Here is a 144179-nt window from a genome sequence, read left to right as displayed (position 1 = left end):
CCATATATTCAACAAGGGAACACTTGAATCCAAAATAACTCGAAATGTAGGACTGACAGGCAAGAAGACATAAACTAAGAGAAGAAAGAGAGATACAGGAAAAGGATGGAAAAGCAAGGTGGTAAAATTTATGGCTAACATCACTCCTGTGTCCACAATAGGCTATAAAGAATTTCTGAAGGTCATAACTGAAATAGGCAAGTGGACAGTGTGAAAGGACCTGACAAGTCAGTATTAGCAGCCTTATTTTGTGGGCTTAGCTGTGGATCAAGGTCTTACTTTGTTAGGCACCACATAAACCCACATCAAGGTGAGAGACCTTGCCCTGCTATCCTTCAGTTAAACCATTGCTGTTGAATGGAAAACAATCCATATACAAGGGGTAGCAAGGAATATGAGAATGCTTATCAGTTGCAGATGCAGCACTATCATGAGACTGCTGCAGTGATAGATGGCAGGGTAATTTAAAGGGACTTCAAAAGGTTTACAAAACTTCTACTAATCACAAAGATTTTAATTAGGTGAAAAAATTCCTGAGTTATGTTAACTTCTATTGGCTCAATCCCTGTCCTCTTTGGGGGCTAGTGAATGTTTATCTCTGCAGTCACTAATTACAGGTGCCTCCTCCACCCCGGAGGACCTGAACTGCTGGCAGCAATGGGAGGTGGTTTGCAGCTTCCTAGCTGGAGTGTTGCATTGGAAATATGAGCTCAGAGGGGGAATGCCCTTGCAGAAAGCTTTAGAAACGATGAATTATCTTAGTAACAGCACTGACCAACAGGAAATATCTCTGAATCATTATTGCACCCTTCTCACTTAAGTTTTCAGCTCGGGTGCAGCTTCTGTCAAACAGGCAAACAAAGGTTAGGATGTGTAAGAAATGGGATGGAGTAAATTTCAGTGTGGTATAAAACCAAGGCTTCTCTCTCATCTGGAATGCTATAAGTCACTGCCAAGGGAATTAAAGGATGTTCAGATAAGGATGACAAGAATAATTTGAGACTTGGGGGGGAAAAAAATCTTATATGGAGAGAGATTGAAAAGATAAGTGGTGTTTACTGTGGAAGGGAGCTAAATAGAAGGGCTGTGATAAAAGCTCCTGCTGTCAGGCCTGTGGCAAGGGAAAGAGGGGGAGTGGTGAGAGGAAGCCAGGAGGTGTGAAAGTGCCTGAGCCTGCAGGCAGAGGGGCTGCTGAGCCCACTGGGAAGGCATCAGGCAGTGATGGGAGAGCTGGGAGGATCAGGAAGGAGCCAGAAATCCTGCTGGGCTGGAGGATGGGAGGGCTCCAAAGGGGAGGGAGCTCATGTTCAGGGTTTTTTTGCATAGTGCAAAAAAATAGAGTGGAAGGCAAGAAATTCAAGACTAAATGTCACCATGGAAAATGTGGTGAGTTTGTGGAGCTCAGTTCCAGCAGGTGTTGTAGTGGTCAAGGTCTCAAGAGGTTTAAGGAGGGACTGACCATTGCTGTGAGGGGTTAAAACCCAGTTCTGCCACAGTAAACATGAACAGACTATTTAGAGTATTTGGCCGCCAGTGACTGCCACCAGCCTCACTCCAAACAAGAGTTAAGCATTTCCTCTCCCTCTCATTCAGAAAACCATTTCAACAGGAGGCCAAATTAAGTTTATCCAAAAGCATTTAATTTAGCTTCAGTAAGACAGTTATCCTATGTTAGATAAATACCCACAGGATTTTAAGAACATATTTATTTGAAGATTAACTGCAAGGCAGAGTTGTTTATCCAGTGGAACAACTGGATTAATGAGGTGAAAACTGAAGCACCTATCCTATTCTTCTACAACTGATGGCCAAGCTTTGATACTTCTGTATTTTAGTTTAGCCTAAGACACTTTTCCTTGTGCTTCTCCTGCTCCTCCTGTCCAAGCAAAGCTGCTGACCTCAGTCTGTCCAGCTTCAGAACAGGGAACTCAGTTAAATGGGTCAGTAGGGTCAATGATGTTAAAGAAGTCTTTGGGACACAGTCTGGGGTCTTTGTTCTTCTTCTTGCCCTAATCCCAGGACCCATCTCTTCCAATTATTCTGCATTACAGGATGCCTGCAGACCTCAAATCATTATTCTTCAGCTTCTTCCAGAACTTCATTCTTTGTTTTGCAGTAGGTTTGTATCCATTTGTCCAATAATGTTCCTCAAAGCAAATTCTTTCAGTTAGCCACAAGAAGCATCTTCAGTTCCCTGGAGATATCTGTCCAGTGTCATCAGAAATGGTCAAACTTCTCCCACTTGCTGCTGCAGAGGAGCACAAGTAGATTTTACATGGTACTGACTTGCCCCAAGTGTCCCGGATATCCCTGCATCCATTTACCACATACCAATTTAACAACCAAATGATGCACTTTTGTGATTAATTAGATGCCTCCTCCTTCATTTGGGGATATGAGAAACAGAATTTGGGATGTGAAAGCATTATGGCTGTAAACTAGGACTTTCAAAGCAGAGGAACCAAGTTTCAGGTCCTGTTGATTTTTCAACATATTCTCTGAATTGGTTTGAAAATACCAGCCTTGTTCCTTGCAAGCAGAAGAACTACACAGCATCAACAGCATCCCAAACTAGTCATGATAGCCTTGCCTGAGCCACCTAAAATAGCTGCTTTAATCACCAGAGAAGCAAAAGATCACCTCTACAAATCAGTGACAAGGAAATCAAACTTTCCAACGTGCCTCCAGTCAGGGAAACATGAGGGGATTTGTTGCTGTCTTCACAGAAACGACAACAGATATTCCAGACCAAAGATGTGCAGCAGACTAGGCCTTGTGGGCATTAGTAAAATGGATCTAACTTCAAATTTGGTGCTAGTTTGACTGGAGTTTTCATCATCATTCTCCATCCACCTAAATCTCTCATTTTTTATGCAAGAGCACATAGGGAATGCTGAGTTAGTTGGTAAAAACAGGAATAAGCAGTAGACTATGAGAAGGACAAGGAATTAGCTTGGGAAGATATCAATCTGTTGAGTGGAACAGTGACTTCTTTAGGGGACAAAAGATACAGATAGATCTTGGCACCAAAGGTGGAAGGGAGGGAAAGAAATGTGTTGGTGACACCGAGCTGGGAGGCATTACCAGTCCTGAAGGGGCTCCAGATATCCTACAGGAATGTCTGGATGACCTCACAGATTAAAATAGCAGAAAGGGGGTGAAACTGTAAACCCTGAATGCACTTTGCTTTAATTCCTTGTATAATCAAGGATCCTGTGGATTTGCTGAGATTGCAGACCCAGATGCATGGGTTAATCATGAGATGTCTGAGCTGCCAACATCCCATCACATCATGTCAGGCTCACACAAGCCTGTGATGCATCAGGAGACATTTCCAGCCAAGCTGCAGCTGCATTAATGCCTCTGTACACGGGGCTGGTGCAGCCTCCTGTGGAACAGTGTGTACAATTCTCATCCCTGCTGTTCAAAACTGATGGATTCAGGAAGGACCACTGACCAGGGAAACATCAAACTGCTCTGCAAGATGTGCCTCCTCCTGCCTGGGAAAGACAGATGTACATAATGATGGCATACAGGCCTATCAGGAAGGTAAACATCAAGGGGGAATAGACCTGTTAGTCCGAAGGACAACACTATCAGGAGAGCAAACAGGAATGAATTGTCCATAAATTTAAGGTAGTAAAGAGGAAGAAGAGTTCAAGCAGCAGAAGAGAGTCTGCAGCAGCATCTTCTCTAAGTCATGGAGGGAAACCTCTGGCTAGGTGTAATTTGGAGCATGGTCATTTCTGAAAAGGAAAATATGGAATATCTGCTGCTGCAGGGATTTGTTTAAAAAAAGCAAAAAACAAAAACAAAAACCCCAAATAAAACAGAAGTACCTTTAAACCTTAAATAACTTTCTTTCTTTTTATTATCTTTTTTTCAAGCCCACTGCCCAAATTATGTAGCATGGATGTGAAGGGGGAAGATAGAATCCTTCTAAGCAGAACTCCAGAACCTACTCTAAAAGTAAGTCCTCACTGACATGCAGTTTTGCTGTTGCTTATCTATTCTTCATACACTGAACCCAAGAGATTAATTTTTCCAGGCATTCTACAAGTGCATAAATGCAGTCCCTGCTCCAAGATCTTACAAACCAAGGCAGGACCTTTTGTTGTGCTAAAAATGTTTTATGGTGTCTCAGAATACTTTCCACGGGGGGGGCAAAGCACTGAAATAAATTCAAAATATGCTTTTAGTGTTCAACTGATATATTAAACTGGATTATAGAGTTGTATCATAGGAAATTATCCTTGTGCTTTAGTTCCATTAGCCTACTTTAAACATGGGTATTAAAAGCAGATACTTACTTAAATACCAAACTGTGCCTGGGTTATAATCTGTTTCTCTGATATCATAGATCATTTGCAAGCCACAAAGCCCCTTTGATCTCACAGAATGCTCAACTGAACTTAAAAGGAAATTAAATGCAGAGCTCAATTTTTCATTAAATTGTCACCCACTGTTTTAGAGTTATGACTCTTCAGATCTGTTTCTTCTAACAGGTGGACAAACAGAATGTTAATACTGTGGTATCTATGGAGTTATAAAATCTGCACAGGCCAGGAGATTTTCTAATTATTATCACTTCTTTATGAGCAAGGCTAAAGGCTCATTTTTCATCACAGTCCCAGGACACCCTAAAATGTGACTGAAAAATCAGGTCTTAAAAACCTGGGGACAATTCTGTAACCTCCAACAGGTTAAGGCAATGAGAGATGAACACATTTTATAAAATTGGAGCTACAAAGATCAGGGCTTATGTGCAATTAAAGAAGTCCTTAATGGGTGTTTTGCCTTCATAAAAAATGGCAACAACTCCTTAAGACCTGCAATACACTCAGACTTTGTAAACCCAAAACTGCAGCACGAGTTCCTGCAGCTGCTTTTGCCGAGGGACATTCACAGGTAAAGAACCTCCCTGAGAATTCCCAACTCTTTGTGTCTCACCCAGCAGGAATGCAGGAATTGTTTTGCACCTCAGGAATGCATCTCCAGCTCCCCAAAATGCTGGCTGTGCAGGGCAGCTGGGTGACAGAAGCCATAGGTGTGTGTTGCATGGCTCCCTTGCTATCTCACTCTCAGGGGAAAGATCTATTGCAGCTCCACTAAAACAGCCTTTGCTCTCTTTAATCCAAACTGTGGCAGCTCCCCATTCTAGGCTTGAAAGCCTGTGGGCTTTGGCCAGGATTGTGGTGGTAATAGATGGGCTCATCCAGCTGCCTATTAAGGGCACAGTCAGATGCTGCAGATACAGCACAGACAGGCTGGAAGGGAGAGGAGATTAGAGCTCTGCCTGTTGAATGCAGCCATTAGTAACATCCATCCATCCTTTTGGACCAGGGTTAGGGTCAAGATGTGCTGAGAGCAAAGAAGAATTAAAAGCTGAGTTGGATCTGTGAATTACCTGCTCTCCAAACTCCAGTTTTTACATTCTAGGAAGATGCTGGTGAAGGGGAATGGCTGCAATGAACGAGGCTACTCTCTGTAGCACTTTGTCTGAATTAGGCACACTTCTCTGCTTTTCATTTCTTTGTTTGCAGCAGGATTTTGCTTTAAACTAAGATTTTTTTTTCAATTTAATTTCTAACTGCAGCACTCTTTAAATTGGATGAATTTGGGGTGGATTCTGCCAGCTCCAAAAGTCCTGTTCTTGGAAATCTGGAGTTTCATGCAGTTTTGGATAAATCTCACTCAGAGATTTCAGAAAAATTCCTGATTTGAGAACTTGGCTGAGCTTTTGTTTGTTCACACAGGCATCCCCCTTTCCCAGGAAATGGGTTCAGATCTAACATCTTCATCTGTGCACAGCCTGGCTGGCTCCTGGGCTGGCAGGAGCAGCACTGTTAGCTGTGCTTATTGCTTTTGTACCAGAACCATTAGGAAATGAAGGGCAGGAGATGTTTTCAAACAGTGCAAGGAAAGAAATGGTGAGGATGCCTGGGTCTGGGTGAGGAGACAGACACTCCTTTCCATCCTGAATTTCAGTGAAACAGTGAAAGCTGTTATTTCCCAGAAGACTTTGAAAATTCCAGGCAGATGTTTTTATTAGAGGAATACAGGCAATGCTGGTACAGTAAAAACTGAAGGCAACTATTTCCTCTGAGCCAGGGAGAGAGAAGAGCTCTTTGTGTGTCCTCTTTACACAGAGAGTGTGGCAGGAGCAGTATTTTAGGATGCTTTGGTAAAATTAGGATGAAAGTGTATGAATTCCATGTCCAAGGCCTATTGGGAAGCACTGTGAGTTGAGTATCACAAAAGATTGCAATTGAAGACTGTCAGCCCAGGCTGGTTTTAGCTGAACCCTGGAGAAAGTAGAAGTTTCAACTGTAGCCTAGTGGAAAAAAAATCTCATAACGTTGCCTTTTCCAGATATAGATCTGCAAGATCACAACTGAATTGGAAAAAAATTCCTAACCAAAGGGCTGTAAGTGGATCACCTCTGAGAAATATCCTCTCCTCTTGGCACAGGACACCTTCTCCACATTCTCATTTTTGACAGGGTGAGAGGACATAGCATCAAGCTGCACAGGGGAGATTCAGGTTGGATTTGAGGAGGAATTTCTTCTTGGCAAGGGTTGTTAAATGTTGGAATGGGCTGCCCAGGGAAGTGGTGGAGTGACATCCCTGGAGGGTGTTCAGGGAATGGCTGGACAGGGCACTCAGTGCCACGGTAGTGTTGACACGGTGGTGGTCAGTCAAAGGTTGCACTCAATGGTCTCACAGGTTTTTTCCCATCCTGAATCTGTGATTCTGTGACACCTGAGTGAGAGCAATTCTACTGACATAGACTTGGTTGATCCTGACGGATTTCTTTATCTGATTGGCTTGGAAATCTTTCCTTAATTAGTAAACCAGTGTGAAAGGAATAGCTCCAAACCCCTTTGGAGTTTCCTAGGGCTGGGATCAGGCTCCAGGTGACATTATCCTCCAGCAGGGGTGAAGATGTGGCAAGACTGAAGGTTTCTGTTGAGGTCTCTCTCCTGACCACCCATGGAGGTTTATCAGGACACGCACTTGCACTCACACAAAGAGAACATCCCTGGCTAAAGGGAGCTTTAGGAGGAGGCTGAAAAAAAGCAGCAGATGGGTGCAAACATAGCAGAAGAGCATGAGGTAACAGCGAGATAGTAAAAACTAACTTGAAAATACCTTGGACCTCTTGACCCCTGCCCTATCCCCACTGTGGTGGTTTAGCTATTGTGTGAAAACAAAGAGAAGGGAGGAGCAGCTTTAAAAATGGCTCTGCAGTCAAAGGACTTTTAAAAAATTCTTTATGCTTAGTCTCCATTAGTCTTGTAATGTTAATTAGGTCTCCTGGGAAGTAAATGTTCTTCCAGGACAGCCTTTTGCTGGGAGGCAGAGTATGGATGGGAGGGAAGATGATCATTCTTTGGGAACAGAAGGCTCAGAAATCCCCTCTGATAATTGACAGGTCTGGCTTACCCACAGATTCCCCAGGATAATACCTGTCTACCTGGGTGGGAGAACCAAAACCCAGGAAATCCAGTAGTGAGGGTTAAGTCTTTCTTAGTTTGGCCATAATTTTTTAGCTTCAAAAAATGCTGTGCCCTTACAAACCAGCCCTCACCCTCTGGAGGCTGGAGGACTCCTTAGGGCTCTGGCTAACATCAGTGATGTGTTTGATATGTTTAATGCTTAGATTCAACTAGATAACCGCCAATAATTAGCACTTAACCAGAAATCCTTGGCCTCTGAAAGTGAGAGGAGATACTCATCACACTTCAAGCAAGCTTCCAAGTGTGTCTCATTCAAGTACTTCAAGCCCTGTGACAGCAGGAAAAGGCTCCACCCAAGGGGATCGTCATTTGCACCATGGTGCTTGCAGGGTCTTGATCCATTTAAGCATTTCCAAGGAACAGTTTACTGACAAATCAAAAACTTTACACCATCTTCCAGGCTCAGGAGAGCAAAGCTACCAGTATATTATATGACTACACCACATAACCTCCAGACAGAATACGTTATTAGGATTTATTAGGTTATAATCCTTTTTTGATTAAAAATTATAAATCAGCTCATGTTTGATGTTAACTCATAAATGCATAGCACATGTCAAGCAAAGCACAGTGTACATGGCCCCTGGGCATGCGTGGAGGAGCCCACCCTGCTGTTTTCATCACTTTGTACAAAATAATGGACCCCATCAAAGGATTGTGGCCCTGGCTGTGTCGGGCCATGGCTTTCAAGAGGTTAACTCTCAGAGATGGAGCATGCTAAGCTGTTGCTGTTTGATTTATTGTCCCTCCTTTGTTCTTGTTTCTCCTTGAAACATAAAAGCTTGCAGCCCACAGACTCTTGACATTTCTTTTAAATGCTCTTGTCATTCAGAAATTGCCACAGTCATCTCCTGCAACTTTGCACTTAGTGTTCCCAGCCTGCTTGGGGTTACTTGCAGGAGTTGAAGAGGAAATATGAATAGATAACAGGGCTCAATCCAGCAAGGTGGAGAGTGTCCTAGCTCTGAACCAATAACACACTTAACCATTTACTTAACTCCCAGGGTGGGAGTAGTCTGACAGAACTGTGTGGCCAATAACTGAGTTATAATCTTGAGAATGAGGTGCTGAAGAAGTCTGCAAAATAAACAGCCACAGGAGATGCTCTGCGGGATTTTTAGATGATCTTGTTGATTCAGGAGCACAATTGTGACTTGCTCTGGAGCGTGCCACTTCAATGCTTTTCTAAAAATCTTCCTCTCTGGGATCTGAGGCCAGGTCCCCAGGCATTTGAATCCTCTGCTGCACAGCACAGCTGATTTTCTGCCCATCCTGACCACACCAGGCAGGTCTCCCTTTCTCTGGCAGGTGCTCATGAGGGATGAAGAGCCTTTCAATATCCAAGACACTTCAAAAGATTTGGAACTTATTATCCCAGACCCAAACAACTCCATGGGAAACTAATTCTCTGAGCTTTATAGGGTTTTATTCTAGGGTTTTATTCTCAGGGCTTTTTTCGAGGGTTAAGAATGAAAGGTGAAGTCTAAGAATAAAAGTTGGGAAAGCCCTGAACTTTTGGGAGAGCACATTTATTTGCTTCAAGGCAATGCAGGAATGCCAGGCTGCCAGGTGGAGCTTCCATACCTTTATGAGCCATTGAACAAACAGCACATTTTTTAGCTCTATTAGCTACATATATAAACAGTGATGGAGCTAATCAGCTTGTAAATGGCTCCACACTCAATATGAAAACAAGCATAATATCACCTTCAATATTGCCTTCTGAAAGGCAGCCAAAGAGAGGGAAGACACTTATCAGGACCTTCACCTATCTCCTGACCTGAGTGGTGCTGTTGATCCCAGATAGTGCTTGGGTTTGGTTTCTCACCTGTTGTGAATCTTATCCTCCAACCAGTGCTCATACCCAGAATAGATTCTCTGTGATCTAGTCCCCATAAACATTTTTTTTTCTTTTCTTGGATATTTTTTTTCATTTATCTTTTTTGGTGAAATCTATGTTTTTTGACTTATGCTTCCAAAATCCTTTTCTTTCAGCCCTGAGCTACAGGGAGGTTGAATACTAGCCAGCTCTTCCAAGGACACATGGAACTTGGATTTCCTAGTGGAATCTTGACAGTTCACTGAGCAAGAAAGTTGGGGTTTTTTTGCCTCACACACGCTGTAAATTGGAATAAAAATCTAAAGGTTTTCAAGTTGTTTGTGGCTGAATGTAGCAGTTGTTTCGATGAAAAGGTCATGGAAGTAAAGCAATTGAGGGTGGTGGAGATGGGGGTTTCAGATAGCCCCTGACAGATGAAAGGAATGGACCCAAGTTCTCAGCTTCTTGGGTAAGTGATTGAAGACGAGGTATCCATGGGAAATGAGATCCCTTCTCCTTTCACTCTAGCCTGCCAGATGCAGTGCTGCTGGTGTCCAGAGAGCACCTTGCTCTGCCTAGGGCATCCTGGGCATTTGGGGCAGACACCAGAGTGGCTGTGGGACCTGGATGGACCTGGTGAAGGCAGGGACATCCCCAGGCATGGGACAGAAAAACTTCAGGGAGCCTCCTCAGATGATTTTGTCAGAGAAATGGAGACACAGCTTTGCAGGCACCTGAGTGGGATGGCTTTATTTTTTTCCCAGATCTCCCAGTTCAGCTGAGGTGTTTATATTCTGTGCAACTGCTGTTTTAAATGTTGCCACTCGGGAGCTGCAAGATAAGGCCTCAGGTGGCTTCAGGAAGCTGTGCTGCACTGAAGAGGAACAGCTTTGTCTCAGAAATCCTGGGTGAGATAGCAGCAAGTGACATGAAAGGTGTGTTTTGCATGATGTACATTGGAAAAGCCAATTACATGTAATTAATGTTGGTTAAATGCTTTGAAGATGAAAAGCTTTCACAGAAGTGTGATTAACATCTCTTCTGTCAAAATGATTGTCTTTCTAATGTTTTAAGAAGCTTAATAGCATGCTTCAGCTTTTCAGTGTTTATCTCTGAGATGTGATGACCCCATGGAAAGCATTCACTGGAAAACTATATAAGAAAGGCCTTCAGTGGGAGTTGATGTTGGCCACAAACCAAAAGTAAAGACTGAGACACTGTGGGATAGAGATGATTTGTCTGCTGACAGCTCAGTATCTTACAAAAGTCCCTAAGCACCAAACCAGTTGAACAATGCTAAAGTATTGTTTGATACAAGCCTTTAATTGTGAGTGCTCACTGCAGGATGGCTCGAGGAGCCTATGGAAAGATGGTCTGTGTGTGCTGGATCCAGGTTTAGAAGGTGCATGGTAAGGTGTACCAGCTTAGGCTTAGCAGGAGCCCAGCACCTGGCACTGGACTAGACTGACATCTCCAAATGGGAATTTTGTCACCGGTTTCAATGAACACAAGAAATGACTACACTTGAGCATGCACAAAAATAAGCTGTTATTGACTGAAGGCTTATAGTCAATTGTCTTGCTCTGACATATTTTGCTTTCCACTGTAAATAAAGCGGATTTGATTGTAAACCATTCACAGGAGATGAGGAACAATCAGGGCCGGACACTGAACAATAAGAGTTCTGAGAAAATAGTGATTTCATACATTGGCAGTTGTTGTTATGTTCTGAAAATGAGTGCAGATGTTTTACTGTGCTGAAATCACTCAAGACTTTTACAGCAGAAAGAGGACATGGAGTAAATAAACTGGTGACAGGTATAATGAAAGACATTCCATTTATTTGCCTGTTCAGAGCTAGTTTATTCAAGGGAGCCCTGTTTTGCCTACCACAGGCAAATCCTTGAGACCATCTTGGAGTATCTTCCTGGATAAAAAGAATTGTGCAAGATCATTTAACAAGCCCAAGACTTCTGGATGACAATCAAATAGATTACTTAATTCTTTGTAAGCAATTCCTAGAAAGCATCAGTTCCCAGAAAAGACATATATGAAGGCTCTGCTCTTTATTTACTGGTAGGGAAACACAAGAGCTGTGACTCCAGTAGTGAAGTGAATGTCATTTGAATTGTTCTCGGTGCTGTTGCCAATAAAAGTGTCCAGATATCACTGCACATCAGCCAGACAAGGGTCAGGAGGTTTGCAGGCCTGTAGGAATGGCACAGATCACACACTTTTCCTCTGTCAGTAAGTTATCTTCCTGTATAAGCCAATACATTTGGGTTAGGATCAGTCCCTTGAGCTTTTTCCTGTTCAGTGAAGGTTGCCAGATAGCTCTGAGTTGCTGGGACCACCTTCTCCTCCAATGCCCAGCCAACCTGGCAAAACCCTTCCCTGCACTGCCCTCCTGGCAGTGGTGGGTGAGGGGGTGCTGGGGTCAGTATTGGGATCACTTCCAGCCATATTTGCTCTTGAGCACCAGGACAGTGCCACTCTGAGCTGTCATCCTTCAGGACAACTCTCTTGAGGTTCAACAGATCCCTCAGAAGCACCAGTGATGGGAGGTGGAGGCATTCACCACTCACAAGGTGCCACCTTTACCCAATGCAAGGTCTGTGCTTACCTTGTCAGTCTGCACAAGGCAAACCAGGTGAGACAACTTCAGCTTCACTTGGACCTGCAAACACACGGGGAAGATAGATGAGGTCCTCAGGGCTTATCTCTGTCAGTTCACATTTATTAATACTTTGTCTGCTTTGCCTTCACTGGGATTTTACCTCAGGTTAATTACTCTGTATTTGCTAATGCCATGTAGGAACACGCATCTTTTTCCCCCGGTGAAGAGAAGCTGGATCCAGAGAAGAGCTCACTTTTCCTGCAGCTTGCTGGGGCACTGGCATCTTTGTCTTTCAAAAATGCAGTTGGAAAAAATACCAAAACCATTCTCACGAGGCTGTTGCTGCAGGAGAGGATTTACACCCTTTGCCCCCAGGCACCAAACAATGCTGCTGGAAACCAGCTTTGTACCTATCCCTGGTATTTATTGTGATCAGACTTTCAAGTCCACCACCTTTCCTAAACACAAAATACCCAGAAAAAGAGTTTTAGAGAGAACTGCAAGACAACCTTTCACTCAAAGGGAGGCATATGATAACTTCAGCTTTTGTTCTTGTGACCTGCCCTTGCAAGACTGAAAAGAGCTTTGAGCACACACCCAGGAGAGCAGGAAATCTCTCCCAGGGATCACTTGTAAAATAGCCCAGTTTGAAAAACATGCTGCAGAAAGAATGAAGCCTGACTGCAAAGGAGAGTGGGGTTTTTTTTTCACCCATGAATAGGATTTCGAACTAGCAGCCAAAGTGAATCATTATACATCCTTGCCATATGCCACTTTCAATCAATAAGGCCTTATGCTCCGCTAACAATCATCCTAAACCATACCTATTAACAAGAATGCACATTTTTGTAGTAATATTCCATGCACGTCACGGCACACAGACTGCAAACAGTCGAGAGCGATCACAGCCGAAGGGAGATGGCTTCTGGAGCGACGTGTGGACACACACCACACTGTAGAGGCTGCCACTCTTACACGTGTGGGCTGCCTTTCTGCTTCTTGCTCCTACAGTCTGATGGGGGTTTTTTTTCCTCTCTTTTAGGCACAGTCTTGCTTGATGACCCAGACAGTTTATTTCCTGATGGCCCAAGACTTCCTCAGAAGCAGCTGATGCTCTGAGGATAGGGAGCAGCAATAGCCACGGGGAGTGAGATATGGCTACAACAGGACCCCTTCAGCTTGGAGGGAGATGACAGCACTCATCATGAACTAATCATCACTATGATGAGTTCACACCTGAACTAATCTCTCCTTGAAGATATGAAAACCTGCTATAAAAGAGACACAGGTTTTGAGGCATGTGGTGCAGGAGCAGGAAGCACAGACTTAATTTCCTACTGAAAACAGGCCACCTCTGTTTCCCACCTGATGTTTCTTTTATCTACTTAACATTGCAAACTCCTCCTGAGGGTTGTCGTTTCTCCAAAAATACTGAGCTTGCTGCAGCAGTTATTGACTGAAATGCCACAGTTTGAGCTGCTCAGAGCAGCCAAGTCCTACACCATGGGCATGAAGCTCTCGGCAGGTTCACCCCAATAAAGCAGAAATCTGCTCTTGGGCAGGTCACCTGTGGCTCCCTTGTGAGCCAGTGGAGAGCCAGTCAATACTGTTGATGGAGGCCACAGTGATTCATCTCTTCCTAAAGGAGATGCTTAAAACAGAGCAGATGAATGGCATAATAAACCCACCTATTTCTCCTTAATAAACCTTCCTTGCCCATAATAAACTTTCCTATTTCTGCCTGGAAAGCGCAGTGTGACAGCTCCCACTTAGAAGTCTAGTCTGTAAATACCTAAAATTAGTTGAGCCTAATCCTACCACCACCCTTAAGACCTTCCTTCCCCTGCCCTGGTGCTCTTGGTGCACCTCAGGCATCTGGTGGTGCAGCTCTCCCTGTACCCCACAGTGCACAGAGATTTACAGCTGGACTGAAGGATGCCACAGCAGAGAGGCAGTCCCAAAACTCAGGTAGCTGAAACATTCCACCCCTGAGCAACAGCTCACAGCCCCTGTGTGCCCCTAAGACCCCAAGCCCCCAGTTCCATGCGTGGGCCAGAGCCACAGCACTGTGTGAGCTGAGATTGCACAGCCCTGGGTGTCTGGCAGCGCAGAGCTCCACACAGACTACACAAAGTCCTGATGACTAAGGATCCTGGATTAGTAGAGCATGTACAGTATGGCAAGTCCTGATACAATGGCCTTCAGATGCTACCACATCAAAACCCCTTCTATCTTCCTCTCAAAGAGTGAACTTAAGCTTTGCTTATTCCTGTTTTACATCTAAAGGCTGTTTCTGCAAGCCTTGTGTAGATAATTGCACATTGTCTATGTGACACTCTTCCTGAGTAATCCTTGTGTGTTTTGCAGGGTTCAACATAAAAAAATGTTGCTAATCAAAAGGCATTGCTGCTCAGATGTTTTTGCGTTGCAAAATAACCCCCAGTCAATCAAAACTCCTTCAAACAACCCCTGTCTATGCTTTCTGCTTTGCAACCTTGTTTCCTGTGGGCGAAGGTGGAAAAGGAGAACGTGCTTACCTTTGAGCACAAAACTGTGCAACTTTGGGTGTCAGTGATACCTCCAAAATATAGCTGAGGTGCTACAGTGCCCTTTTTCTGGCTCTCTGTGCAAGTACACATCCATAATAGCATCATCTGTCGCAAAGATTTCACTTTGTTTCTTCCTCTCTGACACAGTATGCACCCATTGAATGGAGAAATCCTTATTCCTCACACAGTTCTTCTTGCCTTTGATGAAGATTTGCAATCCTGGAAGGACTGTGCAAAGTTAATTCTACTAATTTATCATAATTGCAGATATTAATGATGTACAAGATACTGGATCCAGAACCAGAGAACTGGCCAAACTGCTGCAGTCTATTTTATGTGTGAAGTAAATATATATGATCAAAGGGTTACTTCTGGCTTGAAAAGGCATTAATACTACTAAATGTGATGGTGTTCACAGGGGTCTGAGGATGAGGGAAGAGACAAGAATCTGACTCTATGTTTTAGAAGGCTTGATTTATTATTTTATGATATATATTATATTTAAACTATACTAAAAGAATAGAAGAAAGTGTTTCATCAGAAGGCTAGCTAAGAATAGAAAAAGAATGATAACAAAAGCTTGTGTCTCAGACAGTCTGAGTCAGCTGGGCTGTGATTGGCCATTAATTAGAAACAACCACATGAGACCAATCACAGATCACCTGTTGCATTCCACAGCAGCAGATAACCATTGGTTACATTTTGTTCCTGAGGCCTCTCAGCTTCTCAGGAGGAAAAATCTTAAGGAAAGGATTTTTCATAAAATGTGTCTGTGACAATTAATATCAGCTGAACAAACTAAACCACATGTTTTTGTTTAAGTGTTTAGTGTAGATGTTGACCCTATGGCATCCTCTCCCTTCTTTTGAACATCCACAGACACTTTAGAGATCTTTAAGAATGAGAGCAGTCAAGGTGGGCAGAAAATAAGTTTTGCCATCACAAGAATGCTCAAGACCATGAGGGATGAAATCTCAAAAGCACAGCCCCAGAATCCAATCCCCACAATGACAAAAGCAGAGAGTCCCATCTAGTTTCACATCTGGAAAACACAAACACCTCCTAACACGCTTGGCTGCTGTTTCTGGCCCATGCAAGATGCACCTGCTCCCAAAGCAGCCCTGCATCCCAGGGGATCCTGTGAATGCATGGATGGGGGTGTACCTTCCTTATGGTAAAGCCAGCAGATGGCTTTACTGGGGCTGAGCAAACAAGGTGGTGGATATTTCACACAGAAAGGCTCCTTTTACATGACTTCAAAGGGCTGTGGCTGGTTGAAAGATGGATTCTGATTTGCCCGTGGCGATTTCTCCCTGTGGTGTCCCCAGGCAGGGCATGTTGAGTATTTGGGACTCAGGGCTGCTTCCTCACAGGTGTCCTCTCTGACTTTGCAGGAAGGATGGCACCCATTGAGATAATGATTCCATTTCTCCACACTACACCCAGAAATGCAGCTCCATCTCCTACATTAGTGTGTTTTTTCAGACACAGCCACTGGGACTGACTCTGCACGGACATGTTGGGCTGCATTCAGAGCAAACTCAACTCCCTGAGCTGCAGCTAATTAGAAGGTGCTTCCAGTGGGTGAGAGAAGAGCTTCAGCCAAACTGTGATCTCCAGCCAGACTTCAAATCCACACCCCCAGCAACAGCACAAGTGTGTTTCCTACCCTGTGCAGACATTTATTAGTATTTGTGTGTTGTCAGTTTTTTCATCCCTCATTTCCCTTTACGTAGTTTTATTTTTCCCAGTCAATAAGAGTGATTTTATTGTTCTTAATTAGATTTCTTTAGGTTTCCCATAGTAATTAATGCACTTTTCTTCGGCAGTATAACCTATTACAGTAGTTAAAATATTAAATCATGACTGTTGCCAGATGTAAAGGAACAAGAAACATAAGTTTTTCAATAACCACTTTGTCTTCATCTTTTGAATTAGTTTGCAGCCTGCTTTACATTTTTGGATAAGTAATAAGATTTGTTGATTTGAATGAAGAACAATATAAAAATAAATTGCATAGTACTTTTAATTACATAGTCTTAATTTTTTGTGGTGACACTCCAGGCTCTCATATAATGTTGTTTAATGTTTACATCTCTTTATTGATTTGATAATTTAGATACAGAAATGTGGTTTAATTTGCAAATTTCTACATTCATCGTCGGGGTGCTGTGCTCATTAAGGAATCAGGGGAATTGTGCATTTTCCCCCATCTCCTTCACACACACACAGAGGGATGGATGTTCTATATTTGCTTTTTCTTAGGCAGCAAAGCTCAGCTACAGAGATGTTTTTCTTCTCCACTGTTGTGTGACCATGAACCTCCCCGTGTTGGACATTCCAGACCAGGGGGCTCAGTGTGAATGGGCTGCTGTTGAGTTTGTGAGGGTCCCCAGGATGAGGTGAGAGATGAAGGAATCTGACTCCATGTTCTCAGAAAGCTGATTTTATTATATTATTATTAAAATAATTATATTATATTATATTATATTATATTATATTATATTATATTATATTATATTATATTATATTATATTATATTATATTATATTATATTATATTGCATTATATTACATTATATTAATGCTCTACTGAAACTATACTAGAGAAAGAGAAGGATACAGACAGAAGGCTTAACAAGAATGAATAATAAATCCTCGGAGTCTGACACAGCTGATGGTGATTGGTCATTAAGCTAAAACAATTCACATGGAAACAATCAAACATGCACCTGTTGGTAAACTATCCCCAGACCACATTCCAAAGCAGCAAACACAGGAGAAGCAATCAGATAATTCTTGTTTTCATTCTTTTCTGAGGCTTCTCAGCGTCCAAGGAGAAGAAATCCTGGGGAAGGGATTTTTCAGAAAATGTGACAGTGAGACAGTGACAGGCTGCTGCTCCAGGGAGCCCATATTTGGAGACTGCTTGGCTGTGGTTGAAGATAGTGGTGGGCAGTGGACACATCAGCCTTGGTGGGCTTTTATCTTCACCTGGGAAGTCAAATACCCTCAGAGAACTGAGAGGGGTTTGAGTCCACCCTCCCCACTGCAGAGGGCATGGTGGGAGCAGATCTTGCAAAACTCCACAGGAAATGTGGGATGAGCCCCAACATCTCTAACCCACCTCTTCACTCACCCCAGCTCTCCTGGGATGGGGCCTTGGACATCTCTCCATCCTACCCCAGGCACTGACAGCCCCCAGGCTGAATTCCCCCTCTGGAAACTGAGGTGGTGGTAGTTTAGGTTTAGTGCTCCAAGCATACTTCAGAGTTTCTACAAGTTAAGCAAAATTAAACTTTTCTTTCAAAAATCCATCACCACAAAACTGTTTTCCCCTCCTCTTCATTAATGATTTACTTCTGTGGAATAAATGCACCAACTGAGGACAGAATCATTATTAAAATCTCAGTTAACAACACAATATTACTTTGGTCCTTTCATTTCCTCCGCTATTATAAAATTCAAGATTCATTTCACTTATTAATATTAGCAATCTATTTTTTTTTTATTTTGATCGGGCACAAATTAAAAGAGGAATGATATTATGGAACTGGCACTAGAACTTATTCCTTCTCACTCTTTTTTGTAAAATTTGCTTTTCCCCTTCCATCAGTTCTTTCTTTGCATCTAATACTGCCTTCTTTTGCACTGATATTCTGGGTTACTTCATTTGATACCTGGCATTACTCTCATGGAAGTCAACTGGAAGGGGCCCAAGAGAATTTATTGGAAGGTGATTAAAATTAAGGGTCAATGAAAAGAAAGGCTGGCACATGGGTTTGGGAGCAAGGGAGCTGGACTCTGGTCTGAGCCTTGCCATGAAATTGCTCTGTGACTCTGTGCAAGTCATTTTATTTCTCTGTTCTGCAGTTTCCATGTGTTTAAAATAGGAGCAGGAGTGTTTGCTGCTCATTGTGGAAGTCTCCCAGCAAATAAAACGTGATGTATCAGGGCTAACTGAGCAGGCAGGCACAGACCTTTCTCTCAGGAAAGCTGAGCAGCAGCAGACAGTGAGGACAGGGCAGAACACAGACACACTATTTTTTTGAGGGCTTACAAATTGCTCCTGTTCCCTTTATAACTGATCATTGTTGTTGGGCTCTAATGAGATTTCCCTTGTGCCTCTGTAACACTAAATATAACCTGTGATATTCCTCACGTGAGCATCTCCTTGTGAAAGAAAAGCTGGATTTTCAATCCTTTAGAATAACCAGCTTCTCCAGTTATAGCACACGTACTTCTCAGCTTGATTCTGTGCCCCCACAATCCTGGGAGCTGCACATCAGCTCAATATGCATTTGATTGCTCTTGCAATCCTCTTGATTACAAACAGGGGATTGCTATTGTGGCAGGACTTCCCAAAGGCTGAAGAACTGAATTCCAGTGATTTCAGTGGCAACTGGAAGAAATAGGAGAAAAATCAGATGGATAAATCCCTTTAAGAGGCTCCCAGTACAATCAACAACACCTCAATCCCTGCAAGCGCTTTGTCTAACAACTCCCTGCAGTGCCAGTTCCAGGAGAGCCTGTGGGAATATCCCTGAGCTGAACTATCCAAAACACTGGGAATTTTTCCTGATCTTTTACCTGTGTTGCTCCTGCTGCAGCTGAAGCCCATTATTCCCCTATTTGCAGAAGGTACAAGGACACATTGTGCCACTTTGCATCAGCCTTGCACACATTTGGCAACTTGTTTTGTCTCAGTTCAGTCCCCTCTTCAGGCCACACACTTCTCTCTCTCAGCTTTACCTCAATGGCAAATGTTCTACACCTCCAGCCACTCTTCAGGCACCTCTTTGGGCTTTTCTCATATGCTTCCTGAGGTGAGGAAATTGTCCTTGAGCCAAGACCATTGCCAAGTGAAATGGAGAGGTTGTCCCATGTCTTCTGCAATGGGCCCCTCAGAACAGGCATCCCAGGAGAGCTCCTGGATTTCTGCAGCACTGGGTTTGTGCTGTACTCCCAAGCATCACAGTCCTGCATCTTTTCCCCCATGGCAGAGGCCTGGCCAATTGCTCTTCATCTTGCATTTGAGAAATTGATTTTAACTCCCCTGCCAGGGAGTGCAACGTTTTAATTACTTCTGTGGATAAAGTCTGTTGTTCCCATTCTGATCTGGACTTAAGAGATAAGTAAAGCAAAGCCTATCAGAAATTCTGCAGAATCTTGAGCTGGAACCCAGGATAGCAGAATACCCCAACCAGTACCTCTGCCATATGTCCTTCACCCTTCTCATCCTTGCCTCAAGCTATCCTTGTTTTTTGTTTTTTTTTTTTAAATCTTCTTTATCCCTCCATTTTTATTGAATTCTTTTCTCACCTGGTATTAGTAGCCACTTGCAACCAGTTGAACAAATGTAGGTGAATAATTAAGGATCTGTGCACCGTCCCACAGCACGGATAGGCCACAAGAATAGGAAACAGATTGTTTGCATCCTGTATTACTGATAATTTCCCAGCTGCCAGTGCCTATTTCTCAACACAAATGAGTGGCAAAAAATAAAGGACAATATCAGTGACCTTTGGGAGCAAGAGAGGACTGGATGCATAAAGGCCCAGGAAAGTCAAGACATAAAATTCAGTCTTCCTTCCAAAGGACCTAATCCCTATTTAGGGAGCACCAAGACACCTACAAATAGATAAAAACTTGAGGCTGGCTATAAAAATATTTCTATTTCATTCGTCTGAAATCCACAGAGAGGCACTACTGATGCCAAGAACCCATAATAATACCCTGGCATCACAACCTGCAGGGCTGTCTGCTCTCACTTGTGAATACATTTATCACTGATAATGTGCCAAAATGTCCAAGAGCTGAATCCTGGGAAGGAAAGCATGTTCTCATAGGCATGATTGGGTGCAGCAGGACTTTTTCTGCATCTGTACTGGCAATGTGTCACTCTCACCTCCCTACAAAACTGATGGAGCAGTTACTGGAATCTTAACAGAATAGTTTTTACACTTCATATTTGTTATGACACATGGAATGCCCTATGCAGAAAGTGCACTGACACAGCTTGGCAAGAAAGAGTTGGTAGGCAGGTAAAGAGGCAAGACCAAGGTGGAAGAACATGAAAGCCAGAAATGGCTTGGATGAGTCCATCAGAGAGCTCTTCAGCATCCCAGTGATCTGCAATGCAGCTGGGAGGGATGGATCCAGAGGAACCCCCCAGAGCTGAAGAGTGGATGACAGAGATGCTGGCATGGGGAGTCCATGGACTTTAGCAAGGAAATTTAGCCCCTGAGATATGGGTAAGCAGCCAAGGGATGGAGTGAGGGTCATGCTTCCCAACCAGAAATGAAAGGAAGGGGCAAGAGAATTGGATTGTTTGATTTTGGCAGTATGAGGAGAGACAACCTTCCCATGTGAAAAAGCTGGAGAAGAGAGAAAAGGAGGAATTGTTTCCCATGTGCTCAGTAAGGACCAAATTACATCAGGAAAGGCTGAGGTTACACAGGAGGAAAAAAGTTCTGCAGGTGAAACTCAATGCCCTGGGAGGCTGGAGCACTGCAGGAAGAGGTTGGATGAGCATTTACCAGAAATGCCATAGGTCAATCAACCACTGCCAAGGGGAGGAGGATGGATGGGATGATATGTGAAGATCCCTTCCAACAGTATCTCCCTGTTTGCACACTGCCAGGATGTGGGATGAGCTTTGTCCAGGAGGGTTACACCAGCATTCCCACACAAGACAGGCACTTTACAGTATAAAAGCCAATAATAAGCTCTCAATAAAGAAAGAAAGGAATACTACCTTGTTATAATGTCCAATTCATTACTCAATACCATGTAACACAATAATGTTGCACTTTCAATCTTGGTGCATCTGCCTTGCTCTATTTATACTGTGGTCTTGAGTGTTTATCATCTCCTGCTAATGGCAATAGAGGATTTGCCACAAAAACTTAATTATTTGCCTTCTCTGAGAGGGTATTTTTCCTGATTAAAGCCTTCCTGAGAGCAAGGCAGGAAGCACTCAGCCCCACCGGGCATTCTTATACCCTAACCACTGAAATCTGGGACAAAGGCCAATAATCTGGGACAAACTCTAAAAATACACCAAACACTCCAGGACATATTTTATTGGTCCTTCCACACATGCCTTGAGTGTGTCAGGAGGCACAAGGCCACAGGTAACAGTGAAAGTTAACCCTGCAGTGCAGTCCAGCTGGCAGCAGCAGGGATATGGATGATTTTCTTCAGCAAAGCCATTTCAAAGGGACATGGCACCTCTGTAAGAAACTTTCCTGTTGTTAAATCTTAATTGCAACCAGCTTAAAAAGCCTGAATTGAGCTTTTTAAATAAAACAGTGGAATTTGAAAGATATTCTTCTGCCAACTGAACACCTGGGGAGAGAGGAAGGCGAGGGAGGGAGAGATGACAGGCTTTGGCTCTAGGCTGCTGTAGCCACCATATGTGCTTTAAAAGACCTGCATTGCATTTCCAGGTAAAACACCAACACCTGAACACAATATGGGTGAAAACTCCTATCCTCTTTCACAGGGGATGGTGACTTCAGCAGAAAAGGTTGAGGGGCAGTCCGAGGGCTCTCCTCACCCTGCAGCTCCAAGGGCTGTTCTATTCCCAGGCTCTTTTTCAGGTGCTGCAAAACCCCAGAGGTTCTGCTGGCAGCCACCCAAAGGCAGGCAGCACTTCAGGCTGCCCTGACCTGGCTCAAACACTCTCCAAGCCCAGCGCAGGTTTCACACCTCGCCCTGCCCCAGGCAGTGTCAGCAGCGTGGGCTGTTGTGCACAGCAAAGTGGAACGACCAGGGCACCTCAGCAGCCCCACACCTGCAGTGTCACACCTTGGCTGGCCTCCTGCCAACGATGGGGACATTTTCTATAGCACTTCTGCTTGTCCCTCTCTTGCAGAGGCTTTGTAGACAGCAAGAATGCCAGCAAAATGATGGACCTGCATTTATTTACCTTCGGCTTTTAATGGAAGGAGGACAGAATGCTTTATGGCCACAGAGCAAGAGATTAATAGATTGCCATTACTGGAGGCTGTCAGTCAATAGGGCTGTCACCAAGAAGTGATTCCAGTGTTACTACACCAATTTGAGAACACATTTTCCTGCCAGGCAACCAGGCAGTCTTAAACAGAAGGAATTTTGCTGCCGTGGCACTTGGTAAACTGTTTGAATGGTCACGTACCATCAGCTGCTAGAAATACCTCCCTTCCACTGAGTTTAACCTGCACTCACTTCAGCTGGTTGCAACACATGCTCTAGGAAGTTAGAAATATTTACTTTTTTATGAGCTGCACCTCATCAATGCTGTTATTTGTATTTTACAGGGAATCTGAGGCAGAGAGCTTAAAAGCCTGAGATGTCTAAAGTTCATGATTGTAGTTTGCGTATCTCTCTCTCTCTCTCTCTCTCTCTCTCTCTATATATATATATATATATATATATCTCTAAACTGTGCTTTTCCTGACTCCTGGTCACTGGCTTCAGAGCAGCCAGAGCTATTGTACCTGAGGTTGAGGGAAGGCCCTCTGTGAGCTGTGAAAGCAGCACAGTCTGGTGTTCCAGGGGAATTTGAATATTGGTTTCTCAACACTAAAAGGCAGAGTAGTGCTTGAGGGCATAAGACAAAGCTGGCAACCACAGTAGCCTTAAGAACAGTGCTTCTCAATGAGGGAAATACCTGAAAGGAACCTCAAACATCAGGCAGTCCTTTAGCACTGTGACCTGGGTTAAAAAAGGATAGAAAATGCAGTCTTTTACCAATTAAACATATACTGTCATTGCAGAATTAGTCATGTGGTGTCCCTTATCATCCTTGTCTGAGGACAGGGGTCTCCAAGTTGAGTGTGGGTGTGCTTTGGTACCCAGCAAGCTGGCATGACTTGGGGGTATGGATTAGAGCCCAGATTCTCCTTTTTGGGGCCAGGTAACATGCCAATGGCATAGTCACTATCCAGCATCAGCCATCCTCTAGAGCCTTCATGCAATTAAGTTCCCCACCCAAAAGGCCAGAAAATCTCTCCTGGATTTAAAGAGGAATAATTATACAACAACTGCTGGTTACAGTGGTAAAAATAATGAGCTATGCCCCAGAAGTCCTAACAAAATCCATGGATGAGTAAAATGACACTAAAGCTCCGACCTGAACAAAGCTTTGGCACGTGGCTCTGATGCCAGCTGACATGTGCCAGTGGCTGGTATTTACACTCTAATCAAAACAGAGCTGAAAACCAAGGAAAAAGTTCAAATTCTGGGGGACAGCAAAACTGCTGGATTGTGGGCATTTCAGAAACAAATCCCTTTGCTCCGTATATTCCCTGCTAATTTGTCAACATCTGATGCCTTGCTCTTTAATCTGGAGCTAAGAAAAGCTATCAAAAAATATAGTTTAGGGCCCATTCTGTCTGCTGCATCACTTGCTATTTTTGCTAGCTGCACTGAAGCCAGACTGCAAAGGGCAAATTTGTCAACAAGGGTGGGCTTTTTTAGTGTGAAGCCCAAGGGCTCACACAGACAGCAGCAAAGACTATCTGAATCCACGTCTGGAAGTTCAGGCTCTCATTTCAAGCTGCTTCAAATATAGAAATTCCAGCAAAGTTAATTGTAGCTGCATTATGGAGAGGTGACAGCAGTGAGTCCTTAGAAAGCTGGAGAAGGTCTAAATCTGCTTCAGTCATGTTCCCTTTGGAGTTAGGCAAATCCTCTGGGAGCAGAGGATATTACCCAGGCTGATACTGGGTAAAACCCCTACTGGGAAATTTGGCCAGTGAGATTTGATTTTGTTGACTACAAAGCAACAGCATTTGTTGAAAATAAGGACAAGGCTCTTTAGCAAACCCACCTTTTCTCCACCTGTTGAGAACTGTGCAACATCACCCTGCTGTATCAACTGGTCTGTGCTTTTAAAAGCTCCCTAATTCTGCTCACAGCTGAGAACTTGCCTTACTGTTATATTAAGAAACAGCTCCATGGTGTGGGTTGGTTATTACAGGGAAGCACTTAATTACAATAAAGTGTGTAGTTAAAGTGACAATTTATTTACTCAAGGTTATGAATATAAATTGGTTTTTCTTACCCATGCATTTTAAAACGGGGAGGTAGAGGCTGGGATCCCAGGAGTTTCTTTAGGCTGGGGGTGATTTTCTGCAAGTAGCTTTAGGGACCAATGTGAAAAGTGAAGCCTGTGAACCAGTTTGCTGCCTTGAGGCCACAGCACACAGCTCCCACCTGTTGCAAGTAATGTGAGTTTTGCTTAAGAAGTCTGGAAATGGGTCCCTTTAATTGCACCAGGGCTCTGTAACCTGCAGTGAACCAACGCTGAGCTGAAAAATAAATCCCCGTTAGTGAACACTTGAAGAGATAAAGAAAATGCTGGGTCCTCTCCTCCCAGTATTTTCCATGTTTTATAACACCTCTGTCAGTATAAATTTCCATTCACTGAAGAAATTACACTTCATGAGTGCTACAATAGGATTTTAAGATAAATGACATGCGAGCACTGCAGTTTTCCACAGGCTTAAGTGATCCAAGTATCTTAATCACGTGCACAGTATCAAAATACATGAATTCGACTTGTTACAGGAGTCACACGAGAAAGATTGAGTGTCATATGAGGCTGCAAAGCACAAACCACCTCAGCTAAAATTTATTTTAGCACGGGAGAGTTTTTTAACTGTTAAGTATAACTATTTAAAAGCAGTCTGAGCTGTGCAGCTCTAATGATAAGTGAAAACAACAAAAACAGCTCTTGAAAGTGCTGATGGTAAGGGCACTTCTTGCAAGCACTGCCTGCTCTGAGCACTTGCTGCCTTTATTCACCACTATTTCCGAAATTCTTGGAAGGCTGATGAAGTTTTTAAGTGTCATCTTGCCAAGGCTGTAACATTATCTCCAGTGACAATACTCACTCCTGGGCATTGGTGTTGCAAGAAGAGAAAACATTTTAGCTTTTTGGGCGGGTAAACACCTCCCTGTGAAACGCCGCAAACTGTCACCACGATATTTTCTGAAAAATCCCTTCACCAGGATTTCTTTTCCTGGGAAGATGAGAAGCCTCAGCTTCTCCATATTTTGCTGCTCTGGAACGTGGTCTGGAGATTGTCTATCCAAACATGTGAATTGCTTTTAATGAATGACCAGACACCATCAGCTGTGTCGGACTCTGAGGAGTCAATTATGAGCTTTCATTATCATTCTTTTCTAGCCTGCTGATGTATTCTTTCTCTATAGTTTAGTATATTTTAGTATATAATTTATTTTAATATAATATAATATCATAAAATAATAAATCAACCTTCTGGAATTCTCATCTCTCACTTCATCCTGGGGACCCTCACAAACACCACGGCAAACAAGATGGGAGGGTGTGACTGTGTTTACAGGGGTTTGAGGACGAGGGAAGAGACAAGGATTTGATTCTATGTTTTAGAAAGTTTAATTTATTATTTTACGATATAGATTATATTAAAATTATACTAAAAGAATAGAAGAAAGGATTTCATTAGAAGGCTAGCTAAGAATAGAAAAAGAAAGAATGAATAACAAAGGTTTGTGTCTCGGACAAAGTCCGAGCTAGTTGACTGTGATTGGTTATTAATTAGAAACAACTTTATGAGACTAATTACAGATCTACTTGTTGCATTCTACAGCAGCAGATAATCATTGTTTACATTTTGTTCTTGAGGCCTCTCAGCTTCTCAGGAGGAAAAATCTTAAGGAAAGGATTTTTCATAAAAGATGTCTGCGACAGGAGGGAGTTTAATAAATGAAACTTCAGGGCATCATAAACCCCTGGGCAAAAATCCCCTGAGGTTCAGCTCTGGGGGGTGGATCAGTGTGCCTGTGCCACACAGCAGGAGCTGCCCTGGTGCAGGAAGGCCAGGCTGTGCCTGTCCCACCGGGTGGCTTTAGGACAACATCCGAAACGCCCTGGGCGCGTTTCCTCAAAAGCGACGACAGGCGCGTGATGGACGCGCTGCCGAGCCCCTGCCTGCAGAGCAGCCATTCAGGTGCTGTGCAATGGAGCTTTTCATAGCACAGCCAGGATTAAAAATAGGAGCAGAGCTGGCCAGGGAGTGCTCTGAGCCCGGGCAGGGACGCAGCCCGAGCGATCCTGTGTTACTCACCCCGCCTGCTCCCCAGGGCTGATGTTTTCTTGGACCGAGCTAAATGTCTCGTTTTAGCTGATCATGGGGATGCTGGTACAGTGAAACACCAGGTCATATTTTATCACCCCACATATTTCTCCATACTTCAGCCACGCGGTAGCTGTTTGACAATTTATTCCCCAAATGAAATAAACAGAAATATTGACTCATTATTTGCTTTCAAATGAAATAAGCAGCTTTATAGGAAATATTGACACATTATTTGTCACTTCTCTTGAGGCTCCAAATGCATCTTGAGCTGCTGCAGCCCACAGCCAGGACATTTACTTCTCCTTTGACAACTGATTTCCATTCCCTTTTGCATCTTGCCTGGCCTTCTCAGTGATTTTTGCCATAAGCAGGTGACAAACATTTTGGTGACAAAATCAGTCCTCACTGTGTGCAGATTAAGAAGCAACAAACCCAAACCCTACTTGTGTGTTTCTGAATAAACAGTGATCACCACTGACCCATCCTTTTGACAGACACATCTTATTTTCTGTTCTTGGTTTCACCAGCTGTGTGGCAATATCCACCTTGCTATTTCTGTGCCATAGAACTAGTTCAGAACTTCATCTTTGCGGGCTTTTGCTCTAAAAATTATTTTCTTGAGCCTTTTACATGGCTTTACTAATTGCACTGCCCTTCAGTGCATGTGTTAGCTGTAACTTTTCCCCCCAAGAGTATCGTGTTTAAAGTCACAACCACCGTGCTCCTGCCAACGTATTCCTCTTAACTTACAGGAAACCTATGAATGAGGTATGATACCATGAATGATACTATTAATCACTTTATTGCAAGTGCACCCTGGAATCCCATTCACTGTCGAGACCTTGTTACACAAGTGCTGTACGTATATAAAAACAGTCTCCAGCTTCAAAGTGCTTACAAGCCTTTGTAAAAGCCTCCTGAAGTTTTCTGTGAACTTGTTACTGTAAGAAGAAGAAGGAAAAAAATTACATATTTCTTCTTGGAACAAAATGCTTTTCAAACTTTTAGAAGAACGATTCATGTTTATTCTTATCTCCCTCCAGAGGAAAAAGAAAATGAGTTTAGGAATATTTTCAGCCTTAGTCCCCATCGGATGAATTTGAGGGAGCTGACCTGCAATTCACTGCTGTGCACAGCATCCATCCCTGCCACATTCCTCTCTCTGATGAGTCAGTGGACCTCACAGACCCAAAGTCTTGAGAATGACCTGACTTCAGCATCTCCCCCTTCCTCCTCCTTCCCCTTAAGAGTCCTTTGCTGCTCCCTATAGCCATATTATTTAGTTAGAATTAAAATAAAATTGTGGAGAGCGTTCAATTCCTGTAATCCTGGCAATGGAGAAAACCTTATTAACCCTGAAATGGCCTAAAAAAGGATTCTGCTGAGGTGTCCCTTCTGCCCTGGGGACCCTGGACACTGAGCCATTGCTCCTGCTGGATCTTGGGGTCAAGGGGCTGTTGGGCACGAGCAGGGAGCACACATTCCAAGTGTCTGGAAGTGGAGAATTGTTTTTTCTGCAAGGACACTGTTTATTCCTGGCCCTGGTGGGGGCTGTGCTGCCCTCTCCACTGGGAAGGCAAGGAGCCAGAGAATTTCTCCAAGACAATGAGATGGCTTTGCCCCGTGCTACCCCACCCTCCACCCCATTCACAGCCCTGCCCTCCACCATTCCCTGCCCCAATCCCCCCCAGCCACCCCCTGCCCTTAAAACCTCCCCCCTCAGCCCCCTCTGCCACCCCCTGCCCCTGTCTGCACTCCCCCCACTCCCTGCTCCTAATGCCCCCAGTCATTCCCTGTCCCTAAAGCCTCTGCCCTGCCACCCCCTGCCCCTAAACCTGTCCCCTGAAGCCTCCTGCCCCCAAACCTCACCACAGTCCCCTGTCCCTATCCACACACACACTCTGCCACCCCCTGGCCTGATCCACTTCCCTAAATCTCACTCCCTCCACCATTCCCTGCCCTATTTGCACTTCCTGCAACCCCTGCCCCTAAACCCCCTAAGCCATCCCTGCCCCATAACCTGTCCCATCCACGCACACCTTCCACCACCCTCTTCCCCTAACCCTTCCTCTCCAGACACTCCCTACAACTGCCCCCCACCCCTAAACTCTCTTCCTGTCCTCCCTGCCCCTGAATCTCCCCCCTTCTCCTGAACCTCCCCCCTGCAGCCCCTTGCCCCAAAACCTGCTTCTATCCACACTGCCAAATTCTGTCCCTAAATCTCCCCTTTCCCCTAAACTTTCCCCCACAGCATCCTGTCTTCAAACCTGCCCCTATCCACACATATCCTTCACCTTGGCCTGACCCTAAATATTCTGCCCCTAAATTTCTCCCACCAGCCCGCTCCACCATCCCCTGCCCTATCTGCATTTCCCCCACTCCCTGCCCCAGTCTCTTCCTGCCACCCCCATGTCCCTAAACCTGCCCCTGTCCACATACACTCTCTGCCACCTTCTGGCCCTAAATCTCCACCCCCAAATCTCCACTTCCAGGCCCTGCCCCTAAAGCTGCTGCGATGCACACATCCCCTCAGCCACCTTCTGCCCCTAAACCTCCATCCCCGCACAACTCTCTGTTCCTAAACCTGCCCTTATCCATACACACCCTCTGCACACTTTTCCCCTAAACCTCTCCCTCCAGCTCCTGCCCCTACACCCTCTCCCAAACCTCCCACCCCAGCAGTGCCCTGCCCCTATCCACACACACCTCTTTGTCTCTTTATGCCCCTAAATCTGCACTCTTACCCTCTGCCCCTACATCTCTCCTCTGCAGCCCCCTGCCCCTAAACCTGCCCATGTCCACACTGATCTCCTCTGCCCCTTTATGCCCCTAAACCTGCCCATATCTACACACACCTTCTGCAGCCCCCTGCCCCTAAACCTGCCCATATCCATGGACACCATCTGCAGCCCCCTGCCCCATATCCACACATACCAACAGGAGCCCCTTGCCCCTAAACCTGCCTATATCCACACATACCCTCCGCAGCCCCCTGCCCCTAAACCTGCCCATATCCACACTGATCTCCTCTGCCCCCTTATGTCCCTGCACCTGTCCATATCCACACTCATCTCCTCTGCCCTCTTATGCCCCTAAAGCTCTGCTCTGCAGCCCCCCGCCCCTAAACCTGCCCACGTCCACACACATCCCCTGCAGCCCCCTGCCCCTATCCACACACACTCTTCTCCTGCCCCTAAACTTGTCCATATCCACGCACACCCTCTCCAGCCCCCTGCCCCTAAACCTGCCCATATCCACACATACCAACCGCAGTCCCCTGCCCCTAAACTTGTCCATATCCACGCACACCCTCGGCAGCCTCCTGTCCCCTAAACCTGCCCATCCCCACCCTCTCGGTGCCCAGCCCCGCTCCAGCCGGGGCTCCCCGCGGGCGCGGCCGTGACGGGCAGCGCCGCTCCCCGCTCAGCCCGCGTAGCCCCCGCGCCGCACCGCCCCCTCCAGCCCCTTTGTATCCAACATCCGGGTTTCCCCGCTGGCTCCGCGCTGGCTTCTCCCTTTTTTTAGAAGCCATTTTGGACGCGGTTCAGGTTTTTTTTTTATTTTTAATTATTAAAACGAAACCCCAAAACAACAACAACAACAACAAAACCCCAAACCCCCATCAAACCTCCCTTTCCCTTCCTCCTCCACGTTGCGGGGTTTATTTTTAATTTCCCTCTCCCTCCTCCCCATCCCGCACATGGCACCTCCCGCCGCGCCCCCGCGCCCGCCGCCCCGCGCAGCTCCGCGATGCCGCGGCCCCCCGCCGCCTCTTCCTCCTCCTCCTCCTCCTCCTCCGGACCCCGCGCCCCCTCCGCCGGCCCTTGCCTGCCGCTCCGCAGCCTCCCGCGATGCGGGGTCCGTACGAACCGCGCACGGTCCCGCTGCTGCCGCCGCCGCCGCCCCGCTCGCTGCCGGCGTGGGTTGCGCGGGGAGGAGGAGGAGGAGGAAGAAGGAGGGAGGAGGGGGGGGGGGATGCGCGCGTGTGCGCGGGGGAACGGGGGGAGCGCGCAACCCGCGCGCGGCTGCGCGGGAACTGCGCGGGAACTGCGCGGGGAGGGGGGGGGTGGGGGGGGCGTGTGCGCGCTCGCCCCGCGCTGCTGGGGGAGCCGGAGGGGCTGGGTTGGGAGAAGGAGGAGGAGGAGGAGGGGGAAGGGGAAGAGGAGGAGGAGGAGGAGGAGGGGGAGTCGGTGTGTGGTGCACGCCGCGCTCCCAGCACAAAAGCCCAGGGAAAGAAACTCTTGGAAAGCTGGGAGCGAACGGTGGGGCCGGGCAGGAGCAGGTCGAACCGTCCGGGTCTGTTCGTCTCCACTGGATAAATTTTGCAACTGCGGAGGAATTAAATCCGATTTTCTTGTTGTTGTTGTTTTTTCTTTTTTTCTTTTTTTTTCCCACCCCCTACCCCCAAGATTTTTTTTCTTCTTTTTTTTCTTTTTGAGAGCGAGAGGGAAGGCAGAGCCACGCTTCTCTCCTCCCTCTCTTTTCACGCGCTCGATCTTTTTATTTTTATTTTTGTTTCCCTTGGGGTAGAGGTGCACGCGAGGAGAGAAAAAAAAAAAAAAGTAAAGGACTATGTTTGCTTCGTGGCTGACTTTCGCCGTGCTCTGGGGAACTTTCTGTGCAGGTAAGAGCCTTTCGGCGTGTTTACCTCCCGCTCGGGCTCTCGGTCGCGTCTCCAAATGCAGAATTGAATGGGCCGTGCGGTTATTTGCAGCCACCCTCCAGCACCCTCCGAAGCAGAGCACCCGAGCTGGGGAATCCCCCCACCGCTTCATCGGCTTCATTTCCTTTATTGTTATTATTATTATTATTATTGTTATTATTTTTCTTTTCACTCCCTCTCCGTTTTCTCCCTGCTCGCAGGACGAGCCTTCCCGTGCTGCTTTTTGTTCCCTCCAGGCAGCCTGTGGGAATTCATGGCAATGTAAACACGGCGCGATCTCGAGGAAACTTTGCAAAAAATGGGCATTTACTTCTGGGGCGGGGGCGTGGGGGAGAAGCCGAGGATGTTTCGGGAGGGGGGGACAAGTTGGGAGCAGCGGGAGGAGAGCCGGGGTCGCTCCGGAATGGTGCGGGGTCTCTCAGGTAGTGGCCATGTGTGCGCTCCGCTCCTGCCGGGCTGCGGTTGTGTAACTCGGGGAGGGTGTGGGGGACCCCCCCCCTCCATCCCAAAGGGACCCCGCCGGTTCCCCTTTTCGGGACGCTGCGATCCCATAGAATGAGCACGGAACGAGCCTATGGGGGCTGCCTGGCTCCGCGGGGAGCGGGGAGAAAGTTGGGAAAAAGGGGGTGTGTGCTGCGGGGGGAGCCTGGGGAGCATCCCTCCGGAGGAGGCTTTGCGGGCGGAGGAGGGTGTTTCTTTTGTATCTTCTTCATCCCGTTTATTTTACGGACATGGGCTACAAACTTCATCTCCAACCTGCGGGGTGCGCGTCGTGCCCGGGGACGCGGGTGGAAGTTCTCCCAAAGCCCGAGCGCGGCCGGGGGAGTTGGAGGGGACCCCGGGCAGCGTTTGGGGACGCGGGGAGGGCTCTCCATGGGCTGGCGGGAGCGGTCCATCGTGGGGGGGGGCGGGAGCGGCCAGCCCCGCTGTGCTGCCCCCGAGCACCTGAAAACGCGGGCACGCTGGAAATCCCCGCGCTCCCCACTTTCCCTCCTTGTTTTAGTTATTCCTTGTGTTATTATTTCCCCTATTCTTTTTTATTACCGCTGCGCTCTCCTTAGGAGAAGCCGGTGCGGCAGCAATTTTGCCTTCCCCTCTCTTGCCTGGTCACCACGACCCCCCCCGGGGCTGAGCCCCCCGCCCGCCTCTGGGCAGTGCCTTGGTGCATCCCTTCCATCATCTCCCGGCCGGGGGCTGGGGGGACGCCGAGGGGTCAGGGCCGGGGCTGGGGGGCTGTTTGCGGCCGGGGGGTTCCCGGGGGCAGGGTGCGGGAGGCAGCGATGCTGCAGCTCCGCGATGGGCAGCCGGGGAGTTCCCGGCGGCTTTGGCATCACCCGTGGTGCGGGTGGGGGCCGGGGGGGGTTTCCCCGAGGGTGCGGGTCCCGGTGCGGGTCCCCCGGCCCGGGGAAGGCGCTGCCCGGCGGGGCCGCGGGGGGAGCGGGCGCGGAGCCGGCCCCGGGGCGCTCCTGCAGCCGGGCTTCCTTTGTTCCGAGTGCCCATTAAATATGCGCTGCCACCGCCTGCCTCTGCCATTACCCCATTACCCGCCGTGCCAGCGCTTCGTTTTTTTTTTTTTTTTTTTTTTTTTAAGTCGCACCGAAAGTGAGTGCGAGTGGCAATAAAAAAAAAAAAAAAGGAGCGGACAATAAAAATTAAAAAATAAATTAATTTCTTAGCGAGCAAAGCCAGCTCGGGATTTTTTATCTGATGGCTGGGACACTTGTACGCAGCTTTGTTCGCATGTGTTGGGAAGGGGGATGTGCGGGTTTGTATTTACATAGCAGTGCTGAGGAGAGCAGGTATTTTGGAAGGAGCGGGGAGGGGGGGCTGTGTGTGTGCCAGCAGCATTCCTGGTGCTCGGCGTTGCTATCATCACAACAGCTCTCCTGGCTGGAAAATTCTATTATGTGCATAAAGGAGATTTATGGTCAATGTATTTTCTTTCCATATATCTTGAAATCCTTTTATCTCGGGTGATTCAATAAAAGAGATGGCTTCCGGATTTTTTTGTTTTTGGTTTTGTTTTTGGGTATGGCGTTGGGTTTTTGTTTGGTTTTGGTATTTAACCTGATCCTATGGCTGTGTGCACAGAGTGGCTGAAATCTAAGTTGGAGGGGGAAAAAAGCAATTACTTAAAAAAAAAAACCAAAACATCCTGAAAGCTTCTTAAATGTATTATGTTATGAAAAAGATAATCTGACAGGGCATACCTGTGCTGAATTTTTCCTCACCCCCCCTGAAAATACAATAAAGAAACCCCAGAAAATGAATATAATTCTGTTTGTTTGGAAAGGTCCTTTTGAATCACTAATCAGTGCATTAGCCATTCTGTAAATCCCTCCCTCTCTTTTAAAGCCTTTCTGCCTTTCTTGTGATATTTATGAGTATTTATAAACGTGATCTTTATTGTCCAGTTTTTCCTAAAGCTGTTCAGTTAAAAAAAAAAAAAAACAAAAACCAAAAAAAAAGGAAAACAAGCTGAGATACCCAAAGTTGGAATGTGTTGCTGGGATTCAGAGCACTGGGCTTTGCTCAAAGTATGCCTTTTGTGTGTGTACACGTTAGGGCTCTGTGAAAGTGGTGGGCTTTTCGAAAATCACTTAACCTCCATTGTTGATGCTTCTCATCTCTACCTTGGCTGGATGTAACAAAGCAAGCACGGGCTGTTGTTCTTTCAAAAAAAAAAAATCTGTTACGCTTAGTTTTTTGGAATATTGAGGATTCGTTGAGGAAAACATTATGTTTATTTTTAGCCCTTTGTTTGCAAATTCTCTGCAGCCCAAATGTTCAGAAATCATGTTTTAATCGATGAGCTTGAGAAAATACAGAAGGTGTAAAAGGATTTGTCTTGCAGAATGCATTGCTAACATGCTTTCCAAGCCATTACATTACTTTTATTTCGGTGCAAGTTTAAGTAATGCCATGCAGCAATGAACTGTGCTGCAAATGGATCTGGTCTCCTCTTTCACTGTCTTGTATTTATCCTCTTGTGCTTGAGAAAGGGAATAAAACTGGCTTCATTAGCTTGCTAATTAAACACAATGAAGTGTGTGGCCCAAGGTTAATGGCAATGGCCTTTAAAAACACAAAACTCTTGAACAGGTGTTTAGGATATATATTTTTTTAATCCGCTATCAAATCTAGATAATTATACCACAGACATAACCACTGTCAGAGTTCTGTGGAGAAGAAAATGCTGTGTTAGAGATGCCAGTGATCAGTGCATTAATTTTAGCGACATTATTTATAAACACCTCTCCAGGTCCTGCACAACCTGTGGTTTAGCTCCCCCCTCTCCGTTTCGAAGCATCTCCTGCATCCTCCCTTAGGTGCCTCCTGCATTAAAAACCCTGGATCCCTGCACCAGAGTGAGGAGAGCTGGAGCTCTAACCTGAGCTGGAGAGTTAACTAAAGTATTTACAGGCTGGAATTTCTGCCATTGCTGGTGCCTTTGAGCAGCCCGTGTGGGCTGGATGCGATGGGAAGGAGCAGCCAGTTCAAGCCGGGGGCTCGCAGTGCCCGGTGGAGCTGGAGCTGTCAGCAGCCTCCTGTCCACTCTGCTCTCCATCAGCTCAAACACGCTTGTCAGGCTTTTTTGTGCTCCCTGTGACGCAACAGTTGTGGACCTCCCCTGCTGACACTGAATAGATGGTAGAGAAGAAAGAAGCAGGCCAACCTCTCTGGTTTTTCTTCCCCCCCCCACTCCCTTTTTTCTTTTCTGTTTTGTTGTTGTTTTTGTCCTCCTCTCTCCCTCCCGCCATTCTCCCCCTTCCCCATGCACACACTCCTTGCTTTGCAGATCAGCCTAGGAGGGCTCCCTGGCTTCTCCAGTGCACAGGTTGAGATGGAAGAGAGCATCTTTTGAAATGTTGATGATGGGATGATGGGACCGGCCCAGGAATCCTGCTGATGTGCTCTCCATGGTGTGGGTCCTCCTGCAGAAGTGTTGCAGGTGTAAAAGGAACCAAGGGGTGGTTATCTTTATTTATCAAGGGTGAAGGAGGTGGATGGCAGAGATGTTTTAAGGCTGGGCACCTGTCAGGGCTGTGTTTGTGTGCTCTGCCCAAAGGCAAAGTTGCCTGTTCCTAGAAAGCCATGACACCTTTAAAATAAAATAACTAGAAGTCAAAGTTACTCCATTTTTGGGGCCTTGTGGCAGAAGGTGTTTTGGCTGTCATGTTCCAGGACCTGCTTTTAGAAACATTTCTAAAATTTAGTGTTAAAGTAAAATTTAGTTAAAGTAGTTGGCCTCGTGGTGCTGCACTAGAATGGTCAGAATTAAATAGGATTTTAGGAGCACAGGACATTTCAAGCCCCATGAAATGTAAACAGAAATGACCTTTCTATCAAACACACCCAGGACAGTGGTCTAAAAGTTTTGACAGTGTCTTGCTCACCCCTTGCTTCTGGCTCTGCAGAGCCCAGGCAGGGAAGGACACTGATGCTCTGATGTCTCCTTGGAAATCTGTGTGTCCAGCCCTGTCTGCTGGCACTGGAGAAGTGTGGCTGAAATTTGGGAAGGGTGCAGGTAAGGGAGAGAACCTTCTAGAGCTGAGCAGTGATCTAGACCCAAATAAAAGCCCTGATGGGGTTGGGCCCTCAGGCAACTGCAGAAGTGCTTGTGCACTGAGAAAGTCTCATGGAGGCAGCTTGGGCAGTCAGGGTTGGTGGGTGCCTGCTGCAGAATTGGCATTTTCTTGCTAAATGGCCTGGAGGAGTGGTGTCACTGAGGCAGGTGGCTGAGTTTCCCAGGTCCTGGGTTGGGCAGGGAGGTGGGCAGGGAGGTGCTATGCCTTGGCACCCCCACAGCACCCGTGCTCCAGCGCTCTCCCTGCAACAAAACGTTGTGGGAACTTGGGAAATGGGAACCACGGAGTGTAATCTCTGCTTTAAAGAGGTGTTGTCTTTCTCTTTTATCCCTCCTTGGCCTCTGATTTTAAAACTAGCAGGGGAGTGTGATTTTCCTGCCTGGCCAATAGCACTGCCTGGATCTGAATTATTCAGTGTAGCACTTGGCATTCTGCACCCTGTTCCCACTTAAGCTCTTTTTCGCCTGTTCCTTCATGTGGAGATTTTCACATCAGTGAAATTGGATGTGTTTAAGAGAGGTGTTTGTGGCCGAAGTGTTCACCAGTATAAGCTCTACTCTTCCCCTTCCCTTTCCCCTCCATTAACCATTGAGGATCAACTAATGTCTAATCTCTTCTCTTCATTATTGCTTCATTCTGAAATAATTTTGTATGTCATTAGTCATTTGTTCCTTTAAGGTATATTAGAAAAATATGCATCACTTTCCCCCCAGTCTTCTTTGTAAGGTTTCTTGGAGCCACTGAAGTCAGAGGGGCAAAGAAGTAAATTAAAAATGAAACACTCTGCATGTGTTCTGCAGACCTAGCACATTTTATGCTTAGATTTGAATATAACTGTTGGTCTTTTTCACCAGTTTCATGTCCTTTTCTGTCTGTCATCTTCCTCCTTCACTATGGTATAGCTTCAATTCAAACTAAAAGTTAAGAGCAGCAATTGTCAGTGTGCACTGTAAAATAATAATATGCTTCCCTCCAGCACACAAGCGCCTCCTATTTTGCCAGCATTTGAATCTTTTACTCTGATTAGGTTATTGCATGTGGCATTGGTCCATTGTGCTACTTAAGGAAAAAAATCTGTTGCTGTTGTCTAGGTGCCTCAGAAAAATACAGCTCCTCTTTTTGCAAAATGCTGTTTGTGCAGAGAGAAGGTCCCTGCCCCAAAACCCCTGAGCAGAGGGGCCAAGAGAGAGAAAATTCTGTCTGCAAGTGCTCCCTGCTGCATCATGAAGTGGCTCAGCCAAGGTCACACCCAGTATTTTGTACCTGTACTGAAAGAATAATCTGCATGAAGAAATGTTTCTGTCTGGGGTAAAATCTGGCTTAAACCTGAGTGTGCTCTGTCCACTTCATGTGATTTTTTAATTTCTTTTCTTCTGATGACTGTGCTGGATGTGGTTGGTGCATTTTTAGTCTTGGAGAGATCCTTTTCTCTTAGGCTGGGCTGCCTGCAAGCAGGGACTGGCTCATACAGGTGTGCAGAGAGAAATGCAGAGGAAGGAGCAGCCTGATGGTGCCTGGCTGGAGGAGGATGTGAGTGCCCCATGTGAATGATGAGTTTCTCATCAATAATTCCACGATTTCCACCTTGGTGTGTGTTTCACCTCAGATTCAGTTTCGGGCTTTGGGGGAGCTCTGCTCAGAGGATTGCACAGCCCTGGCTGCAGAGCAGGAGACAGCCTGGGCCTGGAGCACCAATTTTGCCTTCATGATGGGTTTGGGGTGTATTGAGGAGCTGAAATATACCTTTGAAAGTGTTTTCTAGAAGGGGAACTTGTATCTCTGGGTGTTTAATCTGGGAACATAAAAATTTACCAGTTATTCCTTGGTGGGAGTGACTTCTCTGAGATCTTGAAGTCAGGGCAAGGACATCGCTCCCCATCCTCTTGGGTCCATGGCTGGTGCTCTGACCACCTCATTATCCTTTCTTGTCCACCTGGAATTAAATTTGCTGGGAAAAATAGAATGTTCTGGTAATTTTATTAAACCATTTTGGGTTTTTTTTCTCCTGTCTGAGTCTCATAGTAATGTATAGTGTATGAATCTTTAAATAAAGAGAATAAAGCACATGAAAAGATGCAGTGCTTTACAATCTCAGCTCCATTAATTTTCATTGAAGTGGATACTCAGGCAAATTTAGATGTGGATTTTGAACTGGACTTCTTCTGTCTAATAAGTACTTTTGTGTGACAAAGGGAGAAGAAAAAGATGCTCCTGGGAGCAGAGGGGGTGAGTTAATCCTCCTCCAGTAAAGCTGGAAATGGAATGTATTGCTGTCAGTTTTATAGAGAAATAAACAAAACCTGGGGGAAATGAGTGTGTGTCTGGCACTTTCTGGACCAACCCCAAATCCCAGACCTGTGCTGAATGAGTCCCAAACCACAGCAGCAAAGGCTGTCATTTTAAAAATTCCATAGTAGCTGACACTGTAGGGTCTTAGGTGCCGTGACTGTCTCTGCAGGTTTTTTTTTTAATTATTTATTTGTCTTATTTAAAGCTTTTTCCCATTATAGAACTTGTTTTCTTAGTGGTAGCAGAACTTGAAATTTTCTGTGTGGTGCCAGTAGTGCTAATGCAATGCTTCTTCCTAATTTATTTCTCTAAGGTGTGAGATGATAAGCCTTTGAGTGGATGAGAGGGATAAAGTTAGCTCCATTTGTGCCTGATCTATCAAATGGTCAATCTAGGTCACTAACTGTTCTTTTCTTCGACATTTAGCTATTTAAAAATGCCTTGTGTAACGGGTGCAACCTCTAAAATTTGGCTTTTAGGAATATTTTGCTTATACATAATTTACCTCTGCTGACTGCTTTGAATTCCTGGGGAGGGAGGAATGCAACCATGGGTCTGAAGTGAAGAAATGTTCAATCAAAACTCGTCTCCTTTTTGTGTCTTTTTAAAAGTGTTTCAGAAAATGAGAATATTGCAGGGTTTTTAAGCCCTTTTAGTGCTGTTCTTATGTTTTGCAGTCTCTGGATTGCTTCTGAGGGTTGGTGGCTGTGGCTGCAGCTTGGCTGAGCCGCCTGCAAACTCCCCCCTCCAGTTGCTCTGTTTGCCACTGATCCTTTCTTCTTCTGGGAAAAGAGGGAATTTGAGCTTTGCACAGTTGATGTCCAGGCCTTTCCCTGAGGCAGCAAGCTGAGCTTTGCAATAAGGAAGTTGTGAGGAGGCTGTGGCACTGCTCTTGGAAGAGCCAGTGAGCTTTGTAGGCACTCAAATGTGGGAAGGCATTGGCTTTGCTTCAGACCTGTGCATTGCCACATGGATTTCCAGGAGTCCCTTACTCAGCAGAGAGAAACTGCAGTTGACTTGGGATGCAGCTGCTCAGCAAAGTCCACATTTGTGCTTATCCTGGTGGTAGCCTTGTCCTCACTTTTGGGACAACTGAGCCATGGCAATGCAACCTCCAGGCTCCCAGCTCTTTTCTTTCTCCAAATCTTTGTTTTGGGGTTTTATTTTCCCTCAGTATGGCAGCTGGAACAGTGGGATTTGTCTGGCCACTTCAGTTCCTGGGAGTAATTAATGGGTTAAGAATGCTAATTCCCCTGTATATTTGCAGGCTGAGAAATTCAGTTGTCCTTGGGTTTCTGTGGTGAGAGTATCCAGTTACAGTCCAGCAGCAGCTATTGGGCAGCTCTTGGGTGCACAAAAGTTTGAACTCATAATCCTTTGCTTTCACTTGCACCCACAGCTTTTCAGGCACTTTTAGTTTTATAGGGAAACTTCTATTAAAGCACATTCTTACACCTGGGGTAAGGCATTTTTCCAAATACCTTTTGCAGCTGTGCTGGAAAACACTCACCTGGCTGGCACCTGAAAAGTGAGATTTTGTGGTGGGCAATAGGCACTGGTGCTGACACACCTGGAACAGTTCCCTGGTATGAAATTCCTTTTCATGTAAGGAGCCTGGGATGCAGATAAAGCTTAGCACAGCCTGAAGCAGGATGGTGCTTTTTGATGCTTGGTGCTGCCTTCCTGGGATGCAGCTGCTGCCAGGTGTGCTGTGGAGTTGAGTGCCCAGCTCTGGTGAGGGTTCTGGAGCCATGGCAGCACCATCTCTGAATGGCAGCTCAGGTGGAAATGGTGCCATGGGGTGTGCCCTGCCACTGAGCTGTCTCATCCCTGCCCCTGGGCTTCCTTTGAAGGATTTCAAAGACAAATGTTTCAAAAAACCCCAAACCAAAACACAAATCTTAACTTCCTCCCCCCCAAAAAAGCAAAAGTCAGAAAAAGCCAAAGAATCCCTCCAACAACCCAAAACTCATGGAGATGAATGTTTTGATCTCATTGCTGTTGTTTTACTGCCATAGACTCTTCCTCAAGCTCCTGGAGCATCTTTGTAAAGTGAAACCATGAAGCTGGGCCCTGTGGAAGGACTCAGTAATAGCAAGAAATTCCTGTGTAGGTTTTAATCCCCTTTTACAGTGTTTGAAACAACACAGTGTCCCTCCAGTCCCAATTTCCAGGCTTCTTTGGGTCTGTGACAAAGACCAGCAATGCCTGATGGAGCCTTCTGATGAGCACACTTGCTGTCCCTGGGTGATTCCTCTCCTGGGTTCAGCTTGGTGGCACAAAGCTCGTTCAGCCTGGGTTTTGCTGGATGCTAAAAAGAAAAAGAAAATGGAAAGGAAAAAACACCCAGCCACTGAATGTGCTGTCCCCAGGGCTGCTGTCTCCTGATGCCCTGACACTCTGCCTGTTCACATTTGCTGGAGATTGGCTGCCTGTGCCCGTTCCTGGAGGGTATTTTAACATTTATATTGTGCCTCAGATAACTATGGAAGTCTTTAACAGCTAATTTTTATTGCTGTAGAAAGTTTCCTCTAGATACATAGCTTCTGTTATCATCTAATGGGACAGAGTTAGTGTTGCTAAAAGCAAACATGAGAAACTTTTTTTTTTTTTCTTCTCTTAATTGCTAATAGAATTTCCTTTCCCGTGCTATCGTGTAGGGATCAACTGCTTATTATGTAGCAGCTAAAAAGAAACCCTCCAAGGTAACTGTGAGCCTCAGAGGTAAATGAGATGCAAGTGTATCTGTCTGGGTAACTGTGTCTGTAGGCTCCTTCTCAATGAATCCCTGGTGAAAGAAGAGACCCTGGGCGAGGGACGTGCCCTTCTCCTGCACCCCAGAGCCACTCCCAAGATGTCCCCAAAGCTTTTTGTACATGGAAATGATTTTGAACGAGCTAACATGCACAGCTTTGAAGTGTGCTGCAACAAAATAAAGTTGGCTAAAAATAGGTCTGGATATGAAAGACAGGCAAGAAGTGGGAGAGGGGGGAGCTGAGAGTCGTTTTACAGGCATTGTTGATAGGATTTCAGGGTCCCGAGGAGGGAAGATGAATGTCTTTCTGTTATAGGAACAGCTGCTCTCTGTCCATCGGGATCCAGTGTTTGCCTATCCAACTCATAATAATTAAACAAAAGAGTTATTTCATAGCAGCCTTGGTGGAGGATTTATGTTGGGATTTTATCTTTTTTTCAATTTATACTTTTCTTCGTCCAGTTCAGAAAAATATAAAGTTAACCTCTCCCCTGGGCTGGGGCTCAGCCCTCATCAGATCTGTTACAACCTGAGAGGGAGCTCTCTGGTGACTAGGTCATTCAGAGCTGTATTAATTAAGCAAACCAAAAAGAAAAAAAAAAAAATCATTAAGCTTCTCTATTGCACTTGTTCTTTGTGAGCTTTCCAGGGGTTTTGTGTCCTGAATGTGTGATTCAGGTGTTAGTAGCTCCCTGGTATGGCCACTCAATGCAATATGCAGATTTCTTCTTTTCTTTTACTTTTTTACTGATTCCAGTGAATTCATTTATCACAATTTCCACTCTCCTGCCCATCTTGAGAGCTAGGAGGTCTCTTGTCTCAGAGAAGAGACACAAAGAAGTCTCAGATGCAAAGTGTAGCAGCATTTTGGGAATGGATCTGCACTTTGGGAATGGATCTGCACTTTGGGAATGGATCTACTTTGTGTGGCTTTATTCTGATGCAGGTAACTCTGCAGAACCCCTTGGTGTGGGTCAGTGCTGGGGGCAGAGAGGTCCAGAGTGAGGCAAAGCTTCCTTACTCGGTACTTTCCCATGTATTCAGCCACGACTTTTAACACAATTTGGGGTTGCAGCCTCCTCTTTGCAGAGCTCTCCCACCATCTTCTGTCACCTGCCCCTGGGGAGGGTTTCCAGAAGATTGCACCTTAAATTGCTGGTTTTCACTTCTTTTCATCACAGTGGCCCAGCTTTTTTAAAAGGCATGCTGAAGCTACCATTCCTTGAAGATCACAGGCTAGGATTTATCCGGTGCTGAAGCACCACAAGCAGCTCCCAGATGTCCAGGGCTCCTATCACAGGATCCCTTCCCAGGTTTTAATGGAATCCATTCCTCCATGTAGCTGCTTTTTGAACCCTGCCTGTTAATTTAATACCATTTACCCCTCTCCAAAGGAGAGTAGGCCCAGTTGGATGGTAAGGTTAAAGCCTGAGCTGTGCTATGTTTATATTAATAATTTCTACTGGTGAAATATGGATCTGAGACTTTGCTCATTCATTTAAACCTCATAGTTAATAGGCAATAGTGGAAATGCACCAGGTGCATGATTATTGCAGTGACCTGATTTCACATGCACTTCTTATCTTATCTGACTTCTGATAAAGAAAAAAAAAGAAAAAAAAAAAAGAAATATATATAAAATTGATTTTGGGAGCCCTGTGAAGGAGAAGGAAACCACTTATTTCAACCCCCAAATTCCTCTGAGCTGTAGAAACATTGTCAAAGTAATTGTAGCCTTTTCAATTTTTTTCCTGCATAGATTTCTTTCTGTGTAGTCTCAGAAAAACTGTGCTCTGTTGATGGATGTCACTGTTTTTTTACTTGTGATAAATATCTCCCAAGGTATTGTTTGAGTGATGTAGAATTGGTTCATGTGTAAAATTCTAGCTTTTCATGAATACTTTATCATGAATATGTGCATGACAGGTTTTTCTGGATTAAGGTGTTATACCTTTAGAGGTTTGCTGTGGGATATCATCTTAATCATTTTTGCTGTAATTTAATCACCTTAATTAAAACTGCATTGAATTGTGGAAAGTAATTTGGATCTGGAGAGCAGTGGGGTTCATATTTGTATTTTTTTTTTGGTCTTGTTAGATGGCAGTAATGGTCTTGGCAAGTTTCTGCTAAAAATTAGCACAGTGTATAGAAACTCATGTTGCCAAGTTAGTCCAGCATTTCTCCAGCTAATTGTGGCCTTGAAGGGTACAATATAAAAGGTCATCTTTGTTAGTGAACTGCAGGCTTCTCCTGTGAGACAGAAATCCATGTCCTTATCAAGGATGAAATCTTGGCTCCTTGGTTACACAATTGAGCTTTGCTATAATTTGGACATCATTAGGCTCTTTATTAAAGCAGAGGAACACTCTAATCAATCTTGGTGCTTTCTTTTCTTAAATGTACTTCTGTTTCTGCATTCCTGTTATGGCTTCCCTTTCTTTTCCTGCTCCGTGAATCCCATGAAGGAAAAGGGTCTGAAAAATGACATGGCATGAAAAGTTGCTCTTTTCCTCTTTTTGGGGTGTTTCTGTCCCAGAAAGCTTCTGATTGTGACAAGGGTTATGAGAGCAGGATGTTCAACCTCCTCATCTTGTGTTGAGACGTGTGAGGAGACATTCTGGAAAGAGCAACCACTCAGTTTGGTTTGTGCTCCTAAACAATAAAAAACCACCCCATAAAACTCCACAAAACCAAAATTTATTACTGGTTGGCTTTGCTTTTGCTTTAAACACAAACAAAAGGGGTTTAATTGTTTTTTTTGGTGGGAGAAAAAGCCTCCTACCCAAGCCAGATTAGTTTCTGTGGCACACAATCACGGGGCAGAATTGTAGGGGAAAGAAAGAGGTTTGTATTGTGCTTTTATCCCTTTTTTTGTGTTCTGGGATTTGTTTGCATTGGGATGTTGGCACTCCCAGGAACGTATTTTTGTGGCTCTGACTTGTGCATTGTAAAACATAGCCAGCGCTTGCCATTTCTTTGTTTGACTGCTGTTTCTTTAACCAGCAGATATTTTTCTAGTTGGATAGATAAGTGGATCTTTCCCAGTTACTGGCAGTCAGATCTGACTTTGGTCAGCTATTATAGTGAGATCTGTGCTTCAGCAGAGCTTCCTCCTCAAGGTTTTGCAGAGTCCAGAATTTGGTGGCTTCCATCACCTCTATTTGAATGGATGATGTGACAAACACTGAGCAGTTTTGCAGTCAGTCCATATATGTGCTGTGGCTCTGCTCAGATAACACATTACACCTTTTAAAAACAAGCAAAAACTGGAAAAAGTGACTGTGTTGTGCTGTTAGCTCTATCCAGGGACTTTGGTATCTAGCAACTTCTATTCAGGAGTCCTGTAACTGGCAGTCAGATCTGATTTTGGCCAGCTATTATAGTGAGATCTGTGCTTCAGCAGAGCTTCCTTCTCAAGGTTTTGAGTCTAGAATTTGGTGGCTTCCATCACCTCTGTTTGAATGGATGATGTGACAAACACTGAGCAGTTTTGCAGTCAGTCCATGAATGTGCTGTGGCTCTGCTCAGATAACACATTACACCTTTAAAAAAACAAGCAAAAACTGGAAAAAGAGACTGTGTTGTGCTGGCAGATGGAGAAAGCTCTATCCAGGGACTTTGGTATCTAGCAACTTCTATTCAGGAGCCCTATTTTCCCCTGAATCTGCTTGCAGGGGCTCCCTGCTCGCTGTGTGATGCATGCTGAGGTGCTGAGTGGCACCAGGAATGGGCTGTGCACTACCTCATTTACAACCCCCTGGCTGGTACTTCCCCAGTTCCTGCCTAATGGATCCACATGCTCTTCAGGAGCTCTCCCCTGGACTCCCTGGTTGGTGCAAAGATTTGCTCTTTGGGTAATTAGGAGAGCTGAATGGTTCTGCTCTGGAGGGGTGAGCTTCCTTGGGCTGCGAGTTTTTAATGAAAACTTCAGGTTATGAATGTGTCATCATCTCATTATTGTTCCTTACTGCGTGGCATCCTGTTGGTCTGAGGTAGTTTAACTGTCTCCAGCCTAAATTGAGTGCTGCTTTTGGTATTTATAAACTCCACAAATGTTAAACCAAGCCAAATCTCCCATTTCAGCAATGGCAGCGGGGTTGAAGACAAGGAGTTGTCTCTGAGGAATACAGTCTATTATAGGCTGGGAATAAATCAACCTCTGACTTGTGGGTGTTGGGAGGAAAATTTCCTTGGGGACTAGTAATCCAGAATCAGCCTCCAATAAATCTGCTTGGATCTTCTCCTGAAGCGTGTGGAGGTGCTGGAGAGCTGATTATGGATGTAGACCATGGGTCTGGGAGTGTGAAATACTGCTGCTCATCCCCTTCCATCACCACGCTGGACAGACAGGTCCGAGGAGCAGATTGTTTCCAGAAGTGATGAGTTCATTGTTCTGTTCCCTCCCTCCCAGTAAAACCTGCAGACTTGGCTTTAGATACTGGGACTTGAAAGCAGACAGCAACAAATATAATGAAGTTGTTTTAGTTTTCTGGGGTTTCAGATGCAAGAGTGCACGTTAATCATGTTTTTGTGCTTTTCTGTATTTCTTTTCCCCTTCCTTGAGGGTAGAAAATATTTTTCTTTAAATGAAAAGCAATGTTTTACATCTTCTAAATGACTCTGAGGGATGTAGCAGCAAAAATCCAGCTCCTCATGGGGTAGTGAGAAATCCTGGGAAGGAAGAGCAGGGCAGGAACTGATGCCACCATATCTGCAGGGACAGGTTGGCTCTTGTCAGCTGGAGAGAGGCAGTGTTTGCCTGTCATTGCTTGCTTTCTTCAAAGAATGAGTGTTTTTGTTGTTTTATGGTACCACCCTGTTGCCAGCAGCTCTCTTGGCAAGCTGCAGGATCAGGCACCTCCTTTAAGGTGTTGGAGTTGTTCCTGCCTGGTGTGGGTCACCTCCTTTTCGTACCTGTGTCCATCCTGGTTTGCCCAGGGCTCAGATGCAGTGTTTACAGGGGAAACTGTTTACAGGAGGTTTCTCCTAATGGGAAACATGGCCAGTAGCAAGTGACACATGAGCTTGGTTTGTGAGTCTTTATTGACCTTTTTCTTTTATCACTTCTCGTGCAACTTGCCTCCTTCTCTCATTATTTGGGTTGTTTTGCTTTTTGTTTTTGTCCTCTCCACCTTTCTTTCTCTTTACATGAAATTCTCTGTTCCAGCTTCAGTAATTTGTTTCCTCGCTTACCAGAACAAAAGCAGCTGAGCCTGGTGGATTTTTTTGCTTGTGTGTGTGCAGGGATTTTGCCAGGATATTTTTATGGACACTGCCACTGAGCTCATCAGCAGTGCTGGGCAGGAAAGCCAGACTCTGGCACAGATTACAGATTACAAATATCTTTACAGAGTTTTATCTGTAGGGAAGGGTGTCCTGAAGTGAATCTTCACAGTTCAGTAGAGGAGAGGAGTGATGGGGGCTGTGGGCAGGGACCCTCTTGCAGCATCTCCATCACTGGAGAGATCACCCTGCTGTGAGGGTCCTGTCAATCCTTCTGTGTCTGCTATGAACTCTTCCCCTCCCCAAGTGCCTGTTGCTCCTCACAGCTGGAGGAGCCTACCTAGAACTGGAGAAACCTGTCCCTGCTCTTTTTCCCCACTGAGGCTGAAATCCTCTCCATTGCCCAGAGAAGCTGTGGCTGCCCCTGGATCCCTGGAAGTGTCCAAGGCCAGGCTGGACAGGGCTTGGAGCCACCTGGGACAGTGGGAGGTGTCCCTGCCCATGGCAGGGGATTGGAATGAGATGATCTATAAGGTTCCTTTCAACCCAAACCATTTGGGGATGAGATGGTCTATAAGGTTCCTTTCAACCCAAACCATTTGGGGATCTTCTGGCTCTCCCATTGGGGTTCTGGTGGCAGTTTGCAATTGGTCTATTCTCCTTAAAACCATATCTGATAAAAGCTTTTTATTTATCTGTCTCCTAAGTAAATGTTTGTGGGTGGATGCTTACATGCTTACAATGCTTTTTGCTTATTTCTTTTCCCCTTCCTTGTCTTCCAAGAGCCCTGGAGGGGAGCTGAATCAATCCCTCTGGCTGGAGCATCCCCTGTCCCAGGCTCATCTCCTCTTCCCAGCAGGATCACACTTGCCACATTTTTTTTTTTTTTTTGCAGTGCCTGCTGTGATTAGATCCATTTTGGCTGCAATTTATAGACATTGCAGGGTCCTCTTGTGTGACACTCATCCCTCCCCCATCCCCTGGGTATCTGGGACACTGTTATCTCCTGCGGCTCTTGTTTGGTGGAGGATGAGCTGTCAGGAGTTAGATCCCAAACAGGCAGCAGGTAGCTGGACTGAATTAAACTGGGAATGCCCTACTAACCCCCTTCTCCCTCCCCTCATGTCTTTGGAAATGTCTTTTATCTGGACTGTAAATTAAATTATCGTTGTTGATGTGGCTTCAAAGAAGCAGCAAGATGAGTTGATGGGAGCTCCTGAGAGAGGTCTTCCACAAAAGCCTCCTCTTAGTAAAATATTCTGGCATCTTTTTTTCCTTTCTTCTCTAATTTTTTCAAAGTTAGAATGGAAATAATAATTCAGTGTTTTCAACTTTCATGGTACATTTATAGAAAAATAAAAGTCCCATAAATGTCTGATGTATTATCTCTTCTTGCAGGCTTCATTGTAAAAATATTTATTGAGGTTTCATGGGCTTAAAGTGTTGTGGTCAGCACCATGAATGTAATGGTTTTGTTTAGGTGTTTCTTCCTCAATGGCACTTAAAAAAAAAATCCCCAAAACCAAAACAAAGCAAGAAAACCCTCATAGCTTGTTTGACTGGCTTTCTGCTATTTATTTACCACAGATGAATCTGAAAAGGAAAAGCAGCAGTTCCTTTCTCCTGTCAGAGCTGATGTAGCACCAGAAAATAAGTGTTTAAAATAATACTTGGGTTTAGTGGCATACAAAGTTTGTTTAAAAAGATAAGGTATAAAAGGAATAGTTCACTGAAGGATGTTTTTCTTTGCTTTGTTGTTTGTTGGGGTTTTTTTGGTGGGGGAGGAAGTGTTGGTTTTTGTTTGTGTTTTTGTTTGGTTGGTTTTGTTTGGGTTGTTGCAGTTTTGGAGCTTTAGAGGGTCCAGTTCCCAGGGAAGAGAAGGAAGGGGAACATGGAGCATTAACACGATTTAGAGAGGAAGGAGTGGAGAAACGGGAAGATTTGCAGGAAGAGAGACAAGGCAGCCTGTCAGTGCCTCCATTATTTTTTGTTTGTCCTCTTCTGTCTCCGGATCTTGATATCACATGACTTAACATTGACAAATGGAGCACTTAACATTTAAGGATGGAGCACTTCTCCTATGGAGAAAGGCTGAGAGAACTGGGATTGTTCAGCCTGGAAAAGAGAAGGCCTTGGTGTGACCTTATGGTACCTCAAGAAGCTGGAGAGGGACTTTTGGGGAGGGCATGGAGGGATTGGACAAGGGATAAAGGCTTTAAACTGAAAGAGAGGGAATTTAGATTAGATATTAGGAACAAATTCTTCACTGTGAGGGTGGTGAGGCCCTGGCACAGGTTTCCCAGAGAAGCTGTGGTTCTCCATGGATCCCACCCCTGGAAGTGTCCAAGGCCAGGCTGGATGTGATTTAGAGCAACCTGGTTCAGTGGAAGGGGGAGGCTGGAACTACATGATTTAAGGTCCTTTGCAACCCAAACTATTCTATGATTCTATTATTTTATGGTGTCTGCATCTCATACACATCTGTTTATCCCTCTGCCAAACCCTTCCTGTTGAAATGCTGGCTGTCACCCCTTGGGGCTGGACAAGGGACACTCAGGCACGTGGGGGTGCAGGAAGGTGGTGGCACACACTGGGGTGTGGACATGCCAGGGCGTCATTGCAGGTTCCCTGGGACGGGAATCAGTGATTATAAAGTAACAGGGAGGTGTTCCTGAGCATTCTCAGCGCTGATGCCCCTTTGAATTTCCCCTGGAGAGGTTGATGTTTCTTGTCAGTTGTGTAGCTGAGAACATGCACAGGCAGAGGGGCATTTGTGGGTACCAGACCTGGAAATCCCCTGGAAATACAGGGGATGAAAGCAGCTTGAAAGTTATGTAAGTGTCTCAGGCTGATATCTTTTTATGAGATGTAGCTACCTAAATTTTTCTTACAATTTCCTTCTCTATAAAGGCATGAGGCTCAGCCCTCTTGTGAGCTGTGGTGGCATTTAGCCAGGGCTGGATGCTGGGGCTGAGGCAGATCAGATTTTGGTGCAAGAAATAGACTTTCTGGAAGTGACTGATGAAATAACTCCCCATATTTGTCAGTAAAAGTACAAACTTTGGAAATCTTGCCCCTGCGTTGGCCAAGAAAAGACAAAACCCAGTTGTGGAGAGTTTCTGTAACAAGGATATTGCTCCAAAACCCAGCAGTAGTTTCTTGGTTCTTGCTTCTCCAGAGCACACTGCAACTTCACAAGTGGTTGCAGTGGCTGACATAAATATTTTTCAAGTAAAAAAAATAATATTTTCTGCAAAACACAGAGGTGACTGTGTGTATGTGCAAACCTTCCATCTGCAAATAAGGTAACCTGTGTCCTTCCAGGCTTCACCTCAGCTGATCTGTAGCACATGTCCTTCAAGGTAAGCTGGGTAAGTGGCTCGCAGTCAGAGCAGGGGAAGAGAAATCCCATTTGAGGCTGACCTGATGCCATCTGACATTTTGCTTATTTGAAAAGAGGAGGTTTGAAATGGAGGTGGCGGGGCTGGCTCGGAGTTGCTTTAGACCCTTACAACATATTAATCTTCAGGATGAATTACAGACATGTAAAATGAGGGGTTTTTCACTCTATGGTGAACACTTATTATTTTTCCATGGGTCTCCTAGGTTTGTTTGGTCCTTGACATGTTTGGTGCCTCACTTGGAGCATGTTGGGATGCTGTTGTGTACTTAAACTTGTGCATCCATTCTGTCAAACAGAAACCTCCCTAATGATCCATCTGCTTAGGTTTTATGGATGATGTGGTGCATGTTCCCCTGTAAATGGCACCAATAGATTCCTGCTCCCTTTTTAGCCCTCTGTCTTGGAGGAGCTGCAATTTTGCAGTGTGCCTCCAAGAGGAGGGAGATACCAGTGCATCCTGCCTGTGCTCCAGCAGTCCCTCCTCTAGGAAGCATTCAGCCAGAGGTTACAGAAAATAAACCACCTCTCCATACTGTAATATTTTTCTTTTTTCAATGGGGTCTAGTATTTTTAAGCCTGGGTAAGCCTTTGCAACTGCTGCTCTGCTTGGTTTTTTTTGGTCTTTGTGTAACAGCCTTGGCTTTGAGGCATGGTGATACTTTCTGTTGAGTTTGTGCCAGGGTGAGGGTTTCTTGAGCCTGCCATTCAGCTTTCCATGGCTGTGCAGTCTGGAGTGTGCCATCAGCAGGCAGCAGATCCCAGCGGTCCCACCTTGGCGTGGGAGCTGTTGGGTGCCCTGCCCTTGTTCCAGCTCCTGGTGCTTGGACTGGCAGAACAGGTGCAGAGATGTTTGAGGCAATGAAATGCCTGCCATTGGGAGCAGGAGTTGCTGAAAGATCATGTTTTTCTCAGTTTTCATTGGCATGTGTGGTGTCTCCAGGAGGAAAGGCAGCGACTTCTCAGTTCCCAAAACCCAGCAGCTGGCTGTGAGCTGGCTGCTCCTCTGTCCCATCTACATCCCCCTGGGTGCATTGATGTGTTGGGGTTGCATTTCTCATTGTGCTCTCTGCTGGGTGCAGCCAGAAGAAAGATCTGATGGTCCCCATCCCATGAGGATGCAGAGAGGGGAGCTCTGCAGCCACAAGCGAGCCGGGTGCTCTGCTGTTACACTTTCTGCACACACCCCTTCTACAGCTGCATCTCATCCAGCATTCCTGATCCTCCTGGGTGCCCTTTAAACCACACTGTAGTCCAGATATTGGCTCTGTATGGTCTGTGGGCCACACCAGCCAGGCTGTGGGACAGGAGCTGCTCTCCACAGCACTGCTGTGGCCTTAGGGACATCCAAACAGCCACCCCCCCCCAGATGTGTGGGAACCCAGAACATCCCTGGCTGTCCAGGATCCCTGCCAGGGGGCTCAGAAGCCCTGGCACAGAGCCCAAAACACCTGTGGGTTTGATTATGACCCATGGAGCAAATTACCAACCTTGTATGAAAATCAGCAAGCCACAACAGTTTAAGTAGAATAACAGCAAAGTTACCGCGGGGTGGAAAAGTAGATTTTTGGGGTTTTTAGAATGCGGGTTCAGGAGGCAAGATGGAGGGAACTGGGCATGTCCAGCCTTTCTCCTTCTTCTTCTTGGCCTCCATCTTCTGCTGTGGTGCTGGCATTTTTGGATTGGTTTAGAGTAGAAGCTCACTGTCTAACACAGGTGATAGGTATTGGAAAATTATTGTAAATATTGTACGGGTAGTTTTTAGTATAAACAGATAACACCGCCCCGGGGGCAGGCAGAGTGCCTGGAACTGTCCTGCTGTATGGACCTCAGCAGGACAGGAGAAAGAATTTTATAGATAAGAAACAATAAACAACCTTGAGACCAAGAAATGAAGAGCTCTGACTCCTTCTTCAAGCGCCGGGCTGGGAAAAGAGACTTTCGAACTCTTCTCGGGATCACTCTGACCAGCTAGAGACCCTGACACAAATGGACATCAGCATGGGCCAAAGGGCTGTGGGGAGCATGAGACAGAGTGGAAATTTTCCAGAGTGGAAATCCATTTTGATTTAGGTGAAATGTACATCTTTGAATGAAGTCTGTGGCTTGCAAACATAGCTGTTGTAAAGTTTGTTTGCTTCCACAAATCAAGCAGCAGGAAGGTGAAGAACATTGGGGGTCTTCAGGGGAGTCATCCCAGGGAAGCAGGGAGGCTTGCACGCATCAGGAGGGTGCACATGGTGGCTCTCCCTCACCCCTTGTTTCCAGGCACTAGTGTGTATTTGGGAGAGGCAGTCAGGATTTTCCTTCTAAGAAATTTTGTACTTTGAGTACAAATCCCTGTGTGGAAAAGCTGCTGCTGTCCTGGTAGAATCACGTTTGAGAGTGCCATCTAATGTGAAATCACAGCTGAATCAAGATTTGCATCTTTCTTTTTCTTTTTTTTTTTGCCTTTTTTTTTTTTTTGTTTTGTTTGCATTCCTAAAAATCATCCAGACATTTTCTCCTCTTTAAAAGCAGCAGTGCTAAAACCTCTCCAGCTGCCATTATGAAATAAGTGAGTTATTCCAGCTAAATTGAGTAGATTGGACTGGAAACACTTCTGGAAATACTGTGCAGGTTGTGGACCAGCTGTTGGCAAAACCAGCCAGGGTTTCATGCACATAGTGGGTCCCAAAAAAAGAAACAGCATTTCGCCATAGTGATTTCCCCCCCTCTATTTATTCTGCTATTAGCACAATCCCGCATTTTTTAATTAAAATTTGAACTGTGTCAGCACTAGGAGAGGGCTGTAAGTCTGCAGCATGAAAGGGCAGTGATTTCCTTCTTCATGGCTGGTTCTTGTGCCTCCATCAGGCATTTGGTGACCTGAGACAGTGGTGTGTGTGTGAGGGGACTGAGTGGGGAGAGCTGCTCTTCCTCTGATGGCAGAGTTTTCCTTGTTTTTCCACCCCCCTGATGAGGTGACTCTTCCTCTGCTGCACTCAACTGGTGGCCCAGCAGCAGAGGGAGTAGAAGAAAAGTTTGCAGTGATTGAGATAACTCAGCAGAACATCCAGAGGGGAGCAGGAGGGGTCCGCTGGGGACAGGCACACCCGTGCTGATCCTAATCCATCCTGGCACTTGTGAGCATCTCTGTTTCCCCTCCTGGTCTCTCCACATCTGCCTCAGTCTAATGCTCTCAGGCCCAACCCAGTGTCTTGGAGATTTTTTGCCTTCCCAAGAGTTTATCTGAACCCTTAATTAGGGCAGTGGTTGAGCACTGAGGGCTCTCCATCCTCCTTCCCTGCCCAGCATCTGGACAGCCACACAGGTTTCTGAGTTACTCTTCTCTTGGATGTATTGTCAAAAATTCTCCCAGCAGCATCTCCTGTGGAGTTTTATCTTCTTTTTGCTAGGGATTAAATGTATGAGATGATATTTCTTCTTTGGACTAGGATGTTTGTTAGTTTTTATCTATATTACATTCATCTATATTACATTCTCACATCTTTCACTGGGAAGAATATTATCATCAAGAAAAATGGAGAGAGCCAAATTCTTATTTGTGAAGCATATGTCCTTTTCGACTCCTTGAATATTTCTCCTTCCCAGTTTGAGTCGCCTCTTAATCCATCAGCTTTTCAATCAGGCACACACAGAGAGGAAATTTATTCTTGTTTTCTTGCTGCACTTGCTTTGTTTTCTGCTGTCAGGTGCTCACCCAGTTCAGCTGGAGGCAGCCACTCTGCCCAGGACCAGCAAAGTCCAGACACAGCCTTGCCACCACTGCTGGGGTGATCTGCTGAATGAATCCAGCTCTAATGTCATGCTCTCAGGGGTGTTTAGCTATTTAGGGCCACAAAGATGATTGAAGGGATGAAACACCTCCTCTCTAAGGGAATTCTGAGAGATTTGGGATTGTTCAGCCTGAAGAAGGCTCTGGATGACCTTCAGTATCTGAGGGTGGCCTGCAAGAAATCTGGAGGGGGTCTTTGGACCTGTAATGGTAGGAGAAGGGGAGATGGTTTCAAAATGAAAGAGAGTAGGTTTAGATTGGATATTGGGAAGAAATTCTTCACTGTGTGAGTGATGAGGCACTGGAACAAGGGTACCCATAGAAGGCAAATTTGGATGGGGATTTGAGCAGCCTGATTTAATGGAAGGGCATCCTTGCCCATGGCAGGGGGGATTGGAAATGGATCATCTTTAAGGTCCCTTCCAACCCAAACCGTTCCAGGATTTCTATGATATTTGAACATAAGGAGGACCTTTTCCCCAGTCTCCTAAAGGAAAAATCTCCAAATGCTTTAAAGTGTTGTGTTCAAGAGTCTGGAACTTCCTCCAACCACTTGACCAAGAGGGTGACAGAACTGGGGAAGTGCTGTTGGCTGCATCCCATCTGCTGCTGAGCTACTAAAGAAGTTCTGAGTCCTTAGAACCACTTTGAAATACTCTTTGCAGATTGAGAGGTTCCTGGCTGCACTGAACATAGCATCTAAAAGCAAAAGAAGAGGTGGATGCTAGCCCCTCTGTCCCTCCACAGGAAACCTTGGAAGTGCTACAGGTCCTGGCAGGCTTGGCCAAAGACTTGCTTCCATTTTGATGCACTTTAGCAGAAGTGGGATACTGGGAGAACTGGCAGCTCATTTCTTGTTGCAGAGTGGCAGCTGTGAGGGGCAGACTCCCACAGCTGACTCTGCAGCATCAAACTCAGGTTTTGAACTGTTGCTCGTGGTCTAACACCACGTGGCTTTCAACAACATCTTTAAACCAGGCCATACTCTGATTTTGGGGAGGGCCAGGTGATGGGGAGCTGTGACAGCATCCAAGTAGGCGTGTTGTGCTGGGAAGGCAAGAAATTTCATCTTCCTTCCTGTGCTGTGAAGTTTGCTGGAGATAAGACACACATAGTGTTCATGGTGACGTGGTGAGGTGACCTCCCTGTGGGTGAGAACCCCCCTGCTTTACCTCTCTGATGATTTCAGAGGGGTAGAGCTATCCTGCAATTGTTACCTTGTGGTAAAAATAAAATTTTGGGGGAAATTTCACCCTTTAGCTGCTTTATCTTTGTTTATTTTGCTGTTTGAATGAAAACACCTCGTTTCATTCTGCTGTGCACAGAGTCAGAGACCCTGCATTCCTTGTCTGGAACCCAAAGGCACTCAGGAAACTCCCAGGAGAGCTTGACTTGTGTGTATTTGGGACTGTGCTGTGCTGATACACTGCTTCAAAATGCCATGTGCACTGTGGCTGGGGATTTTTGCAGGGGACTCCACGTGCTTTGGAAAGCACTGCTCTGCTCCAGGCAGGAAAACAAGGACCTGAGGGGGCTCAAATTGCTGTGATCGACCTCGGAAATCCTCTGCCTGGCTGTGTTGAGTGAAAGCCTGGCTCTTGGCGTTGGTGGGGAGGGATTTCACCCTTTGGAAATGTTTCAGAAGCATGAAATGCTGTCCCTCCCAGCGTGCCTGCATTTTCCCCCTGCCCCCTCTCACCAGGGCAACTTTTACACCTGCTAAAATTTTCCCTTGCGCTTTTCAAATCTGCATGATCAGCACAAATTGCTTTGTCTTCTCTCTCTCTCTCTCTCTCTCAGGTGTAAAAAGCCATTTTGAGTGGCCGGTGTGCTTTCCAAGGAGTTATTTAAGCACAGTAGGTCATCAATGTATCGCACATATTACGGCCATGCCTTGGCATTTGTTTAGCGTTTGTAATCCAACACCCAGCTGCTTCAGCCTCAGACTCCAGGCAGCTATTTAGTGCTTCAGCTTGTGCTGAGGAATGCATTGTGGTGCTGTTTGCTTCATTACGTGCAAGGCTCAGATGGAGTACAGTGAGCTTCAGTTAAAAAAAAAACAAACCAACAAGCCTAACACAACAACCAAAGCTGAAAACCGAGGGTAGAAAATAGGTTTAATGTAGATGTTAAGTCAGGGTAGAGGGACCAAACAGAGAAAATTTGGGTACATTCTGCAGTCATTGCAAGCATTCTTGCTGATGAAAGCAGAGATTACTTACAGTGCAATAGGGAACTGCACCAAAAAAAAAAAAAAAGCCCCATCTACTCCTCTGCTGCAGCTGTTCTGTTGCTTCTCCATCTCTGGCTGAGCGAAAAGCACTGGAAAACCCCACCCCAAGCAGTAAATGTGGCTTTCCTCTGGGAATACTCGGGTTTTGCTGGTCCTGATCTAGGTTAACGTTTCAGTTGGTTTCACGCAGCATTTCCCTCTCCCCAACCCCTCCAGTTTTCTCTGGAATGCCATGGGGTCAGTGGCTCTGCTCCTTAGTTTGTATCCAGTGAAAGTGTGTGGAGCCAAGGCAAATTCATTACGTTTAGCTGGATAATTAGGATGCTGCTGGTTACGTAAGGGGTGGTAGTAAGCAAAGCTTTTGATCAGCTGATGAGGATTTTGCGCGTATTCCTGCTGAGGCTCTCTAAGTCTCCCCGGGGGTGAGGAGCCCTGGTGGCCCTTAAGCGGATCGAGGGTACGGAACCCTTGCTGCTCTGGGAGAAGGGGGAGAGGGCACAGCTCCCTCCTCCTGCCCCTCAGCAGGTGAACACTGTCACAGCAGGGCTCTCTTGGTTGCAGAGTAGCCTCTCATGGCAGAAGAATTTGTTGTCTCTGAAACGAGGAGTGATTAATGGGGGGCTATTCCCGCCCCGTGCTGCAACAGCTGGCACTGGAGGAGGGGTCAGAGGATGCAGAAAAATGCAAGAAGCTGAGCTCCTGTCCCTGACTGTCACTCTTGTGGACGAATTTGGTGGTTAGCTGGACTCCCAGCTTAGGCTGACCACAGCACCCTCTTTTTTTCATTCATACATACTGGTGTTGAAACATAAAGAAGAGATTTTCTGGGCTGGAGGCTCAGCAGAGAGGTGTGCAAGCTCTTGGAAGAGACAGTGCACTGCACTGACACCTCCAAATGCTCCAGCTGACAGGGCAGGATGCTCAGCCACAGAGCTTTGGTGGTCCAAACAGGTAGCACATGGTTGAGTCACTTCATGGCTTTACTGGAAGTGAGTGATAACCTTCTCCTCATGCTTTATAAAGCCTGGGCCCATTGAACTGAGACTTCTTTAAAAAATAAAAGATGGCCTGAAAAGAGTAAAGGTGGGATTAGGATACAAATCTCATGATAGCTTGGCTGTGTGAACATTGCATGGTAGGTTGGTGGTTTTTTAGGTATTGGGGCTAGAGAAGAGTAATTCAAGTTTTAGGCTTGGATTGGTTTTGGTTTGTTCTTATTTCCCTTGTTTGATTTACCCATTTGCCACTGGGCTTTCTAAAGATGAGATCATCTCCAACTTAAAGCAGTCTGTGACTGTTTTAGCTTCTCACTCTTTTTGTGGTCAAGAAACAAGTGACATTCCATGTGATGGTACAAGAATACATCCAGGTAGGCCTGGAGTGCTGGATGGACACAGTTAACGAACAGAGCAGGTTTAAAATACATTTGGGTTTATATCAGCAAAATGTCCCTTGACATATGTAGCTGCCCCTGGCTTGGAATTTGTTTTTTGGGTTGAGAGATCTGCTTTAAGGCTCAGGTGTCACACATTTTTGAGGGATGCCATTATATCCAGTAAGCAAACTCTGCTGGGCTCTGGGAAGGATTTAATGAGTAAAGGTTGGATCAGTGACCTTTTCCACTTGTATTGTTTTGGATGTGATCCTGCTGTAGAGCCTGGTGTCTGAATGTCCTACATTTGTGCCCAGAGTCAGGGCTTTATCAGTTGAACTCAGCCTTGCTTATCAAATCCCGAGGCAGGAGTTCAGTTTCACTGCTAAAAGGCAAAAATACTTTTTCTTTTTTTCCCTTTTAATTTTTTCCCTTTCTCCCCCCTTTTTTCCCCTCCATTTCTTCTTTTTTCCCCTTCCTCCCCCTTTTTTTCTTTTCTTCATAGGCACCATCCTTTAGAAACTATCTCTGCACTGTGTTCCCGTGTTGAAAAGAGAGGAGAGAAAGAAAAGAAATCTAAGCCTATTTATAACAAGGCAAATAAAAAGAGCCAGTATTTCATTGAGAAGGGACTAAGACATCCCTTAATTCCAATAAGCTCTTTGTCCTTTGCAGTAGCAGTAAAGAAGGATCTTCCTGCCTCAAAGCTGATGCTTCTAGAAGGGTTTCCTTCTGTCTTTAGACTCAGAGAGGTGTTGGATCCTGCAGACGTCTCGAGCTGTGAAATTGTTATTATCCAGCTATTTCTGTAGCAGAGGGCAGGTAGAAGTGGCTGTGTGGATTTTTTTTGCCTGTTTTCCCTGTCAGGGTATGTTCAGTATCTTACACTCTGCAGTGGCTTTCATTAAGGTGGTTTCCAAGCAATAGCACTTCAGTGGTTTTGTTTTCTTTCTCTCCCTACTTTACTGTCGGCACATCTCAGGTTTGAGAAGAGTTGAAGAAAGCTAGGCACATTTTCTGTGTTTTCTCACCTAACCTGCCAATCTTCCCCTGCAACCTGAGACCAACTCCTACCTGTGCCCCATTTTTCCAGACTCCCAAACCTTTGCAGTACCAGGCTTAAAAAAAAAATAAATAAATCCCCTAGCTGATGCCTTCTTATATGTTATGGGATAGTCTAAAAATAGTGCTCTGCCCTTTTTAACAGAACCATGTATTATTAAAGAAGGGAATGAATAGGCGATGGAACCAGAATAAAATCTCCCTTCTTCTCACTGAAGAGGAGATTTAAAAACCTCTCAGTGAAAATATTTGACCCTTTTGAAAACCAGAACTTCTCCTTGGGGACTGCAGTGTAAACTTTTAATTTCTGAGCTTGTGGTGAGGTGCTTGTTTACCTTTGCAAATTCAGTACCCAGGTGATGGGTGCATTTTTTTGCTTTCTTTATTTTATTCCCCCCCCAAGAGGAGCAGCAGCAAGGATGGAGCTGGAACAACCCTCACTTCCCTACCTCTATGCCCTTGTGTTTCTGCCAGGTGCTCGTAGGTGGTTTATATATAGTGATAAGGGGGCCAATTGAATTTATCTTGGGATGCAGAGGTATAAAACACTCCTAAATCGGGCTGGTGGCACCTGACACTGCAGAGCCACTCACGGGGGTGTAAAATGACACCGTGCTGCTGCCCTGGCCTCTCGGATTGGCTGCTGGCACAGATGGAAGTGAACAAGATGCCCTGTGCCTGTTCTTGTCTGAATGACCGGTTGGGACAAATTATTGCAGGGTGTTTCTAAGCAGCAGACTCCTCTCTTTGGCTCGGTTTTCTCTGTGTGGTGCTGGATGAATAACAGTGTGTGTAATAAGCAATTAATGTCTATACATTTAATTTTAGAGGACACTGTAAATAACAGGTTTTACTTCCCTCCCTCCCCCAACTGTTGCATTGAATTTCATTCTCTTTAATTATACTAACAAATGTGGGGAAAATTATAAATATTTATAGTGGAATGAGTGGCTTTATTCCATGAGTGAGTGAATGTCCCAAGGTTGATTATAATCTCCCATTCAGTCACAAATCAAAAGTATCTATTATACAACTTCAAGAATGAAACCCCAAACTTCTGCCAAAGGCAGAATGAAGCAACTTCAGATGTTGGGAATGTTGTTAATATGAACCATGGTGTGACTGGCCAATACATTTTGTTATCCTTCTTTCTTAGCAGCTAAAAAGTGAATTATATGGCTGTAATTCTGGTGTGACAGTGCATTTTAGATGCTGCCAATAACTAATTTTTGAAAAACAAATGTCAGGCATTGTGCTTTGACATTGACTTTGATTCAGCATGTCCCTTTTAATTTGTTAAAGGATATTTAGCCAGGCATATGAAATGATGGGAACACCAGTATTTTTCCCACGTTTTTTTGCATTTATTGTAAAACTCCTTCTTTCAATATTGCATTTATTTTCCAGGTTTCTCTTTGGCAATCTGGGTTTCCTCCTGCATCCTTTGCATGCATGCTGGTCACAGGAGAAGCCATCCTCCTGGCAGACCAGGGTATTACTGGAAATGCTGTTTATCCATTCGTCTCAAAGAGTATTTATTAGCAGCATAACCCTTTGTATGTCCTCAAATTTTTTTTTACTTAGTTTTTTTTGCTTTTTTTTTCTCATTTGAGAAGTGCTGTGCCATTACAGAGATGGTCTTGCTGCAATAAGAATGGTTTCAAGTGGAGCTGTGGATGAGTGGAAATTGATTGCTTGGTGGAAAATAAGAGCTAAAAGTTTGGTGTAGTTTAAAACTAGTTAGTTTGCATCAGCATGTTCCTGCTTTTGCTTTATGGCTGAGAAGAAAGGAAGAACATCTCAGCTTTCACTGCTGAATGTTTGATTGTCACTTCAGTGTTAGTGCTGTGAGCAGCTCTTGGTAGATGAATTCCTCAGATTGTGTTCTACATCTCTGCTAAACTGCTGGGACTGCTTCTGTGGGCTCTGCTTGTCTATTTACATCAAGCTGCTCCGAAGAGGACCTGCCTGAGCTTTTTACAAATGAAGGAAAAAAAAATATATCTATATGTGCATGTGTATGTCTATATATATTCTTATATAAAAATATAAAAAAAGCATTGCAGCTATAACCACTGAGTAATGGTCTGTTTGATTAAAATATTCCACAAAAAGAAATAGAGAGAAGACTTTCAAACCTTCTTTCAAATCTTTATTAGCTATTCTTCTTTGTATCATCCAGCTGCTGTAAGAGAGCCAGGTAGATTTTTAATGGCGTGGATTGTATTTTATAAAGAGCCCAGCATAATAGAGTCCTAACTGGAGCCTGTAATAGAGACAGTGATCATTATTGCCAATAAAAAGTGGCAAATTTGCTGGAGGTGTCTTGTGATTTTATAACTTCAGATGTCTATCTTAGCACTGTGCTTAACTAAATGGGTCTCAAATTAGGAATTTTAGGTTAGCCTAATATTCCCACAGGTTTCCTGATTTGTTTTGACTTTAAAGAGCTGAAATAAGTTCACTTTGGTTTATCACTCTTCTCCTTTATTATTAAAACAGACAGAAGTGGCAGTATTTTCTAAGTGGTCAGATGAAATATTGGTTGTGTAACTTTTTTAATAGGTGCCTTCAACTGAAATTAACAGGTTTGAGTTGAAGTTTGAGTAGAAGATGTCAGGCATAAATTTCTACCTATTTTGTTGTTTTTTTCTTAATTTTTAGTTTTTAAAGTAGGTTGTAGTGATGGACAAAAGGTATGTACTCTTTGATTTCAAGGCTCCTGGCGTTTGTTCCTTTGATCTTTCTTCTCCACCCACAAACACTCCAGCCATCCCTCATTTCTTTGAACATCTCCCAGCCTTTCCTTTTCCCCTTCAACATGTCCTCTGTCCCCGATATCACACAATCTGTTCTTAAACTCCTTTTCCGCATCTTTCAAGCTCCATCCCAAGTCACTTAGGTGAATGTGGTACTTTTTCATGTCACTTGGATGATTCTGGCCTTAATTATCCATTTATCTGGCTCTGCTGTGGGTGCCCACAGCAGCTCTTTCATGTGCTCCTTAAACGGGTCCATGAAGATGCTTTTCTTTCTTCTAATTGTTCTTTAGGACCCCAAGGACCCTACAGAGGATTGGTATTCACATACAATAGGAAAAAGGCTCTTTAGATTTACTCAGATAATTCAGAGAATCCTGGAGATAAAATTCCACAGGATGATAAGGGATCTTTTCAAACCCGATGAATTTTAGGTGGTGCCTGTGCAAGATCACATTATCTGAGTGTCTGGTGGATTTCTGTTCTTATCTCTATTGCTCTGCCTTTCCATTGTTTCTTCTCAAATTAAATTGCAAATGACAAGGTGGCAGAGCAGAGAGGGGGAAGGGCAGGAACCCTTCATGGAATCATAGAATCCTTAAGGCTGGAAAATACCTCCAAGATCATTGAGTCCGACCATTAACCCACCATGTCTCGAAGCACCACATCAACACATTTTTTGATGGTCCCTGTGACTTTGAGAGCTTTGTCCTGTTTCAGACCTTTGGATGCTACTTCAATCCCATAACGTAACCATCCCCTGGCACCTTCCTGGAGCTACTTTGTGTTCCCTGCATGGGTAGGCAATTTCACGTCTTTTATAAGGACCACAAGGACTTTGTGATACTCAGCAAGGACTTCCTTTCTAAAGTTACTCCTGGCCCATAATTGCTGGTAAGGCACCTGGTAGCTCAGCTCCATAAATCAAACCAAATATTGATTGTGAAGTGCTTCCCTTGTACTTTCACCTCACGTTGTGTCACACTGGGGCTCGATGGCCACGCCATTGGAAAGAGGACGTGTGCTCACCACAGCAGGAAGGCTCAGAGCGCTCTTCTGCGGGGATTTGCTGTGTTTAATAAAGGTGATGTTTTCTGATGGGGAGCACACAGTGTCCCATTCCTCAGTAGTGCTGATTTGCACTTCCCAGTCCAGGAGGCACCCAAGTGTGTGCCGAGGTGAGAGCTAACGGGAGCCAAGTGCAAGAAGGAGGGGGGGGCAAGCAAGGTCCTAATTTTTCTAAAGAAAAGCATGGCTGAACACCTGCTGTTCCCCAACAGAATAATATGGATTTGCATCAAAAAAGGGTCCCAATCAGTTGTGCTGGCTGCTTTTGAGGAGAGCAGTTGTGTCTGGAGGCATTCTGTTGGGGGAGATGTCTTCCAGTGAAAGCATTTTCCACACAAGGGCCGTGGGGCCCACCCCGCGGCTGGCATTTACAGAGGGGTAGAAATGCTATTTAAATTTCAAATGGCCTCAAGTTTTCACAGTTGCCATGTCAATAGATCAAGTTCCTTGAAATACATTTTAAGCGGAGTTTACACAGAGCCGCGGGAGCCCGCATTGACTCCAAGGGCTGCCTTTATTGTGCCTCCAGCAGTGGTAAGTCAATATGGCACATTGAAAGCAGCCCTGCTCTGCCACTGAGTGAAAGTTAGCAAATTCCCCCGTCTCCTTCCAACTCTTTTTTTTTTGGTTAGCAGCATGTTTAACTAGCTGAAATGGTCTTTTTTTCCCTCCTTCTTTCTTCTTTCTGACTCGTTTTGGGAAGGCGGTAATTAGATCAGGCTACCAAACTCATCACAGCTTCCAAATGCATGTCCAGGCAGGGCTGAAAAACTGGAGTGATACAAGGGAAGGTAACAGGAAAACAAGTGGCACTGAGGCAGTGCTGATAAGGGCAGGCAGTTGCTTAGTACAGAACAATAGAAAATAAAACCTGGAAAACAAGACGGGCCAGAAGAGTGGTCGTATTTCATTGTAGGAGGTGATGAAGGTTACAAAGCTGCTGTTGCAGGAACAACATCCTCTGGGAGTGACCTGAGCTGAACCTCCCTCCAACTGTTACCCATGCCTGATTGTAATTCTCACACATTTATCTTCCCTCCCTATTCAAAATAGCTCCAAGCAGGTTTGGGTCTTGCAGAAGATGTGGGTTATGGGCAAAGACTGCTGCAGATGGGGTTGTCTCCAAAGAGAGGTGGGATGGACGTGGCTGCTCCTGGGAAAGGCTGGAGATGTTGTCATTAACTTCCCCAGCTGATCCATCAGGATATGAGTGTACCTGACACAATTGCCATGGGTTAAAACCTCCGGATTTTTTCTGGAGGGATGGTGTGTGGAGCAATGCCCTGTGCTTCTGCAGTGCTGCTGCTCGTGGCTGATGCTGGAATCCAATTTTCTCGCTGGTCTTCTGGTGTGTGTCTGCATTTGGAGGATGCAGTGAGTCTGCAGCACTGGAAACTGTCTTCTTTGATTTCTACAAGGCATGTTTGACACACTGCTGGAGATGCTGTGTGTGCTTCATCATTCACTCATGCATGAAAAAGCATCATTTCTCCTTGGTGTGACCACCATACAGGCTGTCCCTTATAAAATGCTCTTTAAATATTTCTGCCTGTGCCTTCCCAATGGATAAGTGAATCTGAACATCCCCATCCATGGTGGGCACATCTCAGCACATTCTGATTTTGAGTTTGGCCTGCTTTGATATTTTTTTGTCTGCAGTCTTCCCCCTCGTGCTGGAGTGGCCTGTGAGGAAGCTGCAGCAGTCTGGAAGCTGGAGTGTAGACTTTGAATTTTAAATGCTCTGGTATGAGCTGTTTTGTTTCTGTTTGGATTGTGCCTACCACTTCTATCCCCTAGTCCTCCCCTGCCAGGATAAATCACTCCTGAGGTGACCACGCATTTCCTGGGGAATGCCATTAACTTGAGCAAGCAAGGGGATGGTCTGGCATGGCACCAGGTGGTGTTGGGTGCTGATTGATCCTTTCATTCTGCAACCCAGGGAATGTTCCTCTTCCTTTTCCAGGACTGATAAAGCTCTGTGATTGTGGTGCCCAAAAAAAGATGGTTAGATTTACATTCTACCAAAAATAGAGGGTAGCATGGCAGAAACATATGTCTTGATTCCTAAATGGGAAAAAAGGAAATATTTAGGAAGGAAAAGCAGTTCTGTGACTAATTATTTTTAATCGTTGTCTTTTTTTAAAAAAAAGATCAAGATTGTTAGAGTGCTTCTTTCCCTCCAGAACATCTACAAGTGATCAGGCTACCAAACACACTAATTAGATGTCAAATAGACTTCAGTTCTTAAACTGGTTTAGGTACACAATGCAAAACATCACATTGGGAAGCAGATGGCGTGTCATTTTTAATATGTCTTGTAACTTGCCTGAAACCACTTCAAAGTTTCCTTAAAGAAAATATTGTTACTACTGACCAAAAGAGATGACACTGAGTAGCTCTCAGCATAACAACAAGATGTTGGGTCAGTGTCTTGCAAGCATTGTCAGTGCTTTCAGTGGCTGAAAGATAGAGGTATCAATTTAAGGGGGTTTACATTCAGTGGATAAAGAGCTGGGGCTTTGTTAAAGAGTCAGCACCCAATTGGACACCAGAAAAAATGAAGGCTATGATATAATTAGTTTTGAAAATTTTTTCTCTGTGCTCAGACTAAATAGTTCAATTGGCAAGTCTGTAGGGCTGTGCCTCCCTTAGGAATGCCTTTGTTGCCCTGGAATCTAAATGATCCATTGAATAGGAATATGGGGAACAAGAGACCCTGCAGCAGTGGGGGGAACCCTCACCCTCATTTGCAAAAATATGAAAATCACTCACCATTCTGTAACTTGAGTCATTACAGCATTAATAAAAACAGCATTAAATGCTGCCAGGCTGTTCCATTACAACCTTAATTACAGAAAGAGTAGGAAATGAGTGTTTGGGTGAAAAACAGCTTTAGGATTTTGGTGGGGATTAAGCAATACCAAATTGGAGAAAAAGCTGTGCTCAAGTGATCAAAGCTGGGAGATAACCTCAGCTATATTTCAAATCCATCCCCAAAGCCATGCTCCAGTGGCTTTGGAAGGGGTTTTTGTCACATGGGTAGAAAGGTCCATGAGATACTGACAATAGTGATGAAAACGAAGCCAGTAGTATGTGGAGGGATGAGAATTTTTTTTCTTATAGGCTCTGATATATATGAAAGGTCAGTTCAAGTGTCCTCAAATGATTTAATGCTTGAAGAAACACTTCTTTCCATTATAGGTTTCACTCAATATTGTTAGAAGAGTGTTGGTTTGGGTTGGGGTGAAAAACAGGAAATAAATTAGTGTAGGCAAAATAAGGCAGAGAGTTTAATTTCTCTCTAATATTCTTCTTTCATACACAGCTATTAGTTTCTTCTTAGTTACTTAAAATTCCATTTTCTAAGGGAAAGTGATAAATGAAAAGAATTAGTGTGAAATTAGTATCTTAACGAGTTGTGCAAACTTTGGAAATATCTTTTTCTAGCACAAAATAATTAAAAAAACTAATAAAAAATAGAGGAATTTCCTCCCTCCCTTCCAGCCCAAGCTCTTAAATGGCAGGGGGAGCAGGGTAAGCTTTGCCACGGGGCATCTTCATATCAAGGATGCTTAATTGCCTTGGAGTCTACTAATCTAATATATGAACAAATACCAAACCCATTAATTGTGTTGATTTAAAACCCATTTCCCCTCTTTTCTTTCTGCTTCCCCCTCCTCAAATCTCTTTACATATTCATCCTGTGGGTGACAAATCATCACTTGTGAAATTGGGTGAGGTATTGGCCTTTTTTGGGTTGGGAGGCTGTGATTTGGATGGTTAGGGCTGCTTTAGTAGGAGTTTGGATGCCTTGGTGGTGGGGGATGTTTTGCTGGGATGAGGTGTGGTCTAAAACCACTGTTGGATGTGGGACCTTTGGTCATCCCTGTGTGGAAAGAGGCAAACCAGGCTGGATAACACCTTCCCTGGGAAGGGAAGAGGGGAGATGGCCCTTTTGAGTTATTTTCACACCCTTTAGTCTTCCTGCTGGTAACACAGCTTTTAATTAACCTCATTAATAGGGATACACAGGGCCTCAATCAATCTCTGGGCGTGGGCTCCCAAGGATGTCTTGCTTGGGGACTCTCTGATAAGTGCATTTGGCACCAGAACGTGCTGAAGATCTTTGTCTGTGATGCTAATTGCTTGTGTCATCCCTCTCCCTGCTGCCAGCTATGCAAGGTTCTGGAGGTTTTCCTGAGCAGCAGAGAGTTTCTTTGGAAAGAAAACAACCTTGACTGTACCTCTGATTGATTGAGTTGGTTTTCAGTGCTGCTCGGGGGCGTTGGAGGAAGTGGCAGAAGTTTGGAGAGGAAGCCCACGGGGACTTAGTGGGGAGCTGGGGAGTTTGGAAGATACTTGTCTCTTTTGGGTTTCTTAGAAAAATCTGTCTCTAAAATAAATTAAAAAGCAAACCCAAGATGTAAATCAAAAGGAGTAATGAGCAGAGTTGCTTGCCCTTGATTCTTTGTGGCTTCCCCCAAACAGGGGTGTATGACAACATGGAGCTGCACCAAGGGCATGAAGTTTTGCAGAATAGCAACCAGGTGGGAGAGAAGGCAAAAGTGAAGAAAAAGACTGGAATTAGTTCAGTTTTTGGTGGAAAGTGGTTATCCATGGTGTTCTTGTTGCACGCTGCTTTCTGTTGAGTGCAAATCACATCATAACATTTTATCCATCTTTTGGAATTACTTTGTTTTTTAGTGCCTCATTGGTTTCATTCAATGTGGTTTTTTGGGCCCATCCACATTTTTACTAAGGATTCACAGATCTTGGGGAGCACCTTTTAATAATATTGGCAATACATCAATAGACTTGTTTTTATTTGCTGCTTTCCTAGACTCTTCATAGCCAGTCTGTGCAAAAATACCTTCAAAATCCTCATCTCTTGAATTATGGTTTTGAGAATTTGGATCAAATAGATTTTGATCCATTCAGTTCTCTTTTTTTTAAGGGCAGAACAAAACTGAATTTTTTTTCAAAGGGGTTACAGAAACTTTGAACACAATCACGTTTATTTACCTCACTCTGGGAGTAAAGATGCCGGAGCAGTTAAGAGAAATTGAGGGGGGTGCAGGTGGGTTCTGGGGGCCTTTGCTAATGGGTGTGGGTGTTTTCTCACCTTCCTGGTGACATTGGATTGTTGGCTTTCTGTGGCTCTGGAATAGAAAAAGGTGTTGGAGAGGAACATCTCTATTGTCCATCTCAAATGTTGAACCCTACCCTGCTTGTTATTCTAATTACAGATGTTTTAATTTGCTGTTTGTTTGCATGAGGGTTCAACTCTCACAATAGCCTCTTGACCATACATTCTAATGAACAAGAATCACCCCAAAAATCTTTCATTCTCCAAGCTGTTTTCAATAGCTAATTTTTGTTTATGCCATATCCAAAAGGATCCACCATTTTAGCAGCCTCCCTTGGTGGCCTGTAGAAGAGTGGGAAGGTCCCCTAACCATTTCCCCCATTTTATTTTCCGTGAAATGCCAGGATTTTGAACAGAAAACCTGACAAGTTGTTTCCTATCATGCATTGTAATTATCTATTATAATAGGGAATAAAGGATTAATTAGCTTTCAAGCTGCAGATATGATTTAATTAGTTTTCAAGCTGTATCTGAAACACCTGTCTTGGCAAAATCAAAGTGTTTTCATCTGGGGGGAGGAAAAAATATGGGAGTGGGAGGGAGGAGAAGGGGGTCTGATGTTTGCTGACCTGCAGGGTCATTCCCCTGTTTTCCACCCTTATTGAGGTGTGATGTGTCTTTTAAATGGCCAGTTTATAATGTGTTTATTTGTTCTTATGTGCACACACTTGCTCAGCACCCACAATTGCCAGTTCCTGCCACTCTTCCCCAAAATCAAAGAAATTTTGAGTGTTTTCTATAGAATGCATGTTCTGTCTCCAGGGATGTCACAACAGAGAGGAACAAAACCCCAGAAGAAGCTGCTCTGCCTCAGAGTGAAGCTGCAGCCTCTCTACTGCCTTTCCCTTCCAAACCAATAATAGTTACAATAGTAATAGCAGTAATAATAACAACAACAACAATAACAGCATCAACCACAACAATAACAATAATAAAGGATATTTTGTAATATATAGTATATATTACATCTATATATACAGTAATAAATAGTATATGTTTCAATGTATAGTATATATTGGATCTATATTATAAATTTCATATGGTGTTTGTAATTATTATTTTTATTAATACTATAATTGTCATTATCATCAAAATCTGCAAGAAACAACGCTGGTTCTTCCTCTGTCCCATCACAAAACCATATTTCAGAGTCTCTCCTCTGACAAAACCATATTTCAGTCACTCCTCCGAAGAGGTGTGTGAAGGAATTTTTGGAGAGTTTTTTCTTTTGGAAGTGAGAAAAATGGATGATTTCTGAAGAAAAAATGGTTTTTTTTTCTGTTTTGTTTTTTTGGGTTTTTTTAAATTCAGTATCTGTTTTTTCTTTTTTTTTTTTTTTTTTAATTCAGTATCTGGTGGTTTTTTTTGCTGCATGTATTTTTTTATCTCCATCTCCCTTTCTCCCCCCCACTTCTCCTTGGAACCCTCTCCTTGTGGAGCAGCTCTCCCTCGGCAGGCAGGCAGGCAGGGTGCAGCGTGCTTCCCTCCTGTAGTAGTAGGAAAGGTCACGCTTCCCTGCCGCGGCTTTTTTGGCTGGGTTTATTTTTAACTCAGATCAGCCCATCCAAGCTTCTCCCTCTCCCTTACACCACTCTCACCCACTTCAGTGTCCACAGGAGCAGCACAGAGAGCCGGCTCCACTTCAATTTATTTTCTTGTTGTTATTATTATTTTTTTTTTAATTTATTTTCAGGCTCTTCTTTTTTCTCTCCCTCTATTTATTTTTTTTTTGTTGTTGGAACCGCTGGAGCTCTGCGGTTGGGTTGCTCCTGGGTGCTCGCCAGCAGCTATAAATAGCCTTGTGTACAAGCAAGAAGTGCCTGAATGAGGTTGAGCGGCAGGAAAGGAAAAGCCCCTTTTGGCTTCCAGCTGGCTGCCGGCCAAGCAGCGCATTGCTTCAGCAGATGAGTGTTTTGAGGTAGCGTGGGAAGGAGAGAGCAGTGAGTAAGATGGTCTTTCTCTGGTTAGAGGTGTGTGTGGATGTCTCTGTGTGTGTGTGTGTCTTTTGTTGGGCTCTGATTTTATGAATGGCTGCCTGCAGAGAGGGTGGCTGGTGATGCTGAGGGCAGCTGTGGTCCCTCGAGCCTTGGGAAGCACGTGAGGATGCTCTGGAGGATCCCTGCTGAAGTGGTGCTGGGTTGGGAGTCAGGTGGGTTTTGGGTGTGATTTTACACCTGTGTCTGTCATGACTTGAGTTTCTTCTGCCTTTTTCTCTGGTCTGGAAATGCTGTGTTTGAGCTGGGGTGTTGCACATGTGATAAATGAGTAATGTGATGACTGACCCTCACAATTAACAGGCAAATATAATGGATATAGGTTAAGAAAAGGTTTTTAACTCCCTGAGTAGAAAAGGATGCTCTGGAGTATCCCCGCTGAAGTGGTGCCGGGTTGGGAGTCAGGTGGGTTTTGGGTATGATTTTATACCTGCTTCTGGCATCACTTGAGTTTCTTCTGCCTTTTTCTCTGGTCTGGAAATGCTGCATTGGAACTGGGGTGTTGCACGTATGATAGATGAGTAATGTGATGGTTGTGTCTCACAATTAAGAGACAAATATCATGGATATAGTTAAAGAAAAGTTTTTTTACTCCCTGAGTAAAAAAGAGTGCTCTGGAGGATCCCTGGTGAAGTGGTGCTGGGTTGGGAGTCAGGTGGGTTTTGGGTGTGATTTTACACCTGTGTCTGTCATGACTTGAGTTTCTTCTGCCTTTTTCTCTGAGTGAGAGTGAGACCCTCTGGAGGGAATGGAATAGGGTGGGAGCTGCTGGCTGGAAATGCCATTAGGGGAATTTGAGCAGAGAAGGTCACCAGAACCCTTTCTTAAACTCAAGTGAAGGTTGTGACCCCCAAGTCCTGGTGGGGCAAGATCCTTTTTCTCTGGTCTGGAAATGCTGTGTCTGAACTGGGGTGTTGCACATGTGATAGATGAGTAATGTGATGGTTGACTCTCACAATTAACAGACAAATTGGTTAGATGGATATAGGTTAAGGAAAGGTTTTTACTCCCTGAGTAAAAAGGGATGCTCTGAGGATCCCTGGTGAAGTGGTGCTGGGTTGGGAGTCAGGTGGGTTTTGGGTGTGATTTTACACCTGTGTCTGTCATTACTTGAGTCTCTTCTGCCTTTTTCTCTGGTTTGGAAATGCTGCATTTGAGCTGGGGTGTTGCACATGTGATAGATGAGTAATGTGATGATTGACCCTCACAATTAACAGACAAATATCATGGATCTAGGTTAAGAAAAGTTTTTTTACCCCCTGAGTTGTTTTCAAGGGACAGTCAGGTTTGGGATATTTTGGAGGGCTGGCTTGTCACGATGGTGACATCTGACCTCCAGTCAGGATTTTGGGCAGTGATCTCCACCACTGGACAGTGAAGAAGGAGTGGATGGACAGAATTTTGGGAGGGGCTAAAGGGTTAAAAGGCAAAACCTCCATTGTGTGGGTGAGCACATGGTGGGGAAAATCCTTTGCTCCCTGAGCCGTAACATTTTCTCTATTCAGTCTTCTGTTGTATTTTTGAAAAGGTTTAATAAACCTTTCTAAATTTATGAAAAGTGAGTGGCTATTTCTCACACACACATGTGGATGTGTGTCCCAGCTCCAGGGCTCCTCAGCACAGCTCAAGATCCTGGTGGGTTTGGACTCCCAAGCTCAGGAATTGGGAATGATCCCTCTGCAGCAGAAGGGATGGAACTGTCATTGCTCCCTTGTCCCCCCATCATCTCTGGGGCTGAGCTGCTGGTTGGGTACCCCAAAAAGCACCCACAACCCCAAACCTGCTCCTGAGGATCCTCCTATCCAGGGGATGGTGATGATTTCTTGAATTACTGTAGCACCCTGGTGCAACTGAGGCTGTGCAAACTAGAAGAAAACACTCAAAATCAATGCTTCAGAAATACATTTTTACCCTCAGTGCCTAGATAACAGATTTTTAATCAGACTTTTTTAAAGAAGACTTTTATCTCTTTTTCTCTTTATGTATATATTAAAGAGGCAAGTAAAAAGCACCTTTAAGTGCTGTATAGAAACATGGATTAAATGGCAGTTACTATTGAATTAAATGAGTTTTTATCAGAACACTTAGAGATGCTTTTTCAATAAAGACTGAATTGGAATGGGGAAAACCTGAGTTCCCTCTGTCCAGTTCTTTCAGCTCCACTGAAAAGCTTTCTAGGGAGAACCACTGCTCAGCCTGGAGAGCCTGCCAGGTTTGTGGGAAGGAAAGAAGATGAGGAGAGTTTGGGGTCTATTTAAAACCAATAAAACTACCACAAATTTTCCTTTCTTGAATTTGTTAAATTTTAGTCTGAAGCTTGAGTATTTCAATGAGTTATGAAATACTAAAACCAGGTGAGAAAAGTAGAAATTAAGGAAATTTTTCACTTTTCCCTCTCCTTATGATAGTTTGTTTGCAAACTCAGTGAGAAACATTTATGCTAAAGCAATACAATGTTTAAGAGGTACAGTTAATGATTTACTCAAGTGGGTAAGATTTCCTTAAAACTTTCAACCTGATGAATTAGCACTGCAAAAAAATTAGTGGGATATTAGGGATCAACTGATCTGCTGATGATGGCAGCAGTGGATTTTAATAGTGAGGGTGATGAGTCAATGATTGTTTGTGTGGCAGGACAAAAGAATCAGATGTTTATGGTTCCCTGTGCTGTGTCCTGATATGATTTAGCAGTTTTTGTCACCAGAATAAACACAGATCTTCCCAATGTGCCTCAGAAAAGCCATACACTCTGGGATTTGGTCTCTTAAATATTTTGGGGACTTACTTTCCACCCCTCCCATTTGTTTTTTTTTTTTGGAGCTTCCTGCTAATTGTGTTGACCATCCTGCAATGCGGGTAATGCAGTGTTAATTTAGAAAAAATAAATCAATCTCCCTCTTTCTGGTTTCATAGCTGTTCAAATGCTATAACTGCATTGTATTGCTGGGTCATTTTTTCTTTTCCTTCTGTAATTGAATAGTCTCAAAATGCAGGAATGACACTCTATTTATTTGAACTGTTTAGAGGAAAATTAATAAGGCTATTTTTATGATTGGTCTTTTGTGTCATGGTCTTATTTTTCACTATCTGATTTATGTGGCTAGAGTAAAATGACCAAAAAAAAAATCAGCCTCCTTTGAATTGCTGATATTTCTTTTATAGATGTTTAGGTTGGGATTTTGTAATTTCTGCTTTTGGAGCAGGACACAGAGAGCTCCAAGCAGGAGGATGAAACATGAAGTGAAACATGAAGTTTCTTTTGTGCTGTTGTGATGGCTGCTTTGATCTCCCACGGTGAAATGTAAGATGCTGCAAAATGCAGGATGACTTGAGAGACCCAGGGATGCTTTTCCCCCCTCTTAAATTCTTCAGGTAGCTGGATCAGAGTGGGACCCTCTGGAAGGAATGGAATAGGGTGGGAGCTGCTGGCTGGAAATGCCATTAGGGGAATTTGAGCAGAGCAGGTCACCAGAGCCCTTTCTTAAACTCAAGTGAAGGTTGTGACCCCCAAGTCCTGGTGGGGCAAGATCCTCTGTGAGGCTCCAGGAGTGCTCCCAGATGGAACCCAGACGTGCAGGGCTGGATTTCCACTTTGGAGAAGGGAACAATTTGTTCTGCACGGTGGTGTTTGCTCAGCCCGGTCAGAGATCAAACGTCAGCCTGAGCTGGGAGTTTGCAAGGGACACTTTGGAGAGTCTGTAAAGAAGTGGACATGGGGACACCACCTTCCCGACCAGGTCTGACCCCTTTCCGGGGCTGTTTTCTCCCTGATGCTGCCTGTGGGGCTGGGGGAGGTATTTCAGAGGTGCTGCTGCGTTTATTTGTGCAAACACAGGGTTTTGGGTGAGGGCAGTGCATTGGTAGCTGGAAATTGGTGATTGCCTGGCCAAATGTGTCTGTGCCAGGACAGAGGGGTGGCTCAGACCCCAGGAATGGCACAGGGGCTGGATGTCCCTGGCAGTGCTAAGGGGTGGGTGATTCCTCAAACCCAGCCCTTACCTGGCTTATCCTCTCACCTCCTCTCTTAGCAGAGTAAATCATGAAGTCCCACTCTGCTTTGTCCGTGCTGAGCACCTCTGCTTTGGTATAACCATTTAAAATGCTGAAAGTTCCTTTTTTTCACCCCTTTGCCTTAGAGATGGTTTGAAGCAGATAGATATCATCAGTTTGTGGTTCTGTCCTTTCCTCCCCTTTCCTGGTGTGAAGGTCTGCAGGACAGGAGGGGGTGCAGAGGGACCAACCCCTCCAGGGGCTCCCAGCATCACAGCATCACCGACGGCTCCTCGCCTTTGCTAGCAGCAAGAACTTGCTATCCAGAGGGACTCTGTTATCTCTGTGATAAAATGCTATTTATGTGGGGGGTTTTATTTGTTTTTGTTTGTTTGTGGTTTTTGTTTAGTTGTTTTTTTTTTGTTTATGTTGTTGTTGTTGGGTTTGTTTTTTTTTTTTTTTTTTGATAAATAGCCTTATTACAGTCACAGCTCTGTCAGAGTTAAATCATCCAGCTTTAGAGAGCCTGAGCTTTTTGCTGCCTGGTCCCTGGGAGCTGCCTCTGCTCGGGGTGGCCTTGGCTTGTTTGTGGAACCAGAGCTGATAGGGAAGTGTTCTCTCTAATGAACGAGAGATAGCGACTAAGGAGATGTTAAGAGCAGAAGGTGCCACATGAGAAACAAACAGCCAAAGCACTTTGGGGGCTGCTGGCAATGATTGCCTTCCTGTGTGGACTTTGGTTCATTCCTGGCTTGCACAGTTCATGGACCACATCAGGGTGTTAGGAAGTTACTGTTGTTTCTGGGGCCAAAGCCTTCTTTTGCTAATTGTGGCACAAAGCCTCTGCATTTTATATTTTACATTGATGATTTTTTTTAACTGTACTGAGGTATTTAAAACCTGGCATCATAAAAGTTTTTATTTTTTTCTCTGAGCACCTAATGCTCATAGTTAAGAGCTGAAAACCTTCTGCTTAAGGTGGGGCAATGCACCCAAGTTTCACCACCCCAGAAGGGATTCACATCTCCTGGTGCAGCTGGGAAGGTTGTGCATCAGTGGTGAGAGGCTGAAACCACACTGCCCCTTTGAATGACAGGCAGAACAAAGTATGAGACTTTGTGTTTCAGCTCCTCTGCTAAGCCAGAAGAAAAGGGCCATGAAAAAATAAACTTGTTCCTCTGAGAGGACCCCATACCTGCACTGGTTTTATAGATGTTATAGCCATAGTTGGTGGCCACTTTTGCTTCATCCTGTTGATAAGAGGAAGGATGAAGCAGTCATCAGACATGCTGGACATGTGGAAATGCTTGGGTTGATCCCTTCTTGCTCATTTTCCCTTGGGTTCTCCCTAAATCACTTTGTCTTCCAGTGCCCCCACCCCATGCCTGTAAGGTGCACTGGGAGGCTGGAAGTGATGTATCAGTGTTTGCAGGGTACTCAAATAATAGAAATAATAATTAAAAACCAATGCATTATTAATGGTTTATTAATAATAAATAACAGGCATGAATGAATAATTATAAGAAAAATAAACACACAAATAAACTTAATAGTTTAAGCAGCAGTTATGTACTCACCCAGCATGTGCCTTATGAAATTGTCTCCTGGTTATGTGCAGGATAAATTGCCACTGTGATAATCCTAGATGAGTATAAGGTGTTTTAGGAGATGAGGTTGCATGAGTTCAGGCTGGATTGAAGGATTTCAAGTGAGTTCAGTATGCAAAGAACAAAATGCATCATCCCCAATGAGAAGATCTCTATTGCTACTTTATTTATTGTTATGTACTTCTTATATTTTCTTATGTGTCTGTGCATGGAAATTATGGAGAGGGGTTTGTGGGGTTATTTCAGCAGCAAAAGCATCACTGGATACTTCCTCTGTTTGAACTTAGGAGTGTGAGATTGCACCTCAAAAACACAACTCTGTACAAAGGAGCATATTTGTGTGTACAGTCTAATTAGAGGTGTAATTAGCCTTCTAATTAATGAAAGTCTTGATTTTGACATCCAGAACAGTGTACTGGTGGTGAGGAAGAATACCTGTTGCTATGGCAGGGTTGCACAGTGTTCCTGGGACCCGGGGAACTCTGGCAGAGCTGCCAGAGGGATCCCAGTGAAGTAGGTAGGGCAGGGATATGTGCTCTTGGGAGAATGATGTAGGCACGGTGCCACGGAGGTAGAGGTTAAATCACTGTGGCCTAATGCAGATTGGCACTAAACCTTGCCAAATTAAATGTTCAACCTTTTCTCTGTCAGGGGTTGCATTAGCCACCGGTGTAATTAAGAAAAAACCAGTAATTTTAGTCTGAGAGAGGGTTCCGAGAGGTCTTGTGCCTTGAGTTGCAAGAGTGAAGAGTGCAAATGTCTGTCAAATTCAAATGTTCATGCTAACAGGTTTTTACCAAAAATGAGCCAGCAGGGAGAATGAATTCTAATGCCAAGCAGAAGCTCCTGCTGCAAAATGCCATGGCCTAAAGAAATGGAGAAGAATGGAGGGTTGAAAGGAAAGGTAAAAACACTCTTTTCTTTAGTGAGGTGTTAATGATAATGAGTTGCTTGATGGTTGCTTTAACTGTGTGTGATGGGTTTAGACCACACCCATTTCTGATTTTCCCCATCAGAGAACATCCTTGAGATAATGGGTTTTGTGCTGGGTCTTGCCTTTCTTCTCCCTGCCTCTTTCTAGCAGTTTGGAGCTCTGCTAGTTGTAAACTTGGTTCTAAATTAGCTAGTCTTTAATTTTGTGGCATGTTTTTCTGTTTTCTCCACTGAAGGAGGAGATGCCCTTCTCTAACTCTGCATTTAAATCCAGTGTAATGCAGGTCTCCTATGAGCAGAGGTAGCAATGTATAGGAGGAGATGAAAAAAATCAAACAGCTGCTTACCCTTTCCTGCTTCTCTCCTGTTTTAACATGGAGGCAACTGGAAGGCTTGATTGCTTGTGGTAAAAATGATTTTAAGCAGTTCAGCCATTTAAACTAGATTTAATTCTGGGCTTGTCTTTTGGCATCATTGTTCATTCACACCAATGAAGTTTACTGGTGACCAGTGTAGACTCCAGGTCTGGAGTGGCATGAGCTGATACGGTGGCCCAGACCTTCATCAGCTTTTCATGTTCCTTGTGATGATGCTGTTTTTTGTCTTCTGGAAGCTCCTTTCTGCTGTAGCTATTTGGTGTCATCTCAGCACACTGTGCAGGACTGATCACTTTGGCTGTGGTGGCTCTGCAGTGCTGGAAAGCAGTGGTTTGGTTTTTGTGTTGGGATGAGCTTTGAGTTCCTGATCCTCTCTGCTCCTGGTGAGCAAACAGAGCTGTCCCACTGCAGCTGCTCCTTTCCACTGTGAGAGACAACTGCTCACTTTGAAAATTTAAAAAGGTTTATTAAACCTTAACAAAAAAAAACCAACAAAGGACTACATGAGGAAAAAGCTGCAGCACTGGGAACTGCCCCTCATGGACACCACATGGCTGGTTCATCTCCAAGATGGATGCTCAGTCTTTTATACCCCTGGGGCTTGCATCAGCCAACCCTGGCCCTTCCCAAAGTCTGTCAGTCAGCTCTTCTTTGCCATTTATCAGTGGAAACTGTTTTCTTTAACTGGTTTGGAGGTCAGGTGTTGCCATGCCTCACCCCCTCAGCACCAAGCTTTTCCATTCCCCACTGCCCCATGCCAGGGACACACGTGCAGCTTCTTTGTACCTGTCCTGGACAGCCCAGGCTGTCTGATGGCAACAATACAGGGGGGAAAGGGAACTATGGGGAGAGCAGAGGACATCTAAACTACAATAACATAACTGTGCATCACTAAAGCTTTTCTTAATATTCACACAATAGTTAACTTTTAATTGCAAGAGCCAATCATCTCGTTATCCATCTATAACACCATGGTGGAACCCACACAAATGTGCGTGTGAGGATATGCAGGAGAACATCCACTCTCTTGGGACAGAGGACCTCTTTCAGTGGGAAAAAAACCTATATCAGTGAGGAAAAACCCATTTCCATGGGCTGGAGGGTCAGTGCAGGCTCATCAGAGGTGACAGTCTGCTAGTGAGGTGACAATCAGCCAATCTGCAAGAAACCTTCAAGTGGACGGAGACTCCCAGGAGCCACTTACTCACTGATGATCAAGCCCAGGCTCAGCAGCTGCGCCGCTCCTTTCATCTTTCCAAGATGACCCGAGTGCTGTCACAGTCGTTGAGGTATCATGAAAAATTCCCAATTTAATGGTGTGGCTGCCGCATCAACCAGGAACAGCCCCTGTGGGTGTTGTTTGACTTGACAGATTGAAGGTGCTCCTTCAATTAATGCTGCATCATGGTTCTCTTGCAATAATGCAGGAGGTGTCAGCAGTTTTGTTTACAAGCCTCCCTTGCTCCCCGATTTAAGTCGTTCCTGACAAAAGGAAGTTTAAATGCTTGCATTGATTCCTGGCTCCGCAGTGCAAAAATATCCACATGTGGCAAAGACGTGGAGATTTTTCAGAGCAGCCTAAAGGATTTAAAGTGCTTTTAACAGCTCACAGGCCTTGGACCACTGCTTTTAAGCATCCCTGAGTCACAAATAGATTTAGAAGATGAAATGCTGGATGCTACTAGTTCCCTCAGCACATCCTTTTCTATTTTTTCTATTTTTTCTATTTTTTTTGATGCAAGCATGCTGACTAAATTTACCCTTTGTAATGTTTGGAGATTCATATTCACATATTTGCTCTTTCTAAAAAACATGTTGGCTTTTGTAAAGAATGAGATGGCTTAGAAGTAAGATTTCTGGAGACTGTCATAAGTCTCTACCCTCTCACTGAATAAACTACCCAAAAATATAGTCTTTAACAATTTCATATGTGACACATGTAAGAAACTAAGACGCTTTCTAGTTTTCAAATAAAAGCTTGAAAATAGCAAGGTGGGTTGTGGTTTTGATTTGTGGTTTGGGTTGGGTTTGTTTTTTGGTTTTTTTTGTAGAAGCCCAAGTTTTTAAGAGAAGTTGTTAACCCTTTCCACTTTTCTGTGGACTTAAAAATGTTTCAACCCTGAACGCTTGCTTTGCATTTTTTTTTAAAAGGCTAATTTTGTGTTTCATTCAGACTGTTGTATATTAAGGAGGCCCAGTATTGGAGGAAAAATGTAGAAGGAGGAAAAAAAAAACCCACACAGAATTTCCAGTGTGGAACTATTTTACATGTCAGATATGTTGGGGTTAATTGGCTTTTGTATGGTGTTCATCTGCACTGGATCTACCAAAATAGCCTAGATGAGAGCTCTGCTCCATCTGGTTATTATCTTGCTTGCTGTAATATCCCTGTGCCACGCTGCTGTGGCCAGCCAGGGCTGGGAAAAAGCTCGCTGGAGATTCCCAAAGATCTGCTCTGTGATACGTTTCCAACTTGTCAGGGGCTCACTTGACAAATTGAAAATTAGCCAAATGCTTTTTCCAAGCCAAAAGTAGCCTGAGATGATGTCTATGCATCATACCAAAGAGCTCTTTTGAGTTCCTTAAGGTGCCTGACTCCAAATACTCCTCAGATTATTAATAGTGCCCTAATAAACCTGGAGAGCGATCCTATAAATTTCAACATGTTCGGAGGTCAAACAGTGAAGTCAATATTAATTAATAGTCAAAAGCAGTGTTTTATTTCATGTAATCAGCCTCCTGACAGTCTGAGCAGTCTTGGAGGTTAGTTATGCTCGAAGAGTGGGAGCAATGCCAAGGTGTCCCATGCTCTGTCATTATAAAATACCAAATAATCTGGAGCTGCTGCATGGAATAGCTGAAGATTTAATGAATGTCCTGAAATGCTCTGTGCCCCTTCATGAGGGGTCGTAGGAGTGATGTGCTGGTGGAGCTCAAGGTGGTTTCTCTTCACCCTCTCCACAGAAGAAAACAACACCACAAGAAGTTGGCTTTATTGTGAGGGCAGAAGAGACGTGCAAAAACCCAGGGTGTGGTGGATGTATCAAGGTGGATGTATGCACATCTCAAGGTTGAGATGTATGCACATCTCAAGGCTTATTGGTGACCTGAGGTGGGTGGAAGCTTCAGTGGCTTTGTGGTGGCAGCTCCAAAGCAGAAGTTTGCAGGGGGAAAGGAAAGACACGTGAAGGAGCTCTGCACTCATAGCACAGATGGGAAAAGGGACAGACTCCATAGGAAGGGAAGGTGTAGATGTGGTGCCTGGGGATGCAGGTCATGGGTGGACCTGGCAGTGCTGGGCTCATAGCTGGAGTGATCTTAGACTGGGTTCATAGCTGGACTGATCTCAGAGGTCCTTCTCAATTCTTAATAATTCTGTGATTCTGAGTGGATGTCCCTGATGCCCTGTCCCTGATTAGTATAAATTAAATTACTTCAAATTTGTTTAATGTGCACTGCTGAGAATATTTGAAGGTGTAATATTCTGTTTTGAGGGAACTGTCAGATGACTGTGCTCAAAAGCCATTCCATTAATTCAATTAATTTTGTAGGAGTGATTTATAGATTATTCTGCCTTTCAATAGCTGACCTGCTGCTCCTGGAAATTCCTCATAAACTCTTCTCCTTTGCCTTCCTGGTGGTTGACACCTTACCTGGTTTTGGCTGTGCTGTGGAGTCGCCCTTGGTGGACAAGGGTGTGTGATCCCAACAATTCATTGCAGAATGCTCATCTTGCCCAGAAATTCTGCTTTCACTCATTTTGATGCTACCTCAAAACTACAACATGATGCAAATGCCACCCTCCACCCCCAAAAAGGACTGAGGGGCTAAGAGAAAAACAAAAGAATATTTGCCAGGCAGATGCACAGATTCCTCTTAGCTGAAGTGCAAAGATGGATGCTTCATCCAGGTGTTTGTATTTCCTCCCCAATCCGTTATTAGAGTGAATTAAGATGCCTTTTGGCCACCATCTCTTCTCCAAGTGACAGGCTCCTCATAAATTATTTATGTGGGATGTGTCACCTGATAAATTATATTCCCATATAACCTGACCAGGCTGATGCAGAGTGTTCCCTGGATTCACATGTGATGGAGCTGTGCTGGATCCACGGTGCTCATCTCCAAACTTGCACCACACCTTGTTCTTAGGGAAGGAAAAATATATAAAAAATTTGCAGAGATTTGTGGACAGTTAATCCAGGCAATGCTTCATTTTTGTGGAAGGAAAAAAAAAAAGATTTGTGGCCAGTGAAAGGTTTACTATTGAATTTTTAAAATATCACAAATACACACACACCCCCATAAATGGAATACATGAATATAAAATAAACATATATTCACTGCCAGTGCTAGTTATGGTACATTAGTGTTTTAACTCAATTTAAATTTGTTTTGCCTGCCATCCCTTGCAGCTGGAGTTGCAGTGTCTACAGTGGAGTCCCTCACCATGGGGCATCTTGGTGCAGGGTAGAGTTGAGCATGTTGATTCTTCTAAAGCAAAACTTCCCTGTCTTTTCATTTATTCTGCTGTTGAAGCTGCTCAGTTGACTGCAAGAACATGAAATTTTGGCTGAAGCCATCCTATGTCCCAGTTTTTGGTCCCTGTTCAATAGAGCACATCTTGTTATTCTTATTGAAGCATATATTAATTTCTAACAGGCCTTTGCTGAAAGAGGTGGGCTAAAGCATGTGGTCTGAGTGCTCTGGATTGGTTGTTTTTAATGACATTTACCAGATGTTAGGCAGCCTTCAGGGGGGACGTGTGTAAATGGAATGGAGCAGTGACATGCTCTTTGTCATCCACATTTTTATATCCCGATGAAAACAAATGTTCCAGGTTTTAGTTATTTTTCAAAAAAAAAAATGGTCTAAATCCTTTGCTGTATCTTGAGCTTTCCTTCCAAGAACTCTTCTTATCCCAAGGGTTTCCTAAAGGAGATGGTTTGGTGATAGCATTGCATCTCTGCCTGTGGTGGTGTTCACAGGGGTCCGAGGATGAGGGAAGAGATGAGGATCTGACTCCATGTTTCAGAAAGCTTGATTTATTATTTTATGATATATATTATATTAAAACTATACTAAAAGAATAGAAGAAAGGATTTAATCAGAAGGCTAGCCAAGAATAGAAAAAGAAAGAATGATAACAAAGGCTTGTGGCTTGGACTCTCTGTCTGAGCCAGCTGACTGTGATTGGCCATTAATTAGAAACAACCACATGAGACCAATCACAGATGCACCTGTTGCATTCCACAGCAGCAGATAACCATTGTTTACATTTTGTTCCTGAGGCCTCTTGGCTTCTCAGGAGAAAAAAATCCTAAGGAAAGGATTTTTCATAAAATGTGTCAGTGACATCTGCCCCCTCTGCTTTCCTGCTCAGCCTTTTGACCCTGGTGCCATCTCAATAGTTGGAGATTTTGAAGGTTGTGTGTTCCTGCTGCTGGCTTGTGAGAGCTTTGCTCTGCCATCATCTTGGCCAGGTGTTTTCTCCCATCTGGGGTTTTGGGGTGCAAAGCCCAGCTGCCACATGCAGCTGCAGGAGGCATTGCCCCAGGGGCCAGCCCTTCAGCAGCCTTGCAGCAAACCTCTGCCTGCTGGGGCACCCAGAGCTGCTGCAATCCTGCAGACTTCCACAGCTGCTGCCTCCCCCGCCTTTGTTTATTCACAGCATTTTGACTTCATCCCTGGTTGTGATGGATTTTGTGCCATTGAGGAGATAGACTGAGAAGCTCCACTCAAAGGTGCCTCAGGGTCAGCTTCTCCTCTGCCACAGGAGTGCTTTCTCATTCTGGCCACAGGTGGTTTTTAGCCTAAAACATCTGAGTTTTGGGTGTGGACTGTCTGTCAAGCGCATCTCAAGGCTTTTTGTTCAGCAAAGCATGTGTGCACAGAGCACTGAATGGCACAGCCAGCCCAGTGGGAATCACATTTCTTTTAATGCCAACTAATCAATATTATTTAACTTGATCCTCTCCTTCTATAAAAGCAAAAGCAATAACCAGAGATCAAGTAATTTATTGAGAAATGGGCTTTTGGGGTGTATTTTTTTCCTTTTAATCCAAAGGGTCAAAGATTAGTCTTGTCTTCATTGAGGATGAAGGTGTGTTCCTGTGGTGTGGGTTTAGATTTAGCTGCAATCTGATATATCTTCTTATGAGAAAACTGGGAGCCTCTTCTCCCCTGTAGCATTTCTTGCTCTGTTTTTGTTGTTGTTTGGTTGGCTTTTTTAAGTGTGTCCCTTCATAGAATCACAGAATGATTTGGGTTGGAAAGGATCTAAAAGATCATCTACTTCCAACACTGCTGCCATGGACAGAGACACTTCCCACTAGACCAGCCTGAGCATGTTTTAGTTTCAGTTTAAACAACTGCTTATGTGCTCACTTGGCTAGGTTAGGATTAAGTCCTGAGCTGCCACTTTCCCTGAGAATTTGTCTAAAAGAATTGTCACAAACCTCCAGCTTTTTTCAGCTACACCTGTGGCATGAGTAAATAAACAGGCCAGTGCTTTTGTAAAGGACAAAATACATTCCAAAACTATATCCAATAACCCTTGCTGGTCAGACAGGGGTATTTTGGGTGAGACCATCCACCCATCTGGTATTTTTTTCACTGATATCACTGTGCCTGTACTTGAGCTTTTATTGCTCTGGCTACTTCAGCCAGGGATGGTTCAGCCACAATGCTGGGGGAAGCAGGGGGTGATTAAATATCTGCTTTTCAAGCAAATTCCTCTCTTGTGGGATAGGTCTGAATGGGTAGAACATGATTTAAGGCCACAACTGAGTTTGGGCATTCATGCCTGAACTTCAAGTGTGATTTTCATGATAGGGAGAGGCAAAAAAGCAGTGTCAGGAGCTGGTTTGACTGGTGAAGTGTTGGTGTTGAGTGAGAGGAAGGGCATGGTGGATGGGAGTCTGGGGTGCCTACCTAGGCTGTGCTTTGTTCTCCAGCTTGGCAAAGATGTTGTAGGCCTCAGCCATAAAAAAAAAACAACAAAACAACTTAAGTGCCTTGATATCTGGCCAGGTCAGAGCCTAAAATCTGTTTTTTTAAAGGATGTTGGACCCCTTGTGTGATTGTTGGGTTTAGGTGATACCTGCCCAGGCACATGCAGGTTTGCCAGTGCTGGAGTTTGGTCTTCCATATTCACCCTTGTTTTTTTACCAAGTGCTGAGAGGCTTTGGATGGGATGCTGAGATACTTTTCCTCTTCCTCCTGTGTTTCTCTTCCTCCTCCTGTTTCTCTTCCTCCTTCAAGGGGAGGTTTAGTGCACGTGCAGAGAGAGGATTTAATGCCAGTGCATCCTCCATCAATATTTGTACTGAATGGACACAGGGCTCACTGAACTCCCCTCATCTCTGGTTTGTGTGGCTGAATGATGGAGACAGTCTTGGCCTACTTTGGAGAGAGGAAGGGGATGTGTGCAGGGAAGCAGGAGCTGGAGTTGCTAGGGAAACACGAGCAGGGATGCTCGCATAGCTCTCACCTGCTCCCTGCCACAGCAGCTCTGCAGTGCAGCTTCCCTTTCATACAGGTGTCATTTGGCCTCCTGGGTGAATCCACAGCCACAAAAAGCTGCTGGAATTGTCCCAAGGCTCAAAGGGCAGCAGTGATGCCCAGCAGGAGTCCCCCAGAGAGTTGGGGAACACACAATGAGCCCCATGAGTGCTCTGGGGACATGCTACCCATGGGCATCACAGCTGGTGCCTGAGGGTTGCTCTGGGGAATGAGGCAAATGGGGATTTGCTCCTTCTGGGATCACTTTTGGGGAATTGCCACTTCTCCCTCTCTGAGAAGGAATGCAGCAGGTTCAGTGATTTCCCCACTTATGCCCATATTGTGGGAGGTGGGGATGATGCTGGACCCATCTGGGATGTCCCCATTTTCATCCCATTTGTCCCTCTGGATTTCGAGTCCCAGAGTACTTTGCTGTATGAGTAATTAGTGCCAGGCCATGTACCCTGTGCTTAGCACACCCCATTCCAGGAAAGATGACTTCCATTGAATTTCTGATTATGAAGGTATTTTATTCCTTGCAAATGTTTTATTTCTTGCAATGGTTATTGATAGCTGCACGTACGAATTCTGTTGAGGCAAAACAACCTTCTACAACTGCTTTTTATATTTGTGAGTCTGGAATAAAAATCAATCCTGGCAAAAATTTGAATATCTGGATTCCTCTTGGCTTCCCCACCTGGTAAAATTTAATAATAGCTTGTAAATGTTTTCATCAGCTGCTCCTCTGTTCTTTAATTGAGCACAGATGAATCTTGAATAAGTAGTTTTTGTATGACTGAGTGTTTTTTTTCATGTTTAAGCAGCAGTCCATTCCATTTAAGCAGCGAGTGCTTTTGGGACATGGATGCCAGGACTGTTTGCAGTGTGATTATTTTCTAAAGTTTGGCATGAAACAGTTGATGAGGAAAGCAATTGAAACTTTTCCTGTGCTGGTGGGTTCCTGGAAAGCAGCTGGTACCATGCAGGAATTAGAAGCAGCTGGCTTTGCTTTATAACAAATCAAGGGAGTGATTATCTTGTGATAATCTTGCCCCCTGCATCTCTTATTGCATGAGTAAACACAGCTTCAGCTTGTAAACTTTGAGTTTGGCCTTCCACCTTTGCTACCAGAGATGAAAATCCAGGCGTGCCGGGATGTGCTGCCCCTCCAGCAGCTCTCCCTGTCTCCCTGGGGTGGTGCAAGGAGGGGATGAGCTGGGCTGGCTGTGCCAAGGGCAGTGAGGGAGCCCAGTGCCAGCTCATGGATGAGCTGTTCCTGACTCAGATGAGCAGGAGCCACGTTTCACAGCCAAAAAGCCACGTGGGGAGAAGGTGGGTGCTGCAGGGCTCCAGCTGTACTCCATGAACTGCTCTTTCTGTGACATCTGGCCAGAGACTGCTGCTTTCAGCTTTAAACAGAAGAAAGGTGATGAGGTTTTTGGTGTTGAGATGACTTTGAGGTGTTGGAAAGTCTCTTTTTCTTAGCTTTGAGGCTGAAGAAGAAGACAGGATTTTTTTTGGCTTTTGTTCTTAAGGTTGTTTATTTTTTTCTTATCTATAACATTTTTTTTGACTTGCTGAGGTCTGTTTAGCAGGTTGGGTTGAGGCACACTGGCTGCTTTTAGGGAGGTGTTATTTTTAAATATTAAAATCTACGTGCACATTATTTACAATAATTTTTTAATACTTATGTTAGACAGTTTGTTTCTATTCTGAACTAATTTAAAAGTGCTACTATTACAGCAGAAGATGGAGGACAAGAAGAAGAAGGAGAAAGACTGGACATGTTTAGATTCTTCTATTCTGCTTCTTGAACTCTCATTCTCAAAACTTTAAAATTTTACTTTTTCACTCAGTGATAAATTCACTGTCATTTTATTCAAACTTTTGTGGCTTGTAACTCTTTGCACAAAGTTGTTAATTGTTTCTATGGGCTAAGATTGAAGGCACAGGTGTTTTTGACTCTGTGCTAAGGTCTTTGAGCTTTTTGTCAGGGTCTGCAGTTGTTAAGGGCAGTCGGAGGAATTTTTTGGGTTCTGACAAAAGGGACCAAATAAAAGATTTTAGGCCCCTGCTAAGAGATGAGGGTGAGGCTGTCACTGTGGTGCCAAGGAGTCGATGTCTGGAGTTCAGCAGGGTGGCAGTGGGTGAGATGAGCTCAGATTAGCAGAACTCCTGTCTTTAAGAGCCTCGGTTACATCTGAACTCATGATGGGCTTGAGAGGCAGCTGGCACGCACACCATGGCCTTCAGGGCCAAGCCTCAAATCCTTCTTGGCCAGCTCACCTGGGTGCTGCCAGCAGCTTGGCACTGCCCCTTCTGTGCATCCCAGCACGTCAGGCTGGGCTTTGCCTTTCCAGGCTGCTCTGAGGCCCTGTTTAAAAGGAAGGAGAGGGCATGTCTAAACAGAAAACTCCTCATCCACCTCCATTTTATCCCTTGCACTTCCCCTGCAGTATTTTCCTGCTGGGAAGGTGAAACCATGAGCTGGGAGGCTCTGGCTCCCTGCTCCTCAGCGGCGCCGGCGTGGCCGCCCCGCTGGCCTGGAGGCGGGGGACGCTCGGTGTCAGCTCCTCTTCAAAATACATTTGGTTTCTAAATTGAGACAGGGATTCTGCACAAACACTTGGCATAGGTGAGATGGAAAAAGGTTTTAAGGGTAAGCAGGTTATTTATACTCTGTCTTGCGTGTCCAGCCCGTGTTTGTGCTCCTAAGTTGTTTATGTTTATTTTATGGAGGGGGACCTGTGCCATAAATACTGCTCTAACCAGCAGTCAGCAGCAAGAGCAGGGTGCCATAGTGGCCAGCTTGGATGGAGGAATATGGTTGGGAAGGGGGGTTTGAATAGGATTTAGTCCCTTCCCAATGACTGTATCTAGTTGGGGTACCAGCCAGAGGTGTCTGACTGAGGAGGGGGGTTCTAATGGGTTTAGTCCCTTCCCAAGGACCATATCTAGGGCATAGTATCCAGTTTGGATAGAGGAGTCTGGCTGGGGAGTGGGATTTTAAATGGGGTTTATTCCCTTCCCAAGGACCACATCCTGTACCTTACAGCAGCTTACATGGGTAACAGTGGGGTGGGTGGTGCAGAGCCTCTGTTCTCCATCCCTGAGCAGCTTAATTTTCAACACTGGAAATATTTTCAGGTGCCTTGCCTTGGGCTGGGAGCAATCACAGGTCCATGCATATGATAATTTTTTTAGCAGGTGTTGGTCCTGTTCATATGGTAGTGATCCTACTTGTGAAGTTCCTGGAAAGTACTGTATAATATACATTTTCCTCCTTGGGCACTCAAAATGAGTAAAAGGGGTTTGGAGATGCCTCTTGGTTTGGGGTGGAAAAAAGATTTTGAAACCTGTGGGATATTAAAGAAAATCCCTGTTGTCCCATGTTGGTAGTGCACTTATCCTCACATTTCTCTCTTTAGTGGGAAAGAGTTAAATGTCTTGTCACGTGTTCATTGCCACAGCCTTGAAGAGATTTCTTGTCTTCAAGAAATAATTGCAGCACGTGTTCAGCTAAAAATATTGCAGGAGGAATCCTTCCTTGGCCACAACCCCGATATAGGAGAGCAGCTGTGAGTCGCAGGGATTTTGTTTGTTTTTAAACTTCATCTGTCTTCAAAGTGATGCTGTCCTGGGATGTCAGAAGAGCCAAAGTCCCTGCTGACCTTTGTTTGCATCCACTGATGGCCATGGAGTAGGACTTCTTGGCAGCTATTTGCAACATGAGTTGGAGGAGGCTGCTGGCTTTGCTTGAGGTTACCTGGAAGAGCAAAAGCCTTGGAGGTTACTGAGATGAGTTGAACTTTGGTAGCTGCAGGGTGGAGCACCTTTGAGGCTGCTCCTCAGTGTGACAATCTGCTGCTGCACAGAGGTGGAGGCTGAGGAGAAGGGTCTCAGCCTGGATTTTTACAAGAATCACTCTGTGACACCAAAACTTCCTCTTTGAGCAAGGTGCCTGGTTTGCTGTGTTAATGGGCAAAACGAACATTAACCCTGAGAATTCACTGTCTTCCTTTGGCTGTGTGTGCCTTTGATCATTCACTGCTCTTGAAAACTCAAACCACTCCCCTGTGTGTCTCAGTGGGGTGGGATTTCTTATATTTGGCTTAACTTTCTGCTTTAGGGCCTTTTACCCCTGCAGGTAACTTCAGTTTAGTGTTTCTGTTGTTAAACTCTCATAGTGTGGGGTCATTGCTTCCTTGATAAATGTGTGGCATGGGATGGGGCTTCCTGGCCAGCTGGGATGACTCTGCAGGTGGATGTGCTGCTCATTAACATGAAGGTGCTGGGAAGCTGCACTCCAGGCCTGTGATAGTTGTTCCCACTCCCAGACAGCTCATTTTAAATGATGCTTCACTTGCATTGTAAAAGCAGCCCTCCCTCTTTTTTTTCTTTATCTCTCTTTTTTTTTTTTTTTGCATTGCTGTCCAGTCCTTTGCCCACCACCCCAAATCCCAATTGAGACCTGATGCTGAGGGCCAGATGAAGCAGTGAATGCATTCAGCCCGATGATTTCCACATGAGCAGGGCTCTGCTGGTGAAAGAAGTGAACTCATTGCAGAAACCTCCCAAGAACAAAGCTTTGGAGAAAGGATCAACCTTATTAGCACATTCAAGGAGAAAGGGGGTTTGTCACTGTATCAGTTTATGCTTCAGCACATTAGTGTTGTAAATCTCTTTGTGGAAAATTGGTTAAAAAACTGTATTTGCTTTCCCCTGTTAAAAACCCCAGAAAAAAAATCAAATCTCAGGCACACTAGTTTGCTGTAAATCTTTTAACACAAGTTTATGGGGTTGGATGGTTTGAAGCCTCCCTCAATTAAAATGATTTTTTGTTTCCCAAGCAATCTTTTGGTTTCCCAAGTATTCTTCTGGCCTTTTCACTTGAAAAGGAAAGGCAAACTTTCATGAATTGAGCAGGGGCACTCTTTGTATGAAGTGAGGGTCAGTGCTTCTCCAGGCTTTTCTTCCCATTGTTTGAAGAATACACTGAGGATAGTGGGAGCAGATGTGCTGCTTCTCTTTGGGCTTATTTTGGCCCTAGTATGGATAGATGTGAGCTGCCATTGCATTAATTCCTCCCATGGCTGCTGTGGCTTAGCCTGTGTTCCTTTGTAAATACAGAATGTCTTCTGATAAAGACTTGGTGCTTTATATGGACACCATCCTGTTAAAAACAAAAACAATAAAAAAGGTGAAAAATATCAGTGGAAGGAAAAATCAGTGGAGAATCTCTTTGTTCTGTGATTTCTGTTGTGGGACAGACACCCTGCACACCACTGGCAGAACTGCCACAGCTGGGATGGGTAAACTTGGCCAGCTGTGTTAGGGATTGAGGGTGAGCATGCATCACCCAGCCATTGATTGCTGAATGTGACTTGTTTCTAATAGTACCTGCCACAGGGATTTAATCCCATAGGGAGGGGAATAAAAAATAAAGGAAAAAAAAGGTGGAAGTTGAAGGAGATCACATTTAAAAAACCTGCCTGTGATCTGTCTGTACTTCACACTACACAGGAAGATTTGCCATGCTTTGAACACTGGACTGCTGATTTTGTTTGGCCAGTGACTCTCAATTTAACTGTGCTATAAATGAAATGGAGAACACACACTTATGGGCATGAATGTTTTAATATTAACAAAAGAGAAATCTCTGTTGTGTGTTAGGGTAAAAAGGTGAGCAGTTTGGCTTTGGAACAGAGATGCTGCAGTAATTAAAGGCATCCAGAAACCTGGCAGATCTTTTGCTTTTGGAGGGAAATCCTTCAAACAGAGGCTTGATTCTGCCTCCATAAACTGATATAAAAATCTCTGCCTTTAGTTACAGAGGTGTCACCCTCTGATGGGCTCTGACCCTATAATGGAAATACTGTTCTATCACTGTATATTATAGCTGGAATCCTGCTTTTAAGGGAGGTGTTTTCTCATGGGCACACATCATTGCAATCACTGCTTCAAGGACAGTATCTCTTTCATGAGGACCACATCTCTTTCACCTTCTGAATCTCCCATCCTCTTGAAACAGAGCAATTGTTCAGTGGGGAATGTAAAGTACACACTCATCCTGCCAATAACAATGGAGGTGGCTTGTTTTGGTTGAGGAAAAATGCACATAATACATAAAATACATGTAATTGCTCAGCTATTCATCTCCCTTTCTGTCCCATTATCTTACCTTGTTCACACAGGAGTGTGGGGTGTGGCTTACCCAGGGGAGAGGGCAGAGGTGGGCTCAGATCTGTGCCACAGGAGGCAGCTCTGGGAAATCCCTTCTGCAGGAGCAGTGGCTCATCATGGTCTGCTCATTCCTGTGCAACAGTCAAGGAATGATCTTTACCCCACGAAATGGCCATGTGGAAAATCAGTGGCATGTGTCCCTCTTCCCCAGAGGGGGATAGACTGGAAAGAAATCCTGGTCTGCTCTGCTGGAGCTGCCTTTGCTGCAACCCCTCCGAACTCAGCTTCATCACGAGGAAATTACTGCTTTGCACCTGATGCATTATCAAAAAATACCCACTTGCAATGAGGCTGGATTAACCACGACATTTTACAAGGCCAGCTGGGAGGAATGATTTGTGATTAAGAGAAGTTCGTTTCTAATGAGCCCTGAGCTTTACTTTCCAAAATATCTCATTTTTGGAGGGTGGGATGTGTATTTCTCACTTTCTTTTCAACAAGCACATTCTAAAAACAGCACTAAACTGCAACCAGTCAAACCTACTCTACTGCCCTGGTCACACAGGGCTGGAGAGATGCTATCTTCAGCAGGATTCATGATGTATCTGTGTGCTTGGAATTTGCTGTGGGATACTCAGCCATAGGCTGACCATTCAGGGAAGAGTTGGGATGACAAAAGGAATTACCCAGCAGAAGTTTATTGTGATGGGCTTGAGATTTTGTAGGTGTTAAGGTTGTTTAAGAGGACTGTGCACTAATTTAACCTTCCACATAGCATGGAGAGAGGAACTTGATCTTCTGATACCCACAACCTGTCTTTTTTGTGCTGGATGCTTAAAATCCATTCCAAGATAAGAGGCTGCTTAAGCCTTTAAGATTGCTTAGCAGTCAGTAGAGCTGGAAACAGCTGGATGAGGAGCAAAATGATACTGGGTAAATCAATTCCAAGTCCTGAAGGGATGCCCATGATGTGGCAGAAAGTTCTGCTGAAGGAGTAGGACCAAGAAACCTCATGCATCATGGAGTTTGAGTTGAAAACCATCTGCTTGAGCTCTCCTGCTAGTCCAGCATGAGAAAATAGTGTGAGAAGAAGTTGTGTCCTTCCTCTCTAAGTGGAAGATGGAAATAAGAATTAGGGGATAGAAATCTTTCATTCTGTGATAATGAAGGAATCTTCCATGCTAGGATAGTGAGATGAACACTGAAGAAAATACCTGGAATGCACATTTGGCTGATGGAGATTATATCTCTGAAAAAAGAAGAAAAATAAAAAAAGGTCATTCTTTAATCTCTTACTGAGGATGCCCTGAATTTGGGATTCCTGTTGTGCCCCAGAAAACATCTTGCAAATTCACTGGACTTTCCCATGTGCTAAAAAGCCTGAGAAAGTTGTTGGATTTCTAACACTGCTGCAATGAGCTCTGTCCTTGCCACCCCTTAGGCAGATGGTTTGCAAGGAGGGATTTCCCAAAAGCACATGATATTGACTCAGCCCTGCTTCCAGAATCCAAGGGAAATATCTGCTGAGGCACTTGGAAACTCCTCCTGGAGTTGCTCAGGTCACTGGGGACTTCCACATGTGCTTTGATCTTTCTGTCTGAAGCTTTTTTGCAACAAAGATTTTGTGGGGAGCAGATAGTCAGCATTCCTGAAGACTTTTAATTCCTGTTCTGCAGCAGGTCTCAGCACGTTTTGCCTTCGTGGTGATCTCTGTTAGAAGTGAAGACCCAGATCCAGCAGAGCTTCAGCACAGGGAGACACAGAGGGCATTCCCAGAGCTGCATGAGGGATTTCCAGTACAGATAAAATGAGAGCAGTGGCTTTGGGGTTTGCAAACCCTCCTTGATGATGAGCAATGCAATGCCCTGCAGAAGGGGACGGGTCAGGGATATGGGAATTTGGATACAACCAGCAAATCGTGGTGCTAAAACAAAAACTGGAGAAGGTGTCCCTGTGCTGAGTGCTGTGCTCTTTGAGTTCTTGAGTGGCTTTGATTCTCTGGGAAGGTGGGATGTCAGGACCCAGGACATCCCTCTGGCTGTCCTGAGCAGCCAAGACCCCTGCCAAGGGTCTCAGGGACCCTGGCACAGAGCCCAAGGTGCCTGTGGGTTTGATTATGACCCGTGGAGCAAATTACCAACCTTGGATGAAGATCTGCAAGCCACAACAGTTTAAGTAGAATATTAGTGAAGTTATCACGGGGTGGAAAAGTAGATTTTAGGGTTTTTGGTACGGGGGTTCAGGAGGCAAGATGGAGGGAACTGGGCGTGTCCAGCCTTTCTCCTTCTTCTTCCTCTTGGCCTCCATCTTCTGCTGTGATGTTGGTACTTTTAGATTGGTTTAGAGTAGAAGCTCACTGTCTAACATAGGTGATAGGTATTGGAAAGTAATTGTAAACATTGTATATGTAGTTTTTAGTGTAAAGGCATAGCACTGCCCAGGGACAGGCAGAGTGCCTGGAACTGTCCTGCTGGATGGACCTCGGCAGGACAGGAGAAAGAATTTTATAGATAAGATACAATAAACAACCTTGAGACCAAGAACTGAAGAGCTCTGACTCCTCCTTCAAGCACTGGGCTGGGAAAAGAGACTTTTGTACTTTTCTCGGGGTCACTCTGAGCAGCTAGAGACCCCGACAGTGGGAAATCACCAGTGAAATCCCACCCATGTGAGCCTTTCCTCCAGTGACACAAACCTGCCCGGTGCTGCTGCCAGCAGCTCCTTGGATGCTGCATTGGGCAGAGCTCTTTGGGCCACTGTTGAAATGCTCTGGCTCAGCACACCCCCTGTTTGCCTACCTGGTTTAAAGTGTTACTAATTCCTGACTGGGGGAACTGCCTGCAGCAGCTCAGGAGCTTCCCTGCTTTTCAGCACTGCAGCTTTTAGGAAGTGGCTGCTGCAGATGTGGTCAGATGAGCTGTTGAAATTAAAACACGATATGGATTTAATGTGAAATAGCTGCTCCCAAATGGCTGCATCCATCTAGATATTCCTAATCTGGAGTGGAGGTTAATTTTTAATCTGGTTTATTTCACTGCAATATATCCACGAGGCTAAATTGAAACAAAACAGCATTATTCCAGGATAAACACTCTCTCCTGTGGGTATTGAGAAGGAACAGGAGCCTGAGCAGCTCTGCTGGAACAGCTCCATGTGTGCACAAGCCACAAACCCATTGCAGGCAGCTGCAGCTGTAAGAGGGAGCCCGTGATGTGGAAAATCCCTTGCAGATGATATGTCAGTCATACCTGAGGACCAGCCAGGAGGGAGGGATAACAAACAGCACTTTTGCTTCCCTGTTGAAGGTGTGCAGCTCATAAAAAACTTGAGTAAATCTGGAAGTAAGATTTCCAAGGGAATTGCAGTGAGGGGAGCAAGTGGTTTTAATGTTGGAGAATAAGAAGTAAAAACAGTTGAAAAAACACAAATGGGAGCTGGTGCTCCTGATCTTGATCAGTGTTTAAAAAGCAGCAAGATTAATCAAAATTCCTTGCAAAGCAGCGTATTCTGGGGTGCTGGCACAGGCCTGCTCTGAGTTAGGCAGCTCTGTCACAGGTGGCTCTGCAGGACTTGTTTGCACTGAGGGTTGTGTGAGGAGATGAGGAATTTTTCAAAGTGGTTCTGGGAACTCATTAGGCTAAAAACCCCACATGAATCTATGGTGGGTGTAAGTTGTCACTGTACTTTCCCCTTTTAACGTGCCTGAGTTGGGCTGCCTCACCCCTCCATCAGCCTCCTCTCTTGGTGCTTGTCTGCCCCTGTGGACAATGCCAAACCAGAAATGCCCCTCCCCGACCCCCTTGGGCAGACTCTGGGGTAGTTCCCAGCTCACAGGGCTTGAGGTGCCTCCACAGCAGCAGAAGTTTCCACACCAGGCTGCCTCCTCATCCTCTCCCTGCCTTTGCAGATGGCATTGTGCCAGTGATCCCAGGCAGGCTCATTGTCCCCAATGTCCTCACACTCAGAACTGTTGTTATTTTAGACTCCTGCTTCCTCTGTTTGGAAGCAGTGCAGGATGCCACATTTTCTCTTTGATAGAGTTAAATAATTATGTTTTTGGTTTTTTTTTCCTTTTATTTTCTTTCTTGCCTTCTTTTTTCATGGGGGGTTGTGATGCTTTTTTTTTTGCTTTGGGTATTTATACATCCAGACAACCCTGCCTGCTGGTGCTGGTCCCTATTTCAGCACAGAGCAGCTCCTTCCTTTGAGGTTGTCTTCACCTTTATTGTGATAAAATGAGCTCATCTTCACTCTGGTGTTGCCTTTAGGGCTGTGAGTTAACTGAGTTAAGAGCTCTGGTGTGTTTCTCTTGATCATTTAGAGGTGCTCAAAGCCCTGGTGCCAAACAGCTGATCCAAGTTCCAGCCTCCCAGGGTCAAGGACTCATGTGGAAACTGGGGAAATACCCTTTGGCTTTTTGGGTTTTTGTATAAATTGGCTTTTGCAAAGTGGAAGAAGCTCTCAAAAGTGATTTCCCTGTTTTGTTGCTTAAGAAATCAAAAATCCATTGTTTCAAAAGAGTGAAGAGAAGAGGTGCAGGGCTGCAGCTGAAAGTGCAAAGCAGTAAAATGCTGTGGGATCCTGGACTCATCACACCCCTGTGGCATCTTCTTGCCATAGGGGAACACTGGATTTAATCTCATTTAAACCCAACAAGTGATTTGGGATGACAGCAGTGACACTCCAGGCAGATTCCTTGTATTTGACAATGTGCTGTTTCACCTCTGGTAGAAATGGGATGTTTTTCATCCAGCCCCAACATCATCTGTGCTAAAGTGGTTGATGGTTGATGTGATTTTCCCCCTAAACTCAGGGAAATCTCAGCAGAAGGGTGGAGCAGGGCCAGAAGCAGCAGCAAACACCATCTCTCCCTCGTGGGGAAAGATCCTCCTCCTTCCCTATTAGGAGATTAACAACAATGAAATGATTATTTTATATTCACAGCTGGTCAGGATACCCTTGCCTGTCTCCAGACTTCCCTCATGTGTTTGCTGGCAGTTTTTACTCCAGGATCACTTTTTTCTAGTTCACACCCCTGGAAGTACTCAAGGCCAGGCTGGACTGGGCTCTGAGCAATCTTGTCTAGTGAAAGATGTCTCTGCCCGTGGCAGGGGATTGGAATGAGAACATTTTTAAGGTCTCTTCCAGCCCAAACCATTCCATGATTCAAGGAAATTGCATCCTTGCTGGGAGCAATGCTGTAATAATGTGTTGGTGGGGAAGTGATCCAGGCACTTTGGCTTTCTCTCAATTAAACCTTACTGCAGGTTTACCTGCTGGAATCAGGAGGATTTAAAATGAAAATGGAGACATTCAAATGAAGGTAGCACACAGAGTCTGATGGTGATGGAAAATGGCTGTGAAACATTAGGGATGGCAGACTGAAATCTCAGTCAGAAGGCAAATGAGTAAAGATAAAAAGTTCCTTAGAGGTGTTTGCTTCAAAAAGAAAAAAATTAAAATAAAAATACTGATGCACACCTGAAAGATTTGGCAATTCAAAGAAAGAAAATGTTAAAAAAAAGAAATTAAAATTCCATGTATTGTTTGAAAGGCAAGAGACTGCTGCCTTAGAAGTGCCATTGGCATGTGTGGCATGTTCTGAAATTGCTTGGGAGAGTATATTGGATTGGGGTGGGGAAGGGAGGGAGAGACTAATTATATATAATCTTAAAATGAATTAGGTGATATAAATGTAATGAAAGCAAATCCTGTTCCTGGAGAGACTTTTCAGTTTGCATTTTGATATCCTAGGGCAATGGCATGTTGCTCTCTGACAGACAACCATTTGATTTGGAAATATGTGAATAATTGGGAAGTAAAACCTCTTTGAATTTGTTCCTTTCCCCTCTAGCATTTGAAGGACTAATTATAGGAAGAGATGCAGAATGCCCTGTGCGGGCACGGATGCAGCCAAGTTTCTACTTTGCTGCTTGCATGAGTCACTGTGCTGCATCCTGTGCTCTTTGATATGTGTCCTTGCTTCAAAAATTATATATTTATTTTACAGATGGAGAGGTAAGAGTGTTCTGCTCCTTGCTGGAGACACCTGTGCCAAGAGGATGCTCAGCAGTCGGTGCTGGAGGCTGGGAAGGGCTGGGACGTGCGGGTGGCTGGGGAGGAGTAAACACCCATGTGAGGAGTGAGAGCTTCAGCATCTTGGCAAGGCTGGTGCTGCTGGCTCGACTGAGAGGCAGCACCCTATTTTAAGATGGTTTTAAAATGGGTCTGAGGATCCTCCTGTCTGCAGTTCTCTGCTTACCAGCAGCCAGATGCTGACCCTGTTCCAGGCAGGAGGAGCCATCTCCCTACTGCCGGTCCCCTGGATGGCACAAGCAAAACTGATGTGTCCAACCTGAGCTCTCTGAGGAGAAGAGAGGGTTAATCAGCCTCGTGGCTGGTCTGAGGCACTTGGTCTCATTTATCATCTCTGCCTGTGCTCAGCCCCAAGATGGTGGGTGTGCCAGGGGAATTAGGGCCAGCGCTGGGGCGGGAGACACCGAAAGCATGGATAAAAATACTCCTCAGTCTAGAAAAAAAGCAGGATTGCACCCTCTGGAAGAGCTCACAGATCCTAAATAATAATGCTGTACAAAAGTATGAATGTCTTAAAAATATATGAAGTCCTCTCCCACTGAAGGTGACATGCATGATGGGAGCAAAACTGCTGCTGGGTTGGGCTGTGTGGGGGAAGAGAGGGAAGCACTTACAGCAAGGTGATGGATAAAAAGCTCCCAGCCTGTGTGTGAGATCTGTAGTTCCCAAGCTGTGCACAGCAGACCCATTATAGTGCCTTCCCTTAGGCTCTTGTTGTTTAGGTAACATGGAAAGTTTGGGATCTTCTGACACGGATGAGTCAAATATTCCTGGTGGCTTGTTCCTGACTCGATGTATAACCTTGAGCTTGGAGCTCTGCCTCCTCCTCTGGCTCTCCCCACCTGAGATAACTGGGATGGTGACATTTGCTGCTGTTTGTAAAGCAGAGCTGGCATGGAGACCTGCAGAATGAAACCGGGTAGGATGCAGGATGCTCTGTTCACTGTTCTGGCTGAGAGCCGAAGAGTGAGGTTGCTCAAAATGCAGCACATCCTTTGTCTCACCATCTTTAGGCAATATGGTGTTTGGGAAGAATCTTAACACAGTGAGGACCAGATGTATGTAAAGCCCTTGGGGCCATATTGAAATGCAAATGGAAATGAAATAGTGCATTACTTTCAAGAGTGGTCTGAAGATGAAAATGCCGTGTTGGGAGAATGTGCATCCAAAGCAGAGAGCTGGGTGTGAGCCCTGACAATGCTTTATCCTGTTGGGAAACCTGCATGCAATGCAGTGTTGTGTTTGGGGTTTTGAGGTCATTGTTACATAGATTATTTAAGCCTGGATGCATTTTTAGCTGGACTTTGTCTAAAGAATAAACATAGCCAGGGCTGTTTTCCAGTCATCAGCTAAACGGCCGGATCAAGGGCTTGAGTCAGTGATTCCTGCAAAACATTACTGACTGTCTTCAAAAATATTTCCTAACACTTCTTGCTTTTGAAAATGTAATCATGCATAAAGTGATGTACGTTAGTTTTGCTTTGCAAATGATTCTGGTGCCTGGATTCTGTGTGTGTGTTGGCTCTGCTTCTCACTTGCTTGTATGATGCTCTGCTTCCTACATGCATGCCTGAAATACAACCCAAAGATGGGACTCATCCCCTTCCAGGAATAAAAGAGCTACATTACTTCCTTCTGCAAAACCAGGGTTTGTATTTTTGCTGCATTAGGGATGTGTGGCTTGTATGAGCAAAACTAACCTGCATATCCCACTAAAACAGCTGTTGCAAACAAAGGGCTCCAGCTCTTGGTGCAAGGCTTGTAGGTGTGCCTTGGATTCTGATTCAATCTGTAGATCTACTTTGCAGTAGAAACACCAATATTCTTCATATTTCATGGTGAGACAGCTAGTCCCCATTAGTTGTCCTGTCTAGAAATTGTATTTTGTATAGCAAGGAAAACAAAATGTTAATTTTTCACTATGCTGAGATGAAAGAGGGTTGTGAGATGCCAGCTTGGACCAAGCACTATGGTGACTTCTCCTTTCCACTTTGATGTTTCAAAACTGTATATTGACTTGTGGGTTCTTAATCTGAGATGTTTTAAACAGTTTTTGTTCTCTCAAGAATGAGGCACCTTTTCAAGATAGCTTAGACTGGCTATCCTGCATGAAAATATTTGCTCCCTTTGAAACTCCTGGCCCTTCCAGAATACAGCCAGGCAGGCACGTGGCTTTCTCTGCTTCAGTGTAAAGGTCACTTATGATGTGTTTTTAATGAATAATTACTACTGCATGCTTCCCTTTTTAAATGGCAGGGGCATCCTTGCTACATAAAACATTAAAAACTTATTAAGATGGAAAATACCAGCAAAGAGATAAAAAAGCCTGTGCAAAATCTCTGTCTATTGGGAAATGGTTGCAAGGGTATCAGGGAAGGACTCTGGCAGGAAGAGGGCTTTGTGTTCTTCTCTCAGCAGCTGTCAGCTCCAAATGGCACTTCTGGGCTCAGGGCAGTTGTTCAGGGGGATTGGGTTTCTCAAATCCCAACATGAAAAGAAATGCAGGCTGGCTGGATGGGTGGGGATGGAAATCAAGAGCAAAGTTGCAGTCAATGACATAGTGCATTTGGTTGGTCAGTAGCTGCTTGGGTCTTTCAACATTTGAATTATTTTTAAGTGATGTTTTTAGGTTGATGACATTTAGGAACTTGGACAGTGGTCAGACTAGGCCAGAACAAAAGCCCATCCAGCCTGGTGGTCTGACTCCACCTTTTGCTGAAAGGTGACAGGGGAGGAACAGCAGAACAAGCAAATGCATGTGGTTCTTAAAACATTATGGGGAATCTTCTGAGAAGGGGTTCCCCACATCAGCTGCCCTTTGGGTGAGGAACTGTCTTCTCCAGGTGTGCTTTGAGCCTGATCCCACCAGCTGTGAATGGTTCACCCTTCATCACTTGTTGTTTACCACTTGTTTCACCCTTCATTACTTGTTTCACTCTTCAGCAGTTGCCTCACTCTTGCAGAGCAGGGGCCATCTAGAGATGGAGGAGGTTGATCAGCAGTTTTATCCTCTGGTTTTCATTCAGCATGAAGAAAAATGCATCTCTTAGTGCTCACCAGAGCTCCCAGGATATAGCCAGAACAGCAGGTTATGTTTTCCTGGGCTTATTGCATTAAAGAAAGTGAATCCTGTACTGAAGTATTTATATTGAAAAGCTTGAACTGTGACATGATGCCCACAGAAAATATCTTTTCTTTGTTCCCAAGGAATGATATAAAGGTGGAGGGATTCCCCTCTGTGCTGCTGCCTTGCCTGGGGCAGGTGTGTTCACCTGCTTGTTGGTGTGGAAACAGATGGTCCTGCACCTTCCAAAAAGTTATCAAAAGTTTTGTTTGCTCTTCCCAGATGGCTGCAACGCCTTACCAAAGTTCAGGGAAATTGGCTGAAGAGCCCTGGGATCCATGTGCCCCAACCTAGTGGGGAGATCAGTGGTTTTATTGATCAGCTGGCTGCTGTCACTGTGAAGCTTCTCACATTGCCTTGGAACTTTTTATTTTCTTTAGTGAAAAATGGAATTTACTGGTGGCATGTCTTCCATTTCTGTTCCTGCTCATTAGCAGGAGTGTACAGTAATGTCACAGAAAGTACCTTTTTAGTAGAGAGGTGGGAATAGTTTGCATGCCTGTGTCCCCAGGTAAATCTGAGCAAGGGGAGGCAGTGAAAAGATGTGTTCAGGGCTGTAGTTTGCTCATGTCTCTACAGCTGCCAGTCCTCTGTGTGTACATTCCTGCAGGCACCTCTCCCATCTTTCAACTCAGGCACGTGGGCCAAAACAAGTGATTATTGCATCTTGCTGATGAAGAACTTGAGGTGAAAGGAAAGGGTTTTGACTGCAGCCAAAAATGATCTTGTTACAGGTTATGGAGGAGTATTTGAAAGATTTGGGTTGGAAGGGACCTTTAAAGATCCTTTTGTTCCATCATGGGCAGGGAGGGACACCTTCCATTGACCAGGTTGTTCCACACCCCATCCAAACTGGTCTTGAACGCCTTCAGGCATGGGGCATCCACATTTTCTCTGGGCAACCTGTTGCAGTGCCTCACCACCCACACAGGAAAGAATTTCTTCCTAATTTATACTTAACATCTTTAATTTTAAAACTATTTCTCCTTGTCCTATGAAGCTCTCCCACTGCTTATATCTACAGACTGGTGTATCACAGAAAACTTTGGGAGAGACTTGTTGAAAGAGTTCACATGAAAAGGATTCTCAGAATTGCAAAGCAATCTGCACAATTGTTGTTTGTACACAGAGCACCAATTGACCCCAGCAATTTATTTACAGATGAGAAGGCCTCGATAAGAAGTCTTCTCCCACCTTTCTTGTAAACCTCCTTTGTACACTGAAAGGCTGCAGAAAGATCTCCCTGGAGACTTCTCTTGTCTTGATTGTTATTGTATTTCCAGTGATAAATCCCTCTAAATATTCATGGTGTCTCTGAAAGTGCCCAGACAAGGGCACCCTCATGTCCTTATTCACATACATCAGCATCTAAATATGTGGGAGCAGCATCAGAGGTGGTGCTAGTGGAGATCCCCACCTGTCCAAGGTCAGGAAATTGAGAGTTCTGTGCTGAATCTTAGAATATTACTTTATGCTCTTTTATGTAATATTGGGGCCTGATCACCATGGGAAATAAATGGCATCCAAATAGAAAGTTGAACTGGAAGGGAATGTAGCCAGTTTCTGGGCTGGAGCTGTTGAGCTCAGGGCATCCAGAAAGCTTGGATGTGGATGGAGGGTAAGTCATTCTTTCACTCCATGTGCACACTGTTATTTAGTGTTCTAGTGTTTTAGTCTTCCTGTGAGAAAACCAGGAAGGAAAAGACCTGTCCCACAGCACACAGTGTTTTTATTGCTTCCCACCTGTGAAACAGGCAGGATTTCAACTTCCTGGGACAATCTGCTCAAAACCATTTTTATTTCAAAGTGGGATCTGGATGCTGCTTAATGCTTGTAATCAAAATAAAAGCTAATAGGTGACTTTATTTCCCCCCATGCCCCTTTACATAAAATCTCTTCAGCATCTCTTTTATAACTTGTCTTTGGAGAATCACTGCAGTTATCCAGACATTTCTTCCGTGCCTTTCATTATTGTAAGAGAAACAATCACTGGAAATTGCATGATGCTATTGGGTTGCGCTGCATTCCTTCCTCAGGTCGTTTGACAGCAGCTTTTTTCAATAGATCCAGAGGAGAAAGGTGTTTTTCTGTAAACATGAAACAAGTCCTAGGTGTGCTGTAGCCACTTGGGAGAACATTCCATTGTAAAAGAGGCTCTTAAAATTGCTCATGTGGGATTTGCCATTAAGATCACAAAGACTGGAGAAATGGACTTCTGATTTAGCTGGCAACTTGCTTCTCATCCTCGAGGAATTTTAGGAATGTCTTCACTTCCTTTTGGAGGGCTTGAGGCTAGTTTGTGATTGCAAGGGCCAGAGACTTGCTTTTTTCCTGCCTCCCTTCTCTTTTAGGTCTGGCTTCTGCTGGCTTGTTAACTCCTTAAGTACCAGTGTACACTGGGGAAAGAGCATTTTATAAATCAGTGGTTTCTTCTGCAAACCTTGAATGGTCTGAAGGTTTAGAGTGTGATGCAAAAAATGTTGCTTGCACCAAGGAGTTATCAAGTATTTTCACATGTGCTGCTGTGGGCTGGATGGAGGTATCTCTGTTTGGGATGTGGTAATGGATACTTGTCCTTCATCAGTGTAAGACTGGCTATAAATTGTGATTTTTTTGTGCACTGCACTTCCATCAGCTCTTACCCTTTGAGTTGAAACACACCAGGGTGGCTGACCATCAGTGATTGCTCACGTGCTGGGGGGAATGCAGGTCAGACTGGCAGCTAAAATGTGCATGTTCATTCTCTAGAACATGAAGAAATATGGGGATTTTGTCATAGTGCATATGAATGGTCTTTGCCCAAAAGGGGCAAAGATTCCCCATCAACACAGTGAACCTTCAAGCTTTGCTGCAGCTCAGGGCTCTTTGCAAAGAGCTGGGCAAACATCCCCTGCATGCTCTTGCACCATTTCTTGTCACTGAAGCCCTTGGTTCCTCTGAAGGAGAAGTTTGGTTCTCTCAGGTCAGAAAAGAAGAGACCCCACTTGGCACCTGCCAACAACCATCTATCGTCATGCTGGATCTGAGGTTTGAACTTAGACATCTATAAGATTTTCTCTCTTTCACTCCCTCCCCTTCAACTGGCTGGCAAAGAGAAGCTGTGATGTAGCAGAAATCTTAGAAACCTGATTTCTAGGTAGAGATAATCCTATTCTACTGAGAGCATTTTCAAATTAATTCTTCCTTGAGTTTCCCACTTGCTCATGTAATCTGCTGATGAAGTGACTCATCTCTATGGTGTGTTTGAATTCTGGTCAGTGATGGTGTTTAAAACAGTGATTTTTGAACCAGTTCCATGGTTTAGAGTGGTTGTGGTTTTTATTGCCTTTCTTCCTCCATCCTGCTGAGAAAACTGCTCAGCTCCAAGCTTTGATTATTCAAGTAGAAGAGGGTGACAGAAACACAAACAAGCATCATTTAGTTCTTGGGGACACGTTTTCCTGATGCTTGACCTTTTGGACTTCCCACATCTTCTTGTCCATTTACATGCATTACAGTTTTTCCAATTACCAGTGAATTAAATTTGGAATTGTGGTATTTGGAAATGTCAAGCAGAATCAATAGAAAAGCACTTGGGGCCCAATCTTAGTAGACTCAGCACATTTTAAAGCATATTTGAAATGTCCCTGCTGATAAATCTCAGAGGACCCTGTGTAGATTATGAATTGAGGTGCTGCTGTTCTGGTACCAAAGCTCTCTGTGGCTTGTCAGGTGTGCTGTGCTGTGTTGGACACAGATCACTCTCTCCCTGGAGAAGACCTTAAAAATGAGGAGCTCTGAAAAGCATTTCTGCTGGTGGCAGTGTCACAGGATGATGAGGACAGTGGGATGGAGCAGATGCACGTGAAAACCTGGGAAAGGCATCACCACATGATTATTGCTCTTCCTTAGACCTCTGCACCCCACAAGGAGATGTTCCTATACCCTCATTCCTCTGCCTGGAAGGAAATTAATTTTCCAGGCTTGCTTTGAAAGCTTTTCAAAACTTCACTGTGTGTGGGGAAAATATTTATGAACGTTCGTGATTTCACTTCCTCCTCCCATGCTCTTTGCAGACCCCATGCTGGCTCCCAAGGAGAATGGAGAGAACAAATGATTGTGTTCTAAATGTCATTTCAGAACTTGCTGCATATTTTACTTAGTGATTTGTGGAATCTGGTCAAGGCTTGCCCTCTTATTTGATTTTCAGGAGTGCAGTTGGAAATACCTTAATCTTGCAATTAAGCTCTAATATTTTGTGTTTCAGAGGTTGCAAAGTTTGGCTGTTGAGACACCTTCCTGGTGGCTTGTGTATGCAGAATGCTCAGCCCACAAGGGGCCATTTTTCATGCCAAAGAGTAGTCACTGCTGCTACAAGCCAAATAAATGGCCTACTTAATGCTTTTATAAATGCTCACCTCAAGCTCAAGGAAAAAAAAAAATAAAAATTTTAATAACTTTATGCCTGTTTGGAAACTCGTGGTCTGGGGGAGAAAACACAACCTCTCCTTTATGGAATTCCTCTGTGGAGCAAGGCATTTTCTTGGTGTGGCTGTGCAAAGGAAGCCTGGAGGTGTCTTCTAGGGAACTGGGGGGACGGAGGAGCATCATTCCAGAGATGCTGCCTGGGGTGGCATCCTCAGGGCTGGTCACACATGGACAGGGAGCAGCTCAGCAGCACTGGGGGTTTGGATGGGATCTGCAGTTTCTCCTGCACCCCATGCCATGCACAGGCAGGCAGCAGCACTGCCCTTTTTGGATCTGTGACTTCGTGCTTGTCAGGGCTGCCTTGAGTTTGATTTCATTCTCTTGAGTATAGCTGAGGAGGAGTATGTATCTGTGCAAAAAAAAAAAAAAAAAGAAAAAAGAAAAATAAATTAGGAATTAGGCTTTTTTTGTGTGTTATTACTAATCTGGTCTGAGCTCTGCTGTCCAAATTGCCTCGTTTGTGACCCAAAGTGCATTTAAACATGAACTGCAAAAGCACCACGGCATTAAATGCTTTTGATTGATCTCCCTGATGGTTTTATTAAAGAACTAAAACCTTTTTGGGGGAGACAGATACAGTTAGTGATGTGAAGGGAGAAATGTAATTACATTTTTGGCTTTGTCCTTAACTGAAATGATACAAAATAGGATTTTTCTAATGGATAACTAAAATGATCTCTTCTTTAAATAAAATATAGAAGTGACCCTCTGAGTTCAAGTCAAAAATGCTCTGCTTCCAAAAATTGATTAACTGCTGGCAACGTTTCTGTCCTGCTGCACACCAGGCCAGCCAGCAACCTGGCCAAACCTCCTTGGATCATTCTGCCTGGCCAGAGGAATGATTTACTAAACCTTTTCCTGAGTGATCCTCCCCTTTGGGCCAAGAGATTACTCTCACCAGCTCTGTGTGCATGTATGTGTGTGTGGACACTCAATATTTCACTCAGCTGAGTATTGCTGTCATCTCACTCAGCTCCATCTTCCCTCTGCAGGGTCTGCCTGGTTTTGTGGCTTTGTGAGGAGATGGGATGCTCCATGTCCTTCTCCAGGTCCTTCTCCATCCCATGCTATTTGACTTAAAATACCAGGGAAATTATTCAGAAGAATGAAACCATTGAAATGAAACCATGCTTTCCCTGAGCTGGTAGTAATAACTCCTAAAACACACTCCTTACATTTTCTAAAACAGGTTTTGCAGTCTGTTTGGGGGAAAATTCTAATGAAGATCTAATTCTTTGGAATAATTTTCTTGTTATCGTTTACTGACTTAAAACCCAAGTTGAAAAAGAGATATATTTGGGGGGGGGTTGCTACACAGATGTCCGTGGAAGCTGTGAAGTGTGAGTCATGGTGTGAATATAGAAGCCCTGAGTTGTCATCCCTGGTGAGCAGGGAGGATGTATTTCTTAATATTAAAGTTCCTTTTTTAATTTTAAAAGAAAACGTCTTAAAGCCTCCTGTCCTTTTGAGAGTAGTTGTCAATGGCATCATTGCAGGTTACCATGGCAATATATGCTGAGATAATAGATTAACAGCCATTGATTGACTCGAAAACTTGGAGCTCTTTTACTGTGGGATAAGCCAAATCTATTGACAGAAAACAAGATTCCAAGTAATATCTTCCCTTGGCGTTACACCTTTGCTTCCTCAGTCCTGTCTGTGCCCAGATTTACCTGATCTGGCTTAAGAACCAAAACATTTTGCAGGAATAAATCCTTCTAATTAACCATCCCTCCCTCCAGCTGGTTGGATGGGGCATCTCTGCCATTGAGGTCCCCAAAGGTGGGTGAAGTTTTGGCTGGAGAAAGAGGCTCTGCAGAGTCACAAGGCTTGTTTCTGCTCTGCTGTTTAAAGACTTTAGTGAAAGAACAGGAGGATAAAAGCAACAAGTCTCCAAATCCTCCTGTGCAGTTACGTGCTTAACCACAGATGTCATCACGAGTTTGATGCTTTGCCTAAAAATGTATTTAGCCCCTATTATGTAAGTACAGCAGGAATGAAATCACCCTGCTTGGGGAATAAGTGCTGGAGCTAGGCTTAGAAATCTCACATTTGTTTTGGAGAGATGCAACTGGGTGGTCTCTCCAGAGCAACATTTTCCAAACATTCTCAGTTGCAAGCCTTCTTCAATCTGGCTTGATTTTGAATTTCTAGCAACAACTATTTGAAATTCTTTCATTTGCAGTCCTGCACGTGATTTCTGGGCAGGTGTCTGGCAGAGGGAGGCAGCAGCCCTCTTTCCCTGCCTTTCCCTCCCCACCAGTGCCTCCGAGAGTGCTCCACACATGCTTAGATTGTGGTCCCCCACTGAAGGCTGTGCCAAAATGCAGCTGTGGGTTTGGAGGCAGCTGGTTTAGCATCGCCTGGGAAGGGGGTGAGTGGCTCATCCCAGCAGATGCTGCACTGCAAGGTGAGCTCCCAGCAGCTCCTGATTTCCCAGCTCTGCTTACCCCTGCCATGGTTTGAGGGAGAGCTCTTGAAAGCAAAACCCAAACCTCAAACAAAGGGCCCAACTTCCATAATCACACGTGCAAGAATGCATCCGCAGTTGCTTAATTGCTGCATGCAATTACCCTCCAAATTAGAGGGCAATTACCCCAATTCAGTGCACAATCTCTGCCGTTTTATATTATAAAATTGCATGTACAAATAGCTATATAGGGACATAACGAAGTGTTTGCAAATAACTTCAGTTGCATACACTGCTTCATATAGAAAGCCCTGTGGTTTTGACAGTCAGGCAAACAGACTGTCTGGTAAATCACTCAGTGTTTATGCAGACTATTTTGACACATCCCATCTTTTCCTATATACTTTCATTTTAGGTTTTCAAAAGGGGACAGGCAGAGATAAAGAGCTGAGATTTATAGCAGCCTTCAGCCTTGGGGAAGATATTCCCTATGTATCTAATTATGAGTTAGGAGCCTGGCAACTGCTAACACCTAGACCTGGAAGTTGCTACACTGGATCTTGGCTATAATTTAGAAGCTGTTGGATAATGATACAGCCTCTCAGTGATCTGTCAGCGACTCCAAATTAGGAAAGCAGGGTTTAGTCTCAGATCAGCAGCAAGGTCCCATGTCTCAGCAGGCTGAAGTCCTTCAGTTCACGAGGATCTTTTTTTAATGAGCTCCCTCTGTGCCTTGTAACTCCCAAGTAGAGGCGAGAGGTCTTCCCATGTCGCATGGTGCTTCGACTGCTCTTCCCATCATTATGTGCCTCAGATGGGTGCTGGGGGTCTTGCTTGGCAGAAACCCAGTGATATTCCAGTCATTTGGAGCAGAAAATTGACCCAGGGGAATCAGCATAATGACAGCTCCTCAGGACTGAGGTCAAAAAGTTGATTTCCACCCAAAAATGGGTGATGGTGGGTAGCCTCCCTCTGCCTGTGTGATGTATGGGAGTTATTTAGGCTTGGTATTTTGTGTAAAGGTATTTCTGTGCAGCTTTTGTTCAGGGACAAGCCACGCTGCGTCATCCCCAAAGCGCTGGGTGGATGCAGTGGGATGCCAGAAACCCATCTGCTCCTGCAAAGCCTGATTCTTCCTTAGACTTTGATTTCAAACAGGACTTCAGGCTTTATTGCTTAAATGACTATTTGTGGATTGTGATATTAAAAAGTTGATTGTTTTTGCCTGGCTGCTGGCACGAGGCTCTTTCCTATGGAGAGAGCTGGGGCTGAGAGTAGGATGCAGTGCTGGGGATGCTGTGCTCCTGCCCCATGTCCATGCTCCTGCCCCACATACATGCTTCTGCTTTGCAACTTTTTCTTCCCAAATTTTGCATTGTGGCTGGTGGAATAGGCTTAGGCAGGAGAGGAATGGGGGCCCAATGAATGAGACCAGGTTCCAACAGCAATCTTCAAACATTTGCTTAGCAAAGATTTTATATTTCATTGCACCCAAGTTCCATTGATTTTTTTGCCAAAATTTGAGCAGTTCTCTGGGGTGTTTATTTGTCTTCCCAAATGAGCAGGATGTTACCCAGGCAGTTCCACCAAATGAAGGCACTCAAGAGCTTTCCGATGTACCAAGGCTGCTATGAGGCAGATTACAAGAGTACAGAGGGGGAGAGCAGGACTGTGGGGGCACAACCCCTTTAATCTGTCTCAAGCTGTGGTTTGTGACTGCACTGAAAGACTTTTGTTTCAGGAAAGGCCCTTTTGGCCAAAATTCATGGTGTTACTCCTGTCAGATGCTCAGGTTTGATACAACAACACTTCTCTTGAGCCAGGTTGCACTGCTGGGGGCACAGGGCAGCCCAGTCTAATCCTTGTTGTGCTGATGCATCAGCTGTGTCCAGTGGAGGGAGACAAGTGCTTCCTGCACATATATTTGGTGGGACACCCTCTGATTCTTCTTACCAACTGGAAATGAGAAGCAGGACATGGTTTTCCATGCCTTTGTCACTTGGCAGAATCACAGAATAGTTAGGGCTGGCAGGGACCTTTAAAGGGCATCTAGTCCAACTCCCCTGCAGTTGAGACATCTTCAATGACATCAAGTTGCTCAGAGCTCTGTCCAACCTGACCATGAATGTTTCCAGAGATGAGGCATCTACCACCCCCCTAGGCAACCTGTTCCAGTGTTTTATCACCCTCATTGAGAAAAATATTTCATCCTTATATCAAATCTAAATGTTTTTTTCCTTTAAAACCATTCCCTAATGTCCAGCTCAGTGTTTCTTACAGACCTACGGTGGCCTTGGGGGTGTCCATTGCTCAATGGGGGAAGAGGAGGCAGAAAAATCTACACAGCTCTCTGGGGATGGATGAGCAAAGCTCAGATTTCCTTCTCTTAGTCACCACCTTTCTCTCTCAAAGGGACAAGCCCCTGTTTTGACTCCCCCTCCCTCTGTTCAGTGAGGGTTTTACAGCAGCGAGTGCAGAACAGGCAGTTAGCTGCAAACTTTGGTCTCTGCGTGATCCATTACAGAGCAAGGTGTGAGTGTTTCTTGATGAGCTAAAGCAGCAGGTAAATTAATACCCAGACCTGGAGCCGTGCCCCTTCCTGCTGAGACCATCTTGGGTACAAACAGAAGGGTTTCTTGCAGTCGTGAGCACCCAGCGGGGCGAGGATCCTACCAAATGGCTTTTAAAGAGATCTGAGAGCAGGTAGCAAACACACAGGTTTTTAAAGTGTCTTCTTAATGCAAGCATCCTTAGGAGCTGTTATAAAGAAAGCATACATCTATTTAGTCATCTCAAACTTTATGCATGCTTTTATTCAAATCATCTAAACTTTAACAGCGGGGGGGAAAACTGGGAAAGGCCTTTTTCCTGGCGCGGTCGCTGTTTGCAGAGTTGGGTTTGCGTGTTTGCAAGCAGCTCTTACTCTTCAGCTGAAACTTGTTCCAGAAAAGACAACTGTCTTGGGGGAAGGGAGCCTGGGCTCAACACAGGATTTAGCAGCCTTGGTTTGCTGGTCCCAGAGCCGATACAGCTCCTGCTTCACATCTTTTCCACATTCCCTTTCCAAAGCACAGTGGAAATATCAAATCTCACCGCGGCTCTGTGCGTCGCATTGGCTGTCGCTTATGGTGGGGAAAACAGAGGCTACACAATATTGCCTGAGGTTGCAGATGATGGTGGATGAGTTAGGATTAGATTTTGGGGCTGTTTTCCAGTGAAATTGTTCATTAAACCTTCCAGCTTGCTGGGAGACGGAGTTGGGGAGGGAGAGAAAATTTCTGTCTTGATCAAAAGTGATATTCAGTTTGGGATGATAGAAATGATATTACAAAGTGTATTTCCAGGAGTGGAGAAAATGATAAGTGAGGATTAGGTGTCAGGTACCAGCTGGAAGCCATGTGACTTATTACAATGAGGGTGGTGAAACTCTAGCCCAGGTTGCCCACAAAGGTGGTGGCTCTAGAAGTATTCAAGGTCAGGTTGGATGGGGCTTTGAGCAACCTGGTCTAATTAAAGATGTCCCTGCTTATTGCAGGGATATCTGACTAGATGACCTTTAAAAATGCTTTCCAACCTAAACCATTCTATGATTCTATGCAGTTAAGATATTTATTATTTCCTTTATAAATAAAAAGATATTGCCCTCCACCCCCACACACAAGAGAAAGCTCTTTTACCTTCCTGCTGATTTAACCAGTATTTAGCAAAAATGCTTAATCTGCCCTAAAGAAGCACGGTGTAAGTATCAAGAGAACAAATATCAAGGCTTTAACAAGGAGTGTCAATATTGACATTGTTCTGTGTTGAGGGATATTGGTAGGTTGTTTTCATTATTGTAAGCAACTTGTCAGAGGAAAACTCTGATGGAGCTTTGCAAGAGCTGATAAAACCTGCAGGTGCTATTGAAATTGAGCTCTTGTTCGTGTGTGCTTTGAATATAATTTCCAGTTTCAGAAGTCAGCTTTATGACATTCTCATACCCTTATTCCCTTGCAGTCTCTCCCACGATGCAGATCAAGCAGTCCTCCTAAAAAGTGTTATTGAAGGATTGAACACCTCAGCAGCTTGCAAAGAGATCTTCCTAGTGCGATGAATTTGCTCCATGCCATGAAAATTACCCAGTGCTGAGTCCAGGTGTTGGGATTGGGAGCAGGTTAGACCCACCACCCCTAGTTTATTCAGAACTGTGGTTTTCTAACTAGAAATTTAGCTCTAGGCTTCACAGAGGTCTGGCTATTTTGGGAGCACAGCACTTTTGTTTCACCATCCTGTGGGACCTATTTGTGTTTTCTACCCAGCTGTCAACACATTTTATTGAGATACCTACATTTTCCATGATTGCAATCCATCAAAATAATGGCCAGGCCTGACCTTACCTTAGGTTGGGTAATCCCAAGGAGAGATGGCTGCAGGGCATTTCAGGATTTACAGAACCATCATGATACAGGGCTCATGGTATCTTTTGTGTTTGTATGCTTACAAGACATGTGTTTGTTTCATTCTTCATTTTCTTTTAAACTAATCCTCAAAATGCCACAAAGCAGAGTATTTCCAGGTGAAGAGAGGATTTCTAAGGTTTAGGACAGAACAGGTCACCTGCAAATATCAGTGTTCCCTTATTTGACTCTGGTTTTAATGGATGCGTCTGCAATTGAATTTCAGTTCTGCCACATGGTGGCTATGGGGGAATTGTTTCCCTGAGGGCAGTAGGAGCTCCACAGTCCTTTGGTACAAGGCTTTAAAGGAGGGAAGACCCACTGGCTTTGTTTGTGGTGGCCAAGCATCCATTTGGGGTGGCCAGTGTTGTTTGGAGAACAGAATTTTCTGTTGCTGAAGGTCTTGCTTGGATGGAAAGGCACTGTGAGCTGTGTCAAATGCAGTTAAAACCATGACATTTATCATGTGGAGTCTTACCCAAGTAAGCCTGAACCAGGATCTAAGTGAGGAATGGCCACTGGTCTGGCCCCCCTCTGCAGGATGAATATTTTCTGTTCTCAGTTACATCCGTGGAAGAAACTGGGTATTTTTAGGTGGTGTTTCCCAAAGTAGTGGTGCAGAGAGAGAGTAACTCCACTGCATGACATCCCAGCAAGCATTGAGTAGCATGCTGGCAGGTTGTCTTTGCTAAACAAGGTTTCTGTGGTTAAACATTCCTGGGCATGCACTGCCTCAAGCATCCCCTGTTTTAGGGTCCTAAGGCTGAAGCATTTTCCAGAGGAGATCTGGGAAGGTCTGAGCTTGGCTCTTGACTTTGCCATGAGCTTAGGCAAACCTGACCTCTCCATCTCCCACCTCACCCCAGAGGAGAAGAATAATCTCCATGCTGTGCTGAAGCCCTCACTGCTGAGCTGCTCAGCTCCTAGGGAATCAAACTCATGCATCACCTAAAACAGAGCCATAAATTCCCTATTTCCGATTTTACCTGAATGTTCTTGGGGCTTGATTTTTCAGGGCCAGGCCACGGGGAGGCTGAGACAAGGGAGTGCATCTACTACAATGCCAACTGGGAGCTGGAGAAGACCAACCAGAGCGGCGTGGAGCGCTGCGAGGGGGAGAAGGACAAACGGCTGCACTGCTACGCCTCCTGGAGAAACAACTCGGGCTCCATTGAGCTGGTGAAGAAAGGCTGCTGGTTGGATGACTTCAACTGCTATGACAGGTAATAGCCCAGCTGGTTTATCCAAATACAGGTTTAATCGACCCTCTAAGTGTAAAAGCTCGTGATTTTTTTTGCATAGAGGGAAAGAAGGCAAGTCCAAGTTAATTGGCAAAAGCAGCTCTTGGAATTGTCACTTACCTGCTTTGACTTTCTAAATAGAAGCTGCAAAAATCACTTCTAGGAGTTTTGCGTTGTGTTTTGTTTTGTTTGTTTTTTCCCTAGCAAAGTTTTGATAATTCTGGCATTCTTTGAAAAACCTGTCCTGTACCATCAAATGAAGAGCAATATGTTCTTCCAGGAGCATTTGGTGATAGAAGTGAAAATTTGGAATCATTTGGAGCTGTCTAGAAAAGCACAGATATCTGGGGGTGGTTAGAGGTTGAGATATTCTGACGTTTGTGATGTTGCAAAAAGTTCCACTGTTCTTTGGCTGAGTGAAGAGGAGGGCCAGGAGAAAGAGTGGAGAGCAAAAGCAATGTGAGTTTGTGTGTCACTGCTTGTAGCAAGCTGAAAAGGAGTGAGGTTTTGTAGTGTGAAGGCTCCAGCCTCATTAAATAGCTGGGAAAATTAACTAGTCTTTTCTCACTTCCCTTGATGCAATTCTACAAAGGGGAAAAGAATTGCAGCTAAAGAAAACAGCCCTATGAAATTTTGTGGTTGAAAAGGACAATATTGAGCAGCTCTGAGTTCAGGGTTTTTGTTAAAAAAACCCCAAACCAAGGACCAACCAACCAAGCCAAGCCCAGCCCTTTCAATAAAGATTAGCAACATAGAATTGAAGGATTTCCTTTGATATAACACTGATTTGGGTCGATCTCACCCTTGTGCAATTCTCAGTTGTGCCTCTTTGTAGTGTCTCGTTCTGAAAGTTTTGGGAAGATCAGGTGCTAAGCTGTGGGGTTAAGCTGGAGCTAGATTTGTGCCATGGCTGCAGTGTTTTCTCCCTTTGGTGCTGTACACTTCCCCTGCTTTTGTGCCTGCTGTCTTGGCTTATCTCGACTGTAAGTTGTTCCTCATCTTTGCTCTATTATTAGCTCCAGAGTTACTTTCCTACCACACCTATTCCCTTGCCAATTGAGTAGCCAGGCTCTATATATAGTTAAATTTTTATTCTTTCCCAATAAATCAATCCTCCTTGGCCCATTAGTCATCTTAGTGCCGATTCTTCTGAGAATAGAAGGTCACTGTAGTTTCCTACTTGCAAGCAGAAGTGTTTACTGTAAACAGATTTCTCCTTTCAGTGCCTGCTCTCATATCCAGTGACACTTGTATTGTCACTGAGTGTCTCTGCAGGGATGTAGTGTTTCTTAAACTCTGTCATAATGTGTTGCTCTGTTACAATGGTAAAAAGTTTCCAGGGCTCCTCACCAGCCTTTTGCAGCCCTAGAATTGAGCATCCAATATTCCATTGCCTGACTTTTCAAAGCCACAAGTTCCAGGGCAAAGCTAAAAGCCCTTCTGAGAATTAAAAAACAGTACAAATATCAAAAGCAACATTTGGAATAAAGTTTAGCTTTAATTATATAAAGGAATAAACCCTCTTTAAATGCAGTCCTTTTCATTTTTTTTCTCTTCCCTTGAGTGCCCTTGGCAGACTTCCATGCAGGCAGTTTTGCATCCCAAGGTGGCAAAAGTGGCTAAGAAGATGATTTTTCGATCAGTGGTGCTGTGCTGATGCCCTTTGTGTCTCTGGCACTTTTGGATGCCGAGTTTCTGGAAGCATCCTTGGCAGATGCACCTGTATTCTGTGTCCCTGGATGCAGGGCATGGTCCTATTCTGGTTGCTGCAGAAGGGATGTGCCAAGTGCTGCCTCCTTTGTCACCAGAATGTGGAAAAATTTTGGAGTGCAAGGGTGGGACGTTGAGGGTGACAGCTCCTTACTCTGTTCTTTATCCTGAGGAAACAAGAACGTGGCACATGTACATTTAAGGTTATAGGAAAAAGGTAGTGTTTAAAAATCGACTTGTGTGCTCTCGTTTATTTACACAGCCCTGCTGGAGAGGTCATGTTCACATTCCCCTGCAGAGCACGTGAATCTCTCTGAAACGTGCCCTCCCTGCCACAGAAAAATGTGTCCTTCTCTCCCTCTGCCTCAGCTGTAAGATTTGCTAAGTGTAACATGTCATACATACCTGGATGGCTTCACTCAGAGACAGGGATAATGAACTGCAGATGTGGAGCAGGCTGTTTTCGCTCATTAGCTTGATTTTTTAACCAACAGATTTAGCAAAGGATGTGTTTTCTATTGAAGGCTCCAACACTGATGCTGTTAAATCCAAAGGGCTTGTTATCTGATTTCACAAAAAAGCATCTGGAAATGCTGTTTAACTTGTTGAAACATCTTTGTTCATTTGAATAAGTCAAATGGCTGCTTTTTTGCTTTGAAGTTGAAAAAAATGAGAGCCTGAAAAACAAACCAAGTGCTTCCCAGCTGAGACCTTGGAGGAGACAGTTTGGCTATAGCCATTTTTTTCCCCCCAAAGGGAGTAAAGCACTGAAAACTACCCAGGGCTGGGATTGAAGAGAGCCCTTTCCATTCTTCTCGTGGCAGTATGTCAGTGATAACACAGAAAGGGAGGCTTGGCATGGGTTCAGAAATGAGTAATAATGTCAAATGCTTATGATTGTTTTGCTACTTCCTCCAAGTGGTCGAGGGAAGGAAGTTATGCATATAATTTAGCTGGGCTTCAGGAAATAGTTTGATACAGTTCTCTGTGGAGAGCAGCTCTGCAAGCATAATAACTAAAACCAGAGCATAGCACAGCAAAAGGTGGCAGGGAAGGGAAGCAGCATTTAAGAAACAGAAAGAAATGACAGGTAAAGTACTGCAAAAATCACTGCACATCTCTTTTGGCATTGATCTGTGGGGAGACAGAGGATGTGTGGAAGTGGAGTAGGTTTGATCCATGGAAGTCCCCTAAGGCCTTGCACAACATGGAAGGAAATCTCAGTGCTGGGAAGGCTGTAGCAGTACCTGAATAAGAGGCAAAGGCAGAAAATGAGAGCTGCAACCTCATTTTCTTAAAGGTTTTTATGTAGAAATAAGCTTTTTATGAAGGAGGACAGCACTTGAAAATTAAACTTAAAAACGATAGAAATGAAATGAGAATCATAGGAGCCTCAAATGGTTAGGGTTGGAAGGGACTTTTAAAGATCATCTAGTTCCAGCTCCCTGCCATAGGAAGGGATACATTCCACAGGCCCAAGGATGATCCAAGTCCCATCCAACCTAACCTTGTAACACTTCCAGGGATGAGGCATCTACAGCTTCTCTGGACAACCTGTTCCAGTGCCTCACTACCCTCACAGTCAAGAATTTGTACCTAATATCCAACCTAAACCTGCCCTCTTTCAGTCAAAACCATTACCTTGAGCTATCACTGCATGCCCTCAGACCTGCAGCTCTCTCCTGCTGCAGCAGGGCTGTGGCTGCTGCTTCTGGTGCCCTTCGAGTGTGCAGAGCTGGTGATGCTTAAAGGCTGTGAGAGCAGCCTTAGCTCAGCCCTCGTCATGTGTGCTTTATGGCACAATCTTTAATTGCATCATCAAATACTTCTCTGCCCTGGCAGTGTTCATATGGGCTGTGGGAAAGTCACTGCTCAGGGACTGAGGCGTCTCTCTGTCGTTTTTCTCCTTCTCATTCTGTTAGCAGCAGCGGCTGTTATTTATTACTCACCATCTAATGCCCTCAGTACATATGGAAGCATTTGTTTCCTTTGCAGTCTTTTCAAGGGTCTTTGCTATCCACTGGGGTGTTTGAGTGCCAAGTTGTTCTCCATAAGTGGAGACTGCCGGTCTGTGCAGTGCAGCTGCAGGAAAAAGTGTGTGGAGAGGACAATTTGGGGCAGGTTGGCTCCCAAAGGCAAGAGGCAGGAGTTGGCTGACAATGTTTTTCTCTCCCCTTCCTTCCATGTCTGTCTGTCCCTGGTGCAGGCAGGAGTGTGTAGCCACAGAAGAAAACCCTCAGGTGTTTTTCTGCTGCTGCGAGGGCAACTACTGCAATGAGAAATTTACCCACTTGCCTGAAGTCACCGGCCCAGAAGGTGAGTGACTGGGAGGATGGGGAGTTGGGAGCTCTTCTTCTTGACCATTTTCCAAGGACTTTTAATAGAAACATTGAAAGTTCTGAGTTGGTAGGGACTCACAAGGATCATCAAGTCTAGCTCCTGGCCCTGCATAGGAAACCCCCAAGATCCACACCCTGTGCCTGGGAGCGTTGTCCAAAAGCTCCTTGAACTCTGAGCTTGGTGCTGCCACCACTTCCACGGGGAGCCTGTTCCAGTGCCCAACCACCCTGTGCGTGAAGAACCCTTTCCTAATATTTGTCTTAAACCTCCCCTGATTCATCTTCATATCAACATTGAGTTGTTGGATGTTTTGGTTATGAAGTCAGAAATCCTTTTGCTGCAGTTCTTTAAGAATTGGTTGTTTCGCTCTATGGCTAAGGCTGTACCAACACTGGATACCATCAGTAAGGTTAGGTTTCCTTTATGGTGGACAGTTCACTGTGGGATGTTACAAAACAAAATCCCACAGGGGAGGAGGGCAGAGTGATTTATATAGCATGGATTGAGCCTCAAACTCTTAGAAGGTGTTTGATGCCTTCCTCATTAAATTCACAGGTCATGAGTTTCCAGATACCTTGAGCATCTGGGATTTTTGCATTTGATTCTGTTTTGTTGGTCTGGGGATTGAAAGGGAAAGGGTGTGTGTCAGCTTTCAGAGTCTGTGGATATGCATCAAGGAAGAAAAGTAATAGCAGGACCTTCTTCAGAGGCTAATAGGAAAACAACGATTCTTTTAGAGGTATAATTTTTAAAGTATCATTCAATAAAAACTATTAAAACAGGTGAATCTTTTCCTTAGGTTGGTTTGAGCTATCTGCATTTACTGAGATGTTCCAATAGACCTTTATCAGATTTTCCTGAGCTGTCCTGATAGTTTTTTAATTGTTTACATGGGTTATATTATCTCTTGTTATTAATGTACCCGTAGCAACCTAGTAGCAAATATTCTTTCTCTCACAGTTTTTTGTTTAATTTGGCAAGTCTTGCTATTTTTTCCTTCCCTGTCTCCAACATAGCAACATGGCTCCATTTAGTATTCCCATTGTTTGTGTCTCAACTACACTGATGTAATTTGGAACAAGAGCTACTGTGGGAATAGTGCATTTGATTGTGGCTCCGGCAGCATTTTACTAAAAACTGACAACTTGTCAATCACTGTGAAAGGTAAAGCAATGCTGCAAGGGATTTCGTGCTGTCTTAATACATTTGGAAGGGTTAAGAGGAGGAAATGTTCTGCTTTTATGTATCTCAACAAGAAATACCTAGCTTAAATAAAGGTCAGATGGAGGCTCAGCTTGCAAAGTGTGGTTTGGGCCATTGTAACTCCATTAGTAACATTACTTCTATGGAGAAGTGAAAACCATGGAGCCTTATGAATGCTGTTGTTTTACATACAAGAACTGTGAACATGGAGTTTAATCTGGTGGCATTTTTATGTCTTTTTGTTTTGTTTGCCCTCAGCAATGTGATTTTGCCCATTGATCAGCCAAAAACCAACGTTTGGATAACCTTAGCCAATGCATCAGGCTTAGATACCATTTGTTTAATTCATTCAAGCCCTGAAAATTTTCAACTTCTTTGGTCAGTTTGCCAGTAGACACTTGGCCAATACTGAAAACCATTCCTCCACATCTTTCACAATTCATTATAAATCCCTTTGGTCTTTGGACCAAATTCCTTCCTGAAACATCCTTTGAACCCCAAGAATTGGAAATTCTTGGTTCTGTAAAAATAGATTTTTGCATAAAATTTGGCATTTTTGGGCTTGAACAAACAAAGACAAAACTTCAGATGCCACTCCCTATCACCTTGTGTATAAAGATGTAGATTCTTGGTGTCATTGTACCTCAGTTATGACTAAAAACAGTTATGTTTTTAGTCATACCCCTTTACATCTACCATGTGGAATGTTTTTCATCTGTGGAGACAGATCTTGGCCAGCCATCCCATCCAACACCAAAGGTGGTCCATGTAGCATTGCAAGGCTTACTTTGCTGACACCCAGTGTAAATATGACTAAAAACCATAAACACAGAGGAGAAAAGGTTTGCCCATCAGTATGAATCAGACTGTAAAGATGATTTTGACCCTTGTGGCTATCATCATGGGACATGCCACCCAGCTTTGGATTGGAGGGACAGACGGGGTTTGGTCGCCTCTGGATGTGCAGCTGGCAGTGCTGCTGCATTCCTGAAGCTCCTCTTTCCTCTCTTACCCTGCTCTTTCCTCACAGTCATATATGAGCCGCCGCCTCCGACGCCGTCGCTGCTGAACATCCTGGTGTACTCGCTGCTGCCCATCGCCGTGCTGTCCATGGCCATCCTGCTGGCCTTCTGGATGTACCGGCACCGCAAGCCTCCCTACGGCCACGTGGACATCATTGAGGTCAGGGACTCGCTCCCCTTGGTTTGGGACTTGCAAAACCCTTTTCAGGTGGCCTAACATTTCTTCTTCTCGGAGTCTTTGCTGATCAGAGCGATCCTGAGATGTGTTAGAAGGTCTCTTTTCCCAGCCTGGCAGTCGAAGGAGTCAGAGCTCTTCAGTTCTCAGACTCAAGGTTGTTTATTGTTTCTTATCTATAAAATTCTTTCTCCGACCAGCCGAGGTCTGTCTTGCAGGTCAGGTTGAGGCACACTGACTACCTCAGAGGTGATGTTATCTTTTTATACTAAAAACTACACGTACACTATTTACAATAACTTCCCAATACCTATCACCTATGTTACACAGTGAGTTTCTACTCTGTAGGTGGATAGAATATAAGTAAATAAAGGTAGTATAGAAAGTAATCTTACCCCCTAAAGAGTTGCAGCTGGGTTAATTATCAAAGATTAGGAGCAGGCCTGATTTTAACAGGCCACAGCTGTAGGCAATAAGAGTGTTATAAAAGAGTGGATTGGTTGGTTGAGGGGGAACTGGAGTCAGTTGGCTGCTGCAAGAACAAGGAAGAGGTAGTGCATGGAGGAGCTGCCTACAAGAAACATCAAGGAGGTACAAAATTCTGGCAATATGGAACCCTTGCAATGTACTGACAATGCTACTCTAAACCAATCTAAAAATGCCAACATCACCCAGAAGATGGAGGCTAGGAAGAAGAAGGAAAAAGGACAAGGCATGACCAAATTCCTCCATCTTGGGACCCTGAGCCCTCATTCTAAAAAACTCAAAAATCTATTTTTCACCCTGTGATAAATTCACTATCATTCTACTTAAACTTTCTTGACTTGTAGTTCTTCATATAAAGGTTGGTAATTGTTTTTTCCAAGGGCTAAATCAAAGGCACAGGGGCCTTGGGCTCTGTGCCAAGGTCTCTGGCTGCCCTGGAAGACTCACAGCCCCAGGCAGGGAGGGCTTCCAGGGCAGCCAGAGGAATTTCCTGGGTTCCAACACTTCTCTGCTTTTTGAAGCTGGTAGCACAGTTGGCCTCCATGGAAGTGTCAGGCTGATGGGTTTAGGTGGGGTTGCCACCATGTCTGAGATAGCTGAGGGAGGGAATTAAGACAGCCCTGCTTGGTGGCTGCCCTTCCTCCCAAACTCTCAGACCCATTGCCTGATTTCAGCCAGCTTTGTAGAGCATCAGAGATCTAAGACAAGATGAAGTTCCTGCTAGCTCTATGAGAGGAGGGAAGATGCTTTTCCTGATGAAGCTCAGGTTTTATGAACCCTCAGAGAATGGTGCAGGAGGCTTTGGGGTGACCTAATTGCAGCCTTCCGTACCTGAAGGGAGGACACAAGAAGGACAGAGGGGGACTTTTTACAAGAGCATGTGGTGACAGGGCCAGTGGGAATGGGTTCAAATTGAAAGAGAAGAGATTTAGATTAGATATTAGGAAAAAATTCTTCCCTGTGAAGGTGGTGAGGCCCTGGCACAGGGTGCCTAGAGAAGCTGTGGCTGCCCCATCCCTGGCAGTGTTCAAGGCTGGATTGGATGGGGCTCTGAACAACCTGGCCTAGTGAAAGGTGTCCCTGCCCCTAGCAGAGGGGTTAGAACTGGGTGATCTTTAAGGTTCCCTTCCAACCCAAACCATTCTATGATATTGTGAACCTTTCCCATCTGAGAGCAGGTAGGACAGAGCTCCAACCCCACAGATCCTACAGGGTCACATTGTTCTCCTGGACAAATGCAGAGTTTAAACAGATGTGATCTGTGTGATGCTGACAGACCTGTTCACTGCCCATGGCTGGGGTGGCATGGAACATGCTAATGGAGGGAAGAGCAGTGGCAGGTTTTAGATGTAGTTGGCTCTCTGGTCACAAAGATCTAAAGGTTCCAACTTTGAGCAGGAGGTAGCCTTGAGGACATCAGTGCTTTACACCCAAAATAACTTTTGCCTTGAAAACACAGGAGAATTCAGGTTTTGCCCAGAGCATGGCAGGCAGTAGTGTCACAAAGTGATACTTGGCAGTGTAGATTGTTTTATGTGTTCTGTACCAAACCCTACAGAGCAAGCAAGACAGGGAATTTCAGGCTGTTCTTCCTGCAAACAGTGTACCCAAATAATTTGTGCTAAATAAATGTTATTTCTTCACACTTTCCTCATGTGCAGTATCTTGATTCCTCCCCTCCTTTTATTTTACAGCCCAGCTTCAGCTGGTGACAGTGCTTTTTTCTCTTGTGCAGGATCCTGGCCCACCACCCCCTTCTCCCCTGGTTGGCCTAAAGCCCCTGCAGCTCTTGGAGATCAAGGCAAGGGGACGCTTTGGCTGCGTGTGGAAGGCTCAGCTGATGAACGACTATGTAGCAGTGAAAATCTTCCCTATTCAGGTGAGAGGGACACTGCATTAGGCTCTTACTTGCCAGGGGCTTCCCCACCAGTGCTGAGATGCTCTAAGTGCCTGTAGAGATTATGGTTTTTGAGACCATATTGAAGACGCATTTGGGCTCTTCTGCTGGGGGAAAAAGTTCAAGGACCCTTCCTTCCTACACTTCTCCCTGTGTTATCTCATTACCAAATGCTTCCTGTAGTAGTACTTGCTGCAAGAAGGGCAAAAACAAGCACATTCTGAAATCTACAGGCTATGTTAGCTTCCCTGCAAATGCCTGTGTTGTTTAAATCCAGCAAGGCAGGGTGCAGCTGCAGTGCCCAGAGTGCACACAAAGGGCCGGAGCCCTGGCTTTGTGTGTCCTGCCTGGGTGGGTTGTAAATCTGGATTCAAGCTAGTGAGCAGTTTACAGCCTCCAAAGGCAGAGCCCTGGTGCTGTGAGAGCTAATTGTGCTGCAGTGTTTCTGTCAGCTCCTGTCTTCTGCTCTAGGAAACCTTTGAACCCTCCTGACTTGATTCTCTAGGAATTGCAGATAAAAAGAGTAAAGCAATCAAAAGTCAAGTGAAACGAGAATTACAAAAACATCTTTGTGCTCCTCTGCTGTCTCCTTCATTACTTTTTCACCTCATATTTGTTGTCAAAGGAGATCTGCACATCTTCTGTCCAAGCCAGCTGTGACCTACTAGTAAATATTCAATAGAGCCTAGATTAGATTTTGCAATTGCAGCAATTACACTGCAAGGCTGATCCTGGGTGCTGTTTGCTCAGGCTTTCTTCTTGCAAGTATCCTTAGGAAATCTTGAAAAATATTATTTCTCAGTAAGGTTGAGTTTGGCTTCCTCTCCGCTCCCCACACATGTCCTTTAGGAACAGCTGAGGATAATTTTGGAGAGGGGAGACTGAGGACAGCAACTTGTCTTTCTTCTTTAGGGAAAACAGCCTTTTTTTGAAGGGATGCATCACATCCCAACACAGGAGCATGATTTTTAGAGTAGTGTGAGCAGTTCTGACTGCACTGAAGGAGCTGTTTGCTTTAAAGGGAAGCGTGATCTTTGATGGTGCCTTTCTCCCTGCTTCAGGATAAGCAATCTTGGCAGAGTGAGAGGGAGATTTTCAACACTCCTGGCATGAAGCATGAAAACCTTTTGCAATTTATCGCAGCAGAGAAAAGGGGGACAAACCTGGAGACAGAGCTCTGGCTGATCACAGCTTTCCATGACAAGGTAATGTATCATTGCATGTACATTTTGGGAAGGCAGAGAGGGAGGTGGTTGTGGTACAGCAGGATTATAATCCCTGTAACTCCCCCAGTGTGTTCCTGGTGGGCCATGATTCTGTTGTAGCAAAGTGTTCCTGCTCCCCTGCTTCAAATGCCCTTCCTTTAGTTTCAAGGCTTCCCTACACAAATAAAGGATTAATAAAAGTGGGATTTAGGAAGGGAGAGAGGCACAAAAGGCCACAGCTCACATCTGTAGTGGTCACCATCTCTTGTTGTGCATAGATGAGCATCAAGGGAGATGGATTTCACAGATCCAGCTTGCCCCTTGCAGATGGGCTCCATGTTTGCTTTTGAGGCTTGGGGCACATCTCCCCCTTCATGGATTGCTTTAGTTATAAACCATGGCTAACACTTAAAACAAATGTGCAAACCTGGGGTTGAGCCAGCAGTGTTATCCCCTGGTAAATCCAATGTCTTCTTGAGTCAATCATTGCCACAACCAGCTGATATGATTCTTCATCTTGCATGGAGGGCTTTCCCCTTGCTGAGATTGGATGAATTGCTGTGGTTAAAGATGATTTTTTCCCTTCCTTACCTCCCTCCCTTTCCCTGGCAGATGAGTAGACATCAGGAGGTCTGTGCTGTCAAGGGCTGAAAACTCATGGACAATTCCGATTTTCATTTTTTCTTTTTCCTTTCATTAGTGATTCCTCCCCCCATTAAATCAAGGCTCAGATTTTTCAAGCACTCTCTAAACCATTCTCTAAACTGATGAGTTGGCACATCTGTCACATAGAGGGGTCTGTGATTAAGAACTGACAATGTCCTGTTCTGCAGGGTTCTCTGACAGATTACCTGAAGGGCAACATTATCAGCTGGAACGAGCTCTGCCATGTTGCAGAAACAATGGCCCGTGGCTTGTCCTACCTTCATGAAGATGTCCCCTGGTGCAAAGGTGAAGGACACAAACCTGCCATAGCACACAGGTAAAGCCTCTTTTGTTGACACTGTCTTTGAAATGATGCTGTTGAATAGAGGAGGAAGTTGTGCTTTTAGGAAGTAAAGGCTTTCTAACCCAGCAAATCCTGCGCTAAGATGAGAATTTTTTTCAACCACATATAAAATGCTGAGGGGCAAATAAGTGTCTTGCCTGTGGAATAGCACAGTTGGCAATGGTTGATGTGAATGTCCAAAGAGTAGGGGTTTCCCTCTTCCATCAGCTCTTCCCTTCTGGTGAAAAGTGAATTCTGCTGCTGCAGAACCACTTTTTGAAGGGACTTGGCTTGGTAAAGTCATTGCATTATGATCTGTGTATTTCTATGGCTGTGTCGCAGACATCTTTTATGAAAAATCATTTCCTTAGGATTTTTCCTCCTGAGAAGCTGAGAGGCCTCAGGAACAAAATGTAAACAATGGTTATCTGCTGCTGTGGAATGCAACAGGTGCATCTGTCATTGGCCCATGTTGGTTGTTTCTAATTAAAGGCCAATCACAGCCCAGCTGGCTCAGACAGAGAGCCTGAGCCACAAGCCTTTGTTATCATTCTTTATTATTCTATTCTTAGCTAGCCTTCTGAGGAAATCCTTTCTTCTATTCTTTTAGTATAGTTTTAATGTAATATATATCATAAAATAATAAATCAAGCCTTCTGAAACATGGAGTCAGATCCTCATCTCTTCCCTCAACCTGAGACCCCTGTGAACACCGTCACAATGGCTGTATCAGGAGCTGGACCCTATTTTTCCCTGATTTAGACTGATAACTCCACTGTGTGTGTTCCCACAGAGCCTTTGATCATTAGGTAAAAAATGGAGAAACTGTGGAAAGGCAGGAAATGGCTCCTACTTTTCCCTGTAGTTTTATAAGGCCTGAATCATGCCAGGGTGCTTATTAGAGACACCACAGCAGGGGCCACCCTGCCCCTGAGACCTCCTGGCACATGTTTCAACCCACCTGGGTGGCAGTGCAGAGGGGACAGCAAGAAAGCAGCTGGGTTAAACCATCCTCATGCTTCAGCCCTTCTCCAAAGTCCCACACTGCTTGCCCTAGATTAAAGCATCTCTTCAGAGTGGTTTGCTGTGGCAGGGCAGGATGGGGGAGATTTCCAGAAGGGATTTACAGGCTGTAATCCGTGGCCATACTCCCCCCACCACCCACTGCATTTCATCTAGGAGGGACTTAAACCCCACGTCCAGCTGCAGCAATTTGTACCTGATCTAGCAGGCCTGGCTTCGTGTATGGCAAGATAATCCCCGTTTTTGCAAGGGTATCCCTGCCCCCAAAACACCCCACCTCCCCAAACCTGAAAGTTTTGGAGAGCTGGGGGCTTTTGAAAGAACCTGCAGATGCCTTTGTGCTGCTCCTGGAGCTGACCCCTGTGTCCCTGACATTCGTCCCTGTAGAATAAAGGCAGTGGTTTATAGATGAAAATTCCTGAGGGTGGGGAACAGAGGAAGGCTATAGAAAGGCTTTAAAGCAACAGATCGTGCTCATTAGTGTCCCTGTCCATTTAGCTAGTGATAAAAGCTGTAGAATGCAGCATTTGTGTGAATTTAGCACATACCTAGTGGAGGAGGGGTTTCAGGACACAAGGGATTTCCCTCGGATTATCCTTTTAATTTTATTTTTGAAAGAAAACACTAAATGCATTTTAAATCTGGGGAGGGGGGCGTGGGGGGTGTTTTTGAATGGCCTCCCACAGTGCACATGGATGGAGATGCTGGGGTTGCCAGGTGGGACTCCCCAGCCACTGCTGGGCAGGGGTTCAGCCAACTCCTCTCTGGCCCCCGGCACTACGAGGAAGATTAAGGTTATGGAATCACTTGTTGGTGCAAAAGTGCCCCCACGTGGAAGCTGCAAATAAAATCTCCAGTGTCTCAATCGAATTAACTCACCCATTACTCATAGTCTGCTTGTTCTGTATTCCCTAGTTTGAAGTGCTATATGAAAAAAAAAAAAAAAAATTCTTCTTTTTATGCCACTTTTCTTTGGCAGTGACCATTTTAGGATGGTCTAATGCATATGATGTTATGGGAAAGCTACTTGGCACGGCTTGGATTAAGTTCTTCTCCCTGGCCTGGGTACATTTGCATTGCAGCTCAGACTTGTCAGTTCAAGGTGGTTTGTGAAAGGAAATTAGGAAGGAAAGCATGGAAAAATGGGGAAATGTATGGAAATGGGGGGAAAAAAATGGAATTGCAAAGGGAAATCCCTGCATCGTGTATCAAGATGTAGGAGTTAACTGTTGCATGCCTGAAGGGCACTGCAGGTGAGGAGCAGCAGCACATGCTGGTACAGTAATGCTGGTTTACATCTTGTTTCACCTTGGAACCATATCTTTCAGGCAGATTGTCTGATAATTTCTGTGTGGTCCTCATCTGAGCCACTGCTTTGCAAAAATCTCGTGCACAGTCTGTACCATCCTGAGGGCATAATCCCCTAAAGCTGACCGAGCAAAGGCATTTATCCATGTCATTAGATGATGGCTGTTTCCTAAGCCTGTGGGGAAACAGCCATGGCATGGAAGCAGGCAGTCTCTGGGATGCCAGATAGTGGGAAATGCAGTTCTTCTGTGTAATGGAGGGGTACCAATGTTTGGGAGGCTCTGCAAAGCTGCACTCAGTCCCTAGAGCTGATGGAGGCTGCTTCCTGCTGGGGTTCCCTGGCTGCACAGTGCCCTCCAACTTCACACCCACTTCCCTCATCTTAATCCTCAAGCCAGAAATGCCCATCACACTGTGTTCAGCTTAGAGAGGATAAATCCTCTCTTCTGATATTTTAAGCTCAGATTCAGGGGCTGGGTCATTTTTGCTTGCAGTGCTTTGAGCTGATGTTCTGGCATCTGAGGCTGCAGGGAGCAGCCCCTTCTCTATAGTCCAGCAGTTTCTCTCTTCACAAAAAATTTTGACAGGTCTCTCTAGTGCAGAACAATTGTATCTGCCCTCATTAATTATTTTGTGCAGGCCTGCAATGTCCTGCAATCAGCAGGGTCACTGAGCGAATTGATGATAGGGAAGTTATAATGCTGAGCATACAGGACAATTGCCATCTGCTGTCTAAGGTCTGTAATTTAATTAGATTGCCAAACATTCCTTTTCAGATGAAAATGCAGGAAGCCCAGGGAACAGGGCTCGACTGGTTTGGCATCTCAGTGTGTTCTTCCTCCACCTCCCACCCTTCCCAGCCCCTGCAGATTTACCTGAGCTGCCCTGAAATGATCCTGCTGCAGCACAGGACTGACACAAATGTCCCCTTCAAGCACAAAGCCACCATCTCTACTGCAAATTCTTACACCTGCATGTCAGCTGCCTGCTCTGACCCTGACAGGGTGTCTGTGTGGCCTCACCCCCTTCCCTGCTTGCTTTCCAACCTTCTGAATTCTCCAGGGAAGATCAATCCAGCAATTACAGCTGAAAGCTGATGGATGACTATGGCAAAAGTCTGTTGAAGCATGGAGTCAGGGTGGGGAGAGTCTCACCAGCATCTGCTGATTTCCAGAAAGATCTGATTTTGTAGATAGGAGCAAACATCCTTACCAGGATAAAGAGTAATGTACTCCCTTAACCTGCCTTGGTTTTGTTCTTGGGAATGAGAAGGGCCCAGAAGATGGGGGTCCAGAACTGGTGCTTGGAGCAAGAAATGATGCCTTATATACATTATAAAGCATTATATACAGCTTGCTCTAATTAAAAGAGCCCCTTCAGACCAGGTTTTACTTTGAGATAATTCACTGTGGAGTTTGGCTGACTCTGTGCTGGTCAGCTCAGGGCTGCTTGGTTGTGTTTTGGGGACAAGAGCAGTGAGGAGCAGCCAAGTTTGCAGCACTGGCCATGCTGGGACTCTGGGGAAGAGAGGAAGAAAGGAGCTGATTTACTAGGAGCTGCTGAGCCTATAGACAATGTGTGTGCTGCAGTGTGATTTAGATACATGCCATGATAAACCTTTCCCTTACTTCTTGCCTTGTCCATAGGGACTTCAAGAGTAAAAATGTCTTGCTGAAGAATGACCTGACAGCTGTGCTAGCTGATTTTGGACTGGCTGTGCGGTTTGAACCTGGAAAACCTCCAGGGGACACTCATGGACAGGTAATCATTACCTTTAACTTTTTTAAAAGTTGGCCTTGCCATAGCTTCTCTGGAGTGGGGGATAGTTTGTGTAGATGCATTTAATTCTCTTTGAGATATGTATTTTTTTCCATAGAAACTTGTGCTTAGACATAAATTCTGTGAGCTGCTTTAATCTGGGTGAGTCGGGAGGGTCCTCAGACTTTCTGATTGCTGTGCAGGTGAGGTCCCTCCAGCTCTGGGGTCAAGTGACTTCCTCCTTCAGACACAAGGCTCATTGTCTCTTTATTGTTTTGGTATAAATATCCATAGAATCACAGAATACCATTTTGGGAGGGACTCAAGGCTCATCAAGGTCCAACCTTTCTGGACCAAAGCAAGGCAAGATAGCCCAGCTGAATCTTAGAAGTGTTTAGTTTTGGAGTCTGCTGCACACAGCACTTCTCTAGGTCATTACATAAATAATAAAGCTCCTAAATATTAATACTGATACCACAAATCTAATATTAATAGTCCTAAAATTATTGATTTAATTTTAAGAATTCAGCCAGGCTGGCTGCTTGGGTGACCCTTGGGCCAGCTGGCTGTGCACTGTGTAAACAATATATTACAATTTTATGGGTTCTTAATTTTCTGCCTTTGTGTTGCAGCAAGCAGCCCCTCATTCTGCTCCCATGCCAGGACAGCAAGGCCATCATCACCTCCTTGTGCCTCCAGTGCTTTCTGAATTCCCATCTCCAGTGTAGTCTCCCTTTTTTTTACCTTTATCTCAGAAGGAATGAACACTCTCTCCTTGGTTAGCCTTACTCAGCTTTCCTCATTTTTGTCACCCTTTTTATGACTTTTCCAATATTTTGCACATCTTAACATATCCTGGCTTCACTCTGATCCCACTGCCTCAGCTAACAGTAAGAGGTGAGAATTTCCTTAAAGGAAATTATTAAAAGTGTTCCAGTTCTCAAGAAAGCTGCTGTTTTTCTTTGTTATCCTGTCTACTCTCCTACATGATAAGCTCTACTAAACATAACAATGGAGGCACTATAATGCCTATTCCCTCAAAACAAGAACAGATCTTTTCCAAACCATGGCAAGCCAGGGTTCATGTTTTGCTACTTCTGTGGATGCAGGAGACTTGTTTTATCTAGGGCTGTCAAAACAACACCTTTTCCTACCATTTCAGGATATATAATTTTTTCTCTTTTCCCTTTTTTTTTGATTGTATTTTTGTTTATTCGAGGGGTTGTTTGTTTGAGTTTGGAGTTTTTTGTTGAGGGGGTTTTTTTGAGTGAAAGAGGACTGAACTTTTCAAGCCAGACTTGACCTCAGAGTGTTCTGTGTGTCTCCAAAGACAGCATTTTCTCATGCAGGTTGTTCTGCCAGAGCAACATGCAGCGGGATGCAGACCTGCAGTGTGCACTGAATTAGTATCACACATGTAGCCTTGCACTTTGGCTTCCTCCTTTATGTTGCTTATCTGGACTGGAGTGATCTTAATGAGAATCAGTGTCAGAAGAGACAGCTCCCCTTTGCTTGTTTTTCGAGCAAGGTGCACCTTTAGCAGCAGTGGCCTCCAGGCTAATGAAACCAGTTGTCACTCACCTCCACCCAGCAGAGGCTGAGGGGCCCAAATGCACTGTGACTTGAGCTGTGTTTTTTCTCTCTAGGTGGGAACAAGGAGGTACATGGCTCCTGAAGTGTTGGAGGGAGCAATCAACTTCCAACGAGACGCCTTCCTGAGAATAGACATGTATGCAATGGGACTGGTGTTGTGGGAGCTAGTCTCCAGATGTAGAGCAGTTGATGGTAAGAATAAAGACTTATTCCCTAGGGAGGGTTCTGTTTCAATGTGGTTTAGTTGGCCAGAGAATGGATCTATCTCTGTTTAAAAAAAAAAAATCAATGGCATATTTTTATTAAAAGCAGCCAACCTGTTTTTCCTTTGTTTTTTAACATAAGGTGTTGGTCTCTGTATATTATACCCTTTGTAAGTGCTCCAACCTCAAAGTACTTTTTAATATGTTGCTTTAGCTTGCTGAGAATTCAGAGGGAGAAGGTGATCCCTACAGGATGGATGTCCTTTACTCCTGAGCCTGCCCTGTGCTGCTCTCAGTGGCACTCTACACTTCTGCCTGTGACCAGGGCATGCCCTGGGCTCCTGAGAAGAGCCACACAGCCAGCTTGGCTGTCACCTGGCTTATGCAGGGCAGTGGGGTAGCCTGAATGGAAAGCTATAGCAGGAACACAGGGCTGGAAGGACCTTCCTGGGTCAGCAAGCCCATTTCCCTGCTATCAAAAGTCATTAGTTATTGATCTTTTGCTGATCAAGCCCTCTCTCAGCAGTGGGCTAGGTTTGTTGCTTCATTTACAGCTTTGAAGGATCTCACTTTCTCCTGAAGGATCTAAAAGTATGAACTTCATGGTGTCTCCTTTCTCCTTTTTCTAAATATTAAAATGATGCTGTGAAGTGTCCAATCAGCACATCTGTCCAATCAACACATCTGTCCTTTAGTGACCCTTGCCATGTCCAGGACAGGGAAGCAGTCACATCATTGTAGTAGCTCCAAGGCTGCTTCCTCCAACTTTTTTCTTCTTGTATAAATATGGGTGCTCTGAACTGAAAATCAAGTTCATAAAACAACAGCATCTCACCTGGACTTGAAGTGTTTTTGTTAACATTACAGTAGGACTGAGGAGTGTGGTTATAATTAAAATGCCTTCCATGAGTGTGTGGTAATAGAATGTCTCATCTTCAGAAATGTTCAGTCTAAAGAGGTAAAATGCTGGAGGATCAGAGATCTGGGAGCACAGTAAGGTAAAACAGTGGTACACAAATCATTCATATAAGAATTGCCCTTCTCTGTTGAGGTGCCCCAAATATCCACTTCAAATTTTTCTATCATGTTTGTGATCTCCTGCCAGTCCAGGCAGATGAGATACCCCAGGTGCCACACACAGCACCACTGAGTCAGGGGGAAGGCTTCCTTTGGGATGATGGGGAGTTACACTGAGCCTCATCTGCACTTCAGCTCAGAAGTGATGCTGTGTCAACTTGCAGATCACCAGTGCTGCTCTCCACAGCCTGGGTTCCTCTTGGAGGAAAAACAAAGTCATAAGTGACCCTGATTGGAGCAAGTGTTTCAGTTTGGTTTAGTGGCTGCCACTGAGTAAACAAGAATAATGATAAGCCACTTAAGTGATTTCATTCTTTAGAGTAAACATTGTGCTGTTGGTGTTACAATTCATGAGCAGATGAAGCGGTCAACTCTTTTATTTTAGTCTGGAAAGACCCTTTTGAGGTATCTCTGCTCTAAAAAGAGGTAATTTTTTTCTACTGAGAAACCATAAGTGGTGCCATGGAGCACCCTGAGAAGCCCAACAGTTAAGCTGGGCTGCTTTTTCTGAGAGCATCTACACATTGCCAAAAGCCAAATGATGTTTCAATAAGCAGAACTTGCTGCTATCATCCAGCATCTCCACTGATACTCATAACAGTTGTCTCATTCCCATGGCCCTGGGCAGTGTGCAGCCATAACTGGTATAAGTGAAGCATTCAGAAATCATTTTACACTTAGGAGCCACTATGTGGGACAAGTGCATCTGGCTCCAGTGTGTCAGGGCTGGCTCAAACCTATAAACAAACCAGATCACAAAGCAAGAAATTATGTGTTGTATATACTTGACCTTGTTAGTCAGTGCTAAAATGAAATTATGCTCATGCTGAAATCTTTCTCTAGGTTATTGTGTGTTGAATTGTTGTGTTAAAATGTGGGGAGGATGAGTTGATCTGCTCTTTATATTAAATAAATCACGGATTACCTGGCAAACTTCCTCAAGGAAAGGGTGAGATCTGGAGGCCTGGCTGAGGGTTTGGATTTGTAACTCAGTGAGGTGGAAAATGCACGGCCAGACAAGCAGCAGGGACAGCAGAAACCATTGTGCAGGAGGAATGTAAATCACATTTGTCTGCAGTGACATGTGAACGTCAGCCTTTGTTGCAGTGGGTTGAGGTTGCTCCAGAGCTGCAGCTCACTCATGCATGGGGACACTGTGGCTCTGCAGAGGCCATTCCTGCCCTAACCTGATTCTCTGTGTGCACTGTAGGTCCAGTGGATGAATACATGCTGCCTTTTGAAGAAGAAATAGGTCAGCACCCATCCCTGGAGGACCTGCAAGAAGTGGTGGTTCACAAGAAGATGCGCCCCGTGTTCAAGGATCACTGGCTAAAACATCCCGTACGTCCCTCCTGGTTAACAGTGGAAAATATTTTCCTGTGTGATGGGAATGAGGGATTGGTTATGCATTTCCAGTGTTAGCCAGAGTCAGCTCTGGGGAATGAGGGGTTGCTCAACACCTTTGTGCTCCCTTTTCTTTTTATCTCTTGTTTTTAGAGACTAAACAAGCTGAATAATCAGCTAGTGCTGAATGTGGAGCGTGTGGTGCTTTAGCAGGGCTCCTTTAGTATGGTGAAAGAATGGAAAATAAAGTCCTTTCATTAAGAAAAAGAAAACCATCCATACCATTGGAGACAGACTCCTCATAAGCTAGATACCATGCAAGACTTGGAGCAGTTTATGGAGGAAAAATTAATTAGTTGTGAAAACAAGCAGACAATGAAGCAAAATGCAGTGTGGGTTTCCCAGAGGTAGTTCATTTCAGGCTCACGTTTTTAATAAAAGAGTTGATTTTCCTTAGATCAGGAAGATAAGAGATGATGACATCTCACTGGGCTTCAGTAAGAAGTCAAATACCTCTATTTTGCCCAAACTGCTACAGATTTTGCTAGACTCAGGTGTACTAACTCATTTCCCAGAAGTTAGGGAGGGAGCTGTGGATTGTAAAAAAAAAGTGTTCCATTTCAAATGAGGGTTCAAATAAGAGCTGTGTTATTCAAGCACTGTTGAATTCAGGTTTTTTGGGGATATGGAGAGAAGTGATTGCAAACAAAGCAAATGGTTTCATAGTAACTGATACAGTGCTGCCAGCTCTCACAGTTTCATCATGGGAATCTTAATACTTCTTGTCTTTTAAAGCTTCAACTGCTGAATCTTGGGATTTATTTTGATATTAAAAAAAGCACTTTTGGGGCGGAATGCGACCAAGCCTTGGAAAGCAGATGCTTAAAAAGAACCATGAAAACACATATTTAAAGTAATTTTTGAAGCTTATCTCATGGTAATTGGCATACTGTAGAAAAAATTCTTGTAGGGGTTTTTTAGAGCATTGGCTGTGTTGAGTGGATCTCTCCACCCACTGACAAGGTGGTGCCCATGATGCCTTAAAGATATAGAAATAAAACAACACACTTTAGAGACAATATTAGCATAGGAGGTAATATAAAAACTGGTCTTTGATTGGAGGCCTCCAGAGGCAGATGTGGAAAACTGCCCACGCCACATAGGGCAAGTACAGCTTTATAAGTTTAGTTGATTAGTATAATTAACAAGAATCTCCAATTAGAAACACAGGTGATGAGGTAATTCCCCCTCTTAGTCCAACCTCTTCTGGAGCCCCTCATTGGTAACAGCTGTACTCTGTTTATTGGAAAGTGTCCTGGGAGGGTAGCTCATGCTTGGTTCCCAAGAAAACACAAGGTATGACAGGAGCCTTTGGAATGTGTTTTGTCTTTCTTCCTATCAGGGTAGGAAAAGTGCTGGAGCTAGCTAGGAGCTATATAATTATACAGTAATAGTCTACAGAGCTATGAACATGGATGAAGGAAATACAAAAGCAAAAATCACTTTGGCATCCTGAAGGTTGTGAGTTTGATCCTCACACAGGGCAACACTAATGTTGATTTTTTTGTTTTTTTTTTCTTTTGTTAAGGTTGGGATTAAATTGTCAGATGGTATTTTTTTATTTGGATTTAGATGCTTATTAGTTTTTATTTATATTATAGTTTTATCAGTTGTGAGTTTTATAGTATTTCACTAATACGGTAAAAATTTTACTAATATGGTAAAAAATGGACTTGTACTGCTTTTTTTATTAGGTTTTTTAAGGATAAACTGCTTAATTAAGAAATTATGCTTAAATTATTTTTATCTTTACCTTAATAACTAACTACTTGTGTTTTGTAATGTGGATTTTTTAAAATTTAATTTCACAATATTACTTAAACTTATGAAGAAGAAGGTGAAGAAGGTAAAGAAGATAGACTAGTTTCTGTTTTGAAACTTCTATTTTGTTTTATACTATAAACAAACATCACTCTCTCCACCTATATCCCCAAAACCTTCTATTTTGCTTTGTATTATTATATTTTAAAGCTTTAAGCTTTTTATTAAGTGATGTTACACATTTTTATTTAAACTATACACATATAATCTTAATTCTATCATTTAATTTTGGATGGTTTTTCTACAGCTGTAGGTTAAATGCAGTGTTTTATTAGGGGGTTAGCAGTTGTTAGTACAGAAAGTTTAAAATTTTCACTGACTAGGGTTCTAGCAGCCTCCCCCAGGGCAGGTGACATTGCTGGAGTACTAAAAGTACTGAAATCTCCCAGGAGGAGGTATTTTGCAATGCTGCTGGCCTTCCAATGGAATAACTATGATGCAAAAATCAATCTCATAGCGGGTGAGGATTGAAGGAGGTGGTTACTGCAAACCAAGTGACATTTTTGGCCTCAACTCTATGCCATAAGCCTGCACAATGCCATTGTCAATCTGTTCAAACTATCTGCTTATGAATTCTGCATGATCCTCAGGGTAGAGTTGAAAGCCTGATCTTTCACCTGTTGATATTTTCACATTCATCCTTGAGTTTGACAAATTTTGTACTGTAAAGTTGATTTAAGTACATTGATGTAAATTCTTTTGGAATTGTACTTAACATTGCCACTGTCAATCTGTCCCAACTATCTGCTTAGGAATTCTGCATGATGCTCGTGATAGGGCAGGTGACATTGCTTATGAATTCTGCAAGATCCTCACGATAGGGCAGGTGACATTGCTTATGAATTCTGCGTGATCGTCACGATAGGGAAGGTGACATTGCTTATGAATTCTGCAAGTTCCTCACGATAGGGCAGGTGACATTGCTTATGAATTCTGCAAGATCCTCATAATAGGGCAGGTGACATTGCTTATGAATTCTACATGATCCTTACAATAGGGCAGGTGATGTTGCTTATAAATTCTACATGATCCTCATAATAGGGCAGGTGACATTTCTTATGAATTCTGCGCGATGCTCATGGTAAGGCAGGTGACTGAAGGTGTTTTCTGGCCGTTGTGTCCGCAGGGCCTGGCGCAGCTCTGCGTGACCATCGAAGAGTGCTGGGACCACGACGCGGAGGCGCGGCTCTCGGCCGGCTGCGTCGAGGAGCGCATCGCGCAGATCCGCAAATCCGTCAACGGCACTACCTCGGACTGCCTCGTCTCCATCGTGACGTCCGTCACCAACGTGGACTTGCCACCCAAAGAGTCTAGTATCTGAGTGCTGGGTCTTGGTTCACTTTTGTCTTTCCAGACTCAGCGGATTTAAAAACAAACAAACAAACAAACAAAAAAACCAACAAGGAAAAGAGTTTAAAGAAAAAAAAAAGTACAAAAAAAACAAAATCACAAAAATTCAACAAACCCATGAATGCAGCTGCTATTTTATCTTGACTTTTTATTATTATTGTTATTATTATTATTATTATTTTTTTGGATTGGATCAATTTTACCAGCACATTGCTCTACTGTATTAAAAAAAATGGACATTTCAGCAAGCATTCAGGTGCCGACTAATGAATGCAGAAAAGGTGCAGGTACCTCAGAACCTCAACAAACTCACTTCAGTTGTTTTTATTTTATTCAGTTTTCTGGGTTTCTCTTTATCAGTTTGTCTTCTGAGCGGAGCATCTGTGACATAAGGAAAACCACCTACCACCTTCGAAAACGCAATGCTGCAAACTGTGGAGGAAACTTAAGACTGTTATGTAAAGAATACACCTTCCTCAAAAGCATTTTTTCCCCATGTTGGTTTTGGGTTCAGTTCCTTTTTTATTTTTTTTTAATTTTTTTTTTGGAAGTGAGCTTCAGAAAAAAACAGCAGATGTGTCTTTTACGGATGTAACGGGTGTCATTGTAACATGGGAAAAAAAAAGTAACTAGGCAGAGAATGTTAATTCTTGATGGTATAATTGAAGGGGGGAGCGTAGAATAGGGGTGGGGAGAGTGACGTTGGACTTGGCAGCATTTGGGGAAACATCATTTGTTATGGAGCTACTTCTCAGGTAACCATTAGAGGAGGGGAAGGACATTTCTGGGCAGAGTATTTACGGCTGCAGCGTATGGAGAAAGCGGAGTTAAAGAGGCAGTGGTTGGAAGACAGGCACTTGTTTCTTCCTCCAGAGTCTGGGGTTGGGTGGTAAAAGAACAAAACAGGACTATAACATTTATTTTTCAATTCCAGGTAGTAGTAAGAAGGATGCTTTCAATGTCATCAGGACAGGTGGGGAAGTGTGATTTCAGAAGCACTTTGGTAAAACACTGGAAGATGAGAAAATTTTTGCATCTCGTTTTAAGTGTGAGTCAGCTGAGAGAATTTGGCCTTGGGTTGATTATCTTTCAGCCCAAGCTAATGGTGCAGATGGTGGAAAGAGGAAAAGGGTGAAAGCTGGTTATATAAATTTTTTTTCTTTATTAATTTGGGACTGGGGGAGTGAATGGTGGCAGCTGGCTCCTGTAGCATCTGAGAAGCCTTGAAAGCTGCCTGGCTGCAGGGAGCTGAGGCAGCTCAGCAGCAGCAGTGATTCCCACAGCACCTCTCCCACTGGTTTCTTTGACGCTGCTTTCTCCTTACTCTGTGATGAAACTCTTTTGTCTTAAAGTGGTGCATATTCGAAAATACCGTTACTCTTATTATGCCATAAACTCGCTCTAGTCAGTGAATGTTCCTAATGCTGCTGATTCAACATTGAAATATTTTTTTAATTTGCAAAACATGCAATGTTTAAAAAAAGAAAAAACTTAAAAAAAAAAAACCAAACACAAAACATACACACACACGTTACGTGGCTTCCGAGGTTTAAACTGAAAAAAAATTAAAAACTTCATGACCACAGACCACCTCAAACCAGAAATACCTCAGAATTTTCTACTTGTATGAGTTTTATTATATATTTTGTTAGTTGTGTTGTCTTGTAGTAAGTATATTTTAATGTAAGTTGGCTTTTATGACAAGGGAGTTTTAAAAAAATTAAAAAAAGAAAAAAAGTTCCAAAATCTTTTAGGAAGTGCTACCATTTTTTTGTTGTTTTGTTTAATAAAGCACCATTGTAAATAACTGTATACAGTTGTGGAATAACTGCCTATATAAGGTACCTGGGCATTATTCACTCTTATTTGTGAAGGCTGTTTCCATTCTGTGTTGTTGTTTTTTGGTTTTTTTTGGTCTGTTTTAGTGAAAGGACAGTACATCTTTTTTTTTTTTTCTTTTTCTTTTATTTTTAATTTTTTTTCTTTTTTTTACTTTGAATATAACATGAATTTTTGTGTCTTGCTAGACTGACAAAGTTATGTCCATTGGATGGCCAGATCTTCTAAATTTTTCTTTGTGTTAAGCCAAAATGCAGTCCTAAACTAATCACCCTGTAATAGAAATGTAAAAAGTCTGTATTATATATAAATGAATTGGATTTCTCTCCACTGCCAAATTATCAGTGTGCACCCTTGCACGGATATAATTTATTAAGCAAAAGAAACTGCTAATTGGAGAAAGTATTAAAAGAAAAAAAATTGAAATATATTTCTTGAAAAGTATAGCTTTAAAACCTAGAGGTCACAAATGAGGACACGGTCCTTTATCTTGAAGAGACATTAAGAGAATTGCCTTAATTTGTCTATCTGAATAAAGTCTTAACCTATTCTTTCAAGTTACTGAATGTATATTGCATATTAGTATGTACACACATGTAACTGTGTTTCCGTGTGTAGGTTTGAAAGTTTCTGTTTCTTGATGTGCTTCTGTTGAGAAAACCTTGACAAAACCAGACAGAACGATACCATTTAGACCCAGCCAATGTCCCCGGTGGCCATTGGCACCTTTGGGCCTGATGCTGCAACATACCTATGCTTAGCATTGAGGGTGTAGGTAGCTCTTCTGGTGTCATGACATTAGGCACTCACTTAATGTTAAGTGTGGTTGTAAATGTTTGCAGGATCGGTATTTTTCATGTTTAATACATTTCTGCACTGAGATTTATATGAAAATGTGACTATGTCTTAGAAGTGAAGTGATGTAAGGGTTGGGGTGGAGCGTAGAGCAGTTAATGAGTGAATACTTGTTTTGAGGTGGGCTTGCTCCCTTTCCCCAGGGAATGGGAGCCAGTTCCTATTGCTGCAGAAAGAAAAAAAGCTGTACTGTCTTTTAACTGTTAATATCTGTTTGCTCTTCTGGATTTTTTCCTTCAGCATTACATATTATAGCTAAAACAGGCTCATTACAGCAGTTGCTTTTTTATCCTGATTTCTTTAAAAAGCTTTAAAGTATTTATTGAAAGTGCCATATTATTTTAATAGCCTATTAAACAGTGTCTGAAATCTTCTCTTTTGAGAAAGCATGAACACAAATTCTTACATGTAGCTTATCTTACTGCGGGGAACTGCACGACCCTGTACAAACCTTGACCGAATGTTGATTGTAAAGTATTACATCTTCCTGGTGCAATGGTTCCTTATAGATCATCTTGTCAGCAGGATTCAGAAGCTGATTGGAAAAAGAATTTCCAAATTGGGTGTGTGCTGGATAACAAGTTTTATATGTGTGTAGGTACGTGTGTCTTGCTATTGCAGCATAGAAGGAAATCCTGAACTTTTAATGTGTACCAATTTGGATAAAGCTGGTTTTTAAACTGGTATTTATTTATTTTATTAACAAAGACAAGCTCTGATGAACTTGTTGGTCTTTCAACAGTTGAGCTGTCAAGCAAGTAGTTTCCTCACCTCTAATTCATTTGAACTCTCATTGACAACATGATTTTGGTTCTGCTTGGTACTGCAGAGGCTTTTTCCAAGTCAGGAATTGGGCACATCCATAGGTGTAGCTGTCATAAGCAACTGCAGCTCTTTTCCTTTCAACACTCCCTTGAATAAGATGGTGACAGCACCTCTTACATTACTTCCCAAGTGCTGAATATCACTTCCCATTCAGACTTAGAGGAAGCAGGTCTTCAAAAATTTGGCTGCAGAATTTTATTGGTCACCTCCCTCCCTCATATGGAAGTTCTTAGGTGAATATTACCACTAAATATCCTGAGTAAAAATTCTCCTTGACTTTAAGAGCCAGGATTCCCCATCTCTCTATTGGAACTCCTTTTTAGGAATTTATTGCACTGGCTGGACTGGTTTCTGAGGTGCAGAAAATTTGACTTCACATTTTTAAACTGGAAATACCACAAGAACTAAAACTGGGGTGGTTTTTTGAGATGGTAGAGCTGTGACTTGCTGATGAAATTGCATTAATTTGGAAGGCTGGAAGTTGTATATGGCTTATATTGAAATATACATGCATTTTATAAGAATGGCTATAAACCAGCCTTACCATCAGTTAAGTAATACCAGGCCTATTCATTATAATTAAGGATTTTAGCTGGTCCTGATCATTAAGAAATCTCTATTTAAGACAAAAGTAACCCACTTTTTATTCTGCTGAAATTCTCCTACAGAATATCTTTATGTGCTAGACAGTTACACCTATGGAAGTGCAGAGGTCTTGGTTTTGAAGAGAAGGTCTGTGAGTGCCCCCCAGTAACTCCCCTGTGTTTTCCTTGGGTCTCCTGACTCCCTGCTGTTCCCACTTGAAGTCAGTGGTTTCAGTGGAAGCAGACATTTCCAGGCTGGCTGGGTCTGGCCTGGCAGTTAGGAACCCTGATCCCCCTCAACATTGCAGCACTGAAACGTTTTATTCCTCTTGCACGACTTTCTAGGCAGAGTGTCAGAGCTTGCCCTGTTTTGCAGGGGAAAGGTGTGGTTTCACTTAGCATGGAAGGAACTCACTGCAGAGAAAGGTGCTGGGTGATAAGATGTGACAGTGCTGTTGTTGCAGTCCTCTTCAAGCCACACTCCGCTTGGGAAGTTGCTAAGCAGGAAGTGTCCCACAAACTTTTGTCACTTTTACATACAGGATATTGTTTGGTAACATTGTAAATAAAATAGATTATATAATAGAGGAAAATAAGGACATTTTGACTTTTTTACTTTTGGAAATATATATATATATTTTAGTTACATATACAAGCAAAAATTCTACATTGTGTGATAATTCTTTTATACCACAAATTATTTTTGTAATGTCTAATATGTTTCTGCAGGGAAAAGGGAGAAAGGTCTGTGTATGCACAGCAAATAAATAAAGAAATATATATATAATGTTTAAATTAAGTGTGCACTACATCAAAGTCTAGAGGATAGAACAAGTGTAGCCTGAAAACAGGTTGAGGAGCAAGTTTGGATGTACTTGGACATGCTTTGAGGACAGCACTGAGTATATGTTTAGGTTATCTTGCATGTCACAACCCTCCTGCTAAAGATGCTTATTGCTTTTCTATGGCCATCTTCAGTTAACCCAGGAGGAGTTTTTTCACGTGTTCATGCGAGTAGCCGTGTGTGGGCAGTGTGTCTTTTGGCATATGCTGTGGTGCTGCAGTGAGTTGTGAAGTCAGGGTGTTAAAAATTTACCGAGGCCAAATAGCCAGGCTGATCTCGCTCGCTGCCGTATCCACTCATAGCAGCTGTGTCTGCTGCACTGACAATATGATCTGTAAGGAGCTGTTGCCAGTGGAATCCTGATAAAACCAGTTCCTAGAAATTCCTTCTCTCTGAAGTGACACAACTAATCAGGCTTCACCAGAACACACAGCTATGTGCTCTGCGTTCCCAAAATCAGATTTAATAGTCTGTGTTGGAGGCGCTAAAGAAAGGGACCACTGTCATGTCCAAAGTCCTACTAAGAGAAAGAGCTTCCCAAATCTGTGTAAGCAATCCAAGGTATTCTAAAAGTATTAAAGGAAAAAAAGGGGGGAGCCAGGAGGGTGTAACCTAATTTTCCATTGGACTTAAAATTCACTCTAGTCTTTTTAGTCCTCTCAGCCACAATAGCACAGTGTCAGTGGGTGAGAGGTATTGAATAAAGCTTTAAACCAAACAACACATGGCACTGCCTTGGAGCTGGTTTGACAGTGTGCCTTTTGCAATTAGTGCTCACTAATTCAAGCAGACTCCTGCAATTACTGAGTCCCTCAGCTGTGTTCTGGTGAAGTCCCAGCCCTGTGGAAACCATGAGGAGAGTTTCCATCCAACCCTGTGTGACCACGAGAGTGTGTGTGTGTGTGTGTTCCTGGAACACTTTCTAAGCACACCTAGTCCCTTATTTACACGGGACTTCCTTTTCCATGACTCATTTTAGGGTGATGCTCAGTTCCCTGACTGAAGTAGTAGCCTATGGAATAAGCAGCAATGCTTTTTGTCAGGACACTTCCACAGAAAGAGATCATACTTGTGTTATGTCCATCCAGCTGTTCTGAAATGTAATGCTATTCTGTTGTGCCTTTATTTTTCCATGTAAAAGCAACTGCTGTAAGCTTTCTTTTTCTTTTACTAGTTTAATTTTTTTTTAATCTCTGACTGGAAAAAACCACTTTTCATTGCCCACCTGTCATTTCTGGATGCAGTCTGTGATCCAGGTATTTCAAGAACCAATTACCTCAAACCTCATGTTAAACAGTGTTGCTATCTGGATTCTCCTTGATACTACAATATTGTAACATACACAAACAGGAACCTTGCTCTATATGGGTGTTTATATATATGTATCATATACATATATACATGTATATATATGATATATATATGTAAATGGAAAGTGATCCCCAAGGACTGAAGGAAAAAAACAAAACTTATTTTGTATTCCAACATTGAAACCAAAAGGGCTTTTCTGAAGCTCTATAATGGCATTGTGCTGGATAACTACAAAGAAAAAGTGTTTTCTGAAAAGTGCTTCCTTTATTAGCCTTTTATTTCAGTATTTTAATGGGGCAGGTGATGTGAATAAAACACCACTTCTGCATTTTTGGCCCATTTTGAAGCAGAAGCCTCTTAGTCTTTCCAGTTGTTAAAATAAACAAAAACTCAGTTTATAACATTCCAATAAGGTTGGTATTGCAAAACTCAAACATGTTCTAGGAAAATTCCATAGCTTCTGTTTTCATGACAAGGAAGGCCATACTTCATTCAATTTTCCAGTGTTTTGAGAAACTGAAGTTTAACCAGTAACCATCCTAGTCAATTAAAATCCTAATTCAGTAGTCAATGGCATCTCTGCATTGCCATGTATGTTAAAACACCAAAATAAACTCCAAAATAAAAAACAATTGAAACCAAAAATCCAGCCATGATAGAGGAGGAGATTGGAGCATCTCATAGCTTTGGAAAGTGGACTTAGCAACTTTGTGGATAACAAAAAATGTTGGCAAGACCTAGAACCTGTCTGGCCTTTTCCTATTCCAAATACCTACTCCCAAGAACCAACTCATAAAATCAGACCTTCAACCACAGCAACTTCTTAATGGTACTTTGCTGAAGAGAATTATGTTCAGGCTATATATTTGGGGGAAAAATAAAAGTGGGACCATTTTTAAAATGACCATTTTATTTTATGTGTTGCCCTCTCAAAAATCTTTTTTTTTTAATGTATCCATGTAGTTGATACAACATTAGTCTGTATTTTACTTGGACAGCATAGTAGCTTTCCTGTAGCTTTCCAAATAGTAATAAATTTACCATTACTAGTAATTCATTTAATTATTGGTAATGAATGGATAGTAATTAATTTACTGTTACTAAAGGAAGAGAACATGTTATTTCCCTATTTTTTTTTCTTGACTGCCTAATGTTTCTATGGCTATTGATGGTTGATGATTATTATCTCTGGTAAATCAAAGTACTAAAATGTCCCAGGAGGAGGTATTTTGCAATGCTGCTGGCCTTCCAATGGAATAACTATGATGCAAAAATCAATCTCGTAGTGGATGAGGATTGAAGGAGGTGGTTACTGCAAACTAAGTAACATTTTTGGCCTCAATTCTATGTCATAAGCCTGCACAATGCCATTGTCAATCTGTTCAAACTATCTGCTTATGAATTCTGCATGATCCTCATGGTAGAGTTGAAAGCCTGATCTTTCACCTGTTAATATTTTCACATTCGTCCTTGAGTTTGACAAATTTTGTACTGTAAAGTTGACTTAAGTACAGTTTGATGTCAATTCTTGTGGAAAGAGCTTTCTGCATGTAACATTAGATGCATACAGTTAAACAACACAGCATAGTACAAAAACTCACAAGAAAATGTTTTGGCACCAGCAGGAAGAAATCTCACCCTAACCATTTGTCATTTTATAACCATCCTATTGTAAGTTTTACCAGCTACTTCTAAATTTGTGCTTTATTTAAAGAAATAAAATAAAATCCTAAGACTTGTCTAGCGTAGTGGAATATGTGTATATCAGTTTTAGGATAAATAGCTAAGTCTTATTACGCTGTGTTACTTAACTTGTATATATAGAGTATACATAAGAGTTTGCAGTAACCTGTTTCTCCAGGATTTCCAGTTGGAATGGATTTAAACTCAAACTATGAGATTAAATGATTTAGAAGATTGCAGAATAGACTGAGTGTAAAGTACAGGAAGCTCTATCAGATGGTGAAATAATTTTTAAAGAGTCTTTTGGTCCTTGGCTCAAATTCACTAAGTACTGTTTGTATACCAAGATATGTGAAATGTAAATGTTGTAGGTTATATTTCACTCTTGTAGCTATAAAAATGTAGAACAGAGATAGCTTGTACTACTGAGTTAACAAAAGTTATACTAAAGTATCCTGTTAAAGAAAAAAGTATAGAGAGTTAAGCTCGTTGCTGTAACCCCTTTTGGATTGAAGTGTGCTGATTTTCATATATGTACATTTTATATATATATATTCTGCAGAAGTATACATATATAAAATGTATGTATAAGATGGCCTAATGCAGACATCCATTGTATTGCAGTTATGAAATGAAGACATTTTGGAAAGAACATTGTATCATAGTTCATGAATTTGCAGTGGATCTTTGTTCCTTTTTACTGTGGTATTTTAGAAAGAGTCTCAAGTTTGAAATTAGATCTGCCAAGTTGGAGTTTTGCTGCTTCAGCTTTGCACTGGGTGTCTGAATAAACCAGTATGAATGTAGTATTTGCCCTGTGTGAAGCAGCTACACCCCAACAGATAGGAGGAAAAAAAACCTAGAAAGAACTATTACAAGTTTATCTTTTTGTATATGAAAATAAACAGTAAATTACAAATAACTGTTTCCCTCGTTGGTGTGACATTAAAAATCATTGTTATTTGTCTTTGGCATCTAGCTGGAGAATTTTCTTCTTCATAGAGGAGTGTTTTTAGTATTTCAATGGCATTTCTGCTATCCAAAATCCCTAAAACGTCCCTGCAGAGGCATAGCTGAGGCCTGCCCCTACTACCCACCACTTGCAAACAGTTCCAAAGAGAAGTTATCTTGAATTCACAGAACTATAGAATGGTTTGGGTTGGAAGAGACTTTAAAGATCATCCAGTTCCAATTACCCTGCTAGGGGACACCTTCCACTAGACCAGGTTGCTCCAAGCCCCATCCAACCTGGCCTTGAACACCTCCAGAGATGAGACATCCACAACATCTCTGTCCTATTATTATTATTATTATTATTATTATTATTATTATTATTATTATTATTATTATTATTATTTAATTTCCCTTTTGAGTGTGTTACCTCTTGTAGCACTGTGGTGACACTGCTTATCACTCCTAGCAAAGAAGTGTTCACACAGGGCAATACATGCATGTGAAGCTGTATCAAGGCAGTCCAGCAATGTACTTCAACTGTCAAAAGCAGGAGAACTTAACCAGGAAAAAGATTAAAATATTAAAAAAAAAGCCTGAGTTCCCTGTACTCATAGCACCACACTGAGGTCTGTAATCCTCACATGAGGTACGAAGATGCCCTCAGCCACACACTGAAACATGGCCAGACCTTTCCAGGAAAGCTGCCTGCAGTAAAGTGATGGTGTGGCCATGAAATCCTTATATTCTGGTGTTTTCCATTGCTAAACTGATCCTATTTTTCAGAAAATTGCCTCTGGTTTGGTGCTGGGTTGAAAATGGTTAGTTTGGGTGGATATGAGGTAAATATGAACATCATCAGGGATTTGGGAGGGAAAAATGGTAATAATCAGGCTGGTGGTTTTCCTGAAAAGAAGCTCAGTGTAACATCACCCTATATTGACTAAAGCCAACCCCATACCACAATCTTCAGCCTGGAGAAGATACTGTTCTGAGGAGATCTTCTGGTGACCTTCCAGTCCCTAAAGGGAACTTGTAAAAAAGATGAGGACAAACTTTTTAACAGGGCCTGTTGAGACAGGACAAGGAGGAATGGTTTAAAACCAAAAGAGGGCTGATGTAAATTAGATTTAAGGAAGAAATGTTTTACAGTGAGGGTGGTGAGTTACTGGTACAGGTAGAGGTGGTGGATGCCCCATCCCTGAAAACATTCAAGGTCACGTTGGATGGGGCTCTGAGCAACCTGGTCTGGTTGAAAATGTCCCTGGTCATTGCCGAGGGGTTGGACTATCACAGAATCACTGAATTCTTTGGGATGGAAGGATTCTGTGGGCATCACCCAGTCCAACCCTCCTGCCAAGGCAGCATCATCTGGAGCAGGTGACACAGGAATGTGTCCAGGTGGGTTTGGA

General features: G+C 44.1%; 1 protein-coding gene across 1 annotated transcript; it reads left to right on the top strand.

The window, feature by feature from the left end:
• The first annotated feature begins 30761 nt into the window (after positions 1 to 30761).
• ACVR2B (activin A receptor type 2B) lies at positions 30762 to 135681 on the top strand. The gene is made up of 11 exons (XM_066557008.1): positions 30762 to 31241; positions 111087 to 111294; positions 115229 to 115338; positions 117596 to 117747; positions 119984 to 120127; positions 121207 to 121350; positions 122184 to 122332; positions 126316 to 126430; positions 128074 to 128212; positions 130511 to 130641; positions 133652 to 135681. Exons 1-11 carry the CDS (start codon positions 31190 to 31192, stop codon positions 133844 to 133846), a joined length of 1539 nt encoding a protein of 512 aa, XP_066413105.1. The 5' UTR covers positions 30762 to 31189; the 3' UTR covers positions 133847 to 135681.
• The last annotated feature ends 8498 nt before the right edge of the window (positions 135682 to 144179 follow it).

Source organism: Molothrus aeneus, chromosome 1 (assembly GCF_037042795.1).
Source record: "Molothrus aeneus isolate 106 chromosome 1, BPBGC_Maene_1.0, whole genome shotgun sequence".
Classification (NCBI taxonomy): Eukaryota; Metazoa; Chordata; class Aves; order Passeriformes; family Icteridae; genus Molothrus; species Molothrus aeneus.
This window is presented reverse-complemented; position numbering and strand designations above follow the sequence as displayed.

Bases quoted from the DNA above. Each gene is read 5' to 3' on its own strand.
- ACVR2B (XM_066557008.1), top strand. From the start codon at position 31,190: ATGTTTGCTTCGTGGCTGACTTTCGCCGTGCTCTGGGGAACTTTCTGT. The intron at 120,128-121,206 runs GTGAGAGGGACA...TCCCTGCTTCAG, and splicing joins TGAAAATCTTCCCTATTCAG to GATAAGCAATCTTGGCAGAG. The intron at 126,431-128,073 runs GTAATCATTACC...TTTTCTCTCTAG, and splicing joins CAGGGGACACTCATGGACAG to GTGGGAACAAGGAGGTACAT.